General features: G+C 39.6%; 10 protein-coding genes across 14 annotated transcripts; 4 read left to right on the top strand and 6 right to left on the bottom strand.

Moving 5' to 3' along the window:
• The first annotated feature begins 795 nt into the window (after positions 1-795).
• On the top strand, positions 796-4,434 carry mmp19 (matrix metallopeptidase 19). The gene is made up of 9 exons (XM_068720262.1): positions 796-934; positions 1,063-1,148; positions 1,512-1,642; positions 2,296-2,508; positions 2,604-2,849; positions 3,009-3,134; positions 3,282-3,446; positions 3,529-3,656; positions 3,758-4,434. Exons 1-9 carry the CDS (start codon positions 842-844, stop codon positions 3,986-3,988), a joined length of 1,419 nt encoding a protein of 472 aa, XP_068576363.1. The 5' UTR covers positions 796-841; the 3' UTR covers positions 3,989-4,434.
• A 393-nt stretch (positions 4,435-4,827) lies between these two features.
• Positions 4,828-17,294, bottom strand: LOC137879666 (transmembrane protein 198-like). 3 transcript variants are annotated; one of them, XM_068720565.1, is made up of 5 exons: positions 16,800-17,289; positions 8,509-8,749; positions 7,511-8,086; positions 5,947-6,095; positions 4,828-5,810 (listed from the first exon to the last, which is right to left on the bottom strand). In XM_068720565.1, exons 2-5 carry the CDS (start codon positions 8,660-8,662, stop codon positions 5,661-5,663), a joined length of 1,029 nt encoding a protein of 342 aa, XP_068576666.1. In that variant the 5' UTR covers positions 8,663-8,749; positions 16,800-17,289; the 3' UTR covers positions 4,828-5,660. The 3 variants fall into 3 exon arrangements, with proteins under 3 accessions (XP_068576666.1, XP_068576667.1, XP_068576668.1); XM_068720566.1 differs by having other exon boundaries at positions 5,674-5,810; positions 6,006-6,095; positions 16,800-17,294; XM_068720567.1 differs by having other exon boundaries at positions 5,674-5,810; positions 6,018-6,095; positions 16,800-17,294.
• Positions 17,295-19,901: 2,607 nt separating this feature from the next.
• timeless (timeless circadian clock) lies at positions 19,902-31,391 on the bottom strand. The gene is made up of 30 exons (XM_068720522.1): positions 31,296-31,391; positions 30,663-30,774; positions 30,412-30,565; positions 30,043-30,157; positions 29,881-29,943; positions 29,675-29,776; positions 29,423-29,578; positions 29,207-29,340; positions 28,904-28,991; positions 28,599-28,775; positions 28,145-28,362; positions 27,959-28,062; positions 26,980-27,149; positions 26,769-26,894; positions 26,487-26,638; positions 26,300-26,397; positions 26,088-26,208; positions 25,781-25,982; positions 25,553-25,692; positions 25,285-25,364; positions 25,061-25,184; positions 24,878-24,960; positions 24,557-24,711; positions 24,093-24,318; positions 23,788-23,856; positions 23,526-23,644; positions 23,076-23,313; positions 20,877-20,928; positions 20,686-20,765; positions 19,902-20,465 (listed from the first exon to the last, which is right to left on the bottom strand). Exons 2-30 carry the CDS (start codon positions 30,742-30,744, stop codon positions 20,335-20,337), a joined length of 3,759 nt encoding a protein of 1,252 aa, XP_068576623.1. The 5' UTR covers positions 30,745-30,774; positions 31,296-31,391; the 3' UTR covers positions 19,902-20,334.
• Positions 31,392-32,653: 1,262 nt separating this feature from the next.
• Positions 32,654-38,932, bottom strand: prph (peripherin). Its single transcript, XM_068720585.1, has 9 exons — positions 38,289-38,932; positions 36,399-36,459; positions 35,710-35,805; positions 34,664-34,828; positions 34,454-34,579; positions 34,130-34,350; positions 33,769-33,821; positions 32,883-32,956; positions 32,654-32,780 (listed from the first exon to the last, which is right to left on the bottom strand). Exons 1-9 carry the CDS (start codon positions 38,915-38,917, stop codon positions 32,706-32,708), a joined length of 1,500 nt encoding a protein of 499 aa, XP_068576686.1. The 5' UTR covers positions 38,918-38,932; the 3' UTR covers positions 32,654-32,705.
• Positions 38,933-43,387: 4,455 nt separating this feature from the next.
• Positions 43,388-49,812, bottom strand: pmela (premelanosome protein a). The gene is made up of 12 exons (XM_068720268.1): positions 49,711-49,812; positions 48,385-48,480; positions 48,148-48,294; positions 47,668-47,802; positions 47,106-47,267; positions 46,718-47,002; positions 45,753-46,616; positions 45,495-45,668; positions 45,270-45,372; positions 44,863-45,068; positions 44,685-44,775; positions 43,388-43,885 (listed from the first exon to the last, which is right to left on the bottom strand). Exons 1-12 carry the CDS (start codon positions 49,766-49,768, stop codon positions 43,732-43,734), a joined length of 2,475 nt encoding a protein of 824 aa, XP_068576369.1. The 5' UTR covers positions 49,769-49,812; the 3' UTR covers positions 43,388-43,731.
• Positions 49,813-53,616: 3,804 nt separating this feature from the next.
• cdk2 (cyclin dependent kinase 2) lies at positions 53,617-57,538 on the top strand. The gene is made up of 7 exons (XM_068720385.1): positions 53,617-54,117; positions 55,103-55,180; positions 55,287-55,407; positions 55,526-55,696; positions 55,983-56,084; positions 56,214-56,417; positions 56,598-57,538. The coding sequence occupies exons 1-7, from the start codon at positions 54,002-54,004 to the stop codon at positions 56,700-56,702; spliced, it is 897 nt and encodes a 298-aa protein (XP_068576486.1). The 5' UTR covers positions 53,617-54,001; the 3' UTR covers positions 56,703-57,538.
• A 1,232-nt stretch (positions 57,539-58,770) lies between these two features.
• Positions 58,771-63,484, bottom strand: olfml3b (olfactomedin-like 3b). The gene is made up of 3 exons (XM_068720292.1): positions 63,362-63,484; positions 62,339-62,624; positions 58,771-61,339 (listed from the first exon to the last, which is right to left on the bottom strand). The coding sequence occupies exons 1-3, from the start codon at positions 63,464-63,466 to the stop codon at positions 60,555-60,557; spliced, it is 1,176 nt and encodes a 391-aa protein (XP_068576393.1). The 5' UTR covers positions 63,467-63,484; the 3' UTR covers positions 58,771-60,554.
• Positions 63,485-67,967: 4,483 nt separating this feature from the next.
• On the top strand, positions 67,968-77,959 carry avil (advillin). The gene is made up of 20 exons (XM_068720291.1): positions 67,968-68,018; positions 68,316-68,427; positions 68,642-68,716; positions 68,906-69,102; positions 69,182-69,290; positions 69,381-69,491; positions 70,706-70,911; positions 71,000-71,078; positions 71,296-71,394; positions 71,573-71,726; positions 71,830-71,930; positions 72,538-72,675; positions 72,856-73,014; positions 73,104-73,283; positions 73,859-74,016; positions 74,126-74,267; positions 74,417-74,605; positions 74,685-74,753; positions 75,204-75,314; positions 77,171-77,959. Exons 2-20 carry the CDS (start codon positions 68,368-68,370, stop codon positions 77,282-77,284), a joined length of 2,451 nt encoding a protein of 816 aa, XP_068576392.1. The 5' UTR covers positions 67,968-68,018; positions 68,316-68,367; the 3' UTR covers positions 77,285-77,959.
• A 912-nt stretch (positions 77,960-78,871) lies between these two features.
• si:ch1073-456m8.1 (leucine-rich repeat flightless-interacting protein 2) lies at positions 78,872-85,655 on the bottom strand. 2 transcript variants are annotated; one of them, XM_068720376.1, is made up of 6 exons: positions 85,428-85,655; positions 85,077-85,151; positions 83,038-83,076; positions 82,648-82,809; positions 82,387-82,470; positions 78,872-81,531 (listed from the first exon to the last, which is right to left on the bottom strand). In XM_068720376.1, exons 1-6 carry the CDS (start codon positions 85,524-85,526, stop codon positions 80,995-80,997), a joined length of 996 nt encoding a protein of 331 aa, XP_068576477.1. In that variant the 5' UTR covers positions 85,527-85,655; the 3' UTR covers positions 78,872-80,994. The 2 variants fall into 2 exon arrangements, with proteins under 2 accessions (XP_068576477.1, XP_068576478.1); XM_068720377.1 differs by having other exon boundaries at positions 83,038-83,073.
• Positions 85,656-89,109: 3,454 nt separating this feature from the next.
• Positions 89,110-112,801, top strand: gdf11 (growth differentiation factor 11). Of its 2 annotated transcripts, none has more exons than XM_068720319.1 (3): positions 89,110-89,893; positions 103,726-104,099; positions 109,379-112,801. In XM_068720319.1, the coding sequence occupies exons 1-3, from the start codon at positions 89,479-89,481 to the stop codon at positions 109,754-109,756; spliced, it is 1,167 nt and encodes a 388-aa protein (XP_068576420.1). In that variant the 5' UTR covers positions 89,110-89,478; the 3' UTR covers positions 109,757-112,801. The 2 variants fall into 2 exon arrangements, with proteins under 2 accessions (XP_068576420.1, XP_068576419.1); XM_068720318.1 differs by having other exon boundaries at positions 109,376-112,801.
• The last annotated feature ends 9,095 nt before the right edge of the window (positions 112,802-121,896 follow it).

The following is a 121,896-nucleotide window of genomic DNA, read 5'->3' as shown; positions in this document are numbered from 1 at the left end:
TGTTAATTAACTAATGATGTTTAAAGTAATTGAAAATTGCTGATGTGTTTATACACAGCAGTGATGATAATAAACAAAACTGTCAGGAAAGATTGATAGCTTAGATAAAGTTGCTGTTGCTGTCATCAATCAATTTAGGAGTGATATGACAAACCAGTGTTTTGTATTTTGGTGGTGGGGTGAAAATTTGCATTTGAAACCTGGACTCTTGCATTAAAACATTTCAGACCATATTTGTTTCACACAAAAGGAAATATTGTTGTTGTCAACATGTAACAGCATACCAGATATTTTGTATATCTGATCTATTCTTTGTTACATGGGTCCAATGGTGAATTTGTGTTTTAGTAGTATAAGTAAATATTTCTCTCAGATAGGTGTGGGGACACCAGGAATGTGGAAATGGAAGCCCATAATTAAACTGTAATACATACCTGTAGGGCAGACACTGCTGTAACACCAGGGAATCAACAAGATAATTAATCCTGAGGGAAGAATATGTGATTGTTATAGTGATAGTTTTGTTCAGGGTGATTGACCTCTTCTCATAGAGTCAAACACTATCTTGACCCTCTAAACTGGTCGAGTGTGTAGACCACTGTTGCAGCTCTGCGTCCTCTCTGAACAGCTGAACAATTCAACAGCAGACATGTTGGCTGGAGGTCATCTGGCTCCTCTATAGTCCTCATTCTTCAGGGATGGCTCATCGCAGCCACAGGGCTGACTCATGCGCCGGGCTGAGTTAAAAACTGCTGGAGCACTCTAAGAACAAACAGTCTGTTGTGGGACTGTGCACTTCTCAGGCTCTGAACATCAGCTCAGGATTATTGAGAAATTGAATATGGACTACACATGGCTGCTGCTGCTGCTGCTGCTCAACCTCAGAGGAGCTATTTGTGCAGTGGTGCAATGGACAGAATTAGATGAAGCAAAGGTAAAGGTGCTTTGTACATTTTAAAACATATATTCACAATTGTATTCATGTCAACAGTAATATATGCATGCATAATACATTAACAGTACTCTTTTCAGTGAGCCTTATTGTCTGCCTCTGCTTCACAGGCCTATTTGAGGCAGTATGGTTACCTGAATGACCCTGCTGATCCACAGGACCCTCATTACCTGGAAGAGGTCATTGAAGCGCTCAGGTAAAACAGACTTATGCCGTTTCAGGGGAAACATGCATAGCTATTATAAGTTAATATCCCTGATACAGTGAAGGAGGATTACATTACATTACATTACGGTCATTTAGCAGACGCTTTTATCCAAAGCGACTTACAATTCAGTATCTATCTACATCTATCTACACACTGTAGACGCAGCTACGGGAGCAATTTTGGGGTTAAGTGTCTTGCTCAAGGACACATTGACATGAGACTAGTAGAGCAGGAGATCGAACCACCGACCCTCTGATTGAAAGGCAGCCCTGCTCTCCACTTAGCCACGGTCACCCTGTAGGATGCGAGCAGCCCTCAATTTGCAGATGTTTGATCACTTTTTGTCTCCAGGGTTTTCCAGGGGGTGAATGATTTGCCACCTACTGGAGAACTAGATGAAGCTACTCTGGAACTGATGAGACAGCCGCGATGTGGCATGGAAGACCCCTTCAACAAGAAATATCACAAATACAGAATAATGGGTGAGTCAAGAAAATAAACTATAGATCTGATAACTTTTTAAACAGCACAGGTTTCAATAAATAGGGCACCAGTGTAAACAATGTTACAAATATTTGTAGCTCTAACTTTGACATCTGTGGGCCATGTTGTCACAGTGTCATGGATCAATATAATGACACTAGAAATAAAAAAAAAGTCAGTATGATATTCAAATTTCCAAAAAAATCATAGCATAGTATCTCAATAAAATGTAAAAAATATCATTCATAGAATGTCATACAAATGTAATAAACAAGTCATTGTATAGTGCATCAAATGTCATAATGTGGTATGCTATGAAATTGTCATTGTACAGTATATTAAAACGTCATAAAAAAGTATGTCATAGAAAATCGTACTATAGTATGTCATGAAATATTCATGGTTCAGTATGTCATTCAAATATTTAAAAGTTATAGTATATTATGCCATAAAAACTAAAAAAGGTAATAATATAGTGTGTAATTAAAATGTCAAAAATATCATAGTAGGTCTACGTCATTAAGGCAATTAAGTTCCATTTCATTCTTATTTTTCATTTCTGCTCTCACTGACAAATATAGAAAACGTTAACTGAAGACAAATAGACGATTTTGTTGTAGTTACTCAGAAAAAAAGGATTCTTCTGTTACAGGTCGATGGAGAAAGAGGAGTCTGACCTACCGCATCTACAACTACACACCTGACATGAAGAAGGTAGAGGTGAAGATGGCCGTCCTCTCTGCCTTCAAGTACTGGAGTGATGTGGCTGCTTTGACCTTCCGAGAGGTTGACTATGGCAGAGCAGACATCAAAATCTCCTTTCATAAGAAAGACGGCTACTGCGCCACCCCATTTGATGGCCGTGGTCAGTTTTTTTATTTAGATATATAGATATAGCTCCTATTGGGCCTACTATCCCCTGAAACACAAACTTAAATTGTTTATTTGTACCACCTGCAGGTCATGTACTCGCCCATGCTGAGTCACCAGAATCTGGTATTGTCCATTTTGATGAGGATGAGTTCTGGACTGAGGGAACATATTATGGTACTAATCTTCGTATTGTGGCTGCCCATGAAATTGGCCACGCCCTCGGCCTGGGCCACTCTCAGTTCAGAAGTGCTCTGATGGCTCCAGTCTATGCTGGTTACCGTGCCAATTTTAGGCTGCATACAGATGATATCAGAGGCATCCAGGTGTTATATGGTGAGTGCATCAAGAAGGCCCACTGGACTAGATCAGAGCTATCAATGTTGTATCAGTACATGTGACTCAACCAGACACTTCATGTGATTGCATGACTTTGAGTCATCGTGTTTTATGTCAAAATAAGGAAGGCATCCTAAAACTTTCTCTGTTTTATAGGTAAACGCATCACCAGCACTTTAGCCAGTCCAACACCTCCAGACAGTCTGTTTCCCACAGAAAGCAGCCACGATACTGAGAACCTCCCTGACCCCTGCACTGCCACATTGGATGCCATCATGTTAGGTAAATTATAGATTAGCTGTTGCTAGAGTATTTACAGTAGAAGCCCCACCTGTGTGCATTGTAGCCCGACTTTACACCAACACGTTTTTTGTCAGACAACAGGATCACAAAATGTGTCACAGAGTACCTCTCTGTATGTTTAATCAGGTCCATGGAGGAAGACCTTTGCTTTCAGTGGTGATTACGTCTGGACGATCTCTGATCTAGGACACAACACCCCGATAAAGATTGACAGGCTGTGGAGAGCCCTCCCTGGAAACCTGAATGCTGTTGTGTACTCTCAAAGAACCAACAAGACATACTTTTTTAAAGGTACAGTTGTCCAATACTTCTGCCATTCGCTCTTTGGTCCATAATTTAAATGTGTGACTATTTATACTGTTTTTGGTCCCAGACAATAAAGTGTGGAGGTATACCATGTTCGTGCTGGACTACGGCTACCCCAAACAGGTCAAACGAATCCCTCCTAATATTGATGCAGCCCTTTACCTGGAGAAGAACAAGAAGTTGGTCTTTATTAAGGTATCAAAACATGTGGCGACATGTAAACATGTCAGTACGTCCTCAGATATTCTTCTTGCAGATATATTTATTTGTTATCTCTTTGCTGTCTTCCTGTGTAGGGTTCAGAGCACTGGCAGTGGGATGAGTTGAAGTACACAGACTTAAGTCTCTACCCCAAACCGCTCTCTATGCTCTTCACTGGAGTGCCGTCCAGTCCGGATGCAGCCTTCACCTGGACCAACGGCAATATCTTCTTCTTTAAGGGGGATGAGTACTGGCGTGTGAATAAGCTGCTGAGGGTTGACAGAGGATACCCACTGAGCAAGAGGGAGCGCTGGATGCGATGCTAGGGGCCAACCATCAGGGGGCAGCATGGATCAAGAGGTCCACGGCAGGGGTGCTGGTTCCACTCCAGAGGCATTGACAACCAGGCAACCTCAACAGCAGTGATTGTACATTTTATCTACCATGAAAAAAAAAAGAACAGAAATAGAGTGGGAATTGATTTTATTTCACTGGATCTGATTTTAACCAAACTACTCCTTCCCTCTGTGGCAGGCAGGTTTTTGTGAGACTTACTCCTTGAGCACATGTGTGTGTTTTTGTGACTTTGAGAATTATGTAAGCTTTTGTATGATCTCAGGGAGAAATCAAGGGAGGCCTTCTGTTTTTCTCTCAAACATATGTGTTGGATTATGTGTGTTAATACTTTCAGTAAGATGTAATATGATGGGAGTGTGCACTTCCTCTTCAGACATTCTGTTTTTAACCAATCACGCAACTCTTTCAAGTTTGTTCACTGTTCTTAAAAAATAAAATGTTACTTAACACTTTCATTATCTTATGACTCACGCTGCTCTGTGAGAAATCATGTGTCATAGATATGTGTCCAGAATTAGTTTTTTCTACAGTTTTCAAGTTAAAATGTAAGATTTTCTACAATTAAACAATTACATTTAATGTTCATTATGATGAAATGCCAGTCTGTCCTGCATTGTGTTGTCTGCAAAAAAACAACCTTTGGAGGCACCATGACAACCCCAACCAGTTACAGAGTAGGAAATCCTCCCCATGACCTATTTATTGCCCATGAAAAGCCTGGTGAGGATTGCTGCCAGTGTTGCTAAGAGCCACAAGAGACCAACGGTGCAATTAATCTGACTCAATCAATGAGTGAAAACTGTTTTTGTATGAAACACATTTATTTATCTTTTCAATTTCTATCAACAAGTATGTACAGAGTCAGGAAACAAGTGCATTGTCCCTGCAAAATTCAAACATCACAATGGATAATTCTTTAAAAATCTACAAATTAACAACAAACATGCTTTGTTTTTTTGTCCTTTTTTAACCCTATCATGTACTTGGTCAATATATAAATTAACTCATAAAAAGTTCACTCCACAAGCATACACAACAGTCTAAATTCTTCACCTACTCTATTCTGACGGGAAATACAAAGTATTATTTTGTACATACATGTATCCATCTGTCATATTTTACTCTCTCACCAAACCAAACTCCATTTAAACAAATACAGTCATTTTGATGAAAATCTTTCACAAATCCTACGAGCACACAGTTAAACAGGTACGACAGTTAATAACAACACTTCATGGCAATGACTAACTTTTTAAGTACAGTACATGTAATGTAAAACAAATTGCTTCGTCACTTCACTACCATAACAGATATACAACTGTTTTTGAGGCTCGTACTTGCTATTTATGTATTTAATACATCATGAAAAAAATGGAGGACCTTACTTTGTTAGCATCTGTTTTTAAGTGTTTCTCTGAGAAACACAGTAGTTGTAGTGGTTATATTATAGCTTTCACCAAACAGGTGACACCTCTCACTTCTCCCCAAAAAGCAGCATTCTCTTTTACCAAACAGTCATTTTTCTCCAAATCAATTTAAGGGCACAATAAACCTTTAGCTGAGGGTATCAGTTTGTTGGTTCTACTCTATGTTAGGAAGAGAAAGTTGAAGAACCAGAGAGCTCTAGGTAGTCCCTTTTGCTCAGACCCTGATGACTGGGGTAGTAGCTGTAAGGGGCGCGGTGGACCCGGTGTCATAGTCCAAGTCGATCATGGTGTGGTTGGCAGTGCCCAGGCTGCTAAGGGAAGTGCCTGTGCCCATCTGTCTGTCCCGCAGACTTTGCAGGTAGCTCTAAGAAGAACAACACATGGACAGATGAGTCAGGTAGCGTCAACTTGACATGGATTTGTTAGGCTCACTGGTATAACTGATGCCATAAAAACAATAATCAGCATCTACAGCACACGCCATGTTGGGTGACACTGACCGGTGCCAGTAGATCCCCAGCGTAACGTTTCACTGGGGTGGGTTTACGGCGGTACGTGCCTTCCTGCCCACCTGCCTGCTGTCGCTTCTTGGCGTCCTTCTCTCGAATTCGCATCAGCTGGACTCTCTTCTGTCTCCGACTGATAACGACTATAAGGAAAAGAGAAAATTAAAAGGCAGCTTCATTAAGCTAGAATTAAACATTTTTATGAAATTGTCATACTCAGCATATGAATTTTTGAGTTATGGCCAAAACGGTGTTTTGAGGTTACATTGACCATGACCTTTTACCAGTTCATCCTCGAGTCAAAGTGGATTTTGAATAGGATGGCTGTGTGGTCACGGCTCCCTTGACCTTATACAACCTAAAATCTAATCGGCTCATCCTTCAGTCCAATGGGATCTTTGATGATTCCATCAAGGTAAGATAGAGGGACAACTTGAAAACTAAATGCCATGGCTTTAGATGTCGTGAAGGTATAAAAAGTCATGGTACAGTATGTAAAAAAAAGTTGTAGGATAGAATCCCTTAAAAAGTAATTAAAACAATCATAGTGCAGTGTGTCATAAAAAGGTAAGAATAAAGTATGACATAAAAATGCCAATAAAAATCCATAGTTTAGAATTTCTTAAAACGTAGTGAAAAGGTAATTGTATAGAACGTCATTAAAGATGTAAAAAAAGTCATAGTATTATATGTCTTAAAAATATCAACAAAAAAGACATATCATAGTATGTTCTAAAAGAGTAAAAAAAATTATTAAAAAATTATAATAAAGTATGTCACAAACATGGCATAGTATGACATTCAAAAATTACATAATATAGTATGACATAAAAAAGTAATAAAAAAAGGTCAGAGTTTATCATAAGAAAAGTAATTTAAAAAGTCATAGTATAGTACGTCATGAAAAATATGATGAAAGGTCATAGTATGAGTGTATCAAAGTCATATTATAGTATGTCAAAAAAAGTCAGAGTATGGTATACTAAGAAAAAGGCATAATATAGTATGCCATAAAAAATCATGTGGCTCGCGGTTCAGGCTGTGTCAGCTTTACATCACCCCTAACCCAGACTTTGCTTCCCAAAGCTGTGAACTTAGTACATGCTGCGCCCTCTCTCCTTCTGTGGGGAGTGACGGAGCCCCCTTTTCCCAGTGCAACTGTTAATCAGGGCGGACTCAAGCAATGTCGGCAACCAACACGACCCGTCTATAAATTACATTTATAATGAAATGAAACATTCTGGCCATTTTGAATGGCTGGCAGCAACAAAGCAGCAGAAGCAACGCTGTCTCCACATAACTCCACACGCGGCGATATCTTGCTTTATAGTTAGATTATTATCATTTGATTAGAACATCGGATGTTACACCACATTTAGCATGTATCAGGCTTGAAAACAATTGATGTCACAAATTGGCCATTTAAGTGACACTCCCACATCGCTGCACAACCCAGGTGCTAATCGCCGCAACACCTGAATTCTTAGAAGTTGGATGAATATGGTCCCTAAATCCCCCCGACAACAGAAGTCAAAGGGTCATGATATTTCCTCCTTACCCTCAGTGTGTGAGAAGCTGTCATCCGTCAGTTTCCACTGGACCAGTACTCCTATGAGGCTGAGGGCAGGCCAGATGCCCAGAATGACCCAGCTGTACCAGCAGAGAGGTGGCCCGGGTGTGAGGCGCAAGCATTCATACACATGTGTGGCCAAAACCAGCATCTCCACAAAGTAATCAGCACACACTGTCATGATAGCTGCCCCGAACACAGCCGTGGAGAACATGGTGAAGAGCTTTTGCCACTGCAGTGTCAGCACAGCAAACAGCATGCCCGCTCCCAGAAGTGAACCCAGTGGGACCCAGACTGTGGTTGGAGTGTAGAACTGCTGAGTGACCAGTAGGGCGGCAAGAGCCAGGAGGAGGCCCAGCAGCAGGCCGGTCATGAAGAGGCCGACGCTTCGCACCAGCATAGTGACCAGACCGCACAGCAGGCCAATACCGAGGCCGATACCCGCACTGGCCTCCACGCTCAGCTGCGTGTCCAGTACATGCTCCTTGTGACACAACAAGAAAATGATGACGGAGCCAAACATCAGACCAGACAGGAACATGACAGCCTTGAAACAGCGGTAACCTAGAAGAGGAGAGACAGGAGAGATCTATGATGAGGAACACCTTCCTTTTTATATGAATATAATGTACACACGGTATAAGCTCCACAAAGTAACTTTGTCAACAGCTACAACTAGAATGTTTTCGTGTCAAATTAAGTAAAAGTGCAGGTTTAGCCAACTTGATTTGATATATTTAAAGGCTGCACTATGGAGTAAATTACAAGCAATTACAATGATTGTTGAGAGTTGCACATGTGCAGTATGCAAGTGATATAACAACCCAATATCGCATACTCGCCAATACCCAATCCAGTATTTTAGGCTGTATCTGATGCATTTATAATACTGGTATGAATATCTGAGCAACTCTCGTTAAAATTCCAAAAACATTCAGTTTTAGCTTCCTTGATTTCAAGGTCTGTGAGCCGGCAGGGATCCTCACCAAAGAAGCAGTAGATGATGCCAAACAGGCAACACATGGAGCAGATGACGGCAGGGATGACATCATACTTCCTCTCTATCTCCAAACTACAGGCGTCAACCTCGGCCGTGCCTGACCCGGCCCCTTCAGAGCTCAGCCCGATGGGATCTGCCATTCTGGCTGAATGCGGGAGGCTCGAGTTCGACACAAGGGTGGAACTTCTGGTGGCGTTATCTCAACCCCATCTGAGCAGGTCTGGTGACTGTAAGAGGAGAGGAAATGTTGGTGGATTACGACAGAATAAAGAGAGTGTGTGATCAACACAGAAAAACTCAAGTACTCCAGGCGTAAATGTGAAGTGTGAAATCTTCAGGTCAACTGTGACTTCTTCGTAGCTTTGCTGTATGTGCAGCTGTCATAGACTCAACACACAAAGCTATGCAACTCTAGATATCCTGTACGAGCATTCACACAAGCAACTCATTCACTCACTATAATCCATGTGCCAGACCCCCAGTCCTTATCTCTGTTCCCCCTCAAGCATTAGGGTCATGGACTCTGACAGTGTTAGGAGGTGGGTCATCTGAGAAGAGTAATTGGATTTACTTTATCAGATTTTAACACAATTTAAAAAAAATCTAACTTTAACTGTCCTTTTAGAATTAAACGGAAAGAGCCATCGAGCAATGTGTTTTGTAAGGAGTTTGGCAACTTTGGTTTCATGCTGAATTAGCTTTTTTATTATTTTATCTTACGTGGCACCCTTGCTTATTAAACATAGACACACATACAGTTATTTGATACATTTATTATGATAACAACTAGTGGACACAGTATATATGTAAAAATGACTGCAGAGCAGAAGATGTTACCCTCCTGTGAAAATCATGTACTTCCAAATTGTTGACTTTTTATTTGTTAGGAACAACCGTGTTTTCAGCTCTGTGAAACGGTTTATTTAGTATAAGAAAGCATTTTCCCAATTCATAATGAAACACGTAATCCTTCGGTTCCGAAAGATTAACTAAACATCATCAGATTTGGTGATACGGGGTTTTCGCTTGACAGCTACAAGCTTATATATTAATGGCATGAACCCCACATTTTTCTATCAAATTGTGTGCAGAACAGTGCTTTAAAACATGTTTTAGCAGTTCTTTCTCATTTTACCGCTGTAATTTCAAGGACCAACTAGTATTCTTGAAAATTGATATATGATATTTAAGCTGGCAGGCCTGTAGAGAGCCACAGAGGGCTGCAGTGGGGCTAAAGGCTTATGGGTGGACTGCTCTTTCTGAGGCTGCTGGCAGGCCTGCTGTATGATCTCACCACAGCTGAGATCCGATTACAGCTCACTCACGTTTTCTACTGGAGACAAACAGTCAGGAACAGGACTCCTGCCTTTATTCCTTACTATTTGCCAGATCTTTCGCTTTCAGCCCTTTCTATCCACTTGCGCTGCTTTAACTGGAACTTCCCCCACCTTAAATTTAATTCATCTTTTACACTGAAATATGCCTAGTTTGTTTTGCCTTTTTCTCAGACACAGGGTAATTTGTATGTCTTTCCTGTGAATAACTTAACATTGAAAAAAAAGAGTACATTGCAAAGTTTTCTTTTCTTCTTTAGTAACTCTCATTTTTTCGGTAACTATCCTCTTCTCTAACTTTTCAAAACAAAACAAGCACTGCTGGAAAGATCTCTATATACAATAAAGACTATAATCTTCACATCAGCCAAAGCCAAATTAAAAGAAAGAACCAAACTCTTTTGTAGGATCATAAAAAACTACACACAGAGGTCTGGGCAGCACTGAAGGAAGAAGGGTTTGAATATGACAGCTGTCTGTGGGGATTTCTATGTGAAGTTCTCATGTTCCTACCATATCTTTTTAGGACACTCAGGTTCAAATCCAAATGTGTAGTATATGTTTTGTGATAGATTGGCTACACCACTTAAGTGAAAAAAGGTAGATTTCAAGCTAATATAATGTAGTTTTATCTTCAAGAATGATTATTTATCACAAAAAGAGTAATTTAATGTCTCTTGTAATCAACATGCAGCATGTCAAATTTGTACAGCTTTGTACCAACATTGGTGGTGGATAAAATAGTAACACATCACATTACACAGTAGCTTATTTTTTTTTACAGTAATTGCTGTAATGGAACACTATAGGAGCAGAGCGGTTATAGCACAGTCTGAAGTCAAAGTTTGAAGAGGTCAAAACTACAGCAACAATTGTAGTTTATATAGAACAACTTTATTGTAAGAACAACACGTTTTGGCTTGTGGCCTTCATCAGGATGCAAGTGGACACTCACAAGATTTTCCCACAACTTCCTCTGAGCGAGCCAGGACTGAATTTTTGGTGGTCGGCATTGAGTTAAATCATGATAATAAGTCAATATATTAGAAAATACTAGTCCAGTCTCCTTCCTTTTACCACATATCATATTTGGTTATTGTTAAATCTTATATTGCAAATGGTAAAACCCTTTTTTGAGGGGTTTACCATGATGGGTGCACTATGTGTGAACTATTTAATATTTCAACACCATTTTAACAGTAATTTACTTAACTCAACAAGCACATCCATGTCTCTGCACATCTTTGCTCATATTACCGCTCCATGATGCACAATGGTGTCCTATGTCTAGCAGGCTTGGAAGTTCTTGCTGCTGTGGGAGAATAGAGCCATTATGGGGCAAAACAAAGACTCTGAGGCCCATGCTGTGACCTCTAGTGGCACTCAGAGGAAACCATGCAGACGGCATAAAGATGGCTGAGAGTACCAAGGAGACTGGTAGATCCCGTGTGTTTGCTGTAAGATGGGTGCCAAGTATTTGCCTTCAGAGGGCTGGTGAGTGATGAAGGGAGGGGTACCTAACTAGAAACAGAGCTATCTATCTTGATGACTGAGCTCACTGGAGCCCCCTAACCTCCCAATGCTTCTTCCTAGCTGAATTTTCAACAAGCTAAAGTTGCCTGGCAACAAATACAATACAAGTCAACAAGACTAAGAGTCTGCAGCCATGCTAGCAGCTCTGTGAGGCTGTACTAACTTAGCTGTCGTTAGATGCTAGCATCAGCATGCTAACATACTCACAGTGATAATGCTAACATGCGGATGTTTTACAAGCAATATTTACCATGTTCACCATCTAAGTTTAGCCTCATGTGGAAATATCCTAATTAGAGCTAAACACAAAGTACAACTCAGGCGGGTGGGAATATCATTTGTCTTTCAGGTTTTTGGTCATAAAGCAAAGGATTGGACAATATTCAGATCAAGTGATAGTGCTAGATGAAAAGTCAGAGGATCAACAAAGTTATTGAAATATATCCTTGAGGGACCTTAAATACCAGTAGTACATTTCATGACAATCCATAAAAACTTCATGACGGCGCTAAAAATATGAGAATTACCAAAGTCGGACGGATTTATCCTCTTGGGACCATAAATGTCGGTACAAAGGAAAATATGGAAATTCATTGAATGGGTGATGGATCAGGCTCACCGGTCGATCGGGGTTAAAAAGTTTGCAGAATATTTCATTTCCAGCATGGATTAGCTTGACCAGTAGAGGTTTGAAAAGCATTTACTTGGACTCCAATGGCAAGACAAGAAAAAAAGCAAACGGCCTCCAGAAATATCACTTACAGTATAGCAGTGGGAACAGTGCATTGACACACAACAAGCATCAGTTTCAGATGAGCTATTGGAATAGTATGTTGCTCTTGGGGAAAAAAAAAAAACCTGCCCAAGAGTATACACCCCCTGAACAAACACTGCAGGGGGCTGAGCAGCACAGATTTGAGTGCTCAGCTGCTGAGAAACAGGCAGGACCGACTACAAGTTCCCCACATAGCTAATTTGGGTGTGTTTGATCAAGGGGTGTGTGTGTGTGTGTGTGTGTGTGTGTGTGTGTGTGATCACACCCTAGGATTCTGCAAGTGCTCCTCCAATTTGACGACCACAGCTGAGAAGCTGAAAACCTGTAGTTTTATGACCTGGCTGTCTGACAACTTCACTTGGAAGACTCCACCAAGGGTGTGAGATGCACCCGAGTCTGCACTCTGCAGTTGCAGCCATAAATTATGGCACCTTCAGCAGAACACCCCAACCAGCTGAAAGACTGATCGGGTCTAGACAACAGGAACCAAGCTAACTGTCACGGTGGGGCTCATTAAAGCAGATGCCATATTGTGCTAAGCATAAAACTGGATAACGTGGATAAATGTATGCTCGTCATCCCAATAACATCTGCTTTCACTCAGAATCAGATGGAGCAAGACATCATGTCGGCCGCTATTGAGCTTCCTGTCTCTCCACAGCAGGAAGCTCAGGACCAGATGAGGAAGTGGAACATCAGCTTTCAGCAGGAACTGACCCTTATGTCTGTGACACAGTGCAGACAGGAACAAGAAGTTGGATCACTAACACTGAAACATGAATCTGGGAAACACAACGCAGCTACCTAGGGATCTGCACTGCTACGAAAGTTAGCGTAGTCAATACAAACAACTGGACCTGAGCAATTTGGTCGTCTTAGGAAACAGCAACCTTGCAATATGATGAAAACAAGCGTGTAATCTGTCTGGCTCGCAGGCTAATCTACGCATAACACTTGCCATTGTATCCCTGCTTACGTGATTGAAACTATTTCAGCACAGAGTTTGTGCTTGGTGTGCTGTAACGACTTGTATAATGAACAAAGCACCACATGATAGTTAGTTTCAATTTTTCCAGACATCTCATGCTCAGAGGTTTCGTAATTTCATGTTGATATACGCTCAGTCTGAGCTCCATGCAGCCATATTCAAACCAAAATGATGGACTGATCACGAATGTGCAAAAATGAAGACATCTATGCAGACATATCAATCAATACCTGCCAGTACTGTCACATTCCTGTTCAGATTTATCCTTCCCCACTCACACTTCATTACAACTATAAACTTCATTACTCAAACACACACACAAATAAATAAATACAAGCTATAACTCTAGAGTAGTGCGATGGGTATTTGTGACTACAATTTCCCAAATTGTGAATTTGATGCAAAATGACTTGCCTCCCAAAGCTGACTCAGTTCAACCAACCAACTCTATTTTAGAATTCCAACACCTTCTTGATCACCGCCCAGATAGTATGGCTTCTGACCACAATAATGGTCACTTGTGACAGTATTTCATTAGTATCTAACTTATTTTTCCCTCATAATCTCTCAATCTCATGCCTGACTTTAGTCTTAACAATAGAGGCCTTTCAACATAAAAATGCAGAGAGCTACTTATAGAGATCAGAAACATAATAAGTAGCCTTTTGAAGAGTCACATGTCGATGGTTGCATGAATGTATACTGTACATCAGAAATACACATGGTCATTAACATAGCTAGGACTAATATCCATACACCAAGTAAACACTCTGTGCTGCAGTAAGTTGTGATCCAGCAGCAGAGGAAGGAGCGTACAGTGTGTGCAGCAAGGAGGGGCGGTTCCACAACACTCTATTAGGGTTTGTGGTAGAGAGCAGCATTTAGTAGGCGGTGTGGCGGAGTCTGATGTCCATATGTTAGTGAAAGCATGACAGAGTGGCACTGTGTATGAGATAATATATGCTTCTGATGAACACTAGGTTAGTGTAGAGCACCAGTGTCCCTGAGCAAGACACCAACGCTCTACCAGTTCAAGTTGTGTTCTGTATGAAGTCGAGCTGGGGAATAATGATATTATTATGGCGTCTATTGAAACTTTGTTTGGCTCTTATCAAACATGTGTTTTTATTTCTTTTCAAAGGGAGTTTGTTTGCAAGAAACAAATTTACTGAAGCAGACTGCCAAAGTAAATCAAATAGGCCACTTATTGAGTGATGAGACTTTGTAGATAGGTTTGCTATAGGGGCAGAAAGGGGAGTCAGGACACAGTAGCGGTCCAGACCTCCATGCAGTGCCTATATATGTCTGCAGCTCTATCATTTAGAGCAGCCATTTAAACCTCTTTGTCAAATTCCACTCAACAATAATTGTACCTCCTACAGCGATCTCACGAGCCTAAAATATCATGTGTGCCCGTCATTTTCCAGGCCAATTCAATGCCCCTCTCATGTCTTAACTATAACCAATGTTTAAGTGCTATAAGTAGCACATGGGTGGATGTTTCAAAATAACTGGTATCAGTTTGTATGTGGTTTCCATGTGACAATGGGTCTTTTCTTGCACCCAGGAATCCCTCGTCTCTAAGTCTAACAACAAACTCCTGCTCAGCCATGTTCAGTTAGGCCTCTTTAGTTTATTAACACAGAAAGACAGCATTGATTGCATTTGCTGATAATAGCAATTACACCTTTGATTGGGTCATTTCAAAATATATTTAATTAGCTACCTTTTACCACATTAAAAACAACAAGGACATAAAAAAAAGAATTGATGCACTTTCCAAGAAGAGAAAGCACAACAGTCTCCATATAAGATTAACCACAGCAATGAGTCTGTGTATTATACAGCACAGCTCTTTCTTAATGAGTTCTTATTTACCATGACATGCTTGGAGTCATTCCTCATATATATGCCCATGTGCAGTGCATAAAGACGGATGCAGGAGGCTTAAACATGTGGCCTGACAGAGCTTGAGAGCTAACCCAACAATTCTGAAGACTTGTGAGGTAAACTCACCTAAATAATAATTATTTACTTGTTGTTGAGTAATAATTGTGTTTTAAAGTACTGGGAAAAAGTTAATCTTTTTCAGCTGGCACAACTGCTGAAAGTAAAACTAGAAGTTCCCCAAATTTGTAATATGGGCTCTCAAACAGCTTTAGCCAAAGACATTTATTTCATAATGTACACTAAAAAGTATGAATTGTTTTACTTTATACTACAAAACACAGAGTTTACCAATGCAGCAATCTACGGTTTGGAACGGAAGATACAGCAAGGGCCAGCAAGCCAATACCTTAATAAGAAGAATAAGCCTTATCCTATGGCCCTGTTGTCTTAAGGGGGGAAAGACTGCTTGTGTTTTAAGAAGGAAGCATATCCAAACACATTAGCCTAACTTGAAATTAAAGTTTGTTCACATAAAAAAGGGAATTCCTGCTTTGCTGTGCGGGTCAGCTGTTCTCACTGTGCACACTCTATCCCCAACAACACTCTGCAACGTTTCAATAACGTTGAGGTGTTTTTAATCGCTGAAGATAAGAGACATGAGCATGCTGTTAACACATTTGAATACCAAATACAAGACAAAAAATGACATCATTGTGTCCGTGCTAATAAAAAAGAAAAGGCACCATGCAAACATGTGCAGTCTAACCTTGCTCTTCATGCCTCCTTTCCTGCCTTCTCTCTTTCCTCAAAGCAGGGAAGGGTTTCCTCTCTGCCTTTTTTCAAAGGGACAAAACCATCTGGTGCAGGCTGACAGAGTAGGTCGAGTAGATGGGGGGGCGGGGGTGCACTAAGGGGGGTGTAACTACAGACTGCACTCCCCAGTAAAGACAGGACCTGTAGGCTATCATCACACAGCCCAAAAACCCCACGGGCACTCCCACCCTGGATCACACAGCAGAACCACAGGGCTTCTTGCACGCTATGGGCCAGAAGGCACATGACATGTTCGCCTCCCAAGAGGAGGGATGTCCCTATATAGTTATATACATATGTATAGGCACTATGGGCGTTATAAAGAAATACAAGTTCTATTCCTCCCAGTGTTCAGACTTCTGTTGTTATACATAACATATAACTAGATGTAAATAAATGAAATCTGTATTGATTATTCATTTTTGTTTAAAGCTGCAAGCCACTTACCATCTTCCACCAGCACAACTAGAACTAATTTAAAACCCAGAGTTGTCAGTCAGTACTGATTAAAGCACAGTACATGAGGATTTTGGTCTAAATGTAAGGTTCAGTGCACACCGATAATGCCGTTATTATGCTGGATCATTATGTCTGGATGAAGGGTAAATAGCATTATGCGCCTCAAGTGTAGAAATGGTTTAAAAGGGGGAGCAGCCGTGGAAGCCGCCAGGTTTATTACAAACATTTGCAGCTGATCAGTCAGGATCTGGGGGGCCATCACTCAACTATTATCATTCATCATCGGTAATGAAGTAAAGTGAGCGGCTATTGTTTCCAAGATTACACCGGAGTTAACTGAATTCAAACGTCCCACTGGCAGAGAGCTAAAGAAACAGACAGCCAATGACCGGGGTTTAAAAAAGAAGAGTCGCCTCATTAAGTAATTAGACATCTGCAACACAAAATATTCATATTTTTTAATGAAAGTGATTTAAAAAACTTACCGATTAGTCTTGTGTGTTCCACAGTTGGCCCTGTCAAACAGGAAAAACACCCCACCATGCACGAACACAAAAGCGGCGGCAGGGTACCAGGGAAAACCGGTTTTCTCTCAACTTCTCCTCAGGCTCTTTTTAAACTCACGGGCTGCACTAAACCGACAACAACGACATCGTTTTGTTCCTATCCCTGCCTCATGGAAACGTTTCAAAAAACGCCAACCTAGCTGTGACCGCAGTAGATCTGAGGACGGTTAGTTAGTTTTCATTCTCCGCGGTGCCTCAGTCAGTCACACAACTTTGTATCCAAATTAACCGTTGGAGTTCCGTCTGTGACTCACAACCAAACTACTACAAGTCCGACCCTTCTTGTCTGGAAAATCTTACCGATCCTCCCTCACACACCTCCCCTCTCTCCGCGTCTCTCCGCTGAACTAAACGGCACTTTAAAAAAACAAAAGGAGAAAAAGTTTTTCGCTCCAAGGCAATCCCCCTTTCTATCTCCATCCAGCGTCGTCGGTTGGGCCGTTGGAAGAGTCTGGAGGGCGGGGAGGGGTGATGGGTGAGGGGGGGCCACAGACGAGGCCCGAGCTTAATGAGCCAGCTTTACCTGACCTCCTGTGATTAACTCACTCAATTAACAGAATACATACTAATGAACTGATAGGAGTCACAGACGTACATATACACCAAACTGTTAACCTTGCCCCCCCTCCAACTCCCTATATGACAACAAAGAAATCTTTGCCCACACTGGCTAAACTTTGTCTTTAATTAAGGATTGGTTGAAAGTGCTAGCTATAACAGCACCACTTTTTAATAAAGCACTATTTGTAAAGGGTTCATACTTGTAATTAATGGCTTTAATAATAACAACTATTAATGTTTTATAGGGCAAAAACCAACATGAACACATTTTGGGTTGCCAGGTTGTGTTTGTTTGGTGTCTATCTTCCTCAAGCAGCACTCTGGTTTTACATTGATAGTTGATAGCTATTACAAATTAGAACTACAGAGTGATTCCACTAAATGTATTTAATTTCGCCAAGATAATCCACTCAGTATCAATACAGTATTACTCATTATTAAGTTTTGTTAATAATGTTTGCAGTCAGCTATCAGAAAGTGAGAAACCTTTGTCCTATATCAGTAATCATCCCATATTAACATTTATAACTGCCAACTTGATGACACTCATTATGTTTTAATGACAGGACTATTAAGATAATTTTTTACTGTCTGACAACTCCAAAGTTATCCTCTTAGATGGCTTATAACTGATCCATAATTTAACCATGAGGAAAATACAAGTTTTAAATCTTTTTTTAAAGGGTGTCTTTTTTAGAACGTGGTAAAAACATGAAATACACAGACAAGTTGTATATATTACAGGCTAACTAATTATTTTCTTCTTTTGAATTCACATAGTTACACACTGAAGATGGTTGGGTATTTGCTGTGTTTAGATTAACAACTGTTGACATAAGACCCTGTGGAATGGATTGTGTTGGTACATTCAGAAGGAATGAGCTACAGCTGTGAGGCTGAGACTGTAGGAGCACTTCACTTGCACCACAGGGTCAACCGGAGGAGGTGGTTGCACGTGTGTGAGCCAGGGAGTTGTATTTTTATAGCGACGACCATAGACTGCATGGCCACCTCACTAACAGTTGAACAGCTATACCCACAGGTGTTCATTGTTTACCATGGGCAGGGTGTTCACAGTCTACATTTACAAATGGAGATAATTCTATGATCTGTTCAGTCAGGTTTGACTTGATGAGCAGATCATTAAGATTAGAGATTATTACTTTGACATGGCGCGTATGTTCCACAAAGATATGTCCCTCTATGAACTACCTGACACATGAAAACAGATAGGTAAAGGCTACGTGTGCGGTGTTGTGTAGAGACATGAATCTCAGATCAACCCGAGCGAGTTGTGGGAAAAACGCGACAAACAAATGAGGTTGTTTTTTCTCCACCCCTCACATGTACATTTCCCTGAACATTTCCCTAAATTAGACTGTGCCCCAAGCAGGAGAATCCCTACATAGAGCTTCTACAACCTTTACACGATTTAACAATTAATGATCCATTTGTTAATAAGCAGCAACATTAATACTGTCTGTGGCTGAGTTTCTGAGGGTCATTTATACTTGAAATACCTTTTAATATGCCTATTTCCTACCTAGTTAATATATTGTTAAATCCTAAACCTGTCATTTCTGAGGAAAATGTATCAACTCCAACACTTTAGGGTGAGTTCCATGACTTTTTGCAGCTTCTAAATGAAGAGCTAGGTCTTCACTTTTACTAAAAGTATGGTTTCTATTTACTGAAAGTTTGCATGATTAAATGACTGTATAATGCATCTGTTGCCAACATTTATGCAAAACAGCCTCCAGACTTTTATGTTCTGGTTACAAAACAATGAGTCATCCTCGTAAACTCAATATACAGACTGTCCAAGCCTGGTTTAGGTTAACACATGGGGACATATTGGGACAGTTCTCTGTGCAGAGGAAGAGATACACCTTTAACCTCTGAAATTTCATGAACTACAACCACCATTGAGCTCACATGCTTCCCTCACGGCAGTATCTGTGGATTGCCAGGTCTGCATTGTGGCTCTGTGGGATGGGGGCAGAGCAGATGCTGTGACAGGAAGTTACTAACATGGTCCAGATGTGGGGACAGAAGACCACCTCCGACACAGCTGCGAAACGTGGACTACAGGCAGCAACTGCACACATATACAGATACAGGATCCTCTTTGAAGAAAGCTCACTCCAAATACATCTGTTCATGTGATCTCTGCAGAAGCATAAAACACATATGGACTGATTGAGATTATAATCCATCATCATTTACACTGGGGCTGTTCTCACTCACTACAGAGATAAAATACTAAAAAGTTTTGCTCAAAAACTAAATTTAAAGGGATATACAATATATTCTACATGACAGATATTCAAATAATACTTTAAGTAATTCACAAACACAATAGTTTAACATTTAAGTGCCCTCTACTGTTGAAAATGATGCAGTGCAACAAAATGACAACAAAAGCTGCCAGTGAGCCAATACTTTGACATCAGTGTTTTTTTATTAATAAGTAGGTATGAATTTTACTCTGAAATCCAAAAGGTAATGTTACTAAAATAATGAGACAGTTAACCTGCAGCTTAAAGTAATATATGAAATCCTGTGACGCAAATCTTTCACAGACAGCAAATCCTGTATGATGTACATGCTGAGGATGCAAAGAGAAAATGAACAATGAACAAAAAAGTCAGAACTTATATACCATAAGTACAAAAAGGCACCAATCAAGCTTACCAAAGGGATGACAACATGAAATTGCTTAATAGGATTCAAGGGGCCGGTCTAAGGACCTGTTTTTTGGGGTTGGTACTCCATTAATAGTTTCTCCTCTCTGGACTACAGACCTCCAGAGGGCTGCATCCACCTCTGAGCAAAGTACGGGCCTTTTATGACTCCCCTGTCTGCAGTTTTTACAGTCCATTACAGAAAGTCACTAATCCTCATCATCCTCCTCATCAATTAAGACCAGCCTCCGTCTACGCTTCACAGGCGCAGAGATATCCTCCCTGTCTGAATCTGCGTCACCGTTCGTTTCCACATCCATCGCCATGGTGGAGTCCTCCCCTGTAAAGACAGTAATGCGTGAGCCAAAATGCTGCAGCTCAGTCATGATTAAACACCAATATGGGAGGATCATTACTGGCCCCGGACTGCCGTAGCACAGATGTTAAGCTTAGCATGAAACAAGGAGTGACGACATACTATTAAAGTATTGTGAGTGCCCACTTAGTGACCTCTAAACGAACACATTAAAACACTAATTTGATATCCAACAGTAAAATACCATTCTCCTCCTCCTCATCATCATCATCATCATCGTCGTCCAACACCCTGCTTCTCTTAGTTGAAGTCTTTTCCCGGGAACTGATGTGAATAGGAATAGATTAAGTATTAAGAAGTGTTTATAATTAGAAAGAGACATTTCTCAGCTGTGGGGCTTAACTGATTAACAGAAAACACAGAGTGATGCCTCACCTCTCAAGTGTATTGTCTGTATCCTCAGTAGGACTGAAATCTGACACAGGAGCTAAAAACAACAGAAAAGTTGAATAAATTAACAAAGTCATCTCAATCCTTGACTCATCTCATGCAATGGCTTCACATCTCGCTTATAAAGGCAGTGGGAAGTATCTTTGAAACTTCTATACCAAAGGGATTTCATATTAAGTGTAATTCTCACTGTACTTTTTTTAACCTTGATGTTTTATGTTTCGTATGTCTCACATTTTGAGATGCAAAACAAGGGTGAAAAGTTGTATACGGTCACAATTACATGGCTGCTTCTCCAGTTCCAGGCTACAACAACACTTGACTGTAAAAACTTTGCAGTAGTTTCCCATTATATTCTTGGGAAATTGAAGCACAGACAGTGATTTTTTTACATTTAAAATTATGTAACACCACATTTTTGGTTGCTAGTTTAGCCAGAGCAGGCTCTTCTACAGTCCCTGACAAAAGTCTTGTCACTTATCCATTTTGTAGAAACAACAGCTTATAACCTGACTTTTAATTAATCCATTGGTTTTAGAAATGGCTCATATGAAAGCTAAAACCCTCCCAAATTATGTTTAATGCACTAAAATAAATTTGCTTCACTGAAGAAAGATTGATCATTTAATGAACACAGAAAGGTCAGATTTTGGCAAGACAAAAGTTTTGTCGCCTACAGAGAGTAATGTGAAAATTGAACAAATAATTTACTTCAAATACAAAAATATGTTGCATAACATCAGTGAATTAAGTAGTGGTGCTGTGAGATCCATATTTAATATCTTGTATGACTTCCATGAGCTTGAACTGCATCCATGCGGTTCGACAATGATTCATACAATTTATTGATGAAGTCATCAGGAATAGCAAAGAAAGCAGTCTTACATGCCTCCCAGAGTTCATCAAGATTCTTTGGTTTCGTCTTCCATGCTTCCTATTTCATTCTACCCCAGACATGCTCAATGATATTCATGTCTGGTGACTGGGCTGGCCAGTCCTGGAGCACCTTGATCTTCTTCGCCTTGAGGAACTTTGATGTAGAGATGGAAGTATGCGATGGAGCACCATCCTGCTGCAAAATTTGACCCCTTTTATGGTTGGGAATGTAAGAGGTAGCTAATACTTCTTGATATTTTAGGCTATTGATATTGCCTTCCACCCTGCAAATCTCTCGCACACCCCCATACTGTTTTCTGGGTGAATCTCGGATCCATGCGGGCTCCAGTAGGTCTCCTGCAATATTTGCGGTGGCTGTGATGTAATTCAACCGAAGATTCATCTGAGAAATCCACCTTCTGCCACTTTCCCAGCGTCCATCCTTTTAGCAGGCTGTGGGCCTTGGCAAATGCCACACGTTTTTTTAATTGCCTTTTGTTTAGTGCTGGTTTCTGGGCACTGATTCGACCATGGAGGCCATTTCGAGACAGAATTCTACAAACTGTCCTGGTTGACACGGGGACTTGAGGTGACCAGGCCTGGTGGAGCTCTGCTGCAGTGGAAAAGGGGCTGGCCTTGGATTTTCGAGCCAATAAACGGTCCTCCCGAGCAGTTGTCTTGCGGGGTCTGCCGGACCTGGGCTTGTCAAAAACATCTCCAGTCTCTTCAAATCTTTTTCTTATTCTTTGTACTTGACGCTGAGACACATTGAAGGTGTCAGCCACCTCAGCAGTGGATCTGGTCTTCAGCCTCTTGATAATCAACGCTTTGGTCTCAGGGTGAATCTTAGGCATGTTGTCAGAGGTCAAGTTGCAGTTGATGTGAAGGTCTGGTGTGCTGGGGTTCTTTTTATACACACCCACTAATTGATTGATCAACTATTGATCACAGGTGAGGCTGTAATCTAGGATTGGGTGCATCATATGACAAGGCGCCAAGACTTTTGTCTTTGCAAAAACTGACTCAGTGGGCCTTACCAAGCTGTGAACGTTAGAATGCTTTTCAGCAGTTTCGTTTGGCACCAAAACATTATTTCAAAAGCTGTTGGGATTGAAATTAGCCATTTCTTGTAAAAAAAAAATTGATTACAAATATATTTGAGGGGCACTTATGGTCAACTTGTACCCAAGCGACAAGACTATTGTCAGGGACTGTAGTAGGCATGTAATTTAACACTCACCTACATGACAGAGCTGTAATTTACTGTCATTTGAGACAAATTGCAGAATCTGAAGCTCCCATGCATACCTGTATGCTCTGAGGTGTGGTGTTTCCTCTTGCGTGTGAGCAGCAGAGCTCTCAGAGCCTGAGCACGCTGTTCACCCGAGACCTCCTCCTCTTCCTCCTCCTGGGATTCTCCGGCTGGACTACTGGAGCCGTCTTGCTCCCCGCCTCCTTTAGGTTCCTCCTCTCTTGGACTAAGAGCTGCAGCTGCACTCTGGAGCTGGGCTACACTGAGGTTTTCTGGAATCCTCCAAAAAGTCTCCTGGTTACAGAAAAGTAAAAAATAACAAAAATTAATGTAAATTGATGTATCAGCTGTATAGTATTTTGCCATCAGGTGTATTTTTTTAATACATTTTTTTCCAGATGTTTTTGCAATCAAACAGAGATACTCCAACACAGTCTTAAATGAAAGAACAAGGAGTATCATTAGAAGGAGCTGAAATGGTGAAATATCACACAGGACAACCACACCTGTTCATTTGCAGGTGGCCGAATTCCCAGTTTGCGCAACAGCCTCTGAAAGCTCTTGTTGTCCATGGCGTCTTCATTCGCCTCCGACAGAGGAACAAGTGGCACAGCCAGGGACAAACCTTCAGAACAATTACATCAACAGACCAAACAGCACTAATTAGATGTACGTTTTTCACACATACTGTAACTTCACTGGAAGTCAAACCCACTTGAAATAGAATAAAGAAATAACATGAAAAATGTTTGGATACTTTTTTCTTACCATCTGCTTTTCGGTCCTCAGCTGTTTTGTACAGACTATTTTGTAACCATAACAAAGGTCCAGACATGCCTGTTATAAAAAAAAGATAACAACAACATGAAACTGATCCTAAGAGTGCATAATGGAGAAAAAGAAAGATATACTTTTGAAACCAGGACTTAACACACATACCACACACACCCGCTTAGCTCTATGATTTTATCTATCAAGAAGAGAGTCCGATATTACTTGGAAAAAAAAATACATTTAATCCACATATAATATGAACTATCATTGTGATAAATATTTCTGGGCCTTTCTCTCACCGTCCTGCTGTAAAGCATACACCATGGGGCCGACATCAGGTCTCCTCTCCACTGTAGTGGGCAGGCTCTTGATCCTCCTTTTTCCATTTTGTGTTTCCCTTTCTTGCTCTTCATCTTCCTCTTCGTCACTCTCTTCAGATTCATCCTCTTCCATATCTTCATCATCTTTGTCACCAGGATCATCTGGTAAGCCTTGTGTTAGTCCTACAAGGAATTCTTCTTCAGTCTAAAAGAGAAAGAGTGACCTTTATTGAAACACCATTTCTTAAACTATTTCTATTTTTTTTCTCTCTCTCTCTCTCTCTCTCTCTCTCTCTCTCTCTCTCTCTCTATATATATATGTTTATTCATTTGTATTAAATGCATAATTGCCTTAATTTCCCATTTCTTAATGTGGTCCAGAGTGTTATTGTAAAAGATAACGATAACTGCTTTATGGATCAGTAATAAGAAGTAAACTTTACCATTCTTTTTCCAGAGCTCTTCTCATGAGCGATGCGACTCCTCTTCTTATAAAGTTCTCGTCTCTCAGAAACCAAGCCCATACTGAGCAGCTTGTCCACCACACGTGCACGGGACCGCTTAGCGGTGAGCTTCTTCAGGAGATTACCCAGCACGTCTGCGAAAATACAGTTCTATCACTAAAGAGGTTCACCACACAAAGCATGTATTAGCATTCCTGAGACTGTTGTTGTACAAGGACTGGAGCTGAGGAAAGAGGTTCACTGAAAGGCTACTTAATTTTTCTCTCACGTACTACAAAATGATAATATGGTGTCCAGTACCATCAGAGTCTTTGTACTCCTCGTAGAGCATCTGCAGCTCCTCCTCCTGCTCCTCAGTCCAAAGAACAATCTGGGTACCTTTCCTTTTGGAAGAAAAAACTAAATTGCAATGTAACCAATTCTGCAATATATGCTTCACTACATTACCATCAGAATATTACTGATTCTGTCTGGAGAACGTACTTCTGTTTCTTCAGTGCTTTAGCATTTTCCACCAAACCCATATGCACCAGCTGCATCACTACGTGGCGCCGAGTGCGGGTGCTGTTGCTGAGTAATGGCAGCAGAGTCTCCACTATATCTGGCACTGAACACAAGAATAGACAGTCAATGGTAAAAATCTACACCTAAGTATGTGTGCAAATGTGTCTTGTAACTTATAATTCAACAAACTAAAGAAAGCAGACCTTCAGAATGACGGTGCTCCTCATAAAGGTTGCGCAACTCCTCTTCCTCCTCTTCAGTCCACGTTGGTTTCGTTCCCTCTCTGACATGTTTAGAACAAGAAGCAATATTTCAAATAGCAGAACCCAAATCTTTGCTATTTCATAGTGAATGTAAATTACACGTTTTAATAAATGTCTTGTACACATGTGCATCTTTTACCTGTAACTGGGCAACAATAGTCAGCTTAACAAGACACACAATGGCAGACACGCAAAAACAAGCACCAACCCGTCTTTGCTGTAGCCTTCAGTCATCTCACGAACAGCTCCCACATTTTTCCAGAACAGCAGTTCAACATATGACTTGTTGTTTTGTGCTGCCAGAGAAAAGAAGCGGTTCAGCACAAACTTGGCAAAGGTCACCAGTTCCTGTGAAGGAGAGAACAAAAGTAAGCTCCTGTGTGTCGTATACACACTTGCCCTTATATCGCAAACAGCCAACATGTCCTTACTGTACCTTATAAGCAGCAGCAGCGGGGTCACTCAGGATCTTGTTGAAAAGATTGAAGACTGACAGCTGGAAAATCTGGGCGTCCATTTTGAGGTCGACAGCCAGGCGGTGCAGCATTCGAGCGACGCAGTGGTTCGTGTGAGGTGTGTTTTTTGAGTATGATTTTAGTAAGAGGAGGTATGGACGCACAATACTGGGGTTGGAAAACCTGTGAGGTGTAAGAGAAGGGCAACATGCCCCATTAGGAGGGCCACAAGAGCATTATTTTGCATGCATTAACATCAGGTTACTGTAATATAACCGGTTTCCCCACCTCTTGATAAAGTCTAGGAAGTCAAACTCTTTTTCGGAAACCTGGACAGACTCAAACTCTTCCTCTTCTAACTCTGCTGCATCGTCCTCCTCCTCTGCTGCAGGCTCAGGAGGAGATGACCCTGAAATCAGAAAGAACGGTATGAATGCTGCATAGATGCTGTGATACAAAGGATCTCGTAAATACAAAAAAAGAATATAAAAAAGATATACTTGGCAGGTTGGCATGCAGGATCTGCTTAAGGAGTTCCAGTTCCTCCTCAGGTTCCACATCAGCAGAACCAAACACATCTCCCTCTGGCCACACCTCTCTGAGAATGACAAGAAGACGGTGAATACTTAAATTACTTAACATGTGTGATGAGTCTGAGGGGTCGAAGGCATGTTGAGTCTCCCTGACCTGGCAGCACGCAGCAGCCCCAGCGCGTCTGGTGCCAGTCGAACCAGCAGAGCGTCCTGGACCCGCACCATGGCCTCAGTCCTCTGCTCCTCAAGCAGAGTTTCAGATGTGGCATCAAATGGCACAATGTTTTCCGTTAACGATTCGGACAACTGCACACAGAAGACAGAAAGGTTGCATTCAATGTTGGAAAAGACTTTGAGCCTTTCAATTCACTGATGTCACACTAATGTGTTTTTGGGGAGCTCTCTGCTGCCCCTAGAGGTTGATTCTCACACTGACCTGAAACCCTGAAGCCTTCAGCTCTTCCTCCACAACCTTCCAGATCTCTGCCAGGGCCTCTGGACTAGTATCTGCAGCCGAGGGCTTTTTTTTACCGTGAGACCTTTTCCGCCTCACCTTCTTTTTCTGTAAAGTTAGCGGACCTAGATATGAATAGCAGATACTAAGAGCAAGAATTTACACACGTTACAAATTAAGCACAAGAACTTACCTGAACCATCAAGCTTCTGCGACCTTTGCAGAAGCGCTCTAACATGCGCAAAAAGAGATGAGTTGACTCCACCAAGTCTTTGAGGTAGGAGTGAGGCTGTCTGGTTTCATCATACTTCCTCAGCAGGGTCAGGAAAATCTCCCTGTATTCCATCAGGTAAAATATGTTGCCTAGAAAGTGAAGGTAAACAGATGAGGCAGCAAGGACTACAATTACATGAAAACCCTTTGTTTCACATTTGAGCCGTAGAACAAGATTTAAAACAAAGTACCATGTCCATATACGTGAAGCATTATGCAGTGATAAGACCATGTGCAAACTCCATTGATTCATACACTGCCTGGCCAAAAAAAAAGTCGCCACCTGGATCATCATGCCTAGTGCCTACTGTACAAGCCTGTGGGGGCAGTGCTAGGTTCTGGGGTTGCTGCAGTTGGTCAGGTTTAGGTTCAGCAACAGTATGTGCTCAAAGAATGAGGTCAGCTGACTACCTGAATATACTGAATGACCAGGTTATTCCATCAATGGATTTTTTTCTTCCCTGATGGCACGGACATATTCCAAGATGACAATGCCAGGATTCATCGGGCTCAAATTGTGAAAGAGTGGTTCAGGGAGCGTGAGACATCATTTTCACACATGGATTGGCCACCACAGAGTCCAGACCTTAACCCCATTGAGAATCTTTGGGATGTGCTGGAGAAGGCTTTGCGCAGCGGTCAGACTCTACCATCATCAATACAAGATTTTGGTGAGAAATGAATGCAACACTGGATGGAAATAAATCTTGTGACATTGCAGAAGCTTATCGAAACAATGCCACAGCGAATGCGTGCCGTAATCAAAGCTAAAGGCGGTCCAACAAAATATTAGAGTGTGTGACCTTTTTTTTTTTGGTGGCGACTTTTTTTTTGGCCAGGCAGTGTATCTCATAACTGAAAAGAGTACTCATTGTTAATAAGTTCTGTTAGCATCTTACTTTTAATAACACTAGAACTCTGACGGATGCTTTCATCCTGTGAGCGGTCCATCTCGTTCACAGTCAGCAGCAGCTCCTGATATGCCTTCAGAGCCAGGTGCATCCTGCGAAGAACAAGTGACGTCAATCTGGGAACAACGCACAGGTTGGACATTTTCCTATTAGCATGCTTCCTAATGATCTTACCTGCGCGACCAGGACGTGGCCTCTTTGCGGTCTGTTAGCAACATCTCATAGTAGTTGGTGATGTTACGCTCGATGTAATGGAAAGCTCGGATGGACATGGTCTCAGAAACTAAGTCTGCACGGAAACCGTTGCCCCGGTTGAAAGCCATGAAAAAGCTGAGTGCCCAAAGGTAGTACGTCTCATCGTGTTGCTGAGTTTGCTCTCGAATGAGACTCTCCTATAGAGGAGACAAGGAAATATAAAGTGTTGAGAGTATTGTGCTTAAAACGTACTTGTGAAACTTGTACACAGCAACTTAAGAAACCACTAAGAATTTACTTATGAGTCACTTATTGAACGTATCAGAGACAATATAGTTTTATAAAAAGGTATTTAACACTTCCAGGCCCTTTTACCATTTGTATAATTGTTATATGGTGCTACAAATCAGTCATTAATGTTCAAGCAGCTGACCTTGACGAGGTACATGAGGCGATTGTAGCAGTTCTCCAAGAAGTCCACACAAAACTCTCGCAGGAAGAGTCGAACATTTAATGCAGAGCGGCGTTTGTCCTTACATTCCCGGGCCTGACGATTCCTCTTGGGAACACGTCTCACTGCTTTGCCCGTGTCGTGAGTATAGCTTTTGAACTAAAAAAAAAAGAAGAAGAAGAAGAAAATAAAAACAAAACTGAGATTCATATTGAAATTATTTTTGCATGGCTAACTGCACCAAGATTGCCTGTAACAGAGATAAGCTACAGGAGCTCAATACTCACATTATGAACATTTCTGTGATAAATCACATCTCTGTCCCCAATCGACTTGAGGCCTTCAACAACATAGGACCCTCCAAAGCGAGAGTGTCTGAAAGAATAACATTGACACACACACACACACACACACACACACACACACACACACACACACACACACACACACACACACACACACACACACACACACACACTTTTTAAGCTTCAGTACTTCAAACAAGCATTATAAACAGGGGTTCTATATGAGATTTTCAGACCAAGATAGAAAATAAAGAACGCGGTGACTTTATGCGGGCTCGACTGTACCTGGATCCTCTCTGTAATGTGCGGGAGCGTTTTGCTGCATGCTCCTTCTGCCTCAGCGCCTCCAGCTCCTGAGAGTCTCTGTGCTTCTCTTCAGCTGAACGAGCCTGGCCGGCGCTCACCAAAGCTTCCGGCGTCTGTGAGGAAAGAAGAAGAGCTCAAACACAGAACAGTGGGAAACCTATACGTGCGCCTCTAAAGGGCTTTCGTCTCTCTAACCTGGTCTCTGAACATGAGGGAGATTACTTCCAACACATGCATACTCCATTGCTGCTCGCTCTGGGCCGACGCAAGGAACTTGATCAGGTCATCGAAACCGCTCATGTGAATGGCCCACAGCAGCCTATCATGGATGCTGGCATCATCATCCACTTTCTAAAGAAAAGACAGACATTAGGGAAGAAGGTGAGATGAAGGGTGGAGTCTAATATACTGTATTTATCAGTATATATCAGTATGTGTATGTCAGACCTTCTCTTCACAGGGGTCTGCAGGTACATGCAGCACATTTCTGACCAGCAGCAGGATCCTCTCTATGAGCAGATTATCCTCCTCCTGTCTCTGCTCCCAGTCCTGAAAGAGAAGAAAGTGAGTTAGGATGAACAGGAAGAAACATTTTACTGACATTTTTGTTGATTGTTTTTTTTTAAAAAATTTTTTACAATTGAAACACTCACCAGTTGTAGAAGCGTGTATAATGTCTCACTTAAAATGCCAAACACCGCTTCACTGGCAAATGCCTGAAAATAAAATGGACACAAAAAGTACTTATTATCAAATTCAGTAAATTATAAACTGTAATGGCATAACTTCTGATTATTATACTATGTTTAATGTACCTCTTTACACGCTTGTAAATGAGATGTCACTTGTAAAAAGTGATGTCTAAACACTGGGTCGTCAGGGACTTTACCAAAGCAAAGCATGGCAGGCTGAGTAAGGTTGACCATGAGCCTGAGGAAAAACAGAGTAGAGTCATATGAGAAACAGTCAGCCAATATAATGACAATATTATATTTAATAAAACAATACTTGGTACCAGTATAGCAATAATGTATCACAATATTGGCATTAGTGCATCAATATTTCATTTTATACCACCATATTATGATATATTAACAAATTGGTTATATGTCCCCCTCATTCACAAATATTCATCGGCATACAATTTCAAGTTGATGAGAAAAGTTCCATGTTAGTGTTTATACCTGATGCAGGCATCAAATAAGGCCTTGTCCTGTCTATGCTGGATGATAATCGGTAGAAGGTCATTCTGTACAATCTGGCCTGCACCCAGCTGCTGGCGGACATCCCGGGTGTCATCTTCATGGCGTAAATACCTGATCAAGTCTTTTACACTTTCTGCAACACAGAAAAAGAATAGTTAGGAGGAGGACACAAACATATTATCAACATGCCCTCTAATGATGCAGAACGTGCATGTAAAAACAATACTCACCTAAGCAATCAGCTTCCTTGTGGTAAGTGTCTCCCTCCAGATAGCCGAGAGCACTGCACGTTGCCAAAAGCTCGCAGTTCATGCTGAATGAGTCCACTCACCATCAGACAGCCTAAAGGTGAAGGTTCAGTGGATTCAGCCACACAGTACAGTAGGATATAGAGAGACTAACACATAATATACATAACAATACACTTCATTTACACCTTACGTTTTATACAGCACAAGACATTAAAAACTAAGAAGCAGTTAAAACAGCTTGACCTGGCTGATCTGTCACTTAGAGAGGGGGTATCCATCTTTTCCATGGTTCGCTTACTAACTGATTGACTTGAACCTGATTGATCTGAGTACTTTTAAGTGGGTAACGTTACTAAATTTAGGTAACTTGTAGTTAATTCTTCAGGGTATTAAAATGTTCACTGTGACACTATACGTTACACTAGTCCAAGGGTTTATATTAGCCACGGGATCTCGGTAGCTTCATCTACAAAAGGATGGCTCGTCTCCACATAATGCTAATATTATGTAGCCAGAGACAGTTAACGTTAGCTTCAGTTTACAGCAGTATGACCGCACAATGACTTCTGGAATCTTGGTTCAGATAAAGACAAACAACAGTGATTGGTTTACCAGATGATTGTAAACTCGAAGGGTTCCGTGTTCAGCTGCCGTTGGTGTATAAAGTTAAGAGCTTTTCCGTTAGTTGTGACAGTGGTTTCTGTCTGAAGGAATCGGACAAGTCTCGCGCCAAGAGTGATAACACAGGAAGCGGATGTACTATGTGAATAGAGGTATAGTTTTGCCCTGAGTTTAGTATTTCAGGCAGTACCGCTCAAGGTTTAGCAATCTGACTTTGTACAGTCTGTGTATTTCCAACATAATCTACCTCCAGACTAAACAAAATCAATGAATTGGCAGTGTCAGATTGTGGCAAAGAAACTAGGACCCGAGCCATGGTTGACCTTTGCGTGTTGTATACTTGCAGGGCAAGCAGAAGTGTCGCCTAGAAGGTTGTACTTAGGGTTAATCAATTACATTGAGAAGGACTTCCTTTTACTAAAACTCGTCATTTTCCGTGTTTACAAACCTCCTTTGTAACTAACCTTTTTATTTACTTTATTATTATACCTGAAAATGTTCTTTGTTCAATGTAAAGTGTATCTATGTTTTGTCATTATACTGGAGTCACCAAGCTCCGTCATTTGCACTGAAATAAAAAGAAATAAAGATGGCAAGTGGTGAAAGTTTTCATTCTTGGGTATGAAAAGGAAAAAAAGGAAATTACTCTCAGACCCCCCCCAAAAAAACCGTTGATGCATATTCATAATGGGTTATGTGGACAGACAAAACAGATTTGCTGCAGTTAAGTTTATTTTCAATTACATATTCATTCATCAATAGTGTCAGATACACACAGCATTGCAAAGCACATTCAGCAAAATTCTTTTCAGTTGGTTACTTGTCATATTTTCAGTATCAACATTTTCCAGTGTGTTGCAAGTTTAATAATAATCCATGTATCTGTTGATTTGTTGGTTTGCACTATAAGAGGATAGCAAAGCTTCTAAAACAAATGCAAATAAGTCAATTTATTATCAGTCTGTCTTTTAAGGTGTATTGACCAATGGGCGGCAGTGTCTGAAGTTTTGTTAGTAAGTCGTATCTATGACACAAACTACTAAAATCCTTAATTTAAACTTTCTATTCCAACCTGTAGTTTAATACTCTGCTACAAACATGTTGTCGTCTGAGGATTCCACGGGATAGCACTGTAAACTAAGGCCTCAAGTGGTATGTTAATAAAGTGGCTTTGCTTAGCCATACAGATGAGTGTTTAGCAAAAGTTGGGTTGCTTGAATAGCACCAAAGTGACACTGTCTAAAGGGATTCATTCATTCAATTGGAGACTTTCTGCTAGAGGATTTAACACATAACTAGTGGGAATGAGGACTAGATCAGAGTTTGAGTTTTTTCAAATTTTTTTCTCCTTTTTGTTTGTTTTTCATGGCACAGGCCTTCACATTTTCTAATCATTTTTTTCTACTCGTCATCATCATCATCCTTGTCAGTGCGAACTGACTCTCTGTCCTTCTCCCTCCTAGATTCCTTCACCACCTGATGGAAAAAAGAACACAGATTAGTTCCGATTCACTTTCATATGATATGAGTAAATATATCAATATATCAAATTAGCTATCTCTGTATAAATCATTGTACCTCTCCGTCTTTAGTCTCAACAGTCTTGATCACCACAGTCCTCTTGCTCATGCTGCTTGGAGTGTGGTCATAGTCTGTCAAAAGTCAGATTAATGCTCTCGTGAGATTTTTCCCATTCAGACACATTTGCATTCTCAAAATAGAAGTTTTTAAAGATTCACTTCAAAGGTGGAAATATCAGAAGTTGTTATTGATCAAGGATAAACTGTAAGGAATAGCAAAGTCGCAGATGCTGTTTCGGTTTCCCTGGTTCTGGAAGTTTTTTACATTTTTCTTGTAGATAGGCAGAATGAAACTCTGTTTGATCAAATGATCAACGGTACAAGCTTGTCTACCTTTATCTATATGACTCCCGAAGTGCATTTAGTAAAATAACATACAATCAAAGATCTTAAAAGTCAGTTGCATAAGCTGCTAAAGGTTGGAGGTTAAATATGTTGTTTAGAAAAATGACAATTCAATTTGGAATTTTAAATCAATTTACATTTGGAATTCTGGGTCAATTTGTGTTTGGTTGCCAGCAGCAACATTAAAATGTTTTGAATTTGCTACAAATGTGATTTGAGCCTCTGACTTGCTTCTTCTCCATACCAACGGTGGCTGTGGCTCATGGGCATTTTATTTATTTAGAGCCATCCCCCTTACCAAACTGACAGACAAGTTTAAATAATAAAAAAAATAGGAATTGATATAAACCCAGAGGTTTGTTATGTTATCTAGGAGAGTACTGCAGAGTAATATTAAGGATATTGCTTCAAGAAAAATTTAAATGGGAAAACCTCCTCTAGACACTCACACTTTGCAATGCCATAATTGAAAGGTAAAAGGGATTCCAGAGACTTATAATCGTTATATCTTATTTTGAAAAAAGAGAACCATAGCTTACCTTGCTCACCATGGTGATTGCTCATGCTGAAATGGCCGATGGGAACAGTAATCCTAACCAGAGAATATAAAGGTTGTGTGTTATAAACTAATTTGTAATGAAACGTAATTTGCTTTGCTTGAGGTCAGACTTGAATAGAGTTGCTATTAGCAATGTATATACACCTGTCTTGCATGTTTGTTTGTTTTTATTTTCAAGAAAACTAGATTATCTGGAGGACCCAAACATCCACACCCTGTGGAAAGGGTTTAGGATTGAGTTTAGGTCCTTTTAGCTGTGAGTTGATATTTACAGCGATTGAAATAAAAAAAATCATGTTAAAGAAGCAAAAAATGTAACCTGAGCCTAAATATGTTTTCACCTGCTCTCCTCCCCCTCCAGTAGTTTACGGTAAGTAGCGATCTCAATGTCCAGAGCCATTTTGACGTTGAGGAGGTCCTGGTACTCCCGAAGGTGGCGAGCCATCTCGTCCTTCAGGTGGCGGATCTCATCCTCCAGTCTGCCTACGTTGTCCTGGTAGTTGCCGATCTCATTGCCAAACTGGTCCTCCATTTCACGCATCTGCCTCAGCAGAGCTTCATTCTGATAAACACGGTAGCACATACATTGTGATAAGAAGCTGTAATGTGTATAATGATATATTATAGATTAACATAGACAAATGAGGGGTGGTATGTTGCCTCACCGTGTTCTTCAGTGCATCCACTTCACAGTTCAGAGACTGAATCTGCCTCCTGGACTCATTGGACTCCTGCTTGGCCTGCCTCAGAGCATCAGTGTTGCGCTTTGCAGACTCAGTCAAATCATTAAACTGCAGAAACAAAAGATGAAACACACAATAATTAATATTTGCTTGTATGTTCACATGTGACTGTCAGTGTGTCTGTCTGCCTACCTTGGACTTGTACCAGTCCTCTGATTCCTGCATGTTCTTTGAAGCAATGGTTTCATACTGGGCCCTGATTTCCCTCAGAGCTCCAGTTAGGTCAGGCCTGGCTGTGCTCTCCACCTCCATCTTCAGCTGCTGGGTCTGGACGCTCACTTGCACGTCCTGGATTTCCTGAAAATACCAAGATAAAGACAATATATTGTCAGAAACACAAAACAAGCTTGCCAACAATTAAATAAATCATTTAGGTTAGGGCTTGGATATATATCAACATTATATCGATATGAGACTAAATTGTGGATATTGAAATATTGCATAAGTGTCTTTTCTTGGTTTTAAAAGCTGCATTAAATTCAAGTGATGATATTTTCTGAACTTACCAGACTGTTCAAGCTGTTCAATTATTTGCTTTTACCTACTTAGTCATTCTATCCACATTACTGATAATCATTTATCAAAAATCTAGTCAACCCTACAATATGGCTGCAATATCCATATCGACGTGTTTTATCAAAAATATTGTGATATTTGATTTTCTCCATATCACCCAGCCCTAATTTAGGTGTAAGGAGCCAGTTTAGCTCCATGCATGCTCACCATTGGAATCCTCCAGGGTTCAGTTTTGGGAGCCCTACTCTTTTCTGCTGCTGTTATCACTAGACACTCAACTAATTGAGTTTTTTTGAGTCATTTATTTTTCTCCTGCTGAATCCAAGCAACTGCTTGCCTTGCCAATATTGCTGCCTTTTCTCACAGACAAGCTCTCGGAATAGATCTTCACTTCAGATTTAACAAGACTTCAACTGCAGATTAAAATCCAACATTTTCAAAACATATCCGAATTGAAAACCTTTTTGGTGTTAATGCTTTAAGTTAAATTATTTTGCACTAAATTGCAAAAAAATACTCCCTGCAGCATCTCTGGTGCTTGGGATATACCGCATGTGCAAACAAATATGAGTGTTACCATTATATGTCTCTAGATAACATATATATGTGAGTCCTATAAGAAAGAACCTCTCCATTTATACAAGCATAGTGGAACAACTTACTTCATCATGGAGCTTCTTAAGGAATTCAATCTCATCCATCAGAGATTCAATCTTCCTCTCCAGCTCCAAACGAGACAATGTGGCATCATCCACATCCTAATTTGTATATGAGACATATGAGACAAACATAGTTGATGTTTTCATAACTGCAATATGTCATCCATTGAACTGAAACATCTCATCATCATAAACATACATTAAAAAAATTATATTACAGTACCTCCAAGATTAAATTTAAATGCGCAGAAATTATTATGAGAGTTTGTTGTATAATGAGTGACACAAGTTTGCTTTAGTGCATAGAAATATTTTGAATTATGATTTGGTCCAAATATTTTGATGTGGAAATGCCTAAAAATGGAAACTCCAGGTTATAATTCATCTGGATTTTTTTTAGGATAAAAAACAAGTAAACCTGAAACAAAAAGAGTAACTCCAATCAACAACAGTATGATTTGTGTTTCATCCCTCTGCAGTTTTAGGGGGGAAATAATTTTAATAAAGAACTGTGTAGCAAAAAAAGTCTCTTTCTTGTGCAGCAATCTAGATCAATGATTTTTTTAGAAATCTGCCCTGTCACTGTAATACTATTGCGTTGGAGACAGAGCACAGCTGTCCATTTTGAGCAGCTATCTGAGCCTGACGACACTGTAATAAGGTAATCATGGCCCAGTGAGCTGAACGTTTACCTTGCGGAAAGCAACCAGGTTATTCTCAGCATCTGCCCTCTTCTGGGCTTCTTCATCCAACCTTGAGGACAAAAGAGCAAGACAAAATATTTCAAACAATGTACGGATTTCCTTCAGGCACCAATTTAGTTTCTTTTACAAAAAGGGGAGAGGGGGAATGTGTCAAATTTGACCAAGACCCCCCTTTCTGTCTAAGGTTGCACCAGGGCCTCAGCTGGCAAAAAGCTTTCTGGATCAATTTGTTAATTCACTGTCCTGTAAAAAGGGTTTGGGAGTGCTCCCAGTGGGATTAGCAGCTGCTCCTTTCAGCTAATGTGGTTTCTCTACAGTTCAATAAGGTCATCTGCACACACTCAAAAAGGTTATGTACACACACTTACCCTCTTTTTTAAAGATGTTAAATGGTCGTTTTGATATTGGCTACAATGATGTCACAAAAAACTGCAAGGTACAGATAATTTGAGTGACATTTACAGGGCAGTTATATAAAATCTGTAAAATGTGGGATGTGCTTTAGCAAAGTCATTTGTAGAATGTCTCAATCCAAAAAGTAATTTGATACTCCTGCAAAAATAAACTAAATTAAATATATATTTTATAATGCAAACTTAGTTACAATCCATGAGGCACTGTGGTAATGAGTCATCACAAATTATATCCCAATGTCCAATTCATATATTTGCTTATTCTGTGACTGATGGGCTCCATCTGTCCACCAGTCTTGTCTGGACAGGACATGAAATAGATTACTGGGGAAAGCATCACATAGTGGGCCCTGCTTCCTCATCTTTAATTCATGTTGTGTTACAGGGGTCCTTTTGTCCTAATGGGGTCTCTGGCACTGTCTCATCAGCATAAAGGGACACTGGAAACACACCTAATGGAGTCATTGAGTCACATTGATTTTCCCTGACGCTATTCTCACCACGCCTGATATCCAACCTCTCTTCCTCTAGTCCCATTTCCTCTCTCTCTCTCTCTCTCTCTCTCTCTCTCTCTCTCTCTCTCTCTCTCTCTCTCTCTCTCTCTCGCCGCTCCTCAGTCGGCCCCACCCTGTGTCTGGTCCATCCATCCTCGCCTCAGTCTCCTCTCATCTCAGTGTGTGTAATTCATAGTTGTGTGTTTTTCTAAAAGTCCATACATTTTCATTATCTAAGTGGAGTTACCAAACACTTTCTTATCTAATTTGGCATCATGTACTGTGTCAGCATTTGTGGATCACTTTGCTGTCATGTACTGAGGCTCTTTTCCTTGATTTTTGTTGAATCCTGCCAGTGCACAAGACATTCAGTAAACATATACACTCAAACATTGAAACAAACTTATGAGCAAGATGTAGTGCAGTGTCCTCTATCATGCTCCTGCTCTGTGGTGTCCGGTCTGGACATGTGCCACGCCCTACACCAATCTCATCACTGGAGTACTGAAGTTGCAAACGCCAGGGGACTCTCCTCCTTTACTGTACTTAAAGTGGACCATGTGCAGTGAATTATAACAGCGCCAATTAATTATGTGATGGTGACAGAGTAGCCCACACACAAGGCTCAACGTATATAACTGACAACCCCAAAACAGGGAAATATTGGAAGGAGGAGTTTGATCTTTGACTTTTTTGGAACAATATGGTTTGTTAGAACAGGATGCAACTTTATCTGTAGCCATACATTCTTTAAAGGTTCTGTCTTTTGCACAAACCATCTTTCTTATCTATCTATCTATCTATCTATCTATCTATCTATCTATCTATCTATCTATCTATCTATCTATCTATCTATCTATCTGTCTGTCTGTCTGTCTGTCTGTCTGTCTGTCTGTCTGTCTGTCTATCTATCTATCTATCTATCTATCTATCTATCATGCATCACACTTTTTTTTGTCATCATGTTGTACCTCTGCTTGAGCAGGACCACGTCCTCAGCCAGGTTGTCCCTCTCCATTTGGTACTGGTCTCTCTCCTTTCCGGTGGCGTCCAGTTGGCGGCGCAGGTCCCTCACCTCCTCCTGGAAGAGCTCAGAGGCGCGGTTGGGCTGACCGTGCTGCTGCTGGCCCTTGAACTGGTTGAGTTCTTGCTGCAGTGCACCATTCTGCTGCTCCAGGTAACGCACCTTATCGATGAAGCTGGCGAAGCGGTCGTTGAGCTCCTGTAGCTCGGCCTTCTCGTTGCTGCGGGTGGTTAAGAACTCCTGGTTGATGGCTTCAGACAGGGTGAAGTCCACCTTGTCGTAGGAGAGGCGAGGGGGCTGGGCGCCAGAGCGAGAACGCTGTTGGTGGTAGGTGGTGGAGCGGGATGCAACCACAGGTGGCATTGAACGCATATAGCGCCCTCCAGAAGCTGGCATACGGGAGGACACAGGGGAGTAAGAGGACATGGAGATGGGGTGTGGGCTTCCAAAGGTGCGCCTGTAGGAAGTTGAGGTATGCATTGAAGAGTGGCTCATGGTTGGTCTTGTTCTGTTCTCTGTTGCAGAGGAAAGAAGGAGAGTTGGAGGCTGTGAGATGCTCGTGAAGCTACAGGACATCAGACTGAGGAGTGCTGGGGGTTTTTATGCACACAGGCTGGCTATCCCATCATCCTTCCGCCTCCCCCTCCCTTATTTCTCCTCACCCCACCCACATGTACCCTTCCTTTCTCAATCGCTCATCAGCATACAAGCTTTGGCCACTCCCTACCCTTCAGAGATGGACCCAGCCTCTCTCTATCTTTCTCTCTGTCTCAACAGCTCCACCCTTTTTACCAGAGCACTTGGCAGGAGGCCAGACTGGCTTCCACATTGCTGCTTTAATATCTAAAGATGTCTCCTCAAGCCCACCCCTCCTCGCCTCTCTGATTCATGCCCTCGTTGACACTTGTTCACTCAGTCAGTTTGGATTTTGGTTTCTCCACACCATTCCTACATATATAATTTCACCCATTTTCACATGTATGTGTCAAGGATTCTGTTACCTGCTTCTCACTAAGAAACTGTGAAATTGTAGCCTAAATTGAATCATGTGGATACATTGATTTAATTCTTTCTCCCCGTCTATCTGTCTCCCTTCCTCTCTCCTCTCTGTCTCTCTCTCCTTTTACAGTAATGGAACACTTTATTGATATTCTGGGTGTCTGATGCAGAGCTATGACTCTGCAGTTATTCTATCCTTTAAAATGCACTGGATCCAGTAGTCCCTGTTAGTACAGTAAGAGTTGTCAGATAATTTTGTCAGTATTTGTGGAGAACAATCAGGGTTTTTTGCAGGAAGAGTCTGAATCAGGACAATTGAAAGCAATCATTTAAGCTCAGTCAACATTTGGTAATGATGTTATTTTTGCTCAATATCAAACATATAACTTTATACCACCTTTATCTAAACGTATTTTGCTCTTGACTTTATAACGTATCTTTATCAGGGACAAAAAGTGCTATAAAACTATTGCAGTAATAGTGTCTGAGATGTGAGTACTATTTGTCAAGCATGCAGCAAGATCCACGAACACTAGTTTATACTAATCACTGTTGTTTGTACATTTTCAGGTATGTACGATAGCTTGAAATGTTGGCTAAAAAGGTTACGTTAATGTCTGTGAGGCAGCACCTTCAAATCTTTGTGCAGATTGTGTGTGTACTTGTGTGTGTGTGTGTGTGTGTGTGTGTGTGTGTGTGTGTGTGTGTGTGAGAGAGAGATCTATAGTCATTTTAATTGAGGACTGCAGACGGGCTACCACTCTCATATAAAGTTGACGTAATTCTGAGCATGCTCTGTGGCGACTGGGTGTGGCACTTTCTTCTCTTTGTGTCCCCTCCCTGTGATGCTTGGCACCTTAATCCTGTCCATTTATGATCTCTTGTATCTGCACCAAATATAATGTATTGTGTCATATTTGTTTCTTTTTCAAACACATTGTTACACATCAACCAGCAGCCTTCCTTTTGACCTGCACTCACCACTTTTTCTGATTAAATTTAATTTTGGGTTTCCTCTTCCTTTTGGAGTATCTGGAGCACACTGTAGTAAATGTATAGTTATCTCTTCTTCAGTTTGTCATTCACAAACACACACTTACACACTAGATTTTCCTCTCTCTAGGTCTGCATGGCAGTTACTGCAGAGGCCTGGCTCTCTGTGTAATAAACGGCCCATGCTAGTCTTAGCTCTGTAATCTAATCAACCAGCTCTATGGTCAGTAACTCTCTCCTCTCTCTCCCTCCCCCTCTGTCTCACTCTGTCTGCTCAGGGCATATCTCACTTTCTATTCTTTCCCCTGATCCTGCTCCAGGATGTGTATGTCAGCCACAGAAGCTCACATGCAAACACACATATATTGGAATGATTTTGAACTGGGCTGTATCAGTAATTCTAACCATCAGCCAGATGTTACCATTGGCGATTGATCCTTCTGGTTCTCTGAGAAATCCCGAAGGGACCATAAATCCAATCATGCAGCTTCGACAGTGACAGGATAGAATATATCTGATCCGCTTATTGAACTCACAGTATATGTGCATTGTCTCAAACCTAACAAGGCATTTAGCTTTTAGGATAAAAGTGAATGAAATATTGTGCTATGATGCTATGTTCACAATGTCTAGGGTGTGGCCTCTGATAAGAAAATGAATCAAACTATGACGAATTGTAGCGCGATAATATCCAAACACAATTGCTAGGCAAGAACATCCACATTGACCACATTTGCGAACACTCTGGATTACTTTAAATGACAATATATATTTTATTTTTTTTACAGTTTTTTTTAACATCCAATGTTAAATTTGCTTTCTACCGTTCTTGCGCATTTCAACTATAACATGATTAAGGTTACAGATAGATGGTGCAAATAAACTATGGTTACGGTATGGTTATGAATGCTTTTGTATTCATTATAAATATTAACAGCTATGGACTGTGGCAACTTGGACGTTCTCCATATTTTACCATCCTAAAATCTAGTAAGGTGTCCAATTTGACTTAAAACATTTAACAACTAATTTCTTTCTTCTTAATGAGGTAGTCAAAAAAGAAATCTAGCTTGTGAAACATTATTACATTAATCACTTGACTGTTTGGGGGATGTTTCTTTCTATATAAAACTCAGGAGTTTTCAGTTGATGGAAATTCTTTACAAATACAGAACTAAATTTGTTTTGTATTAGCAGTTTATAAGAAAGCTGCAATATGCAACTGGCACTGTATGCTGATTGTGGGCTCCAGTGAAACTCATCAAAACATCCTTGACTGTGATGGTTTCTGCAATGGAGAGGGCAGATGGAGGAAATTGCATCCCTTTTAACATCAGTTGCTAGGGAGTGGTGAGCAATAAAGAATTGTTCAAATTAATCTGAGCTGTGAAGCTGCTTGTGTGGTGTCAACCCACTGACTCCTCTCCAGGTTCACTGTACAGAGAGGACTCAAAACTTCTGGTCTGGTTATCTGGAAAAGAGAAGCCAATTTCTGGAGCTTTGTGACAGTTCAGCCAGTTGAACTGTGACAAGTGGTGAGGATGCTTTGACCTATTAAAAGCTGCAGGCCTGGTAAGATCCGGGGGGACTGCCAGGTCCAAGATATCATCATGTGAAAAATGATGGCCTTCCAGCAGAGCTGTGGGTTTTTCGTCTTGGCTGCAGTGCAGTGCAGTGCACGTCCAGAAAGAACGGAGATGGTTGTACAACACTTTGTACATGTGACCCAGAGACACGTTAACGGTGGAGGATGATTAACGGCTGTGTTTGTGTAATTACTGTAATGGAGCACTGCAGTGTTACACAAGTCTACATATTCATGTATGTAAGTAAAGAGAGAGAGAGACAGAGAAAGGACATTATGGTGCATTCATGAGTGAAACCACACAATACAAGATTCTTCCTGATATCCCAAATAGTTTTGTTGAGAAAGATGCACAGTATGTATCTATTGCTTCTTATTTAGTGCCTTATAGATTCCCACTCTAGTGCAATAATACTGCACTTTAAATTCAGTAAAATCAGTCATTAAGACATAATGCAACAGCCTTCAGTTACTTCACACCTTTATTTCACAAAAGCAAACCAGGTTATCAAGAGCCATCTTTTGCTTTCCTTCCCTATCACCCCACATCTTATTTATACCGCACAGGCCAGGCCATGTGCCTCCTTCCATTAAAGATTTTGCTGCATTGACGTCAGCCTTTTTTCCTGCACTGCAGTGTGTCATACGATGTGCATGTTACAATCAGCAGCTCTTCGTCAACTCAGTGCATGAAGGCAGCCTACAGCATCTTGGTAAATCATTTTAATTGAACAGAGAGAGACAGGATGGTAGTAGTTTTCAAACGCACCCAGCTGTAGTATTCCTGTAACCACACCACCTCTGATCACATGTGAAATGTTTATAACATGCCTATACATATTTTATTAAACAAGGCATCTTTTGTTGTTTAAAGAATATTCTACTTTACCTTATTTCTAAGACAGAATCTATATGCTGTTCTGTTTTGTCAAAATGCTCTTGTATCTAATCTGTCGCTCAATGTAAACATGGGATGTGTTCTAGAGCCCATTTGACAATTGTATTCATCTGTGCTTTTCTTTAAACATAAAGTCGTTGCAATAGATTAGCACTGATGGGTGTTTAGTGGTAGTGATTTTAGGATTTTTACTGTAGTTAAACTTGCATTTGTTGTATTCATTTTTGGCTACTTGGGGCAGTGCAACAATACCTTAATGTGAAATAATTGATCAGAGCTGTAATAACAAAAAGAAGATTCATAAAATACTATATTTAAATATATAAATTAAACATTTTGCATTCTGGTGATTCGATTAATCAATTTCTCATTGATCCTGCCATAGTCTTGTATTGACCTTATTATTGAGTAAATTTACCAAATGTTTGCATTTGTGATTACTACTCTCATTATATTATCATTCATTCAGGACATAAACTCCTGTGAATTTCACATGCAGTAGAGAATGGGGAAATGCATAAGCATGATGGTGATAAACAGTTTATTCATTTCAGGGTAGCAAACAGGATAACATTCTGTAATGTAAGTAATTTAAATTACTTTGTAAAAAGAATTAATTGGAATGTGTTAACAATGATTTTCCAATTGGTTTACTCTAAGTAGGCCACAAATAAGAGAATAAGTTATGGCTTCTATAAACTACCAGTACTAATTAATACAAAATATGTAGGTCAAAATAAATATCACTTTCCTCTACAAATGTTTCAACATTCTTGTGACACTTCTTTGTTCCACACTTGATTCCTTTCTATTTCTGCACATATTGTACACAGGGCTGGTTCATTTAATTAGTTCTGTCATAAAGTCAATATTTTAACAGATGCTGTAAATGAGTGCATGAGCTGATGATGATATTCAAACAACCCTCCCCTGAAGCAGTGGTCGACTCTCTCCTGGTGACTGTCGGCTCAGCAAGTTCCACAACAACAAAGGCACTGACGTCACCGCCGAGCTGCCTCCATTACCATCCCCATGGTCTTCTCTTAGTGGCTGGTACTGCTTGAACCGCCTGTTTGCAGAAACAAAACAGCGTTAATTCATATAGCGTGAAATAAAAGCCGAAATCTCTATCAACAACAAAATCATACAAAGTAAACAAGGAATGAAAACTGTAAAACAGACATTCATGTTCCTATCAGTATGAGCTGTAAATACTTTGTTGATTCCATCATTAGGATAAAATGTTGATTTGTCCAATAATTAGGTTAAATACCTGCAAAAGTATCACTCGGTTTAACTTTTTGTCCAGTCCAAATTAGTGAATCTTAGCATGTTAACACGCTAAACTAAGATGGTGACCAGGGTAAATATTACCTGCTAAACAACTGCATGTAAACATTGTTGTCAGCACGTTAGCATGCTGATGTTATCTCAAAGCACTGTTGTACAGACTCTGATCAGGATACTGTCCGTTTGGGCGTTCCACAGGGATCAATCTCTGGACCTCTTACTCTCCTTAATACTGTATATGTAAATTATATGTGGCTGATGATTCAGTTTAGCTGGTTACTTCAAAAATGTTGATATGGTGCATGCTGGCTTATTGACATGGCTTGTAACACACCTAAATTGAACTGAGCCATCATTACTGTTATTACCTGGGTTTTTCTTGCTATGACAAGTAAAAATGGTGTCAAAATATGAAATTTTTGATGCTGAGGATAAGAGTAGCAGAAACATGATTTTGACAATGAAACCGGGATAAACAATTTACCATAATTGCAGTATCTTTGATTGCAATATATTTAAAAAAATAAATGGCCCCAAATTAAATTCAAAAATATAAAGTTGATAAATAAGGTATTCACCTGTACATCAAACCAATACAACAGACAACACAGGCGAGAACCATAACCCCCAGGACTGTGGCTGCTGTTCCACCTGGGGAACCACCGGAGGCTGAAATTGAAACATATCACACAGATGAAAGAATAATCTATAGATTGAGTACTTTAGTGGTCCTTATGTAATTTTTCTTTCACCCACCTACTGTTACACTGACTCTTGCACTTGCCACAGCAAGACTGACATCATTGGTCAAGGAGACATTGATGCAAAATACTCCAGAGTCATTGAAGAACTGACGAAGGATAATTTGACAGTCTGGAGAGGGTGTAGCTGCACTACAGACAGTTTCCATTGGCGTGATACAGTCAGCATCTGAAATAACTGTGCAGACCTCATTTGGCAGACTGAAGGAAGGATAATAAGAATCCAGAGATATAGTTATAGGAGAACAACCACAACTGTATATGTTATTTTCATAAACATAATACATAATAAGACATCATAAATCACAGTTTCTGTGTCTAACTAGAGGATTGTTTTTGTCTTAGCTGAACAGTAATAAAACCTCTTGACGCTGAGTTGATGATGCTGATGTTGATGCTCACCTTCCCTGACAGGTAATGGTGAGGTCCACAGCATTCTGGACCAACTCAGTTGCCATCGCTATAACGTTGGACACCTGTACAATCTCTACACTTTCAATACCCTCTGCAGGGTTGAAAGGTAGAAAGAGAGATTATACCACTATTAAATCATACAGTTTTTATTAAAGCAGATTATCATCGGTTTAGGTTTAAACTGCCATAGTTACAAAAACTGTATTGACTTACGGACAACATCTACAGAGGTGGCGACTGAGCCATAACGGTAGACCATGCAGTCAGCTGGTAGCTCTGGTGCTTGTCTTTTAGCCACAACAAGGGCGACCTGTGCTGGATCTGTTTCCACCTCTGCTTGAACTTCGCCCTCAGCTGCAACGGCTTCTTCAACGCCTGCTGGTTGCTCTGGAAAAATAAGTGAAATTTTGTCAAACTACTTTTGTTACAAAACAAATTGTATACTGATTTTAGTTTACTGTAAATACTCACCTGCAGGAGCCACAGTAGCTGCAACTTCAGCCTCGGTATCTTCAGCTGGTGCTGCCTCTTCTACAGCTGTGGTCTGAGTGGCAGCAGGGGCCACAACGTTATCAGCAGGGGCTTCTGTTTCAGCTTGGACAACCTCTGTAGCAGCATCATCGGCCGTAGCCTCAGCAGCCTCAGCAGCCTCAGCCACCACAACGTCAGCTTCTTGCTCTACAGCTACTTCTGCTGCAGGAGCAGCAGTGACAGCGGCCTCAACTGCCGTTTCTTCTCCCTCTGCAACAGGTGCAACTGAAGTAGCAGCATCAACAACAGCCGCATTTTCTTCAGTTGCATCTGTGACCACTGCCGTTTCATCTGCAACAACTGTATCAGCATCTATTACAGCTGCAGCAGCATCTTCAGCAGCTGGATCAGCATCTGCAGCAACAGTATCATCATCTGCAGCAGCATCTGCAGCAGCTGGATCAGCATCTGCAGCAGCTGGATCACCATCTGCGGCAACTGTATCAGCATCTGCTGGCTCTTCAACTGCAACTGGGGCAGCAGTGGCCACCTCAACTGCTGCTGCATCAGCAACATCTGCTTCAGCAGCAGTGTTGGCGGTATTTTGTTCCTCTGTAACAACAGCGGTGTCAACTCCTGCAGGCGCTACTGAGGCAACCTCTACTGCATCTGTGTCAGTATCAACGACTGCTTCTCCATCCTCTGCATCAGCTGGCTGCACAGAAACAGCGAGTGGAGTGGTGTCAGAAGCAGGAACGTCCAGGGCAATTACATCTCCTCCCTCGGCTGGTGCTGCTGGGACAGCGGCAGGGGTGGAGGCCATTACAACTACTGCTGGAGCAGCAGAGGCATCCATAGGAACAACTGAAATAAAAGTTGAAGTTAAACAACTGAGCAAAACGTTGTTCAGACTTCTTATAGGAGAGTATGTAAATATAAAAGATAAAATGTGCTTAAATTCTAACCAGCAGTGGGGTTTCCGCAGCCATTGGAGATGCTTGCCATCAGAACCACCTGAGGTTTGAAGGTCCCGACTGCGAGGTATGTGTGTGTAACGGTGAGGTCTCTGGAGATCAGAGTGCCAGTGCTGTCCCCAAAGTCCCAGCTGAAGCTGACGTCGGCACTGTTGAGATACTGGCTGGGATCATGGAGCTTGACGCTGAAAGCAATGGCTCGGTTCTGGATGAAGTTCTGGTCGTTCTGGTTTACATCATTGACTTGGGCAAGTGATATGGTGAAGGGAACCTGGTCTGTGGACGGAGTAAAAGATGTAGACCTTTATGATGAGGATTGTAAAGAAATAACTACATCATTTTTTTCTCAAGTTAGGTGAGAAATTGTTTGATAGGTCACCTGTGATGGCGAAAACTGTGGAGGCATAGCCGAGAGGAACAAACTTGTCTTTGCCACGACAGTGATAGATAACAACCTCCATGTTGTAGGAGCCCAGGGGGATGTTGTCTGTACCGATTGAGAGGGAAGAGGATGGTCCGTCTGCCACCTGCCAGTAACGCCCTGGAATAGAGCAACATTGTAATTATTTCGAGTGGTCTGGTAATCACAGATAAATTTAATTGAATTTTGGAGACACAAAAGGTGTCACTTTCATCATATTGTACATGAGATGCTACAGTTATGGTTATACAATTTAACAAAAACCAAAACAAGTTGTTTACTAAAAAGGCTTTGTTTGTGATACGGCCTGGGGCTTCACTGCCTGGAGGAGAAACTTCCCCTGTATTCCTTTACAGCCCCTTTATGGTCTGTTCTTTATCTCTATGGAGGTTTTACAATCAATGTAATGTAGTCATAGCTGCATTTAGAAGGTTTGGACGTCCTATTGCAGTATTAAATACAGCTAAGGAGCAGCCTAGGTTTTTAACAGACAAAATATTACAGAATTAAATATCTTTACCCCATGCCTTCCACACAAACACGTAGTGGGGTTTCTTGTTTTGGCTCCTGGTGAACGGAGTACCATCAGGGAAAACTCCAGTTGACTGGGTGTCCTGGTCAGGATACACAGCCTGACCCTCCTGGTACTGTTGTCCTGAAAAAGTCAGCGGCCATAGGTCAAACATACATCAATAGCAATAACAGACATCTGATCATATACATTATATCAATATCAATATGAGGAAAGACAGGTGAAATGAAATAAGAGTTCATTCAGTCCTGTCATAATTATATAAATTATCTAATTAAAAACATTTTTTTTCTTGTTTCTTGATAAGGAAAGTCTAAAAACAATATTTTTTCTTTAGAAAACAGCATCAAAAACTTGAAATGAAGATCAATTTGTAGTCAAATCTGTGATAAAATTAACAGCTATGTGGTTTGTAGATTGAGCAAAGTTAACCTGCAGTACCTGCCCTCACTGGAAAGGTTTTCTTACCATTGATGGTGCAGTTCTGCGCCCAGACCACCTGCCCATCAGAGAGCGTCGTCTGGTTTGGTGGAAAGTTAAGATTAACATTGAAGGTTGCTCTTGCTCCTGTCAATGTGGGCGCGTCGTTTTTCAGATCAAAAGTTACATTACCACCTGGAAAAAAAGATTTATAATCTTAATATTGACTGGCAGGCAGAATATTGTAACATTTCTGTTTTGAGAAATTAAGAAATTTGGCCTCACCAAACCAGCAGTTCCTGAATCTTGGGTCTCCATCTTTCCACACCGGATACATCCGCGAGTTCCATGAGCGGTAACGTGTGAACTGACTTCTAGGCTCTAGAAGAAATATCACAAACACATTTCAGGAAAAGAAGCTATTGATCTTGCAATTTACGCTATTCTCCTACACGATCAACAAGAAAATAGAATAAATGGCTATTTTATTGTATTTATTACCTGAGCTGCACCTGCAAAAATGTATTTCAGCTTTGTTATTGTAGTAAAAATTATATTTATTTATTTTTTGGTGTCAGATCAATGGTTGTACCATTAACTATTCATTTCAGTCGAGTTAAAGTTAAGTAGGCATTTTAAAAGAGGCACAACTTCTCTATTATAATCAAGAAGGCTTTGAACATAATGATAGAGATGCTTATGTAAACGAGAGCAGGTTCATATTTTTAGTGAGGAGGGGTGAGGAGTGTCTGGGTCCTTGGCGGTGGGAGTCACACGACCTGCAATCCCCCTCAATCCTTTTCATGTGACTATCAGCTGAGCAGCAGCATCAGTAATCCCAGTGAGAGGAATGAGGGATCCCACACAACTGGCTCACTGGTGTGTGTGTGTGTGTGTGTGTGTGTGTGTGTGTGTGTGTGTGTGTGTGTGTGTGTGTGTGTGTGTGTGTGTGTGTGTGTGTGTGTGTGTGTGTGTGTGAAAATGTTTTGCAATACCCTCACAAAAACATGACAAATGGTTTTAAATTGTACAAGTTTGAAAAGAAAACACCATTATTAATTACAGTATTCTGAATCACACATCTTGAAACATATTTGAGCCTGTATATAGTCATGAATGCACATCAGCATAAGAAACAGCGTAAAATAGGCATGTAAAAGTTTGTATATCTTCACTCCTTTTAAGAGAGTGTGGAGTGTGTTACCATGAAATAACCGTGAAGTGACAGATCAATCAATTTGCAGTCCAATTTGTAGTCCAAACAAAGACATACTAACATTTTAGTGTGTAATTGATAGGAAATGTGTTGATTTAGAGAAGATAATGACATGTAATCACTTTCCCTGTTGCTAAACTGTGTTGGTATGAGGTGTTATGTCACACACCGCAAAAAGTCAATTAAAACGAATCATTTAAAGTCAGATTTCAAACATTGTTTTCCTTAAACACAACAGAAGAATGGTGCTAATAACATAATTCCACTTTATCTGTTTCTTTAGATCTTTTGTAAGTGTCATAGAAGACAAAACAGTTCAATGTTGGTGCACTCGGAAAAATACTCAAATAAATCTTTGAAACAAGTGGTTTCTGATGGAAAAAAAGTGTACTCACTTATTGCAGTTGCAAATGTAAAGGCCAAAACCAACAGCACCAGCTCCAGAGTCCTCATCCTGTATTTCGTCGTCTGTCTCCGCTCTCTGAGCCCCGATCTTCACCCTGCAGTCCTGAACCCCAACACAACTCCCAAAGAGACTTAAGAAATGTCCTCCCACTCTCTTTAAGAAGGTTTCTTCTCACCTCTGACATCATTGTGAGTCTCAAGCCGGCACCACCCCTCTTCGTAAGAACAGATATGAGTACTGTTGTGATAGCTATTGGTGTTTTTTATAATAAATTGATGAGTTTAACCATAGTTTTTGACATTGTTATTATCTTTTGTATTAAATGTTTTAGCCCATCTGTGGTAGAAATGCTGTTACTTAATGTGTACTGTTTTTTTCACATTTACGTCAAACAATTTCTAGTCATAAATGCAAGGTTTAAATGCAAACCTCATGAACTTGTACAGTAACTTAATAAAAGAAAACTCCAAAGGGTAGATATAGTGCACATAAATTATTCAAATAAACGCAAAGTGGCAAATATACCTCAAGGAAGACAGTATTTTCTGAGCGCATTTTTGGAAAATCAATGGATGCTTTCTGCACAATATAAATGAAAATGGTGTGCGTGATGCCTGCTTCAAGATGGAGAGAGTGGTGAGAACTGGGAGCTAAGCTCGAGTCATGCTTGTTTTTGACATATGACCTTCGAGCTATGTGTGCATGGGCGTCACAAGAGGAGTGTGTGGGCAGCAAATCAATAGCACCCTTTTATTTCCTCAGTCATTCCTCCGTAACCTGCTGTCCACCTCAGGCTGCTGCAGCTCTAAGAATCTGTGCTTGCAGTCACGCAGACACACCCATGCTCAGTTTATGAGACATAACTTAAAGTTTCATTCAGATGAGGACAAGAATACATTTAGAGGAATGAGCTGATTGATTCTGGAAGTAATTAAAAAACTAAAACTCTCAAAAGGCACATTCTTGAGTACTAATGCTTTGTATCACATCTATTTGTACTTCAAATATGAGTAACATTTAGCCAAATTAAGACTTTTCAAGTCACACAAGGAAAACAACATTGATGAATCCAGAAACAAGATATCATTGACACATCACAATTAATTATTAATCTGATTTCCTAGGTTCATGTTCTACAAAGCTGGAAAATGGACATTTGGAGCCTGCAATCCACCCTTGAAATACTCTATAATAAAGCAGAGAGATGTTGTAAATCTAATAATATGAAAACAGTTGCTAAAAAAGAGGCTGGCTTGACCATTGTTGGTTAGGACCTCCACTATAATACTATACATAAGTTAATATCCAGATGTTATACATGGATTTAAAAAATTAATCTGAATAAAAATAAAGCATACAAGAGAACATAAAGTTATAAAAAGGTGACGGAAATAATGTTAAAAAAGTCAATGGGTGCATAATAGCTTGTATCATGTAATTACATTTGTGTTACTTTTTTTAGGTTTATTTTGTATTTTCCTTTGGACTGGTTTCATTACTGTACCTACATTTGTGTGTACATTTTAGGAATGTAATACAATTAAATAGAGAATAGATTATTATGTAATTATATTTTACTGAGAAAGGGGGAATATATTTCTATAACAAATAAACATTTTTACTCTAAAGACAGAGGCATTGTGGGCTCTGTTATCGCACTTGGTGCTTTTCACATTGATGTTATCTCATGCCTGCTCAGGCTGCACTACATGTGACCCCTCATGTGCTAACAGCAGAGTTCAGGAGGAAATAAATCCTTCCCACAGAGCAACTGACTTAACATACCACAACTAGTCGCCTGTTAGCTTCTTTCCTAATTAGTCTCCATTGTATAGTGTTTTGATAACATTGTTCCTGAGGTTCGGGGGAATTTCTAGAATTAACAGAGTTGTATTTCAGACTGAGGAAGTCATAGGAAATAATAGAAAATCTGGCAATTTTATTACTGCTCGATTTCTAGGAGTATTAATTTAAGTATTAAACAATGAGTTTCACAGACTGGTTGAATAAAATTGCAATTTTTCCGTAGTTTTCTTCACAACAAGCCACAATTAAATGATTTTTCACTATAAGATAAGGGAATAATCAAAATAATTGACTTGTGGAACAATCTTAACGTAGTGTGATAAGTAATGGAAGGGCATAACATTTAACATCAGGACCACAGTTAACCTTGGATGTCTAAAAATTATACAAACACAGAGCCTGTCCTCCACCTGCAGTCACACACATTGACGAACCTTCTGTTTTTTTAAACAATAACTCACAGACAATAGGGATTGTGTTTTATTATAGGCCAAAAGCCATATCAACAAGGCCATCTGGATTGTGAAGAGCTAGAACAAGATCAGACCAGACAGGAAAATTAAGTTAACGAATACAGCGAGCATAGCAGTCATTTGGTGCTTTCACAAGGCTTAAACAAATTTCCCTCATTTTTGTCAGTGATCCTAATTTATTCTCTTTGTTGGTCGTTTGAGTTCCTCATTGCCACAAACACCAGCATTCTTCTGCAAACACAAAGCAAAACTTTCAGTCATAGAATACATGACTTGAACATGACAGAAATAGTCGTCACTTCACATAACTGCTGGTTGGATGCACATCAGGCCCCTGGGCTTTGATCATGTGCAGTGCTGGTAAGAGCGCCTCTAACAGAGGCTGTTTCTTCATGCAGTAACAGATGACATCCAATGCCTCATGACCAATCCTTTGTCTTTTTCACAACACACATTTTGACTTGCCATAATGCACAGGTGCTACTAATAGCAATTAAGGCTATCATTCCAGAAAGCCATGACAGTGTGACAATGAGCCAGCCAGCATTCACAATACCAGGACCCTGAAACTGGAGGCTCTAATTTCATTATTTATACCTGTAATTCTCCTAGTGACATGCCAGCTTGATTCTGACCGGGGACCTTTAATGCATGTTGCCCAAAGAGGTTTCATAGGGGGCCCAGCAGCTCTGTGGTCCCGTAACTGATTAATCAGTCCCTTAAAGGCAGACAAAGCCACTGTGCATGATGGGAGTGAAACATGTGAAGTGAAACCAAAGTGGAAAAGATCTTCTTCACAAGGATCATATAAAAAATTGCTGCAACATGTTGTAATGATTGATGGAGCAGAGATATCTTGAATGTTATGGATTTCTCCAGTGCTTTTCCTGCTATAACAAGTCAAAATGTCTGCTGATGTCTATGACTCTATTTTGTCTGACTTCTATAGAGGCGCATGATCGAATTTCAGTGAGGGGATGCACAGCTACACTACTGCCAGTAGAGGGAGAAACTGTATTTGTCCTTCATTCTGTCCTTTTCAGCACACTATGAAACATGGGGCCATTTAGTATCTGACATTCAGAAACATACCAGACCGCATGGTTACGGTGCAAAAATAAACAAAACTGCGTGTCTAACCTATATATTGTGTGACTGATTGATATATGAAACTGAATAATACCTTTTTATATATATATATATATATATATATATATAGTATTTGTCCGTTCTTGAAATATATTTCATGTACATGTTGTATTTGCAGTATAGCACAAGAAGTTTGTACTTGCTCTTTTATATCAACAAAAAACCAACAGACCGCTTTTTTATTTGTTGCCACTTCCGTCTGTGACGTTGATGACGTAAAACGTCATCGTCGTGTCACAGTTTGACCGGCAAGGTTTGCTTGTTGGCTGTTTGTGTCTCTCCCGGTATAACACGACTCCGTATCTGGACTACTAACGAACCAAGAATTGAAACTCAACTGACAGTATTTTTTTTTAAAACAATGACAACATTGTCCTTACTTGTCGGTACCAGTGTCTCTCACAACGACTCCTAAAGGAAAGGGGCTTTGAGCTTAAAAAACACCACCCGGAACATCCGTCGGTGTGTCGTGAACACAAAAACGAACGCTACTGTAAAGTAACGCGGGAAACGCTCTTGTGTTGGTTCAGTGTTTTCCAGGGAGGAGCAGCCGCTAATACGCATCCTTACGGATATTATCAATATCAGAGAAAATAAATGAACTGACCCCACAATCCAGCGTTTACGCTCTGATCTAAAAAAACAAAACAAAGTGTCCTTGGCAGCTCACAGGCTGTATCCGGTCCGTTAGAACCGAGAGGTTAGACAGTTAATTATATGCTGCTCGTCAACGTTTGTCTCTGTAGCCACCGAGCAGTCGTTAGCTCACACACAAAGAGGGGAGTCCTGCTAACGAGCTAAACAACCACCAGACCTCCTGTTACTGTTCATTTGAAGGAAGAAATACAAACAATGGATACGTTTCAGAAGGTGGAAAAGATTGGAGAAGGGACGTATGGAGTGGTTTACAAAGCGAAGAACAAAGTCACTGGAGAAACTGTTGCTCTCAAGAAGATCCGTCTTGACACGTAAGTTCACTCATAGTGTCGGTTCATCACCTGGGCTCCACGGGGGGCCGAGCTAACGCTATCTGTTGCTTTTACTATGCTTTAAATGGGATTAAAGTCCACTACTCTCCCATCAGACGGAGTTTGCACTCTTGTTTTACATGTAAAACAAATTTTTTTCTCAACCACCAGCTATTAAATTGTAAATACTGCTCATTTAATTCCCTGCACATATTTTACATTCTACACATTTACTGCAGCTACTTAACTTTGATTGAGGAGATAAGACTTTCTACAAAAAATTGTTGTGAAGTTTCATTTTTTTAGGGGCCTGTGAAAAGGAACAAATACATTTGGGTTGAACAGTTCATAATTTAAGTCCACGCTAAGGCATTAATATGTATTGAAGGGTCACAAGTAGTCATCGCTTCATTATAAGGGGTGACAGGGTCACGAGCCAAAATCATTGAAAGAAATATATAGGTATTGCATATTTAAATGTAGATCTGATTGTTGTGTAGGTGCACTGTGCCAATACAACATGCTTCCTTAATGTGGGCCTTAAAGATTGATAATTTTTTGTAATATTCATTTTCCCTCATGCTGTGCCAAGGAGCAGGATGTCCCAGGCTTCAGCAGGTGGCATTAGTGACTCACTTTATCCAGTGTTTTATGACCTGTGTTTCCTCTGCTTATCTTTTGTTGGCTGATATGTTTGCTGGCAGCAATGGTGCAGTGATGTATTTGTGCAGTGCCAGTATAAGAGCGAGATTGTACAGCTCTTGTCGTCTCTCCCCAAAGTTATTTTGTCTCAAGTTGCCCGTAACAGTTTGCCCTGTGAATATACACAAAATATAGAATATAAAGATTTGAAAATCTTATTGAAACAAGCAAATATATTGTGTAATCATCAAGCTGCAGTAAATAACATTGAAGTAAAATAGTATAATTTGAGATAAGTGAATAAGCTTCAGTAACATAATAATTTACCGTGTTTTTCATTCAGGGAAACAGAGGGTGTTCCCAGCACTGCCATCCGAGAGATTTCCCTTCTTAAAGAACTCAGTCACCCAAATATTGTCAAGTAAGTGCCTGATGTTACAGATTTTTAGCTAAATCCTGCTCGCAAGTTTCTCGTATTACTTAGTTCTGTCAGTTTTTAAGCAAACCTGCCCGTTACCGTGTTTCAGACTGCGTGATGTCATCCACACTGAGAACAAGCTCTACCTTGTTTTTGAGTTCCTTCATCAGGATCTGAAGAAGTTCATGGACTCCTTCACAGTTGCTGGTATCCCGCTGCCTCTGGTTAAGGTAAATGTCAGCTACTTTTTTTGCAGAACAGATCTTTCTCACTCTCTCCAAGAAATCAAGAGTAAACAGTCTTTGGAGTTGACTTACCTGTGTGTGTTTTGTGTGTGTGTTTTTGTAGAGTTATCTTTTCCAACTGCTGCAAGGCCTGGCCTTCTGCCACTCTCACAGGGTTCTTCATCGAGACCTGAAGCCCCAGAACCTCCTCATCAATGCCCAGGGCGAGATCAAGCTTGCTGACTTTGGCCTAGCTAGAGCCTTCGGGGTGCCTGTCCGCACATACACACATGAGGTAACGTATACACACACACACACACACACACACACACACACACACACACACCCAACAGGCTTCTTAGGGAAAATGGTTCGTCAGTTATATGGTCTAAAGTGCATATTCATTACCATACCGCAGCAGCAAAATGCACTCCATCATGATTGCTCTAAGTGAATTCAGTATTCCCATGTGTCTCTAAGCAAAGTAGCTTTCAGGTTTTTTTGTTTCAGTGAATTGTTGCATTTCTTCCTGAGAAATTATGTTTTCCTAAAATACAAACTGCTTCTGTGATATTTTTCAGGTGGTAACACTTTGGTACAGAGCACCAGAAATCCTCCTGGGCTGTAAATACTACTCCACAGCTGTCGACATCTGGAGTCTAGGGTGCATCTTTGCTGAAATGGTAAATTTGCACTAGGTTTCATATTTTACAATAAGCTTATCTGTGAATGAATGAAGCCTGCACATGATGCACACGGATCAAACGTCACATCTAACCAACAGACTCCCCTCACTGTCCACTGTTGTACAGCTCACCAAGAGGGCCTTATTCCCCGGAGACTCAGAGATTGATCAGTTATTCCGAATCTTCCGAACGTTGGGGACACCCGACGAGACCGCCTGGCCAGGAGTCACATCAATGCCCGACTACAAACCATCTTTCCCCAAGTGGGCCCGGCAGGATTTATCCAAGGTGGTGCCGATTCTTGATGAGGATGGAAGAGAACTGCTTGGAGTGAGAACTGTTGTCAATAATTCATGAATTAATTTAGCATTAATGGCCTCTGCGAAGGAAGTTGGTCTTGTGTGTTAGTCAGCAAGATCCAAAGATGACAATGAGTTATATGTTAAAAAATATGATGAACAATTTTTTTTTGACTATATTTCTCAATTTCTGATTTTTTTGTCCTTGCAGGAAATGCTGAATTATGACCCAAACAAAAGGTTGTCTGCCAAGAACGCCCTGGTACATCGATACTTCCGCGACGTCACCATGCCAATCCCTCATCTGAGACTCTGAGTCGAGCAACACGTCAGTCCATTTTAATGCAAGCAATAAGGATCTTCTCGCCACGCCTCATATCCACGACTGGAATGGACAGAAAAAGTGGACACTACAGGATACGTTGGATCCTTAATTGGATATTTGTTAATACCTAAAACCAGCTTTGTAGCCGATAGACGTCCTGAGAGTTCGGCTGTTTTTTCAGCAGCGGTGTTATAATAGTTATCAACGTTTAACTGTAATTTTCAACGTAATTATTTTGCATATATTTCTGTGCAACTGCCATTTTTGATGTAAATGTCAATTTGTGATTGGGAGTTAGAGTGCAGCTCAGGTGGACCCAATCTAGTCTGCTGTTATATGTCCCAGTTTAAATGATACGTTGGCTTTAAGGTGTCCAAATTCAAATATAGAAGTAGTTAGAATTAAATATGATTGAATAAGTTTGTGGGATAGTGCAAATAACAAATGTCATGCTTTGTAAGACTGAGCAGCGGCTGAATGAAAGATGTGAGTGACGGTCGTCACACAACAGTTTGTGCTAAAAGAACACAAGACCACAATCGTGTTCTTTGAGGTTGATTTTCTTGTAGTTAAATTCTTTACAGTTGTGTCTAAATTATCTTGAAGTGACTTCATAACAGCACCTTTGGTTGTTTGACACAGAAATGTTTGTCGGTCGTTGAGGTTTGCTGGCAGGATTTTTTTTACCAAACAGAAGTTCTCAGCTTTGTACATACAGTTGTGATATACAAATGTTCCCTGTTGAAATTCAGATTTTACAGAATTCAATATGCTGTTGCATCTTTCTGACTCTAGATTTTATTCAAATGTAATGAACCTTTTTTATGGATATTGTTTATTTACAGTTTGCAAAAATAAACTTGTCTAAACAACTGTTGCTGTTTATTTGTGTGGGGATGATTTTGGTCTTACGGCTGCACTTCAGGTGGTTCATTTGAAGGGTTTGCAGAGTCTGTAACCGTTTTAGTGAGTGATGGTTTCTTCTGTTCTGGAGCCAAGGGAAACAATTATTCCAAGTAGTTTTTGAGACTCAAATACCAGAGTCAAAGGCTGTCTCACATTGTTAAATCAAATTCCTGTTACGCTTCACTTATCTTAGGCTGCTGCACAACCTCACACACCCACCTCTACAGTTGGCTTCTTGTCACATTAATGAGGAATGGTTTTGTTAATCCGGTCAGTTGTAATTTCCTGCAGCGGCCCAATAATGCCAATGATGATGAAACAACTTAATGTTTTAATTATCAGTCAAATTATGCAAAGTAATACATAACAGTTTAAGGATTAGTTGAGGAATTCTAGGAAAAGTATGGCAAAAGTGGTATTTTAATTGTTTTCAAGATAAAAATGTTGAAGTACGTTAAATTAGTAAATTAGATGATGAACTGGTGGTATGAAGTCGCATCCAAAAAAAGATTTCAACATAAAATTCTATGAAAGAAAGTGCTTCATTCTCAGGGGATCTAAAATTGCGCGTAATTTGCAATGACTATCTGCCTCGTCTTACGGCCCGGTTGTTGTGGTTATGATATTCCTGCAGTAGGAGAGAGTAGAAATCATTCATTTGTACGTTTGTATAGTAACCTTATTTTTCATTCTTTCTTTTTTTTTGTATGTATTTTCAAATATTTTCTGTCTATTATCAGGCAAACAAATGTATGTATATTATCTAATTTAAATATGTGCAAACAGCACATGAGCACCGAGAAGCTACGTATATGCTTGGCAGCGCAGTCAGGGCTGCTTTCACCCTTTGAAGATGCTTTGACATTTACACAGTTTATTTTTGTCTTTTTTGTGTATTAGCAGCCGCTAAAGCCCACAGTCTTTTTGTGAATTTGCCCCTCAGTGTAATGTTTATCGTTCTTGGCAAACTGTTAGATACACTCATTTCAGTTTGAAATCTACTCTTTCTGCTCTAGTAGCAAGGATTTCTTAAACTATCTAAGCAAGTGAATTACCCTGGAAAAAGCTGCACAAAAGACTCCAAAAAACGGATTAGGTGCTCCAATGAAATATAAACAGACTTACAACTAAATAAGTTTTTATTAGTCACGCCGTATTTAGACGTCATGTCAGTCCATGCAGGTTAGCTTCAAGAAACAAAGTTGAAATCAAGAAAAGATGTACAGTAACAGAAAGTCAGCACAGAAAATCTAAATCACAGAGACAGTAATGTATTGCTTTCTGCCAAAGTGTCTTTTTTTATACTACCACTGAGGGCGCCAAAGTCTAAAATGATTAAATCTTACACACAGCGGCTTTAATATGTTTGTATCTTCTTTTCTGTATATGACAGATGGATTAATTAACAGGTGTAGTCTGCCTTTTATTTTCAAAATGAACAATAATTAGAGGCAGAAAGAATAGATGAAAAAGGGAAAATTTGCATATTATAAGCAAACAGTAGGAAATCAATATGTTATATTTAGATATAAATTAATAAACAATTGTATTATATTAGATGTATAGTTGAAATAGTGGTGCTTTTTTTGATGATTTCATTTGGTAAAAAATTGAATCCACAAAATACGTAGTATGTGCTCAATTTCTGAGAAAAGTTCATCCCATGCATAAACTGAGAAATATGACAGCACTAGCCAGCTAGCTGTTTCTTGCACGTATCCTAATATCCAAGTTATGTTTATTGCAGCTCTGAGGTTAGTGGCAACATTGTTGTGGTAGCATTATACCTGACAACACCATGGTACTTACTTTGATTATGACAGTTGTTGATTTTTTTTAACAATCTCTACCCAAAATGTTTAAAGACTTATTAATAAATAAAGCTCCAAGATGAAATTTGAAGCATAACTAAACAAAATGTTTATTTGTAATGCTATCTTCTGAACTAGGGGTTGCCTTTTGTATCATATATACTGTGTAGACACAGTATATATTTTTATGCATCCAGCAATGCTACCAAGATGTATTAAAAAGTTATTCATACTTCAAAATTACATGTAAAATAGATAAAGATGGACGGATGGTGACAGTTAGATTAAAGTGAGCAGTCAGGTAAATTCTACCAATTTAAAGGTATAATATTTGCTGCATGAACAAAAAGAAACAAGCTTGAGTGATTCAAAACAAAAGATCACAGGCAAGTTGACATGCCAGTAGACACAGATATGACTGAGAAAAGTGCATTCTGATTAGAAATAAGTGTTTGGCAGCAATGACAAACTGAAATCACATGATACCTTTAAAAATTAGGAAATATGTCAAACATTCACATCTGAAAGTGTGAAAGTATACAGATACACTTTTACAATCAAGCACTTTTTAACCATTTTAGGCTTTTAGAGATTCAGACTTAAAGCCCATACTAGTGATATTGCATGTTTAGTTGATTCACTACAAATCATGAATACTTCACGTCAATTCTGACCATGTTGCATACCAAGTGTTTGGAGGGTATTAACTTTATTTTTCTAGCCTTTATTGTTGTCCATTCATTTTCGCATGGTATGAAAACCAAGTTGCAGACTCTTGAAACTATCTTGAGATGTCACAGTGCACATATTAAAAAAAAAAGATCTGTAATTGTTGAGACCTTTCAAATCAGTCTGGACTTTAACTGTCAGGTCACAATAACTAAAATGAAAAAAGAAAAGAATTATTGACGGTCACTGTACTCCACAGTTAAAGAAAGTTTCAAAATTGATTTTTATATCGTACAGAAACCAGGGCCACATTCAAAAATCTTAAATCCTACAGCATGCATTTAAAATGTTCAGCAGTAAATTTAGTACACATGTTTTGTAATTAAGGAGCCAAAACTTGTAAAAAAAACACTGGTATGGTACTTTAAGGGGGTTTGGGTGTGGTTTGTGTTTTAGCTTAAATCTCTAGTTTCTTCTTCATGATAAGCTTGTACAGGATCTGGTAGCCATCATCCCAGGCATAGAGAAGCTGCTCCTGCGGGTTGTACTTCAGACTGGAGTGCGATCCATAACGCTTTGGAAAGTAAATCAGTGGTGCATCTTCGTTGGTCACCATACCATTGACGTCAAACACACACTGGACACGTGAGCGACCGGGCTGCTTGGTGTTGTACACTGCATACAAAGTGCCACAGATGACAAAAGCCGCCTCCGCGTTCTCTCTCGGACAGTTTGTGTCCCACATTTGCTCGATGTCCAGCGAGGTGGCGTCCATTTTCGCCAAAGAGATGTACCTCTCGTTCTGCCGTGTGGCATAAATGGCCCACAGACCTTCCTCGTCCACAGCCAGGTCCATCACTGTCTCTGGGGTCAGGCCATACACTGGGACATGGTCCTGCACTGGGAACACTGTGCTGTCAGTCACAGAGCTGTTCTTCATGTCAAATTTAACCATCATTATCTCTTCAGCCTGAGTTATATAATACGCGTAATTGTTGAAGACAACGTGTCCTGTTCCCCTCCAGGCGGACGGCAGCTTTAGGTTCTTGGACAGAGTAACGCTCAGCGAGCGGGAGAAGTCTTGAACAGAGGCAAACTCATGGATGGTGTCTTCATCTGTCCCGTTAAAAATGTAGACCTTCCCAGAGCCTCTGCTGGTGTCTTTGGTCCACATACCCTTTGGCCCTCCGACTCGCTTCAAGATCTTCATGGCTTTTATGCTGGAGATCATGTCGCTGCAGTCTGAACAGGAGAGAGCGACAGGTTTTACATGACAGGTGACACCTCGCAGACATGTTAACAATGTTTAGATTTTACTATCATTTAATTATATCAGGACTGTCGTTAATTGCATAGCTCAACATTTTAGGGAATATGTTATTTCTTGTCAAGACTTGAAGATCATTGCCACTTCCTGTTCAATTGCTAAATAGCCTCACAACGGTGGCCCTAAAGTGCAAAACACAACAGCCAAAAATAATTCACAACAATATTTGGTTAGATTCAAACCGTAATACACAATTTCTAAACTATTGTCCTTGTAGTCAAAACTCTATACACAAAACAAGCAAAAACATACAAAATATAAAACATCTTAAATCTCTTGCAAAAGCAAACACTTAATTCAAAACTTCTAAGTCTTCAAAAAAATATATTTTTGCATGAGTTAGTGGTTTCAATAAATGTGGCTCAGATACCAGGCTTTGTGTCTTGGCTGTATAAAAACTGTAGATAGGTAGGTATGGGACGTAGTTGGGAAAAGCGTTTTCTGTCTTGCTGTTGTGTTTTTCACTGCAGGGCCACTGTACCTCACACAGGTGACAGAAAACACTTGTTGGGACTTTTGATAACGTATGTGTGATAAACACTGTAATTCTAAGAAACAAGTTAGTCATTCTACATATCAACAAAGCCAAGGTGGAGACTGCGCTTTTGTTAAGTCATTGACTCACCAGTGAAGTGTTTCTGTGGAATATTATCACCAATTAATACATTTCAAGCAGTTGATAAGTGATCTATCAATACTAACTGTTCTGTAGTTTAAATTATCGATTTGAGGGTTATATTACTACAAACCTGAGGATTTGCTTGCTTTTCTCCTTTTAAATTTATTCTAGATTGAGTATGCTGAGTCTTAGTTGTTGGTCAGACAAAGTATTTTCAGGTTCATAGTCAATAAAACACAGTGTTTATTCTGATAAACAGTTTATACTAGTGTAGTTTAAGCACATCATATCTCACCTGATAGCTTTGAATACTTGGCCTTCTGCTTCTCCTTCACCAGTGTCACCTGCTGCTCTATCAGCTTGTCGTCCACGTCCACACACGGCTGAGCTCCATTCTGAGTCTCCAGGTAGTCCAGCTCACGCTCTACACGATCCACCCTCGTCCCCACACCGTCCAGATTCATTCTCAATGTCTCTTTCTCCTTATCCAGGGTCTCCAGCTGGGAAACCATCTGTTGCTTCAGAGCCCGCAGCTCGGAGGCGTAGCGGGCGGTCTGTTCATGCCACAGAGAGATCCGGTCCTGTTTTATAAGAAGGAGACACAAATTAGTTGTGTCTGAATTTGTACACAAGTTAAAGTGGTCACTATTGTTCCCCTTTGATCTGTTTATGCTTTAGTAATGTAATGTGTAATGTGAGCAATACATGATGTCTCTTTTACAGGAACTGTGACTGCACTTCTAGAAAGCTTAGAGGAGGCCATAATTTTATGCTCAGTAAATAGACTGGGACAGAAGGACATAATAAGTAGGACACTCATCCTTCAAACAGCCAGGTTCAGCCCACACGTGGCAAGTTTCCACCCTGCTTAACTGTCTTTTTAGCAAAACACTAAGTCCTAGCGGCACGCTCTGTAGCAGACCCTGACCTGTGAAAAGAGGTGTCTCTCTACAGGTGATCAGTAAAGTCTGACAGCACACTACAGAGAAAAACAGAAACTATGGGATGTAGATAAAAAATATTTTGAGAGATTTCTGTTTAATAATACATAATAGAGGAATTAATAGAATACTTCTAGTGAAGTATGTTAAAATGACTTTAACCTAGAACATTAATATTTTCATATAAACAAAACCACAATATAAGAACAGAACAAGAAGCTCATACTCCCTATACATTTCAGTGAGCTGTATTTTCCAGCATTTTCCCCAGGATTTGCCCACATCTGCATTCCATTGCTTTTGCCCTGTTCCTGGAAGTTTCCTCTCAGAGGGACTCAGGAACGCAGGGCTCGGCAGGGAGGTAAAAGGAGTCTTACCTCAATAGCGAGCAGCCTTCGCTCCAAGTAATCAATCAGTGCTTGGTGCTGGGCGGTGGCATAGCAGGCCAAAGTAACCAAGACCAAGACAACAAGTCCTCTCATTTTGTGTCAACTCAGTCTCTTTAGCTCCTTGAGTTGAGTGAGAATGTACTGAGGAGGCAGCAGATTCCCAGAGGTGGGCTGGAATGTTTTAGTAAGCTATCTGGGAGGAGCCAAATACATCTGGTGAAGATGGAGGCACACAGTCGCCAAGAGAGACAAGACACTGTTTTTTATTTTTACATCAGCTTTTAACCAGTTTAAAAAACTAAAACTATATATAATATATAATCTGATGTTTAGATGTATGTATGGCTTTAAGGAGGTGGTCAATATTTTTACTCAGAACACATGACAGTAATGTGGCACAGGACCAAACGTTATGGAAGCGTAATGTGAGTGGGAGTCAGGAGTCAGTGAGGCACTGTACTCCTGTGTTAAAGGGAAGACCATCGACTGTAGATTTGAATTAACTACATTAAACTCTCTAACAATGCAGTAATGACATATTCTGTGTATCACAATATGAACTATTCCAACACAGGAATTCCTTAAATGTTGTCTTGAGCTCTAATCCAAACAGGTAGCTTTATTCTGAATGGTGAAAGCAGACTTATAATGTGCTTAATTTTGACATGACATAAGACATTGATGCAAACAGATCCAGAAGTTTGGATTAGATTTAATAAAATAACATTATTAATCCTAAAAGGGGAGGTCGGTTGCCAACTAGTCAGACACAAGTCACAAGAGACACAAGTCAGAGAGGTCACATCTGGCAACAAAAAACAACGCATTTGATACAATCGATCATTTCAGAACTAGACGTCCGACCATGAGTTATACACTACTATCTCAAAAAACAGAAGCATCATGTCATTCAAATGTTTCACAGCTGAGGTACAAAAGAGAGGGGAGGACCTTAAAACATGAGTATTGTTTGAGCTGTCATGTGAACCTAGAGGTGAACTTGAAAAAAAAAATCCATAATTAATCAAAATAATATGTGAAACATTTGTAGTATTTTTTTTTGTCATGTTACATCAGTGTCTGCAGTGTTTTCCAGCTGTGTCTGCCTACAGGAACAGTTGTACTGAATGTCTGCAGCTTAACAATAACAGTAGTTAGTTTGGCAAGTAGTGAATTACTGGGGAAGTAGAACATAGTGTCTCTGGTCTCACCCGTAATTATGAGACCACCTTGCTATAAAAAAGTCAGTAATGACATCACTGAACACCTCTTTTTCAACACAGCTGGCTTTATTTGGTTTGCTAGTTAATACAATAATAGGCCTACTCTTCCTGTCCTTTAAAGTCTGCCAGGTTTGTTCTTCATTTAATTTTTGCTGTATTGAACAACATTACATAATATTCGGTAGAAACACATTTGTGGAGGACAGACTTGAAGTAAGAAGTTTTTTATATATGTTTGCGTTAACTATTGCAGTCTGTCTTTAATTCATGCTCTCTCGTATGATTTTATGTAAATTGCACCATGTGAACCTGAAGTGGTAAATCGATTTTGCAAATCAAAATAGTATTATTTTCATTCCATACAAACTACAATACCATAGTTTTGCATTTTCTTTATTTCAGCACCACGGCAGAAAGTCTCCCTACACACGGTCCTTTGGTTTCATCAAACCAACAAAATTTATCAAACTACAGTTAACAGAAAACCAACAATGGAGTGTGTAAATCATCAAAGTCAGTGATGAAAGCCATGCATAGATGCATGTGAAGTGTGCTGGGTATGTGCTGATAGTGCAAAAACAAAAGCCACCAATTCAGGGTGGATGTCAGCAAGGGAGAGAGTGTCCAAAGCTTTTAGCTGGAAAGGCCCAGGTGAGCTTAATCAAGCTAAAGACCCTGCTGATGTTGGCCAGGTCACAACTGACAGTTTGGCAGCTTTCATCCTCGTTATGTCACTAACTGATGCAAACAAACCATGAAGTGTTAAAGATGACATCTGCTCTGCACTGCTCGGTAATGCTCTGAACTCGCATCTCTCCAAGACAGTCTTCTAAATAAAGGAATATAAAAGACAGCTTTAAAAAGTTAAAAGAAAATAGTTCATTTTAAATAAGAAAAGATGTGTAGCCCATTGTACTGGGTGTATGCTGCCTCATGCTTGTTCATTGGCTCCTGACCACCACAAACATGAGCAGAAAAAGCAGTTTAGAAAATCAATCAAGGAATGGAAAATGTGGCAGGGTCAAAGTTTACTATATTATATAATATTCAAAAATCATATTTTAAAATATTCTATACTATTGAATAAATCCATCTTTCTGCTTTAAAGGGTTACTCGAGCTATCCACAGATATATATCCACAGCAGGCTTTGTAGTACTGGTGGCAGATAAAATAAAACTGAGACACATATAAAATTGGACGAGTGCACCTTAAAACCTTGAAACATGACTTGAATGACAACAAAGCCCTGCTGTGGTGTCACACAATATGATAAAACTAAAAAGCATTGCTACGTAGAGGATTTACAGTTCGCTAACTATGTACATTTACATTTTTAAAATAAAAGTTACTGAATTAAATAGCCATGAGATCACACTAAGCCCAGAAAGATGTGTGTGAGTGTATGTCCCAACTTGATGACGGTTCGCCGTAAAAAGTGGATGGTTTAACTTTAAATTAAACAACAAATATGGATGCCCTCACCTTTGATGAGCTCCAATAACAACTTCTTAAAATCCAAGCTTTTTCCCTCCTACCAACAAGTGTGCAGTGTTGTTACTCATTTGTAAATGTGACCGTGGCTCTCAGGCCATCTGAGCTTCATACACACAAATGACATCACTCATGATGGTGCTGTTTAATGCTGCTACAACTGAAGGTCTATTGTTTTCGTCATTACTTACAAAACAGCCATCATAATTCTTGGTTGTGCGAGGCAGGTTTATGACGGGTTTATCGCACTTTGTTACATCATTGCTTGAGGTTTGTTTGTATAAGCATGGTCTTATTTGAATATGCGTCTTTTTATTATTTATTCAGTGATTCTGTTTTTAAAAGTGAACATACAGGTCTACAAGTTGCTATAACAACCTGTATATAGTAGTAGTGATTATGTTTGATGATAACGTAACAAACATTTGTAATTTATCATTAAAAACTCTTGTTTTTATATGAAAGTAACTGACAGAGTATTAGGTATTATGTTGTTTAAAAGGACTAGTTGAAAGAGGCTCATAATGTTTGTCAAATCTCTGAGTGGTGAGGAATATGTATTCAGAAGTAGTTGGTGCATTCACTTCATAAATCCTGACAAGTTTTCCCCTACATGATGATACATTAGCCATTCTGTCCCTGGTATCACTCTGTATCAGATCAGAAGCAAATGCTGTGGTATCATTCACCCCTGATAATGCATTTGATGTACTTGTGTTGGAGAAGCTTGGAGCTGGTGTCCAGTCTCTATTTAATTTCTTTTAAAAGAATATTCCATAGATTTAGCTTTGCTATTCTATAACATTGTTGGACTCACAATGGTCAGTTTATAAAGAGAAAAGGTCCAAATGAAGGCAGCAGCGGAATCATCGTCTTTTTTATTCCACATATTCCTCTGCTTATTACCCACAATGCAAAATGTCCACCGACAGGTCAACCTGAGATTAGTGTGTTGTTTTGCTAGCAGCAGCTAATGTAGCCTCGAGCCGCTTACCTCAAGCACACGATCTACAGAGGTCAGGTCAGCTCACTTCGTTTTAACTCCACACCTCCAGATTGTTGTTTTTTTCAAACTTGTCTTCAGACTCAGCTGACGCTGACTCTAGTGACACCACTTGAGTGACAAAAGCTTTTATACAACTTTTCTCACATCTGCAGTACAAAAACCTGTAAACAGACTTTGTGATGTGTAGTTTTCCTTCAAAACAAAATGTATGTAATTTTGTATTTATTCTTTATTTCATCAAAATGTCTTAATCGCTCTCTGCAGATAATCTGGGAGCAGTGTTCAGACCCTCTCAGGTGGAGAGTCGCCCTGCACAGGGCCACACCTTTGTGGTAACTGTTGCCTTGTCTCCTTCATGTCAGGTGTGTCAGTGCCAGAGTAAAGAACAACAAGACCTCATCTGCTTCAGTGTGTACGTGTAGACGTTCACATTATCGTCATCATATTCATAGCATGCACAGCAGATATACAAGGTATATAATACTTCTAAAAGAAATGCTAATACTAATATTAATATAAACATATAATCACTGTTATCTTTATGCTTATCAGTAGCTATAATAATTAATGTGCCATACCATTCTTGTGAAAGCCCATTAACACAAAGTTATTATTTATAGACAATCTTTCAACCCATAGCTGTGCATACATCCATTTATGGCGTGAATGTGGTTGTACAGGGTATGGTGACAAGATGGAGGTGATTACTGTGTGTGTTTGTGCATTTGAATATGAGTCAATCCTTCTTTTCAGCACATTTGCCTATAGGATTTTGTGTTTTCCTCAGTGATTGGGCAGAGCACTGTGAGAGGTCCTGAAACATGCAAACACAGGCAAATGTTTTAGGGGAAGTGAGTAGAAGAGGATCGAGGGCCTTCTGTTATCAGATTGCAGGGAAGTCTTCAAGAGGACAAGAATACCAGGTATGTTCTGTTGGATAATATATAAATATATCCAATATATATATATATATATATATCCAATATATATATATATATATATCCAGTATATATATATATATATTTAATTATGAGATTTGATCGTGTTGGCTCACTCGTTGCTATGAATCTTATGTTGTGCAGTTTATCAAGAGAAAAGAGAATAAAGAGGCAAACCTTTTAAATAATGTCAAAATTTGTGTTGCTGTAGGTCTGTACTGAAGGAAATTGTATTTAATGTACCAAAAAAAAATGTGATTTGATAATGATCTCCTCTTCTAGAAAAAGAAAACAAAGCAACAAGAGCCACTGAAACCGAGTGCATCCGATCAACATGGAGTACACATTTAGAGCAGTAACTCACAGCCCTGGGATCATAATCTGGAGAATTGAGGTACTTTGATTTTATAGTTTGACGCAACGGTTTCTGTAGACTGAAGTTTTCCCAAATCAGGTGTTTGGTTTCATGGGAAAAGAAAAAAAAATTCTGCTACTCCTGGAGTAAATTACTAAAACAGCAGTGATAATGTGGGGAAAAAAGAGATTGAGGAATACTGGTTACTAGACCTGAAATGTAGATTTTTTTTGTCTCCCTCTCTGTGGAACAGAAAATGGAGCTGGTACAAGTCCCTGAGAAATCTTATGGAAACTTTTATGAGGGTGACTGCTACGTACTTCTGTCTGTAAGTCTGAGAAGGTCACTAATTGTGGTTTTGGGTGCCGTGGCTGCTTGTTTGAAAAGAAAAGCCCACTGTTGTATTTGTAGACTTTGTATAATGCAGCTGAAACAAAATGCTTTTGTCTTTTAATGTATCAGATAACATCCTGGTCTGCACATCACCCCACACGCTCTGTTTCTCCTCTCTCCACAGACCCAGAAGGTGAGCAGCTCTCTCTGTTATGATATCCACTACTGGATCGGCTCACAGTCCACTCAGGATGAACAGGGTGCAGCTGCTATTTACGCCATACAGCTCGATGAATTTTTGGGTTCCACTCCGGTCCAGCACCGCGAGGTTCAGAACCACGAGTCTGATGCCTTTAGGGGCTACTTCAAACAAGGAGTAATGTGAGTGAAAATGTTGATACAGAAGTCAATCGTTTTATAGACAATGAAACCCTAATAATCATCATCCTGTCTTGGTTAGCTGTAAGAAAGGTGGAGTTGCATCAGGCATGAGGCACACTGAAACCAACTGCTATGATGTTAAGAGACTGCTTCATGTCAAAGGGAAGAAACGAGTGATTGCAAACGAGGTGCGCCACACATCACAGTAGTTATTTAACATTATGGGACATGTTGGGACATCAGGAAGAGAGAATGCTTTATGTTTTAAATTGTTTCAGGTGGAGATGAGCTGGAAGAGCTTCAACCTTGGAGATGTGTTTTTGTTGGACATCGGCAAGACCATCATTCAGTGGAACGGACCCAAGTGTAACAAACAGGAAAAGATTAAAGTAAGATTGTTGTGACTTGTGGGCCTGTGTAGGTAAAACAAAGAAAAAAAAACATGAGCATTTACTCCACATGTTTTTACTCTTATATTCTTCATTTTCAATAATACAGGATATGCAGTAGGATGACAGAAAATCAGCTTACCATTGAATATATGTACTGTATCAAATGGACTGTAGTGTACAATAATAGTATAACAATAACTTTACCTATTTTACTATCGAAATTTTCTTATATAAAAATGTTTTATGATTATTTTGAAATGAAAAGTGACATGGAAGTCACATTTACCTGCTCTTTCAGCTCTAGAGTGCTATTTGCAGCATTTTATCTGAATGTGAGACATACGTTTGAGGCGTGGACTCTGAAACAAGGCTTTCCATGCTGCCCTCACCAGATCTAAATATCGTATTTAAACCTCTATGGAAAGCTGTGGGAGTGTGCAGTCGTAGCTCATTTCCTTCTTCCTGGAAGAAGGTCTGAGGCTATGAATGATTCATTATCCCACTGCACACAGTTCAAAACTACGTAACAGCAATGCAGTGAGGACTGAAGCTTTCAGGGCATTGATATTCATATTCTAGGTGCTTACATAATTTTGTCTTCACCACATTTAAGTTAGTTCATATATATTATTTATCCATTAGTTAGGTTACATATTTATGACCAGAGAATGATGTCGCACTCCCTCTGTGTGTGTTGTTTTCTCCTTGCTTTGTTGACATAGTTTATGCATGTTCGTGCATGTGAGCGTGTCCCATTGGTCAGCTCATAGCTGCCGCTCTGCACTGCGCTCATACAGCTGATAACGGCATTGTCACAGAAGTGTAGCCCCCCCCCCCCAGTTCCCCCTCAAGTAAACACTGTTAGCTCTCTCAGAATTTTTGCAGTTAGCGTTGCTGGCACCATTAGCTGCGAGTCACCGGCTCAGCTGTCGCCATGTTGAGAATCGTTGAGAGACAATGGAAATGCTCCAAATCCAATAGAGTGCACTTTTGTATCTGCTTTTAGATAACTAATGGCAGATGTGTGCTAATGAAAACAATTTTGCTGAACGTGTAAACTGCACATATTTCTTTGTTTATGTTTATTAGGGTACACTGATTATCAATGAGATTGTCACTACACTGATGAAATCTCACTTCATTTTTAAAATAGACTACGATTTCTTTGATAACTGGTGGTGGTTTGTCTGTGTTGTACTTCTGCTTCTTAGGGTATGATGTTGGCCAAAGACATCCGAGACAGAGAGCGAGGAGGTCGGGCAGAGATCCGAGTGATCGAAGGTGACGCAGAGAGACAGTCTCCTCAGAACATGGAGATCCTGAATGGTGTTCTTGGAGCAAGAAGCTCAGTGCTAAAAGACGGACCTCCAGATGAAACTGCTGACCAGGAACAGAAATCAAAACTCACTCTCTACCAGTGAGCTGCTCCCAGGCCGTGGCTTCCAGCATTTCATGTAGTTCATGTGCTGTTTGCTACTACTCATTTGTTTGTGCTTTTATTTCAGTGTGACAGATGCTGATGGTCAGATGAAGTTCACAGAAGTTGCTTCCAGACCACTGGTTCAGGATCTCCTGAACCATGAAGTGAGTTGGTGCAATATTGACCTAATAAAGAACGCCTATGCTTTATTTTATGGCCACACCAAGATGGGTGCCAATGCCACCATGAAACTTGGTATGGTTGTCCGTCTAGTGTGACATTTCACTATTCCTGTTCACTATTGTTTGGACTCAAATGACTCAAACAAATAGTTTACTTTCTGATGGTAAGAAATGATTTATTATCTAATTATCTGTTTAGGACTGCTACTTCTTGGATCAGGGAGGGGCAAAGATGTTTGTATGGAAGGGGAAGAAAGCAAACAAAGCTGAGAGACAGGCTGCTATGGCCAGAGCTTTGGTGAGTGACTTTACAGCAGACCTTCACATGTATCCTTAGCTTGTCTTTCATTGCTATTGCACGCACTGAGTTGCAAGTGTATAAGATACGACACCTAGCTAAAACTAATACAGCAGTCCTGCAATAAATTCTACCAGTGTATTTGCTATGTGTTTTCTGATTGGCTGTTATATTGTAGGAGTTCATCAAAGCTAAAAACTACCCGATCACTACAAATGTGGAGACAGTAAATGACGGGGCAGAGTCAGCTCTCTTCAAGCAGCTGTTCCAGAGGTGGACTGTAAAGGACCAGACTCAAGGTCTGGGCAGAGTGCATACAAGAGGAAAAGTGGGTATGTGTATTCCTACATTTGCATAAACACAACAAGCACAGACTAAAATTAATGCTCCTGATGAAAATAAAAATAAACTCAAATCGGTTTTGTTTTGCTTCAGCTCATATCAAACAGGAAAAGTTTGATGCCTCTCTGATGCACGTGATGCCAGAGGTCGCTGCACAGGAGCGAATGGTGGACGATGGCTCCGGTCAAGTGGAGGTAACTGTGACAATTTAACTTTGAGGAGGATCAGTCTATCATCTACTGTATCAACAGGTCAAAAAACTGATGACTGAATACTGTCAGCTTCAGCCGTGCTATGCTACCATTAACATTTATTTCAAAGTGCAGCTAAGCGTAGGAACAGTTAAAAAAGAAAAACAGAACTGCATTACCAACAGGGCCAGTCTCAGTACTGAGATCCTTTGGGGCCCTAGAGACCCCTGGTTATCTGTGTGGCAATTGCTTTGTAGTAATTTGATTAATTACAACTCAAGATTCCCTCTTCACTGCAGACATTTTGACTTGTCATTGCAGGAAAAGCAGCAGGTGTTACTAATAACATTGACGATGGCTCTGATCTGTTCAATTAAGCCATGACAGTTTGACAGTGAGCTTTATTTTATTATTTACACCTGTGCTTTTCTTACTGTGGCATGTCAAAATGTGTCCAGTGAAAAAGGTATACTTTGCTTTGTATTTCTTACCAACAATCTTTTTTCTAATGTGTAATGAGTGTTACAGCTTCATAGGGGCACTAACTTCCCTACACACATTAAATGCAACTCTGTGATTTTGTGTTAATGAAGCTCTTTGATGTTCCCAGGTGTGGAGAGTTGAGAATCTGGAGCTTGTCCCCGTGGACCCTCAATGGTACGGATACTTCTATGGAGGAGACTGCTACCTGATCCTCTACACTTACTTGGTTAACAACAAGAAGTACTACCTACTCTACATATGGCAGGTGAGGATTTGCTTTAACACCCAGTGTATTACATAATGATAATAATTCACGTTCATACACTGGAATATTAAGATTCTTTCAATAATGCTTAAACACAGTATATCCTTCACTGTCCCTGCTTCAGCATTTTTTGATTATTACTGTAATATATGATGAAATATTTCACCCCTTATTATTCAGGGTCGTCATGCGACACAGGATGAAGTTGCAGCCTCAGCATTTCAGGCTGTAGACTTGGATCAGAAGTATGGTGATGAGCCAGTTCAAGTGAGAATAACAATGGGCAGAGAACCAAGACACTTTCTGGCGATGTTCAAGGGTAAAATGGTCATCTTTGAGGTACGACTGCATTAATAATCATTTATCTGGAAGTGTATGGTGTATAACGTTTCTTTACCAGTACAGACTATTTCTCGTTTTCCTGTAAGGGGGGCACGTCTAGAAAAGGATCCTCTGACCCAGAGCCACCGATAAGGTTGTTCCAGGTCCATGGTTTTGACCCGTCCAACACAAAAGCCATTGAGGTTCCTGCGCTGGCCACCTCTCTGAACTCCAATGATGTGTTTTTACTAAAGAGCCAATCAGGAAACCATCTGTGGTGTGGAAAGGTAAGAAAGTTGTTAAAATCAGATAGTTACACTGATAATTCACTGAACTGTATTAGCAGGGTGAATATACAATACAACACTTTTTATAGCATTTTTGTGGTTTGTTGTATTTTATGTATTTTTGTATGTTCACATTTGTTTATATTGTTACATAAAGGTAAAAATATACGTGAAGATACTCCATGGCAAACATATGTAGAAACCCACATCCAGAAACATTTTTCTACTTTTTGTCCGGGGGTGTTTTCATGTTTTGAGTACGATGATGCTTTAGACAACAGTGTGCTTCCAACGTTGTGGCAACAGTTTGGAGAAGGCCCTTGTGCACAAAGCAGGTATTGCACTGGAACGAAGAGGTCAGCACCCTTGTGGCTGAATGGGAGCAGTTCCCTGTGGACAGGTTGAAAAACCAGTTAGAAAGTCTTCCCAAAATAATGTTATAGCAGCATGTTGATACCAGTGGTTATGGATGAGATGTTGTACAATCACATATAGGGTGTGATGTTTGGTTGTCCGTTTACTTTTGGCCATACAGTGTACATGGTAACTAACTATAACTGAGTTTTTGTTGCCAGGGATCAAGTGGAGATGAGAGAGCCATGGCAAAGGAGGTGAGCTCTGTGATTGGCCAGAACTCACGGCAACTCTCTGAGGAGATTGTGGCAGAGGGTCAGGAGCCCATTGAATTCTGGGAGTTGCTCGGAGGGAAAGCTCCTTATGCTAGTGACAAGAGGTGATGATGACACAATACAAATATTTGCAAAATGGCTTTGTGAAGACTGTTGCAGCAATGGTAATATGCTTGTTTTCCACTATTTTGCATGTCACGTTGTTGATTGCAGATTACAGCAGACGGTTTCTGACCAGCCGCGCTTGTTCGAATGCTCTAATAAGACGGGCCGTTTCATTGTGACCGAGGTGACTCACTTCACGCAGGACGACCTCAATGAGGATGATGTCATGCTGCTGGACACATGGGACCAGGTATGATAGACACTTAATTTAGTGTCTATGGTACATTAGCATGGTACAACACTGAATCATAACATCCCCAATATACCTGTATTTCTGTGTAGCCTTTTTGTGCCATGTTACTTAATCTTAAAAGTGCCTTTTCTTATTGTTGGTCCCAGGTGATTCTCTGGATTGGTAAAGAGACCAATGAGGTAGAGCGTAAAGAGTCAGTGGTGACAAGCCAAGAGTACCTGCGCACCCACCCAGGCGCCAGAGACCCAGACACCCCCATCGTCTTGATCAAGCAGGGATTTGAGCCGCCCACATTCACTGGGTGGTTCACAGCCTGGGACCCCTCCAAATGGAGTGTGAGTGTTTTTGAACTGAAATGGAGCATCAACATGTACATTGACGAGGAAAAAAATAACATATATTTCTTTCTTTTAGGGAGGAAAGAGCTATGAGGAGTTGAAGAAGGAGTTGGGAGAAGAAGCAGCACCGGTTAATGTTACAACTGTATGTAAGGTCTTATTATTTTTTAAATGTGTCTGAAGCCATGGTTTCCAAATTGTTACCATTCTTCTTAATGCATGTCACCTGTAGGAAATAGTTTCTATGTTAGTGGTTAAGGTAAGGATGTTGTATTGCATACAGAGGGACATTCAGGAATGGTTACTGTAGGTCTGCAAACGTCCAGTCTAACCTCAAGCATTGACTGGTTAGCAATTCTTTCTTGAGAGGAGTACTAGAGACATTACAATAACATGAAAGATTGTTTTTTTAATATATTTAGTTTTGGCTAGCTAACCTTAAATATGTGTAAGAGTTATAATTTAAAGTAAGGGATAGGAGTCAAAAACTTGCATCAACAAAGTACTTGATCACCATCTGATTCAATGCCACAACAGGAAGTGATTAGATACAAATATTAATAATCCTAAACTGAACCTTAATCTGACTTTCTAGGAGCAGGATGGTGTTAAAAGTGAGAAAAGCTTTCAGTCTTTTCCACTTGACGACTTGGTCAACAAGCTTTCCAACGAGTTGCCTGAAGGTGTTGACCCAACCCAGAAAGAGGTACAGTAGATCTGTGTGTGTGAGGGGAGTGGGGGCCTAGCATGATGTGATAGTTAAAGTTCAGCCACCACATTTGTGCACTTTGCCCCTGAAACAGTTCCAATGTATCTTCTGCATCATCCAACCAGTCATGGCAGAAATAAAACCTTGATGGTGAGCTAGATGATATTTTATAAAGCAAAAGAACTGCAACTTTCCTAGTTTGTTTTGACAACAAGGTTTATTTTTTTGTTATCTCATAAAGCGAAACATACCCATATATTAACAGATGGTATATGCATTATGGAAAATAGCACAATGTTTCAGTGTGGTACAGGTGGACCCAAACACAAGACTCTGAAAAGCAGTTGGTGTAGGTTAATGAAGTTTGTTGTGAGACCAGGCTGGACGAAGATTAGAGATGTGGGCAGGCTTTGAAGCAGACCAGTTGACAGGAATCCTGGCTCACAGGAAACAGACAAGAATTAATTCAGGAACAAGAATACAAGGAAAACTCACAAAGCTTGGCCTGAGCATAGATTACATTAGTTGAGCCAATGAACTGGTAAAGACTAATTGAAAAGCTGGGGTAGATGTACTGCAGGGATGATTAGCTGATTGTAGACAGGTGTGTATGATGAGCAGAGCTGGGAGCAAGAAGAGCCAGGAGGACAACACACATACACACACACACACACACACACACACACACACACACATTACATTACATTACAGTCATTTAGCAGACGCTTTTATCCAAAGCGACTTACAATTCAGTATCTATCTACCGTAGACGCAGCTACGGGAGCAATTTTGGGGTTAAGTGTCTTGCTCAAGGACACATTGACATGAGACTAGCTGGAGCCGGGGGTCCTGCTCTCCACTTAACCACAGTCACCACACACACACACACACACACACACACACACACACACACACACACACACACAGACAGACAGACAGACAGACAGACAGACAGACAGACAGACAGACAGACAGACAAGGAGAAACAGACGGGGATGTGCTGGAAACACAGGAGAGGGAGAAACACTAGGAAGTAAACAGCAGCGCAGTCGTGACTCTTTTCCGACATCAAGAATACAAAACTGAAACTTTATTCTGAAATTTTACAATTTTTACTTTGAAAAATATATTGACAAACAAAAATAAAAGTTAGCGATTTCCTCCAAATGCCCACAGTGGAAATTCTTAATTTCATAATGCGTTATTTTATTGCTTTATATTTTAGGTTAAAGAGGAATTTCCTTAAATAAAAGGTAAATTCAAACCTAAAAATATGTATTAATCATTCCTTTTTTATTGGAAACTTCATTCTCAATATAGGTTTTGTAGGAGCCAGGTACGACCTGTGCCATTTTTGTACACCCTTTTACAAGCAGCGCGTCCACAGGTTGGTCTCCCCTGCTTAGCCTCTCGGTGACTAAGTGGAAGTTGCTGATAGTCACCTACAGGTTTAATTGTAAGGTAGACACATTTCACATGTTTTGCATGTTTGGCTGACCTGCTCTCATTTTCCTTTTTATTTGTACAAGATTACATATTTCTTTTTGAGAAACTTCCTTGGCAATTGATTTGAAACTATAGACCCATAACACAAAGCGTTGCTATTTATTTTCTCTCAAGTCTTCACATTATTGTCATTATGCTCCATGTTTGATTCAGTTGTTATTATTCAGGACCTACTCATTAATTAGCACAGTTCCTGATTTGTTCCCTGTTGTGTCTTTGATGAACCAATCAACATTTTGTGCATCCTGTTGTGAGGTATAACCATGATGCTTTGCTGCTAAATGGTATCAGAAATGTATTGTTAATCATTTGCTTTCACTGACTAAAATTTGAGAACTGCTTTTCAGAAATACCTGTCTGACTCAGACTTCAACCACATATTTGGGATCACCAAAGACGACTTTGCCAGCATGCCACAGTGGAAACAACTGAACATGAAGAAAGAAAAGGGGATGTTTTAATCAGATTTTGTCTGTATTTGAAATAAGTTACTACTATTAAAAAACTTTGTCAGCCCCCCTCCCCTACAATTAATGACTTTACACATAAATTCAATCTGATTGCCTTGTAATTCATACATTTGTTCTAAATTTCTGTAATACAACTCTTTCATACTTGATTATTTTTAAACCTGTGCTGATGTTGTACAACCGACAGTGATTCATTGTTTGTGATAATACTATTTGAATTATTTGTTTTTGTGGCATGGTTTACCGCTTCTGAAATAACACACCATAACCTGAACAAGAGATCATGTGATAAAAGGCCAATTAGACATAACTACTTGTTGTTGTATATTAAAAAATCTATTTAGAATGAATACATAGAGATACCCTGAGCCTTCCACTTAGCACCTATTGTATTCATATTAGTTTGTTGCACTGATTGTATTCGTATTAGTTTGTTTCTGCACTGTACTTTTGCTCTGCTTCATGCTCTTAGATGGTTGTTTGAAAAAGGAGATGTACTTATGACTTCTGGTGACTAGTAGTTCTCTTGATTACCAATGTTGAATGCACTTATTGTAAGTCGCTTTGGATAAAAGCGTCTGCTAAATGACTGTAATGTAATGTAATGTAACCCGAACATTAAAAACAGAACTTAAATAAATAAAATAAAACATGTAATTTATCAAACTCATCAGTACCAAACATTTATGTTACTTTTATTATTTTTGCTTCTGCCAAGAGGGTCATGTGAAAGGTTGCGTGTGTAGGCGCGTCTGTGAGTGAGCGTGCGCCTCTGTCCACTGCTAATCTTGCATTCTGCTGCAGCAAACTGCATAATATTTTGGGTGGTCAGTTATGTCTGCATGCTCAAGGACCTCTCATGGTTGCGGCCACTCATACTTTCTCAAAACACCTTTTATTTCCTGTTTTATACTGCCATTGACTGCCCACTGACTCCTCGCTCACGACTCTTTAAGAGGCCGCTGCAAGGGATAACATAGGTGAGTGCATAACTGCCACTCAACCGCTGCTAAGCGGGCAGACAGCTTGGTGAGTTTAATTTTGTTTTTGTCAAGATTGTAGGTAATGTCTTGTGCATACATTACAACGAATCGTTGGCTTGAATTCAGCAGTAGTCGTTCCAGAAACACCTGATGGAGATCTGAATTCTACTGAGTGCACCGTAGGTAACTCTGCCATCTGTTGGACAAATGTTATTGCAACATGTCAGGCCAAAATATTTCAGGGAACAACAAATGTTTAAAGGTTCCTCCATGTATCTCCAGGAGTACAGTAGTTCAGTTATATTGCTGATGAATTCTCTGTTATACTTTTACAGCATTTAAAATTTCACAGGAACAGATTACCTTGCAAAGGGGGAAAGAGACATTTGACTTCAGAATTTACATAATTATCATCAATGCTATTTTCTGTTTTTTACATGAGTTTCACTAAAGGACTCTAAAAGAACTGTCCTTGTCTTTTCAGCTTTCAACTATCTCAGTATCTTTAGATAGTTTAAAGCTTCTTATGATGCTGATTCCTTTATCAGATGAATATTTTACATATAAGTTGAAAAAAATGACTAATTGGCATTAGCATTATTCACTGTTTTTATTTTGATATGTCTGGAATGTATTTTCATTACAAGTATAAATGTATGTAATTTACCGTTACATCTCAGCATTTCATACAAAGCAAATATGTAGACCCATAAAACACATCAACTTACAGTAAGAACATACTTTTTGCATTAAGGAAAATGAAACACAAAACCAATTTGATTACTTGATAAATGGTCAATAAACCCACTGCTGTGTTCAAAATCCAAAACAGCTCCAGTGATGGAAGTTTAAAAAATACATTTTATCAGATAAAAGTCAGAGTGATGTAACTTTACTGGTTCGTTACAACAAACCAAATCCTTTGACCTGACAGGAAATCAAAAGGAACATAGAATGAATCATGGATAACATAAACAATCAATGATTGTGGATGATCATGTAAAAAAGTCTGACCAAAGTTGGTAGCAAATGACCTGATTGCTAAAGATCTGACTACAGTGCCACCACACAGGACTACAGTAACAGTAACCTTCCATCGGAATATTTTGTGGAACAAACAGCAGTAATCTGAGCTGTTTGTCTCTAAGGCTTTGTGCATCATGGCAGCCAGCACAACAAATAATCAGGTACTAGCAAGTGAACCAGCATTATGTTGAAATGCGACTGATTGAAGTAATGCAAAAGGCAAATGAGTCACGCTGCCTTAAACCAACAAAATAAGCAGCTCAATGCAGCAACATTCTACTTCTTCAAATGTCCACAAACTTATTGATATTGCTGCTTTAGTTTTTTTGTGTAACAGAATCAGATACCAAAATTAGTGTCACATGATTTGTTCCATCAAAACTGACATTGTGTTTTGCTAAAGAGACACCATAAAAGAACAGGAAATGACAGAACGATACATCATCTGCAAAACAAAATTAAAATCCCTTCAAAATAGCAATTGTCGCAGTAAATACCTCGTCAAAGTATTATTTTATATACGTGTACTGCATGCATAAGTACTGATTAATGACATTGATTCATGTGCAATTTGGAAATCAATATACATTCTTAGGTGCTCATGCAAACTATCACAAATGAGGTGAAAGGGTCTATTCCTGCCTCGAGCATTAAAGAAACCTCACATTGTACAAAAACAAACACAAAAAATTGTGATTAAATACAAAGTGTTTACAGCAATCAGAGAAGTCGAAACAGACTACTTTCAGCAAATTCCACTGCAAAAGTGCAAATATACAGTATTACCATGCAGCAGAGAAGAAGCCTGGAGCAGGTCACTTCGCTACATCTCACTGACGTGTTTGGTTGTTACGGGAATGTTGTTTCTAATCAAATCGTACAAATGTATGCCACAATACAAGACCTTTAAAGAGTGCAAATGCAGCCAAATCAATATTCCTAAATTCGACACACATAAACAGGAAAAAGGGACGTAGATGGAAAGTTAAAAAAAGAAATCTTCTTGTAAAGATCAGCAAGGCAGCAAATAGATGGCATTTTCCCTTACTTCAAAAATTATGTATCTTATAATCTTTCAAACTACAGTTGATTTCCCGTTGCTGATCTACAACTGCCTCTCTAAATTCCTAAAGTTGGTAATGTAATGTTTCTCTGTAATACAGAGCTCACTGTGTTTTGTCCACAGGTAAATCCTGATTTGTGTCCTGGCAGCTGTTTGTATACAAACAAACCTTATTAAAAGAGGTAAACGGTCAAAGCAGCACGGACTATTGTCCATGTCTATCCACGAATTACAAAAAAGATATGACGGATATAAAAAGAAATTATTGGCAAATAATATTAAGTAGTCAGAAGTGGAATTCCAGCTTGTAAACCACCTGGATCCTGAGTTGCTTTGTTGTGAAATTAAAACTGAAACGTACAGTTCTACTACAGTGTATTACAACCAATTATAAAGTAAGCTGCTGAATAATTGATTTACTATTTTGTTTCAAAAACTAGTGTAGAATTATCATAAAAATTCCCTAGAGCCTATAGTGACGTCTTCAAATTGTTATTGTTGGCCTCAAAGTTTTTTAAGAACATTAAAATCAGATGTGGGTAAACTGCAGATCAAAGAGCTCTTGAATTACACTAAATTATCAATAATCAATCACCTTTGACCTTTTGTCCAGTAGTAGATAAAACAGATTAAGACACAACACAAGCGTCTGGGTTTTTGGAGTCTTCGGTTGTCTCGTCATTGATCAGGCTGTTGTTAGCAGAACTTTTCTCTGAATCTTCAGGCAGCTCCAAAGTGTCCGCTTCCCCCGGAAACATCCTGTCCTGCTCTGGAGTCTCAGCGGACGCGTCCTCGTAGGCACTTATGCTGTCTGAGTCGTTCCTGTCCGGAGAAGGGTCTCGTCCGTCCCTGACGTCGTGTTCGTAAGGCCTCTGCAGGATGCCGTCTCCAGAGGACGGGTCGTCCACTGCAAGAGACGGCAACTGGCCGAGGGGCTTAGTGACCATCTTCCTCAGCTTCGTCAGGACGCCTCCCTCATCCTCTGCCTCTTCACTCTGTCCTCCTTTCTCTGACACTCTGCCTCGGCTTTCACTTCTTTGAGGTTCACACGGCAAGGAGTCTCTCATCAATTCCTTTGCATCCTTTTTCATTTGGTGTCCTTGTGTCGTTACCACATCCACACTTCCATGTGTGTTAACTGTAGCAGATGCCTCGTTATTCCTCTCCTGCAAAGAGAAATTGAGTTGTCCATAAGTATATTAAGTGTCCTGTCAGATAAAACACAATATAGTTACTACTTGAGTATTTTATCTAAATTGTGTGTGTCAATTTAATACCATCTCTGATCTATATGGAAGGAAAGAAAAGCCATGAACAATGTAACTTTATAAACAACTGAAGACATGATTGTGAAATTTAATCACAACTGAATATATAATAAATAAATGTCTGACATCTTAAAAATGAGTGTGGTTTCCTCCATTGAAACTTCCAGAAGCTCAGATGTTTTTGACTTGACATGATTTTTTAAATTTAACTTCAAATTAGGTTTGGGTGATCATCTCGATAACAACAGAGCATGTTTACTGCTAGTTCAATTCATAAATAAGCAATATGAAATAACCACATGGTTTTGTATAATCTTGTGGGAATTAAATCCGTGACAAATTTTATTTAATCAAGAACTTTAGTGCATAATAATCCACTTTTTTTGAGAGAGAGATTTGAGTTAGTGTGTGCTTGTTATTATCAATTTAGACAACTTAATTGTTTATCATAATATTTGTATATATGATTTGATCTTACGTTTCTATGGACCAGCTGAATTTGACCTGATTTCAAGTATTAATTGTTTTTTATATATTGGATACAAAAAACTGGATACAAAAATTGGATACAAAAAACACAATTTCAAATCACCTTTCTGTAAATTTCAAGGGGAGAAATTCAAACCATATAAATTGAGGTAGATGGTACTTTTTCAAAGCTAAAAATTATGTGGTTTGAATATCAAGTATTTATTCTTTAAAGTATTCACTAGCCATCAGAAATCTAAAGAATCCTAAACCCCCTCATTTTACCTCTTTTAATCTCTTCACCTCTTGTATCAGAGAGCAGACCATGCTCTCTGATTTCTTCTTGGCTTCCCTCTCTCGTTCCAACTCCTACAAGTGCAAAGAAAAACAGTTTGTTAGTGTCATACTTTGTTGGATCGAGGAACAAAAAACAAACTTCTCATTAGAGAGGTTGAAGACTAAGAGTCGTCTATATATTGCTGAAGTTAAGTGTTTAAAAGTTTTGAATTTAAGTGGTGTTTCGGTGCTGGTGAGGCCTTGACGTACCAGACTAGCCTGTCCAGCTTCCCTCTGGGCCTCCGCCAGCAGCTCCTCTACACCCTCCAGCGTGTCCTGCAGGACGTCCACCTGGAACAACAGAGTCTCCCGCTCGACCTCCAGCCCACGCAGCTCCTGCACCACCTCTTCATAGCTTGCCTGCAGCTCCAGCTGCACCACAAACACAGTTACAAATCAGTGTGGGCAAATTTAGAGGACCGCATGCCCATCAGTGGGCAGACAAGTGTTTAGTAAGCTCTCAGAGGCAACAGTGGGAGCACGACAATCCCTTCATATGTAAAAGAAAATGCATCACTGTAACAATCTATGAGACCTCAAGAACAGTGAACAAGACCTTAAATTGTAAAAAATGTCATAATTACAGTAAGAAATACTCACCATTTCTGGGAGTCCCATGTAGAGGTCCTGCTCTGACTGCTGAAAGGGGAGAATAAAAACATTGAAAACATTTTTTGTAAAGAATGCTCAAGTGTTTTTAATGAAGTGAAATTAAGCATGTTCTAAAGGGCCATATTGGATCTTTTTCCTTTACTCCTCTTGTTTACACATGATAACTATAATATGACTTGTATAATAAATTACAAAAGATAGAATTTAAAATCGCCATGAAGTTAATTCACAAATTAATTGTTTTGAGCTTCATAAGGAACCATGTGTTGCAGGACTTTGGTATTGGCTTGTGTAAGATCCGTGAGCCATAAGAAAAGCAATGTGTTGTGATATACAATTTTCTGTACATTTTGAAAATCTTTACTTTTGTGAATATGTGAAGTTAAATGTCTTAAAAAAAAAAAACAAGGATGATTGAATATGTTTTTCTGCTTCAATTAATGTTAGTAGTTTTTTTTCTGTTAGTAGGATGCTCTTCACTTCTATTGATGACTGCATGGACAATAGCTCTTACTTTGATTTATTAGGCCTTTTTAAAACAAACACATTTTGACATGTCAGGGTAGGAAACGCACAGGTGTAAATAATACAATTAATTATGACTGAATATGATTTAGCTTCTTCAGTTTCAGGGTGCTGGCTTACTGACACACTGTTATGACTTAATGGAACTATTAACGGAGTCATCCTTAATGTTATTACTAACACCTGTGCTAGTTCAATGTCTGCTGTTAAAAAAAAAAAAAAAAAAAGGCTTATTAGTCCTCAGAAAACCGAAAAAGAATGGACCCTTTTAATATGAAACCTTTTATTTTACACTGTAAACATTTAAAATAGGGTATTGCACCAAATTCTGTGACCCAGTTAGAAATGCAAACGTTAATGTTTAATCATACCTTATCACATACTCACACAGTGTGATAGCAGCTGTTACCAAAAACGGTGCCTCCCCGGTATCTAGCGTCACAATTCCGACAAGTAACCAACTTTTGTCCACCACAATCGCTGCTATCAAACACTATTTAGCACCGTGCTTGATAACAGCTCTCAAAGTACAGCATGTGACTAAGGATTTAAAAAAAACACATATGCATTGGCAATATGGCTGACATTCCTAATTAGGTCATAGAATATGATGGGTCACACAATTTGATGCAACATCAGCTTATGAAGACACATTTGCATCAGACTCACTGCCTTTACACAGTTGTTTTTAACGTCAGTAGTGGTAAAACAGAAAAGAATGCCAAACAAATAGTATTATATTTTCAAAGATAAACAAGGTAAGAAAAATGTTAAGCTTTTAATCCAGGTACACACCATGTCCCAACAAGGTGACTGAACACGAGTTTGGGTTTTCTGTAAATAAACGTTTAAAAACAGCCTTTGTGACATGAGACACTGAACAGACATAAAGGTGTTTATCCAAACCTAGCTAAAGTTTATGTCTCTTAAGTGCAGGAAGATGTATTCAGATTTTTTACTTTAGTTAAAGTACTAATACAACAAAAACACTCCATAACAAGTTAAGGCTCTTCATTAACATTGTACTTATGTAAAAGTACAGAAGTATTCACCAAAATGTACTGCAATTATCAAACGTTTAATTACTTATTTTGCAGAAATGCAGATTGCCCTGTGTAACTGATATATTATAATATATGAAATTTGATTTTTAACACCAATGCAACAATATGTAAGCAGCATTTAACTACTGTAGCTGGCTGAGGTGGAGTTTTATGTAAATCTTAATCTGACTATAACTGTCAGTTGGTGAAGTACAAAGTACAAATATTTCCCACTGAAATGTAATGGAGTAGAAGTATAAAGCATCAATAGAAAAACTCAAACACAAGTATCTCAAAAATGTGCAAAGCACAATACTTGAGTAAATGTCCACTGCTGCTTATTGTGTTACTGTATTTTCATTACACTGCAATGATAATGACATATGAGAGACATAAACTGGAGACATTCAGGACTATGTAGATGTTTGAATAGCTAGAGATCAAAACAATGGCTCCTACCTGACTGTCAGTCCGCCTCTTCATGGTGCCCGCTCGGCTGTCGCTTCGTGTCAGACGCCTGGACGAACTCTCGGCCTGATAAGGAGACAAAACAAAAACCACACCTCAGGTAGGTGAAAGAGCCTAACATCACACAACAAGCTAACGTTAGCTAGATAACGTCATTAATCAGGAAGTGAACTGAAGCTACAGGCCCAACTGCTCCTTTGGGCCGTTGATCATTCTTAAACGGTTAAGAAAATAGCCGAAATTCACACATTGACGTTAAACGTTTAAAACGTCCAATACTCTGCGGTACCACAACGTTATCGTTAGCTATAAACGAACAGTAATGACGCCGTGATTTCTCACCTCTTTTATAATGCTTCGGAGCGACTCATCCTCGCTCAGCCCTCGAGATAACGTCCGTTTCTTTGGCGAACCACTGCTGTCCAGCGTGACTGAATGCATGTTTTATATTAAGTTTCCCGTTTATGTAAGAGACACCTCTTCTTGAGTGAAGAGGTGTTTCGTGTTTTGTTTTTTTCTTCGCAGCAGCTGTGAGTGAAGTGTTTTGCCGACGCCCAGGTCGTGGTCTACGGAGAGCTACGAGGACCAAACTGTGTTTAACACCGCCCTCACTCCGCCCACACAGACACAGAGAGAAGTCAAAGATCACTATTTTCAAACTGTTGGCAGTTTAAAAAAAAAGTTTTAAGGTTCAGATAAGAACCATGACGCATTTCAAGTCCTGGAACTCTTCAACGAAAACAAGGCCTATCAGGGATGTTCAGGTGAGCTTTATGGTTTATGTGAATTTTGTGAAAACATGAAGATGAGGGAACTTCAGTGGAAGAGAGTACAATAAAAAAGCAACTCATCACACTTAATTACAATACAAATAGGCTACATAAAATAAATCTTCATCTCTGCCAATCACCATGCAAAATTAGAGTCATCATCATCATCATCATCATCATCATCAAGAGCTGTTCAAACACTCCCACAAATCCCAAGGATACCAAAAGCTGAAGATAAAATAAGAAAATAAAGTTTATTTTTCACTTTATTCATCCAGAGGGACTTGTTTTGAAGCAGTTCAAGAATGCAAAAATAAAACATAACATCGCAAATATAACTTAGGGGCAATTAGGGAAATGTCTATGAAATGATGCACAATATTTATAGAGTTTTCCTAATCCGTGTAATGATGAAAACATACAGACCTCTGGGTTTTTTATTTCACTCAGTTTCAGCATCTTCTACTTCTACTTTTGAAGAAGACATTTTGTCTTACTTTTAATTATTAATTCATTAAGCAACAATATTTGAAAGCAACTATAATTCCACTGTCAACAATACAAAATACTTTGAACTTCTATTTACATTATATAATATTTGTTCCACAGTGTACATGATTTGGGTAGTCAGATCAGACAACTCAATTCCACTCATTCGCTCCTCGGCCTTACTTTACATTTATGGATCTCTTTTATCAATTAAACTATCAAATTGCGCTTGTCTTACTTCATTCATTGATAGATTATTACTATAACATGATTTATGCGTGCCTATTTATGCGCAGATGTTTTGACTTGTCTAAGGAGGAAAAGCAAAGCTGTGACTAATAACATTAACAATGGCTCAGATGTAATTGAGGTAAGCCATTACAGTGTGACAGGAAGCCAGAGTGCACAATACCAGCACCATGAAACCAAAGCAGCTGAATGTAATCAAGCAATCAATAATTCTAATGTACACCTTCTTTTTGTCAAAATGCCTTCACTGAAAAAAAATATTGAGTGAGGTTGTTCACGGTGGATAAAGTGACTTGAGAGTTGGCTGCTTTGATTGACTTTATTCATATAAAGGAGCATAGATGAACTACTTTAGCTCTCTTCCTGTTCCATAGCATCAGCATTGCACTCTGAATTTCTTGATAATCATCGACAGACAGATGCTCAGCATCAGAAGGTTGGATTGACGGTCAAAAAGTCCAGCAGCTTCCTGAGGCCGTGATCTCAGACTCAGAAAAGAGGCTTCCTCTCTGGGAAGAAGGTCTTGGTGCCGCAGACTCAAGAGTTGTTTATGTGCTGATGAGGCTGTGGTGAGTACTTGGTCCCATATTCATATCTATAAGCACATTTAAACAACATAACCGTTTTAGCATCTTCAGCAGCCATATTTGATGCTAGTCATGTACAATGCAAATTAAGACTCAATTGGTAACATCTCTATTCATCTAAATTCAAACATGAGCTATTTCCTTGGTGTGGACCAGCCCACTGCTTGCAACTGTTCCCAGTCTTTATGCTAAACTAAGCTAATCTGTCGATGGCTCCAGCTTGATATTTATTGTACATTAAAGTACAATTACCTAAAAATTGTACTTGAGTACAGTACTAGAGTAAATGTACTTACTTTCCACCACTGCTGAAAGGGTGAGCCTAGTACTCATGTTTAGCTTTGGTGCATTGCATGGAGGTTGTTACTCTAAACTGTATTGTTGCATTGTGAAATGTATTATTGATTATTCACGTTCCCTCTGCATTTATAAACATAAAAACCTTCAAATGGATCGAACAGGGACATGCATTTTTGCTAAAACTAAAAATGGTGAACATGTGTGTTATCTTATCCCTTGATGACTTATGTATAGTTTTCATCTATTTCATTTAGAGAAGGCTAACTTTGTCACTCTAAATATATTGATCTTTGAAGAAGTTCCAGGTCACCAGTGAAATTATCTATTCCATCAAAGTGGAAAGAAGGGAATGTGATGTCTGGGAAGCTTCACCTTAACAACACAAAGAGACAACAGTCAGCAGGATTACTTTCAGTTGCTCTAATGCTCGATCCTCACTAACTTCTCCTATCAGTTTTTGATCTATAAAGATTGCTATTCTCAAGCAAAATGATGACTGGGCCCTGTTTCACAATAAAATGCCACAATCTGACTGCAACAAGCAATGCAAAATGCAGCAGACATCGTAACTAATAGCTGAAACATGAACGGTTCTGCAGCTGCAACTGTGTTTCCCTCCAGCAGATGACACTAGTGGGTCAGTGATGGTTTACTGAGAGCAGGCGGATTATTGCTCCGTGAAGTACAATCATTACATAAACAAATCAGTTCCAGAAATATCACAGCTTTCATTAAGCAGATTATTAGTAATGAATACAGCATCTCTCAGCGGTTTGAAGTTGGGCAACGTTTTGATCGGGTCCTATGTCTTGACATACTGTGGGGGTTTACAGATCAAATGGACACAGAAGACTTTAGATTCTACAATCCATAATTCATTAGGAAACAATTAAAAATGTGACATTTCCATAAGGCTTATACAAACTACACTGATCAGTGCAAATTAGCGTATAGGCTTATACATTAAGCAGTCTTTATACTAGTAGACCTGCTGCTACTGCATGACTTAAATTAATCTATTAAAGGTACATCTTTTATTATTAGCATTGGATGCAGCCTTCTTGAAACCACGTTTGTGCAATTTAGAGCCCTTGATTTGAAATGAAAAGGTCAGTTATTACTTTCCTGGTTTACACAGATACTTTGACGCTGAGTTTAGACAGCCTCCATCGGACAAGCTCGTGCAACTTCTAAATAATAAGCATTTAACCATAGGTCTACATGAAGATTTCTCATTAGTGGGTTTCTTGTTAAAATGCATCGTAAATATATAGATGCATGTGATTTAGCAGTTGATGAATTCGGTTTGAGTCCATGAAGCTTATTTTCAATGTACACCATAATAAACCATTTGTAACAACAGGCGCAATGAGCCGTATTATGTCATCATCATAATAACCTAATTGGGCAATATCTCTAATGTGAGACATTGTTTGTGCACTGTAAAACATTTATACTCTCATAACAGTGTTTGCACCCTCCCTTCGCTCTGTCCCTCTTGACTTGGTGACAGACCTAAAAGCCTTTTGTTGCAATCTTAGCCAATGGAGACGGATTACGACACCGGGCAGCTGAGATATATAAAGAGCCCCTTTTTGACCGCACTTGCACATTTTTCAGTGACACTTCTGAACATTCACACACCTCCATGGACTAAATTGTACAGAAGATCCCAAAACAGCCATTACACTACACGTGAGCGTGCTATGCATTCATCAGACACGAAATTTGTTCACTTTTAATCCAAACAGTCTGTACCGAGAAACACTGGGACGTACTTTTTTGGGGGGGAAATTGATTGCAGAATCTCCTACTGCCAAAAACAGCAACTTCGGGTTGATCGTATTGGATTAGATGCATGTCACTGATTGCCTGCCTCTTGTAGGGTAAGGAAAGGAGAGGCGCACATCCAAGAGAGGGGATATAACGGGATATAGCGAGTGAACAGACAAGAAACAGAAAGAAAAAAGTTGCATTGCCTGGTGTCCACGCATCGTCATGCCGAGGTACAACTTCTTACTGTGCTTAATGGTGCTCATCTCCTTAGGACAGTCGGGAAGCGATGAGCCCAATCTGCTGCTGCCTTCTGCCAGCGAGACGCCCACGGATGCCGGGCTGTCCCTGCTGGACGAGGACGCTGGTTCCCACGAGTGCTCCGCCTGTGTTTGGAGGGAGCAGAGCAAAGTGCTGAGACTGGAGACCATCAAGTCCCAGATCCTGAGCAAGCTGCGTCTGAAGCAGGCGCCCAACATCAGCCGGGAGGTGGTCAATCAGCTGCTGCCCAAGGCGCCTCCGCTCCAGCAGCTGCTGGACCATCACGACTTCCAGGGAGACGCGTCGTCCCAAGATGAGTTTATGGAGGAGGATGAGTACCACGCCACCACGGAGTCCGTGATCACCATGGCCTCTGAGCGTAAGTAATAGTTTACAACCCAACACTATTCTCTCCAAATGCGTCATGTGCGTAATTGCGAAGCAGAGGTTCAAGTGACTCAGGCCTGCTCTGTGGACAGTGGAAGCTGGTGCTCATTCAAATCAGTGACCTAACCTACTTTTTGAGATTGAGGGGTCCACTCTGTGTGTCTAACTGATAATAAAAAAAAATGTCAGCTGATAGCCACTGCTGTCAAAATAGGGACTACGCGTGAAGCTGATAAATCAATAATCAGCAGCATAAAGAGCCTCATCACTGAAACAGACAGCTCCAATATGGCCTGATGAACTTTTGTATACATGGTGGTGATGATAACGATGACGATGATGATGATGAGGATGATGATGGAGGGCTGAGCCCTGTTGGAGCAGCAGTCTAGTGTTTAGCTTCTCAGCCACCTGCTGTCATGTTCCAACTTTTCCCCTTTTAGATGCCTTTTGTGTGTTTGACGGGGAGTAAACGCATGACGGACCCGTGTGAATGTCAAGTGCATTACTAATGATAATGCAGCATTTGGCTGGCAGTTGCATCACTTCATCCTTTTAGGTCTTCTTTTGCATAAAGGCCCTAAATTCTGGAGTTATGATCACATCATGAGGGTCCCTGATTATTGCCCCTCTAACAATTTGCTCGCCCGCTTATACTTTCCCATAAAACCACAGATAAACCGCAGGCAGGCCCCCTTGGAGACATTTTATAAAATTACTGTTGAACCCTGGCAGCTGTGCTCTATCGGTCTTTTATAGGAGGCTCTACCGGTTTCCCTGCTGTTCATCGCAGTGAGAAAAAGTGTGTCCAAAAAGCTGCTATTGTTCCCCTCATGCAGCGGCCCCCCTCGGCCGCACTTGCCTTTTAAATGCGAAGTTTATGGGCGCAGCTCGTTTTTTTTTTCACTACGAGTACACAAAGACAGAGAATCACTTAAGGTCGAGGGGAGTGTGTGACCTTTTCCTGGCGAATCGCGGGGTTCAACAACATTTACACACGTAATATATTCTGCATAAGGCGGATAAAACACACTCCAAATAATCAGTTTTTTTCACCCCACGAGTGAACAAAGATATGCGAATGTGGCCTCATCTGATGTCTGAAACTATTAATTCCTCATTATAATATCTATATATCCATATATCAATCTATCTATCTCTATAGTTGGCAAAGTATATTTTAATACATTATATGTGATTACTGCAAATCAAGCTAACTTCAGGCTCAAAGTCATCTGAATTTGATCTCTATCCTTCCTATTTCACCAACAAGCTTTTAACTGTTACTTTTTGCAAACATCTCGGTGAACTTAATAATTGTTTACTCTGAGAGATGTTTTTAATCCGGACTGATGTGATCAATATAGTTCAGTTAATCCTAAAGAGAAACGGTGCACAGCTGATGTCTTACATCTTACAGGTGAATTCAAGAGGCAGCTTAAAACATTTGATTTGTCATTTGTCAACCGTTTTACTTTATGGGCCAGATATTTTTAGGACATTTCCACAAAAGAATCTGTCCAACTATCTATCCCCCTCTGTTTCCATTAATATCACTTGCTCACTCACACAGCATGTACTTATGCAATTCATGCTGACAATGAAGATCTTCTATAATATCTTGCTGTTATCGCTCTGATGTGCAGATCAATTCTGCATTAGTTATTATTCCCTTTCCACCTCTAAATACAGACGAGATGAAACTCTGCATCCTTAACACACTCATCTGCACATTACAAGTGAAATCAACAATAAAGTGCATTTTTGACTCCTTGCTTCCCAACCTCGGCACAGCCCCACGCACACACAACACACCATGCAAAGCGATTTGACACCTTCTCAATCCAAAAAAAAGGGCATTATGCATGACGCTGGCTAATTGCATATTTCTAACGGCCTTGTGCCAGCCAGAGGAGCTAATGACTGACATTACTGCTGTATCTGTCATGTTACAGCACTTCCTGTTCTGCTCTGTTTGCCTCATCTCTTTACGTCAGCTGCAGTTTTTATCATCTGCTCCTTTTCTCCATCTCTTTCTCTCTGTCACACCCCTCACCCCCTCCCTCTATCCCACCCACACCTTCCTCCCTGTTAGCCCCCTCTCTCCTTCCTCTTCTTTTTCTCCGGTACCCATGGAAGAGTTGAGAGAATGAGTGCATCTCTTTTTGCCTGTGGCGCCTTAGTGATCTCACAGGATTAAAAGTGCCTTTTCTGTCTCTCTGATAGAAGGAGGACTTCAAACACTATTCCCTGCGCACCTCGAACCCAATCACCCTTTCACGGTCGTGCACACTGCCTTTGATGGGCCATGTGGGTTCACACAGTACATACTGAACTGGACCTGTGCCAGAGTTGCTTCTTAGTATTCACTCAAGGTACGTGGGTGCCGCAGTGGGGGTTGAGAGGGTCCATGCTTCCTGGTCTCTAATTACTATGAAATTTCATGGAAAAGTACAGCTATTTATATCATAGTGCAGCACTAAAACATCTCTCTCTATGTAGTGTGTTGTGTAGGTAACCGCTCCACTTGCTGTTCATGCATTCAAAATGAGTCTGTTTGGAGCAGTTTATCAGGGTCATTTTCTAGTGCAACATTGTGAACGAGTGTCGATTTCCAGCTATTTGCATTAAGAGCTGTTTATATGTGTTGATTTATGTGGGTAATCATGCGTGCATAGTGTGCATTTTGGATCTCAGTTTTGCCTGAGGTGGGGTGAGGATTTGACCCTACAAGTCTCCCATTTGTCACCTGTCCAAGACATTTAGAGCAGACCTTCCTCTCCCATCAGGGGCCTATTGCTCCTTTCTTTTTCTCTGTCTCTGTGTGCATGTTCTGATGCTGATTAACAGCACACGGTTCCATTAAATACTCCAGCAACATTGAATGTTAAAAAACAGTCCTGCCCATCAGGAAAACAATTTAAAGAGAAGAGGCACCTTTGTGGCCTACAAATACTCTTGACTTGAGTTTAGATTGTTTGTGAAAAGCTTAATGCATCATCTTCTTGAGAAAACTTAATTTCTGTTCTGTGACATTTTGAGTAATTTTGACATTGTCCGGTAAGAGAAAATCCAGCAGAGAGCAGCACTTACTTACCCTCCCTCTGAGCCTTTATTCCATGTTTACATTTTTCATAGCAGTGTGTCCAAAACATAGGAAATCAGTGACTATCTGCAAGGAAAAACTTTACATTTTAAAGGCATGAAAACTGAGGTTTAGACATAAAGAACTTTGCATTTGAAACATTTCTTATGACCATTTAGCTATTCTTGAAACTTCTCACTTTGTTAAACTATTTCATACCCACAATTTTATCTTGTCCATCATGATTGTGTGTAGGCTAACATTAGGAAGTGCTACACTGCTATTATTATGTAATCCTCTTTAAATGAGGCACACTCAGTTCAAGCACAGGCTTACACAACTCTTGAGTTGAAAAATGAACATCTACAAACATGTAAAGGTATGAATGTACACATTTCCACATGTGCACACTTGTGTAGACACATGAGGATGCTCTTTCAGGCACACACACTCACACAGTCACACACACACTCCAGAGAAAAGTTCTCCTATTGACAAAAAGGGTCACAGAGTTCACAGCTATGTGATATATTGGAAGAGGAGACTATTAACCTCATCGGGTCTCTTTCTTTGGCAGCAAAGACGAACCGGTAGTAACTTGAACACTTATCCCCCACCACATACACACACATGCTCACACACACACACACTCATCCACTAACCACTCCCACAAAAAAACAAGTCTTTTATAGTGTTGACCCTATAAAAGGGTCATTTCCTGAAGGTGCAGGAACCATAAAAATTAAGAGGGAGAGCGCTAAAAGGACAGAGCAGCAGAAGTCGGACTGTCTCCAACTCACTGGCCAGTGTTTGATGGAAGTTGATGACTATGTGAGGTTTTTATAGATTTATTTATTCCATGGAGGTCTCAGTTTGACGATGACACCTGTTCTGTAGTTGCTGGCATCAGTTGAGGGAAAGATAAACTTTGGTGTTGAATTGTTTGGACACTGGGGGGGCATGACCGGTTTGTTTAAAAAGAAGTAAAAACTTAAGAAAGAAAGGTCTGTAGAAATTGCACAACATACTGTCAACTTTATGGCTAATAAAATTTCAAAGGGACCAAAGTCTATTAATACAGGGACAAAATTTCCCCAGGACCTCAGGAATCTCACTCCTTTCACTCTCCTTTCCCTATTCCCACGCTCCCGTGTACCAGTCCCTGCAGCCGGCCTTTTCTCTTGGTATTTGGGAATATGTTGCTTAGGAATTAATGCGTGCTTTACCAAAAATACTACACTGAGAAGTTGAGAGAACGGATGTAAGACTGCATTAATCAGTCAGTTTAGAGACATGGCTGTGCAAGAATATTTTTGCCCTCCTTGTTATAAAAAAGACAATCTTTCCTTTTACTCCTGATGAGCACTGGTGAGCTCCGCGTTGGTTCTTTAAAGGATTTCAAAGACAGTGATCGAGTTAGTTGCATCGCAGCTCATGCTGCGGGTATGGGGGTGGGGTGGGTGGGGGAGTCCACAGGGAGCAACAAGCAGCCCAGTCCTATCCTAAAGGGACAGAAATCATGCAAGGGTTTTATAGGTACAATTAAAAAGACCTGAAACAGATGTTACGTTTCACTAATAAAGGAAATAATTACTTCACACCAGTAATTAAGCCCTGTGTAGGGACACGAGTGAGAAGGAGGAGGAGGAGGAGGAGGAGGAGGGGAGTAAAAAGATAAAATGGAGATCATTGAGGGGATTATTGTTGATGGATGCGTTCAGGCTCTGTGTGGTCGTGTGCAAGGAGCTGCTGAGGATCAGTTTATGGAAGAGTCCATTAAATCTATGAGGCGTTTAAGCAAAGGAAATGCTGCATGGGCATAATGCTTGATCCCATGAGGGAGCCACTGTGTCGGATGGAAGCACAATTAACAGTGGATTACCTCATCATTATCAACATGAAAATTTAATTAGCCATTTTTCTGGATAGCAGCTTCTCGCTGTATTTATCACCTGTGGTTGTATTTCCGCCTTCCATACCCACATCACCCCAGGAAGTTCATTAGGGAAAATTCACAGTCGAAGTGATTTCTTTAGGGACAAGAGCCAAGTTTGATTTATATAACGTACAACACAGCTCATAAAGGGAATGATATGCTTAGAAAATAACAGTGTGGGAGTAAATGCTTCCTAGAGAGAGGTTTGGTCACAATAAACTAAACGTTGTCTTTCGAGAAAACTTGGCCGAAACGCTGGCAGATTTGGGTGGCTTCAGAGATTTCTTTCAGTAACTGAGTGCACTCAAACAGAAATACTTCCAAGCAGAAATATGGCACATTTTTTTGTGTTTAAAGTGATTAACCTAATACTCACATGTTGACCACTGATTAGTTTCAAGGACATATACAGTATTTTGGAAAAGCAATTTTGACCTGTTGGTGTCGGGTCTGGAAAGTTTAACCAATGCAGAAGTACCTTAAACCTTCATTCTTTCTAATAGTCAGCAGGGAGCGACTCCTCTGGTTGCAAAGAGAAGTCTGATTGCATAGAGGTCTATGAGAAAATGACCCTACTTCTCACTTGATTTATTACCTCAGTAAACATTGTGACTTTATGGTTTGAATCACTAGTTTCTAATCTTCTTCAATGCAGCATGATGTTCATTTAGTAAATTGGGGTCCCATTTAGTGTAAAATAGATGATAAAGCAGGGTATGCTTTTGGGAGTGGCTACCTAGTGATTGACAGGTCGCTACCACAGTGTTGTCCAGTGTAGGAGTTGTCCTTGTATTCTTTGTCATCTTATTTAGCCTCGGTGTACTTAGCTCCACCCTTTTGTGTCACTTCTGGTTCCAAAAAAACAAGATGGTGAAGGCCAAAAGCCAAGATGGCGACAATGCCGAATTCCGAACTCTAGGTTTTAAAACTGCAGTTCATAAACCAATAGGGGACGTCATGATGACTACGTCCACCTATATACAGTCTATGGCTGGTCGCTCAGTTTGAGAGAACTCTTAGGTTGAGTGACAATAAATTCATCAATACTGATCAGTCCCCCTCATGCCATGGTGCATGCATGTTGTGTCTTAAGATGATGAGCAAACTAGTTTTTATCTGCTTTTACAGGTTTGTTTCAGCTACATGGAGCATAAAAACTTAATAATGCTTCTCCATGTTTAGTTTGGTGTCGGAGAGCGTTTATCAGACTGCTACCAGAGAGAGACATATGATGTTTCGAAAGAGAAAATACTACATGCGTTTTGTCTATGTCTGTATTATCTAATCATTGATTTGTTAAATACACTGGTTTCTGAGTCTGAGGAAGCATTGTCAGTGAGTGAGAGTGATAAATGTGGGTGTCATCTGCATAATTAGGATAGGTATTTTTATTATTTTGCTTGTAAAGTATCAAAAGTCATGTATGATGTCTAGAACATGGGTGGCATGGGGGAAAATTGTCCGCTCAGTAGCAATGCCTCAAGTCTGGTCTTTCCTCATTTCAGCAAACACAATTTACTGTGTTCGCGATTGGGAAGCCAGTGAAGGATCATGTTGTCAATGAATGCACTAGGATCAACCTACTGGTCCTCTGCAATGAAGAAATCACATTTTATCACAGACAAATAATCTCAGACATAGGATACACAATATTAAACATTTTCCATGTTTTTGGGGGAAGAATAGTTTTCAGTAGTCAATAATAAGGGATAGTAAAACAATAAAAAAGTGCAGAAAATGTGTGTAGTGCAATTTATTGTTGCAGCAGCTCAATGCCATTGTTGACTGATTTCTAACACAGATGTACTGTAATATAAATTAATAGAGCTCTCAGATGGCCTGTGGAGAGTTGCACCTGGTTTCTGCTCTGGTTTCATTAATCAGCATTAATGTCAATCTCAGTTTTTCTTTATGAAATGTCATATTAACAATTACGTTATTCTAAATCACATGAAAAAATACCAGTGGCCATGACTCACTAGAGAAAAAGGTGTTCTCAGGAGTCAAACCTGAGTCATGTTTTGTTTTTACAGTATGTGTTGCTGCAGGTCACTTGTAGCATGTGATGATGTAGAACAGGCTTTTATTAAAAGTTGCTCCATCAAACAAGTCAACAAACAATTAAACTAACAACAGAAGATCAGCAGTCAGGAAGTTTGAATTATAATCCTTCTGCTACAGGTCTTCACATAACTGCTGAGATGAACAAACTAAGTCACCAACCAATAGTTTATCTTTGTTGTAGTGATGTTAGCTGTCATATAATATGAACTGCTTTAGTTTCTGTTACAGAGTAGACTCATACTCTTTTGTTTTTTTGCTGCAGAGTTTGTACATTGGGTTAGCTGTGCTTGTTACATTAAGCAAGAGTAAATAAGTAAGTTGTAAAAGACTCAAAATGATGACAAAATCATAGCTGTTGAAGGCCGACCAGGTTTCTGTCATGCACAGTTTTGCAGACTTCTTTTGTGACATTGGTTTACAGTAAAGTAACTAGATGACTTCCTTTGCCGTGCAAGTTGATGATAGGTGTTCATTTTGTCTTTGGGTTATTTAAATTTAATCAACAGATGTATCATGTTGTACAGTGAAATAACTCAGCAGATGATTGAAGAAATATAAATCACCATGTTCAATGACATATGGTCAGCCTGCAAATCAAGAGATGATCTGTTAAATCTATATGACTTTGAAGTTTCTCTGAACAGTAATGGCTGAAATTCGAACTGCTTCTCAAGTGTTTATTCTCGTCTTTCTGTTTTCCATCAGTCACCTCTGAGCTATGTCCCTTTTGAAGCCCTCGCCTCTGGGCTTCAGCCATTTCTAAAACGATAATCTCTCAAGAGGGTCACTGCCAAATTGAATGCCTTACACACGTGGGTATACTAACACACTGTTAAGTTGCAACACATTTCAGAGAGAGAAATACATTTCCAACAACAACATTTTAGTTTGCTGTATGTTTTGGCTATGCCTGTCAATTCGGTGAAGATTAATCTGAGCAGAAGAAATGTGAAATATAAATTACAAATTACAATATAAACAACATTGAAGATAATGTCCTCTTCAATGCTTCATAATATCAAAATCACAACTGTGTGCTTCTGCTTGGTATGAGTTAACAAAATTATGCTCAGCTTCCAAATAGCAAAAGCTAAATAGTTTTAGTTTTAGTTTAAAGACTTTCTCTGTACTTGTACAGGCTTGATGTTGATTGGACCACAATGATCAGTGGCTAAAATGCAATTCAAGTGTGCATGATAGTCTTGAAATATATTAACTGTTAAGTGCTGTCTTAGATTGTCATATGGTAGTGGTGTTTCCTTTAAATACAGCACAAAAATACCCATTGAATATTGCATATGTTAGTATTCATTCATTATCTGACTGTCACCAATCCAAAGCAGCAGCATTAAAAAACAGAGTCTGCTATTCAATAAAAAGCACCTTCCTGTCTTGTCTTGTTTAAATATCTGCTTTTATATAAAATTTGTAAAAAAAATAAATCAAAATAAAGTTTGGATTTAACTTTTTAAAACAGAGCAGAGCGTTGTCCTCTGACGTTAACGTCTTGCATGTATGTGTGGATGCACATAAACACAAGCGGTGAGACCCCAGCATGCTTCCTGCTGTCCAGCTGTCCACCTAATTGCAGTTCACTGCACGCTCGCTCTTTTCATCATCCGTCCCCGTCCTGCTGGAGATGTCCCACAGACGTTTCCCTCCTAATAGAAACACATATAACCCCAACACTAAAGACAATGAGTCTGTTTGCTGAAGACAGTCAGTTTGGAGCTTGTGTATGTCGTGTGTTTATGTGTAGTTGCATGTTTCCATGTGTGTGTTCACTGAGCTAGAACAGGGAGCTTTAGGAGGTGTCTTTTGTTGCTCCTGGGGGGCTACTGTGCTCAGTCCTAATAGGAGTCTTGTGCCTGCCGTTGTCCCAAGGGAGGGCTTTTGAATGAGGGGGTCTAACTTCACACACACACCCCCCTCATCTCCATCCCCAGCTCAAGCCAGGCCTCCCCCACCACCCTCTCCCATCCCTTGGGACTGACCGAGAGACAAAGAGGGAGTGGGGCTGGGGTGGGGTGGGATGTTTGAGGGGGTGCACTGTGGCCCCTGTCTTATTAGAAGGGTCGTGAACGTGTCACGATGATTAATATGCTGAGGTGCGTGGGGATACCCTAGAGTCACATTTATTCAACATGAGGGCTCCCAAACACACACTCACCCCAAAATGGCACATTTGCATTTCCCATTAAGAAAAGAAAATATAGATATATATATGCAAATGAAACTCCTCTCTTGGTTTATACCATTTTGCATTATCCATTTGGATATTAACAATAGATGACCGTTTCTCTTACTGCCTCATTTTAGCTCCAGATTTTCACCTGATTTGATGTTACAGCACGTGTACACAGTGTGACCGCCTTTCAAGAGTTTGGATAAAGAAGTGAACTCTAATGAATTTGTTTTAAAATATGAGCTAGATGTGTGTAGATCATTTTGAAATTTTGAAATATTTTGTGATAAATTATTTAAAAAATGTATATAAAAATTCTGTTACCATTCACTGTCAAACAAATTCATCATTTAGTTTTTTACCTTGCTGCCTGACATTTGACAAAGAGCCTTGAACAATTTGATATAGATATATGAAACTGCTCCCAGTTTTCAACTCTTAGATTCATTTATTATGCTTTCTAATGCATTCTATCATGTTATAAACATTGGGTGGGGGTCTTGTAATTGCAGTAAGTATTGTGTGGTTGCTCTTTGTTGCTAAAGTTGAAAGTGTGGGGAAGTGCGAGAAGCAGCAGTACAGAAATCTTTGTGAACTCTGCCAACTCTTTTTTCTATATCTTCTATATGGAAATCAAAGATTGATAAATGTCCATTTACCATTTTTGCAATACTGCCAACATTGATGCAGCCTCACCGGTAACATGTGTTGACTATTCATTGTATAACTGCACCTTAACTTTCCCTCTCCATCTGTTTTTTAACTGTTTAACTGGCTCAACATTACTGCATTTAATTATTAAGAACATTTAACTTTGAAACAGGCTACGGTCATATTAAAATGGACAGATGGCATGGTGAATAAACTCTTATATACATATGTCTCCCCCTAATATACACGTATAGGCTCTGGGCTAACTATGGGACACAGGTACCCAGGGAGTCCACCAGATGTTTGATAGGCTCACCTGCAGGCCTGCTGCGTGCTGGCAGTAAAATTCATGCGCTGCATATGCTGCAATTATACCACAGGGAAATAAGCTGCTATAATAATGAAGTAGGCTGGGAACATGAGGAGGAAAAGCAAACAAGCCTGTTTCCTTTGGAAAAACACAGCCTCTGTCCATACTTAACTTTACTTGTTCTTTACTTTTTGATAAACATAAGCGTTATTTCTGTATAAGGACTAGCTTCTGTCTGCATCTAGAGTTTGCCCAAGGAGAGAGGTGTTGTCGTTGCTCCAGTAGGTGGTGCTGAATGCAAAATCAGAGTTCATATCCTTACTGCAGGGTTGAAAAACTGAAGTATAACTAAGCAAATTGTTCAGGAAATTAAGCCATAAAAACAGTCCTGCACTTGCAGTAAAATTGTGAGCTCTTTTAGCAATAATGTGTTATGGCAGCAGGAGCTAAGTTAGTTCAGGTAGAGGCATTAAATGTCTTTACAAGCTAGCTTTGCTCATTTTGCACAAGTGGAACACTCTGCCAAGACGTGGGGTGCAATTAAGCTGCAGGCATTTATCCTCTGTGGTTTGCCTCTTACTTGCGCACTTACAGGATCTATAAAGGCACAAATTGATTTCACCTATCAATGCAGTCATTGTTTAACATGACGTAGCTCATATGTGCATGTGTGTTTAATAACGGAGGTCCTTACTGGATCACAGTATATGGGCCCCGCTTCTCAGATTACTCCTCAAGAAAAGGTCTCCGCTCGAGAAGCTCAACCATTTCAGCTCTGCTGTGTTTCTTTGTTTTCTTCCTATAATTCAACAAAAGCGATACAAACTGTTTGCAAAGGAAGAGCTGGTGTGTGTCGGTCCCCATCTGCAGCGATTAAAAACAACAAAAAGTAGTAATCACAAGTAAACCCCAAGCAAACTGCAGAATCATTCATTCCCAGTTTTGTGCTGATGAGCAAACACAACACCACCCACGTTAATTGCTGTGACCCCAGCAACCCACCAAAAGGAACATTGACATATTGTTTGTTCAGCGTGAGACACTGTATAATTTACACTCACTAATGACTGTCCCTGGAAATACAGGCTGAAGGACCACGTCTGTCCCTGGCTTGGCCCTTATTCAATATTCGCCCTGGACTGTTCTAATGGATAGTCCATCTGTACCTCTGTGAATTCATATCCCTCAATGCATGCCCATAATTCAATTACAACACTTGTTTAGTGTAAAAAGAAGAAAACAGCCTGGTGCAGTGTTCTCTCCTGGCCAATTGAGGTTTGATAAACAAATTCACTATTGGCTGGAGAATCTCCACCCTAATCAAAACAAAAACAAACTGTGGTTGATTCAGTGCTGTTGTGTCTTTTAGATTTTAGATGATTCTCTGTTTAAGAAAAACAAACGTGTGTTGTGAAGAAAGACATATTACCATTGCCATGGGGTCGACCTTGACCTTCAAACTCAATCTGGCTATTAGGGCCGCCCCCCCCCAGCACCCCTGAGATGTAAAGAGGCTGACGGTTTTGACCCCTGATCCCATTTCTTAACTAGGCTGAGGTGCCAAATAACCTTTTGACCCAGGAAGCATTTGCAGGTTGCCTGAGCAACCTCAGATTTAGCTATGATTGACAGTTCCAAACTGTTTTTTTTTTTTATCCACTTCTTTTTCTTTTTTTTTTAAAGAGGAAGAACAACACTCCCCTCCAAGCTAAATGACAGAAAACAACAGTTTATTTGCAAATCTAGAGTTGTAATATGTCAAAAACGCTCAGAGAAAATGGGCAGATTAGATATTCTATTGTATTCAGTTGGCACATTATTATGCCAGATTGATGCAGAATAAATTTCCCTTAATAAATGAACGTTTTACATGGAAATTAATGTATGAATGCAATGGATGGATGTCATTATATCAGATGGAGGTCTATGTAAATGAACCATGAGCAGATTTGACATGTGGTGCAAATCACAGAAACACCAGAGCCGAGGATCATGACAGGAATAAATCTGCCTATTTTAGGAGTTGGCTTGTGTTCTTTGACATAACCCTTAATCCACACCCCAAATATATTTTCAGCAAGGATGAGCCACTAAAAAACTTGAGATGTTTTAATTTTGCTATTTGTAATATAGGGGTAGACCATTTCATTACGATTGACCCAGGGGAATCTAAGGTTACCATCTGGCCACGGGCCACCATTACTGATCCTTGGTTTAATATGCAAATAGATCAACCTTGATGTAATCACAAATGTAACTTGACTGAATGGACCAAACAACAGGACCATGTGCACATGTGATAACAGACAGCCTTCATGCAGATGTAACTAAAATAAGCAGTTGGGCAGAGAATGGTAGTCTGTTCACATTCAGTTAAGAAACCCCGGTCTTACAAATGGTGACAGATACGGATTATCTTCTCTGGGCTATGGCTTGTGCTTGTTTTTCCTGTAAATAACTTGAACTCAATCTGAAGTTTTTAAAATCCCAATTAAGATTCATCACAGAGCAAAAAACAACCAAGATCCCATATGTTGACAACACTAGTGTATTACTGATCTGGAGTTAGGCAAAAGTCTGCCAACTTGTTATCACTTGTCAGTGAAGTGCAGATCTGTGGTAGTGTCTGGTTTTAAGGTCAGAGTGCAAAACACATGCACAACTTTCTTTTTAAGGAATACCTGCCAAGGAATCACAACACTCTTAACTACACCTTTTATAATGTCTGCTTTATTACAAAATAACGTTTGTCTCTTTGTGAGTTGCAAATTAATTACACAGACTCAGGTTGTGTTATTGAAGAAATAGTTTTAAAAATGAAATATGTTATTTTTTGTAATGTAATAAAGTAAAACAAAACTGTGGTGAGGGACATGTATCTTAAAATGTAGGTGATGGATTATAGCACAACATAAACACAAAGGAGTATAGTGTTAACTTGCAATAATTGCTAATTCATGCAGAATATAGTATTTGTTAGCTTCATAGACTTCAATAATACAACTTTCCAATTTGTTGTGTGGATTTTTGGAAGCTGTGACAAAAGTATGAGCTACTGGTAGTTCCTCATAAAACTGCTGAGAGATGTTGTGGATTCTTTGTGCCTCTTTGGGAGTAAATTCTCATGTATCTTCTTCTAGTCCTTGCTTGGCTCTATCAGAGAGGATCCATCTCAGCTATGCAGCTGAGTATGAGTGTAGTTATTAACAATACATGAATGAAGACAGTCATTGTTTGTTCCTTTGGTGAATGACTGAGCACGGATATAGTTTTGGAGTCAATGTTGCACAAACATACAGAAAAGAGCACCACCTGAACCTCACCAAAGATCGAGCCAAAATAAAAACATGAATATTATGCATAATATTAGGCATTTACTGTATATGCTTTTATTTAGTCGTCGAAAAAAAGAAGATGACAGGAAATGAGGGGAGAGAAAGATGGAAACTACATGCAGCAAAAGTCCCTTGCTGGACGCACACTGGGATCAGTGTTCAGCGCTTTGTGAAGGATGATGATGATTGAACATGTTATGTGTACAATTAACTGCATATCCAATACCTTTATAAATGTAACTGTCCTCTTTTCCACAGCGGAGCCCCTGGTGCAGGTGAATGGGAAGCCAAGCTGCTGCTTCTTCAAGTTCAGCCCCAAACTGATGTTCACCAAGGTGCTGAAGGCCCAGCTGTGGGTGTACCTGCGGCCGTTGCAGCAGACCTCCACTGTCTACCTGCAGATCCTCCGGCTGAAGCCCGTCACGGAGCAGGGCAGCCGCCACATCCGCATCCGCTCCCTGAAGATAGAGCTCAACTCCAGGGTCGGCCACTGGCAAAGTATTGACTTTAAGCATGTGCTGCAGAACTGGTTCAAACAGCCCCACACCAACTGGGGAATCGACATCAACGCCTTTGATGAGAGCGGCAATGACCTGGCAGTTACTTCGCTGCGACCCGGGGAGGAGGGGCTGGTAAGGACCCTCAGACCTGTCCCTGGGGCAGGAGGGAAATCCCTTTTCTTAAAGCTCACATTTCTGCAAATATTAATTAGTATTTCAATCAATGGATGGCGGCCAAATTCATGCTAGAGAAAAAAAACTTGATCCAAAGAAGTGGATGTGTATTGATAACTAGATGAGACTAAAATTGTAGTATTCATAGAGAAAAAGAAGGATGGCATTTATGTCATCCTGCATGTCATAGCTGTTTCTCTCCCTCCACATCTTTGTTAATCTATCTAGTGAGGATGCAATACAGGTTACTATACTGATGTATAAGTCAGTTATCAGATTTGATGTTGCCCTACAATATTTGTCTTGCATCCTTTATGATTTGTGTTAGTTTCAGAGCAGATTTTAAAAAGTAAAAGTACACTGCTGTGTTTTAGATTTATGAATATTGTTTCCTACCTTCTTGGCAGCCACTGTTTATTAAATTGAAATGATCAAAATCAACTTCAGAGACTACAGGCTTGTGTCAAGTGACCAGATTATAAAATCTGTTTTACTTCATCACACAGCCTGTAGATTGTAGCAGAAATAATTTTCACAGTAAAGGTTTGTTCATCATAAGCAACTTTTGCGCATCTGCAAGCTGTTTCTCACATTACAGTGAAATGAATGATAACTAGTTGCTGCGCAGAAGGAAGTAAACTAATTCTTGGTGGATGAGATATGAGCCCCATGAAAAGGACAGCATTGCATCATGTAGCATCAATCTGCATTACAAATACTAAAACATAGCAAATACTATGATGAACTGTGGACATAAATAGTGATAGGTAATTCAGTGTGCACTATATTGACATCAAAATCCAAGTTTTGGGCCACAGCCAAAGCAGCTAGCAGCTACACTTCTGTAAAAGCACAAATGGTTTTAAACAAACCTGCAGTCGACACGTTTTTGTAAAGCTGCATTCATTCCAACAGCCTAAATCGTAAAGTCACACTGTTAAGAGAACAGCTTCCCCCTGACTTATGTCACAGAGTCACCTCAAACACAAACATGCATTTGTTGTGTTAGTTAAAGACACTGATTGTAAATCTCCACACAGAAAGGAGTTATTTGAAGCCTAGGCATGAAGCAGCAGGGATCTGTTGAAAAACCTCCATTTTCGTTACTAGGTATATATATATATATATATATATATATATATATATATATATATATATATATATATATATATATATATATATATATGCAAAAAGTTTTGAAGGCTGTTTACATTTAGGAACACAGGTTGAGCTCCATTACGTGTCAAAATTGGAGATGATCCATTTCAATCCTAGCCATATTGTCAAAAGGTGGATTTGAAAAAAGTGACTCTAACTTAAAATGGTGAGTCTATTGAACCGTCATGTATTTGTAACCCTAAATACCATCGCCATTGCACTCTATTTGAACATGTCATTCATGACCTCTCTATATTTAGTTCAGTCATGAGAAAAAACAGCTGCGTGGTTTTGATCAGCTTCCACCACTCAGTTTGCCTTTTGAAAATGCACCATTTTCCATTGTTCTTTCCATGTGGAGTTAAAAACTGATATTGTGCTTGCACAGACAATTATATTAAAAGATTAAGTAGAAAAGATTTTACTCCTTGCAAAATGTAAATGGATCGTAATCTGATGTTCCTCTGAATATTTTGGAAGTCCCTTTAAAGATTTTCACTCATCATTTAGCCTCCTGTTGAAAGGATGTTTTATGTTTGTTTGTTTAGGTTTGTATTTAAATGTACTCGGTTGATTCTAATGTATTGAATAAGTTTGCATGGATGAAATCAAAAAGTAAAACCATCTATGAATCATTAATCTAGTCAAAAATAAGAGTTATTGCATACATACATACAACATCTACGTTGAATTATGTAGGCCACTCATCCAAGTTAAGCAACACCAAATATTTACCAAGTGACCATTTGCATCAGATCTTCACAACACATATCAGAGGTCAGCTCTGGTGTCTTGGCCAATAAATCTCTGCCCTCTGAGCACACAGCAGTGTGCAATATTATTCTTGAACCAAAAAAAAGGAAAAGATGAAAAACACAGGCAAGCGTACCAAAATAAAACAATTCACAACAAGCAAAGAAAGAGTCAAACTTTACTTCTCCCTGATCCTCTGGGTCTTTTTCTCTACAACAAAAGCCCTAAAGGCCAAGCTGACATGGTCTCACCCCGACGGCCTTTCAGCTTATTTCCTCTTTTGAATGCGTCACAAAAACTGTGCTCGAGCCCAGCTGGAATCACTGTGGGGAGAGGAAGGCTTTGTAAAACAAACATGATGGAGTAAAATATTTGATTTGTTTGCTTTGCCCAAAGGTCAAGGTTATGGTAGCCTGCAGATGACCTGCTGGGTCATGAATCAAACCAAGTACATAGAGTCAGCCATCGATGTTAGAAAAAGACAGTTTCTACTCATAGCACATTGTGTTCCTACGTTAAAAATGACAAATTAATTCATATGTTTTTATGAAATATCAGATGAGTAGGTATTTTAACCCTTTTTTCTTTGTCACTTTTGGCTCCTTTCAGATTGTCCAAATGTCAAAGTTTTAGTTTGGAGAAAAACTGGTCATTAGCAACTGTTAGCAATGCTAAGCTAATCTAAATGAGAGAGTACCTCTCTTTTTTTTTTCTTCACTGGAAATTACAATTTTTACAATGTTTACATAATGCATTTGCATTTACATTAGTGAGGAAATGTTTGCCAAACTTTGCATTATGAATAGTTTTGCGACTCTTTTAGAAGCCTATATGCTCAAAAATGATAGACAGGAGACATTTTGACTTGCCGGTGAAACAAATGTTGTTAATGACGGCTTAGTTTCATCACGTGTCCCAGTAAATCTCATCAGTGAACACGACACCAGGGTCCCGGAACCACCTCACCTCAATGTATTACAATTGTTTGTTATCATTTACACCTGCTGATTTTCCTGCTATGACGAGCCTCAATGTCTTCAAAGAGGTCTGTTCTGCTGTCGTGGTTAACAATCAGATCAGATTCTCACTTTACAAACCGTTCAGTGTTGCAGATAACTAGAGGGCTTTTAATGTAATCGTTTTATAGAATTTTACTAAAACTGACAATCAACAGTTTAAGCTTATTGGTTTGGTTTCTTTTACTCTCAGGAGTAGAAGAATGTTTTGAAAACTGCTGCACTTGTGTAACTAGTTGATTTTTAAGTAGCCTTTTTCACAGCAGACATTTTGTCTGAAAAGCACAGGAGTTACTAACAACATTACTGATGAGTCTTTTCTGTTCAAGTGTCCCAACAGTGTGACAGTGAGCCAACATGCACAATGAAACTGAAGCAGATAAATGGCATTAATTAATTTATTAATTGTATTATTTATACCTGTGTTTTTACTGTAACAAGTCAAACTCACTTTTTGTGGAAAAAAGGCTCATGGGCTGCTGTTGTAACTCTTTATAGAGGATCATCAGTTTGTGTTTTAGTTTTGCTGAAATAATTAATTTTGTACCTGGACTACATTTAAGTTACAAGTGTGATTAGCCAGGAATTATTTCTATTCATATTAAGAGGAAGATCACTCCACATCTATTTGACATGTTGAAAGAGGGAGATTTAGTTTTCATCTTAAGGATATCATGGTATCTACTTCATTTAATGATACAACAGAAATATGAACAGTCAGAGAATGTTGAAATCACAGCATTAGAATACTGTATGCTGAACACTTCAATTCACTTTGTATAAGCAGTTTAAATCTGTACTTTGGCATCTTTAGTCTACTGAGGTATCAAAAGACGACTTTAGCTTGTAGTCCAGTTTCTGTGAGTGTAGGAAAGCTGACACATGGATTGAACACAAAATAAGTGCAGTTGTCAATTGACTTTGTGTATGTTTGTGTCTTTACTTGGAAAAAAACTAATTCGATATGCAGTCCTCCTCAGTTGTACAAAAAAGGATATGAATCAATATCAATATCAATATATATACATACATATACAGTATATATATATATATATATATATATATACTGTATATGTATGTATATATATATATACTGTATATATATATATAGTCTTGCATCAACAGTTAGTTTTGTTTTCTGTTCAAAACTCTGCACACCACCACATTTTAAGCTATTTTGTTTTATTCACAAACAGGACTGTAAAAATAACACTCTGAGTCTTTATGGAGACTTGCATGCTGTAACTATTTCTTGGCAAATAACTGCTCGGAGCTGTAACTTCCCAGAGTCTTGTCGTTGCCCTGAAGTTGCCGGGTAACCAGTAGAGACACAGAAGGGCTGGGTGGACGAATGAAATGTTATTCGTCAAGAAACAGTTACAGTACCTCACTCCCCTTTAAATCACAACTTGTCATTTACTCTTCAATTTGTACACAGATTAAAACAACAGACATGACATGATTATTAGTGAGTTTTAGAGGTGTTGGGGCGACTGTGGCTCAGTGGTAGAGTGGTTAGATCGCCTAGTCCATGTCGATGTGTTCTTGGGCATGACACTTAACCCCAAATTGCTCCCACAGGCTGTGCCTGTGGTGTATGAATGGGGGTGAATGGTTAGTTAGAGTCCTGATGGGCAGGTGGCACCTTGCATGGTAGCCCCTGTCATCAGTGTATGAATGGGTGTGAATGGGTGAATGATGACATGTAGTGTTAAAGTGCTTTGTGTGGTCGTAAGACTAGAAAGGCGCAATACAAGTACAAGTCCATTTACCATTACGGGATAGTTCAAAATGAAATAATGATATCATGTATTTCATACACATGTGATCATATCATGTTGATAATCCAGTGCCACTTAAATTATTTTAATATTACAGTTAGGATTACAGATTCTCTCTTCTCTCTTCACCTCCCTGCACTCGTATTTTGGTTGTAATTCATTTGCCAAAAAAGAGACAAAACACACAACTGATAAAACAAAAGATGAATTTGACTGTTAGCATCGGCATCTTTCTTTTCAAATGTTCTAAAGATATCACAATAATATCCTTATGGTAAATTATTTGGGTGACGATTATCACAGCCTTAGTGGGCAAGAGCAAAACTAGCTGTTTCCTTACAAAAGCAAATAAGCGTACAATGTCCTTTTAAGACATAAAGTGCCATTAAGCAGTGATGTCATGTACTGTAGAGGTTTTCTTCTTCTCAAAGAATTGTATTTTTCTTCACTGATATGTCAGCCAAGTTGTTGTTCTCTTATAACCACCTCTTCCTCTCTGCCCTGCCTCTCCTCCCCCTGATTCCAGCAGCCGTTCCTGGAAGTGAAAGTTCTTGAGACGACCAAACGCTCTCGGAGAAACCTCGGCCTGGACTGCGATGAGCACTCCACTGAGTCTCGCTGCTGTCGCTACCCTCTGACTGTGGATTTCGAGGCGTTTGGCTGGGACTGGATCATTGCCCCCAAACGCTACAAAGCCAACTATTGCTCTGGCCAGTGCGAGTACATGTTCATGCAGAAATACCCGCACACTCACCTGGTGCAGCACGCTAACCCCCGAGGCTCTGCAGGGCCTTGCTGTACCCCGACCAAGATGTCCCCCATTAACATGCTCTACTTCAATGACAAGCAGCAGATCATTCATGGCAAAATCCCAGGGATGGTGGTGGATAGATGTGGCTGCTCTTAGGCTGCAGGGGGAACGCACACTTGTGTACAGCCACCATCCCATCAAACCACCCAAAACCCTTACGGAGCTCTCCCTTGGCACCAGAACCCACTCCTCGGCACCAGATTTCACTTTCGCTCAGCCACAAAATCATTTCACTGGGTTTCCATTTGTCCAGTAACTAAATTGATTCTAACTGAAAAAAAAAAGTTATGAATGAAACATGAATCAAAAAAAGAACTGAGTGATGGAAATACAGTACATTATGAATAATTAAAGAGGTTGTCCTTGTGGAGCAGCTTCAGAAAACGGTAAATGAGACAAAACTATGTTCTAGAGTACATGTTAGTTTTGTGGGTTTTTGAAGTTGTTGTTTTTTTTAAATGGCATCTTTGTAAAATGTCCAGGTTAGTGGATTGAGATGACAGGAGACATAAGCATTTACAATAATTTTAAAGCAATTTCAGTTCTAAGGTGAGTTTGGAAATATACAGATACGCTTACTTACGGGTGAGATTTGATCCACAAAAATGTTTGCACGGGGGCATTATCAGAATTATTTTGTAATCCATCACTTTAACAAGAATAACTAAATCCATGCTAATATGAGGAGGGTTTACCATTAGAAATACTCTTTGTATAAATCCAAAATCTTGTTTACAGATGCTTAGAGATGTGCTCTAGAGATGTAAAGTGTTGAGGAGATCCAAAACCAAACCTATACCCTCTATTAATGTATAACACTTCAGTGTGACATTCTTGAGTATCTATGAAACCTTTCACAGGTACTTTGATCTTTTTTAATGTGTAGTCTTGTAAAACTCAAAAAGGAGCAGGGAGAGAAGAGGTTATACTATTTTCACTCTGTCTTTCAAAGCAGATAAATAAAGCCAGTATAGCTATCTCTGCCATTCTGCAAATGTAGATAAGACATATTTAGGTTTCACTGCGACACTAAGTCTAAAACTAAGTACTGTAATGTAGATGCATTCTGAAGTTATTTTGCACCACCTGGGAGAGGAGGAGGAGCAGGATCCTGCAGGATGACAAGAACACCAACACATATCTTTCACTTTAACACCCTCAACTTTTGCATTAAATGTTTAAAACAGAGAAGTAAATGCACAGTTTCATAACTTGAAGGGGCCTATGACTGAGCACGTAATAACAGACAGGAAGCTAAATCCATACCCTGAAATAAAATATACGAGGGTGACAGTAATGCTCAAATGTTCACCCTGCTGTGAATTATTGAACTGAAAATAGCACAAAACAAGATCACAGTATTACTTGTACTTACAGCAGTGTTTGCATCCATGTTAAAAATAACTCTTGAATTTAGAAAGAGTAGTAGCTTCATTACTCACAAAGTTCATTCACTCTTTCTCAACGCTAGTTTCAGAACAGAAGAACATAAAAATCCTTTATGTGCTGTACTCAAAATAATGGCTTTTATAAATCACAACAGACCACATAACACATTCAGATCAAGACAATGTAACTCAACAACTGACTTTAGTTTGGAGAACATATTTGATTGCTTTTTGAAATGCCCCCGTCCACCTCCACCTCGACTTCATCGCCATCATCATAAAATATTGTTAGTGCTTGAATACAGAGTAGATTAGTAATGCTTGAAGTCTGTCTTTGTCTCCTGGATGTCAAAGCAAAGATATCCTTTTGTTGTAAACGAAAGCACTATGCTGTTGGATAAAGGAAGAGCCTTCTGACACTATATATAAATGATATATGTATATATTAAAAAAAAGGGATACAAAAACCTTTTTTGGGGCACTCTACCTTACCAACAATAAATTTTGCACTATGGGACGTTCATGGCGTGAGGAGGTAAAGTGTTGTTTGTGTTTTATCAAGCACAAGAGAGCTTGTACAGTATAGGATTAAAAAATAAAAAATAAAAAAAAAAACTATTCAAGCTTCTGGTGATAAACCATGAACTAGAGAGGTTATCACTTCTTTTTGATACCATCACGCTTTTCTGACTTTTGTCTGAAGCGGGGGCCTGTCCATACACTCACACACTTTTATCCAATCTGGAACCTGGACGTACTGTACCAGCGGCCTGAAAGGCCTCCTTGCCCACTGTGGGTGATAAGTCATATGTATAATAAGTGTCTGGATCAATGAAAATAGAATGCTTTAACTGGAAATGGCCCGCCCACCAACTTTAATCTGTTACCATGTTAGAGAGACTACGTCCTTTTGACTGAAACAATGTGTCGACTGTCTTGCATAGACATGTTTTTGCCTTTGTGTGTATTTTAAGTGAAAGCACCCATGTAAGAATGGGAGGAGTATCCAGGGATTGTTAGCCAAAGTAGAGGATGACATGTTGTGTGCTGTAACTTTTGTGATCGCAGGAATATGCTAGAACATTTCAAAGGGAGGAAAAAGCTGGTTTAGGGGCAGTGGTTGGAAATAATTCAACTGGTCAATTATCTATTTATTAATACTAATTACAATGCATTTCAAAGTCTGTCTACCTCACTGTAGCCCCCTCAAAACCTTGCTTTTTTAATTTGTCATTGACTAATCTGTGCAAACATTTAACCAATAAGACCCCCCCAACCCCACCCCCCAAAAAATGTAGATGAAAACCACAGGGTCTCCTTGCTCTCAGGTTCAGATTGAGTTATTGACAGAGTGACTGATGGTAGCGGCTCTGGTAATGTGTGGTCAAAAGAAATAATTAGCTGTGCCCACATCTATGGCTTGGTGAGAAGTCGCATTTTGAATTTTAGTGTTTGTATACTGGTATGTGTGAGAGTGTTTTCATATAAATATATGAGAGTAAGAAATCTCTATGTAAATACCTACCCAAATGTTGACATTTATGATGTTTTGGACAGGTTCGCCGCTTCCAATGTTTTTCTCACTTTCCCCCTTCATTCCTCCATTCTTTGTGTAGTTTTAAAAAAAGAAAATCACCCCAACTTTGTAGTTTAATGGTTGTGCATATGAATAACTGTTCAATTGTTATTTTTGCCTTTTGTTGTTTATTTACTGTCATTTTTCTTTTGTACAATAAATCATTTATTTAGCTTATGGGATCTGTTGTTTATTTCTGAAAGTTCTGATAAACCCACTGTTCACTAACTGCTCAGCACCAAACAGCAGACAGACACATTTAAGAGCTAGCTGGTAAATATAGTGGAGCACTTAGCCGCTAAAGAGATATATATTTACCTCAGTAGTTGGTAGAGATCAAACACAAAGCTAAAAGAGAGTGAATATTGGACTTACATCCATCACCATCAGGGTCCCGGAAACACACTTTCAAATTCATGCTTATGTTTCTCTATGTCTGCTGCATGTGTGAATAGTCAGCTGTTTGCAAACTTTATTGACAATCTTTTGTTTTAAAATGGGGAAAAGCAGAAACCTTTATTTATTTATTTTGTTTTGTTGTTTGATGCCAATGACAGATTGAACCGTTGGAATCCGTTTATCAAATATGCACCAATTGTTTGTTTTGGAGAATATACACTCTCCCCAGGTTGCTCTCACACCTTGAGAAGCACACACACACACATACACACACTTGGTTAAGCCACCGGTAGCATCCTGATTCATAGAATAAACAGTAACGGGCAGCAGAGGTGGCAGGAAGCAGATTCACCGCTAGGCTAATTGGTGAAAGAGAGCGTTCAGAGGACAAAGGTTTAGTCTTGGGGTTCAGGTTGCCATTATTTCGATGTCATATAAAATCCAGCCTGACCCAATTAATATGCCACCTGATAGAAGGGCCTCTCATCAACCTAATTTAGAGAATCAATAGGGGACAAATGAGAGTGAGAACGAAGCTCTTTACGGATGCAAATAGACAAAGACCACCCAGTGCAAGCTCGAGGAGACTGATGCCAGCAATGACATAAACCTTTTGACAAATCCTCACTTGACATAAACAAACATTCACACAGTCCCCTGCCCCTCAAGTGCATCAATGTGCGGTACACATCATCCGTCATACCCGCCCTACATAGACAAGGGAGGACATTGATGGATGTTTTTATTGTTTTGGCACATAAGGAGTAGTTGTACAAGTTGGACGTGAAGTATTAGAGGCTTTAGAAGCTTTAAGACTAATAACATGATAAACTCTGACCCAGCTTCATTAATTAATGACTAAGCTGTGCCATGGAGGAATTTGTGGAAGTAAAAAACGTACAGTAGAATTGGAATATTATATAAAGCCCTCAAGAAAGGCCAGTCAGGCCTGGGAGGATTTGGGAGGAGCTTTATGGCAATTATAGCCATAAAGTTAAGAAAGAAGGTGAATTGGGGGCAGCTCTCAATAGCTTAAATTGCTGAACACAGTTATCAGTAACACCTTTTTATCTGCTTCTTTGACCCTCTCTAAACCGCTGTTTAGAGAGGGGAACTGTTCAGGGAAGATCATACACACTGAAAGAATCTCACATGACAATAAAATAAACAGTGCAGACACAAGATTTGATTTCCGATGAGTTGAAATCATCAACAAGGGATAATTGTGGATTTATGAGTGTGGTTGATTAATATAGCTCATTAAATTTGTTGAACTCTGCTGCATATAAATAATTATGTTAATTTCACCTTCCTAAAGTGGATGTAAAATCACATTTTTTAGCAATAAATAAAACATAAACATTACTTATTAAAAGTTATTTTTGTCACCAGTATCTCACTTGTTTCAACATGGACATACTATTTCTTTTAAGCATTTTGAACAGTCACTGAGCCATCACTAAGTCATATATCTTCTCTCCTCAACTGAGTTTTCATTCTAAACTTCCAACAAATGGGTGGTTTCAAATGCAACATAAGCTCTACTTCATTTAATTGACACTTTTTCTCTTATGTGAAAAGATTTCATTCATGAGAATCCATTCTCATTTTATTTCACCTGTAGTGGAAGTTGCAGTCATTAAATCAGTTTGGGTCCAGTTCACTGTTGTTGTTTAGTGTCTCTGTGAATGACAGCTGTCACTCTTTTGTTCTCCTAGCGCACCATCTGGTTTGAAGCTGACAATTAATGCCATAGATGGTGGTGAGGTGCAGTCCGGTGGGTCTGACTGACGCTCCTGCCTGCCTTGCAGGGGCACCGTCCCACAGATCTGAGAGTACCTGGGGACAGGATGACCACCCCTACCCTTTCCAACAGTCAGGCCAAAAAGGGAAGCAACAGAGATCTTAATTATAATCACATCCTTTTGGTGTTTCACTATTTCTATGCAGTGGGGCCTTTTCATTCAGATGAATGCAGCAAAATAAAAGATTCAGCAGTATTTGAACCTGTGTCTTAGTCAAGAAAGATGGACAATAGTGCTGGGTAAACAGATTCATTTCAAAATAATGGAGAGACAAGTTTATTCAAAGTTTGATTAAAATTAAATCTGTCTATATTAAATCTGGCATTAAGGAACAGAAATAAATCGTCTTTTGTGTTTTAATGTGAGGATATAAGCATAACTTACACCAAAAGTATAGAAAAATAACAGCACTTCAAAATGACTCTATCAACATCAGAAATACTTTCATAATGCAAACATGTAAATGATTAAACTGTTGAAGTAGTTTTTAAAAAGCAACAAGAAAGTCAAGTATTTCTCATAATCTTCTGTAGTTTTCTGAGGAATATATTTAAAAGTGGCTAGAATTGTCTTTTTTATATTCATGTAAAATAGATATTCTCAAGACAAAACATGATATTAAGATATTAGAATGTATTTAATCTAAAACCTCCAGAGGTCAAAGGACATAATGTTGAAATAAGAATAAAGTCAGACTGGGGAAGATACATCAATGAGCAAAACATAAATCTGCAGGAGTGTTGAATGTGAGAAATTAATTCTCTCGCTGGTTCACACAGGTACAACATTCTGATGACTGAAAACATCAAACACCAGCTTCTCCTCTGCCAATACACAGCAATCTGCACATTCCATCTACTTATTTTGGATGCTCCTCACAGCAGTGTGTGATTACTTGAACGTCAGCCGGACATCTCTCTTTTGGCAACAACAGGAATCAGCTCGAGAGCCAAAAACAAAAACTTTTGTCCCACGCTGTTGTCCTGCCGTCCTGGTAATAATCTTAAACCTGTTTTGTATTGTGGAACAAAGTCTTCAATATGTTGCTCGACAATAACTGCATATTAAAACACAGAAATATCAAAGTGCAGTGTTTTTATTATTAGAGTTGTTATTAGAGGGCAAAAAAGTAAAGATACAAAACAAAAACATCACAATGATAATTTTTCTATAATGTGAAGTATTGACAAAACTGCTAGTTCTATTCTTGAGTTATTGGGATAATATAATAAAATAAACAGGACGGTTATACAAGGACACAGCTGCACTCCGTCTTTAATGTGGTAGAGCTGGACACACTAAAAAAATCCAGGTCACTGATCAAACCTCCAAAAACACAACCCTCAATCAAGTCAGCATTACCCCCCCCCCCCCCCCCCCCCTTCAAGAAAACGACAAAACGCATAAATAGGAAAAAATTTCTGTGTGTTTGGTTGTACTTCATGTCCCACAGAAATGGGTTTCACAGAGCTTATTATATTTTTTGCCTTTTTTTGGCCTGCTTTTCAAATTTCAAGAGGCTTTTATATTTTGCATAATTGAGACCAATATTTACAATCACTAAATTGGTTTATGTATAAGAGGATTTACGAAAGTAATTTTTTTTCATGTATCATTGATTTATCTATGTTCATGTAAATATTTTCTTTTAGATCAATTCTTTTAAAGTCTATATTTTTTCTCTATGTAAAGCACTTTGAAATTGCTGTAAGTATAAGAACTGTGCTATATGAATACATTTTCCTTTCAGCAGACAGCTGACATTAAAAGTTCACACTCACTATGATGATGAAGTGAGGATGAGTGAAAATGGTGAAAAGAAAAGAATAAATGAATCAGGGAGATGCAATGCTCTATTGCACACAAATAAAGTTAATATTTTGTTCTGTTTCTTGCAGATTGTTATCTCAGCATTGCAGATTCTGGGATTTAATACAACATGACAGCAAAAACAGCAATAACGAGTTGCCAAAATATAGAACTCGGGGCAAAGATGCCATCGGTTACAGTGCTGGCCAATAAAAAGGGGTTGTGGATTTCTTTGAGGCCTGAGCAGTCAGTGAAAGGCACTGTGGGGTCTCCATAGTTCACATGGCAAACTCTCAAACACCCATGGGGGGGGGGGGTTGCCCTCCCTCCCTCCCCTGTCATGCCTTAACTGAGGCTAGTGTTGACACAGTGCTGGCCAATCTAATTTTGATTGTCAGGAGCAAGGAATGGTGATCCTCCCCCCGCCCCCCTGAGATCATCAAGTTCATTTCTCTGGCCGCATAGGGATTTTTTTCCTTTCACCCCCACCCCTCCATCTCCCCACCACTAGAACAATATTCAGCCGTTCCTGGGCCTCTCAGAGTGAGCTCACTGGAGTTAATCTCTCAGGCCTCTCTCCTCTCTATTGCTGCCTCTCTCTCACTCGCACTCTCTCCCTCTCTTTCTATTCAAAAAGCCATTCGAGAACAGCTTGAATTAGTGACAGTTATTATTCAGACTAATGAGTAAAATCTCAAAGGCAACAACAGTGGACTGTGACATCGGCTATAACAGCATTCATAAATCATTCATTCTTGGCAAGAGAGATTTATTTATAAGTGGTTGACAAATGTAATTTCTGAAACTTATAAGATTTTAATTAATTGAGAACAACAGTGGTGACGAAGATGGCAGATATCTGAATGTGTGAAGTGTGAGGTATTTGAAAAAAAATCTGTGAAATGTCAGGAAGCCTTCATTGTTTTCCCAGATCTGTACCATCAGAAAAGACAGATGGCCCTCTGCACCTTTGTTTGTGGGTGCGTGTGTACGTGTGTGTGTGTGTGTGTGTGTGTGTGTGTGTGTGTGTGCAGATGCGCCTGCACATCTCAGAGGCCGAGGGAGTGAAAAAGATCACATTTATTAACAATATTGTTTTACATTTGAATGCTTATGCTTATATTTGCCGAATTCAAATTAAACAACACAACCCCAAATATTAATTAAAAAACAACAACCATTGTCTACTTATTGAATGAAAACTGACCATATCTGTGAGTTAAGATTCATTAATTATTCATGCATTTCCAAATACACTCATTTAGTTCAATGCTTTCCATCATTTTAGATTTAAGTATGCATGATGAGTTAATGCAATAAAAGGCTACTAAATGTCTTTTGTGTGGTACAAAAAGATGGGGGAGCTGCACAGTGACAAACTATGACATTTGGTGGAAGCCTTTGAGTCAGTATAATGAAATTCAAGCTGTTGTAGACATTAAGACAGTCATTCATTTTCTCAATGAATTCCCAGCCAATGAGATGCAGTGACAGTCCAGCAGTGTGTGGCTTTGTGGTGTAATTGAAACTGAGATGTAATAACAGAGAAGAAATTAGGGGACAGAAGATCAGTTGGCATGAATGGATCAGTCAAGCTACCTAAATGAAAAGCCTGCATCAGAGAATAATGGAGATGATCAATTGTAATCCTTTGTAAACGTTTGCATGGAATTATTTAAATTATATAATTTAAATAATTTTCAAATTAGCTATCCATAAAACACCTATGGCACTTTAAGTAAACGTTGTTAATTGATATTTGTTGTTCTCAATGTCCTGAAATGTTGCTCAAAGTAGCAGAGATAAAACCTTTTAACAACTTTACATGCAGTACAACAAGTTGGCCGTTTGAGGGCTCTACAACTAAAAGTCAAAGTTTAAATTTGTCCCTAACACTTTTTGCTAATCTTGCCATCCCTCTGCCATCACTTTCTAAAGGTTAAATGTTTTTTATCAACAAAAAACTAACCGATGGGACATGTGGATGGATGCTTCCAAGGAAACAGCTACAAAACCTCAACAAAAATCAATCTTAGCCCAATCAAATTCCCAAAACAATCGTAGTTACAAATCTACAGAACATTGAAATGTCAACTTTGATTGCTATTGGAGTTGGTGTGCAGGAATACAAAATCCAGTTTCTCTTTCAGCTTTCCATCACTCACATTATTTACATAATTCTTTCATAACTTTAAACACAAATGTATAAACTCCTACTTTGAAACATGTTGTTTGCAAAAACCCAATATTCAAACACTGAAAGCCTTAAATGATTACACAGACACAAAACCAGGAAATCTGAAATTCTTTGAGGGGGTTGTTTTCTAAGTTGAAAACCTAATAAAGAAAGAGTGTTAGAATGTGATTATAGTACTCTCTGTGTTATAAACCAACGACCAGAAACAGCTTAACAGTGCTTGTATAGAGGGAATACTGTGAGTACAAAAGAGAATAAATTGTATCTAACGATGATTTTAATAATACTTCTAGTTTGACATAAACAATTATCAATTTAGCACAGAAAAAAATGCTTTAAATAAAAAAGTTTCATCTCTATAAATATCACCCACCCGTCAATAATTTGAAAACAAAGCTGACACAATTTTCAAAAAAATTCACAATATGGGGGTCAGCAGAAAAAAATTGTGCTTTTAAACCTTAAAATTCTCATTCCTAAAATCAGCGAATACCAGTTTGCACTTGAGCTGCAGAGCACAACTGCAGCTTGTCAGAAGTAATCTTGACATTACAGAAAACTATTTTAAATCGAAAGATCAAAGGTGAAAGGTCGAAATTATTCCATCAGGGGTGTTGGGTTCACTGGGGAAAACTGACCAAACCAGAGCCCCTACCTTAAAAAACATAAAAATAAAAAACTACATTCAGATACACGTTGATATCGCTCCCAAACATATTACATGTGGCTCCTTTGTGGTTAAAGAAATGCATATTTAAAAACCAGAGAAAGGCTGAAATTTAAAAAGGGGGTAGGGTGGTGTGTTCGGCGTAGGTGCATGATTTGCAATCTGTCAGATGACGGCTTTGCGGATGAAGAGCAGTAGGCCCCCATTCTCTGTCCGGTGCTCGGTGATCCCAACCCCCTCAACGCCTCTCCATACCCCATGGGAGGAGGTCTGTTGCGCTGCGGCCACACTAAATCAACACCGTCCTAATGAGGTGTCACACTTGACCCCCAGCAGCCTCAGCCCCTCACATGGGTGTCAGAGCTACAATGAGCGGCCCTCCATCTCCAGCGCCTGGCTGACACATTTTGATTCATGAGAGAGCCTGGGCCCTGTCAGGTCAAAATTACCCCTATCAAAATGCCACCATCAACACATTCATCAACCCTACCTCTGAATCCGCCCTTTTTCTTTCACCTCAAATAAAAACAATTCCTCTCCAAAAATCAACAACACATGCGCCCCTCCCTCTGACTCACTGAAAGCACACACACATTTGCACACAATCGTACCTCTAAACACTTTATACACATGCATGTTCTCGCTGATGACCTCTTATTGCGGCAAGAAGTGATACGCCTGCCTGTCATTGGTTGGGGTCCAGCCTTCTGCTCCTAATGGTTCTCTGAGCGATGAACTCTGTGTCCCCCAGGTGTTGGTAAGCCTGTCCTCTGACCTACTGACCCAAAACACTCCTTATGTGAACAGGTCCTCACAGCTAATAACAAACCTGAGAATGAAATCTGTGTCCCCACTCAAAACACAGGGAGAGGGGCAGGGTGCTTACTCATAGCAGGAGGTGAGACACATTATCTTCACATTTGGTAGTGCAGGCAGTTCAATCAGCTCATTGTGCACAAGACACCATGTGACAGGTAGAACTGTTCCGATTGTGGTCACACTTGCCGTGAAAAATAATACATCCCACTCCTCAAAACGTACATACAACTATCACAATGAGGACTCTAGAGTGCCCGCTCTTCTTCCCCTGGAGATAAGCTCTTTCATTGTGAACACAGCTGAGACTTTCACCTTCCTGTTATCACCCCGGGACGAGATCATCGCCTGCCTAATCAACTCGGCCCGGTGGCAGCAGATGCTCTCCCCGATTCAAACAAGGAGGATCAACGTCAACAACCAATCCCAGTCGGCTTTGTAGATCAATAATCAAAAGTGTTGCAACCTTCGTTACAGTTTGGTACAACCTTGTTCTTCACTTTACAAGGACAAGCTATAAAACGGTGGCCCCTTGAAGATCATTTACTGTCAGCTGACACTCAACTCTGCCCACTGAGGCAGCCATCTGCTCCATAAACTTTCCCTTGAGGGACAATGGCAGTCCAGTAAGACCAGTACACCCATCAACTGACTGGTATGGTCTTGAGCCTTTACAAACGTCCATGATCTCATTGTCATTATCATGCAAAACGAGGATGTCACTATTTATTACTAAAACTGTGACCTTCATAGATTCTTGCCACAATGTTAAAATGAATTATGCACACTTCTATGGTGATCTACCAGGCATGGCAATATTGTGTTGGGTTAACAAACTCACACAGTTTTATCTCTGCAATGTATAACTGTAAGAAAATGTATGTTCACAACATAAGACAAGGTGGCACTAATATTTATCATTGCATACAATATGTCTCCAATGAGGCTCTGAAGTCATGGGTCATGAACTGGAGTTCATGCAAAGTGTTAATGAAAAGTAATAAAACTGTAAGATGTTACGACCCAACACCCATAATGTTAATGTAGCAAAGCAAACGTCTCCATTGCCTCATTTCCGTCCAGACACAAGTAGGTAATTGTAATCCAGACTTTCTGTGTTACAAACACTATAACATTCAAAAGTCGGGATTTGTGGCTACGTTGCATGCAATAAGAGTTCAGTTTTAAAACTTTGAACTTTAATGGTTGAACCTCCAAACAAAAAGAATGCATGAAAATACAGTGTACAACTTTTTAGCTGCAACCAGCAGCTCTATAGCTCGGTTGGACAGACCACAAAAACATACCAACTGTTTGGTTATAGTTTTCACCCTATGGAGGCTGACATTTGGTATAGAATCATATTCATTTGATTCGTGACTAGAGGCCGAAAAAATATTATATTGTTAAAATGCGTGACATCAGTGACTGTGGTGTGGCTAACAGTATAACCTTCCTTTAAGAGGCCTGTAACAAGTTCCTGTTTAATAGGTGCTGCAAAAAGCAGAATACATTTGAAAAAATCTCGAAACACATTATTACTGCTGCATAATCCTGCAAGCCATAAAACATTTGCAGC

Source organism: Cebidichthys violaceus, unplaced genomic scaffold (genome assembly GCF_023349555.1).
Source record: "Cebidichthys violaceus isolate CVI_PGR_0920_01 unplaced genomic scaffold, fCebVio1.0.p SCAF_25, whole genome shotgun sequence".
Lineage (NCBI taxonomy): Eukaryota > Metazoa > Chordata > Actinopteri > Perciformes > Stichaeidae > Cebidichthys > Cebidichthys violaceus.
This window is presented reverse-complemented; position numbering and strand designations above follow the sequence as displayed.

Coding starts and splice junctions, on each gene's coding strand:
- mmp19 (XM_068720262.1), top strand. CDS start 842: ATGGACTACACATGGCTGCTGCTGCTGCTGCTGCTCAACCTCAGAGGA. Junction 3,447..3,528: donor CAAGACATACTTTTTTAAAG/GTACAGTTGTCC, acceptor TTTTGGTCCCAG/ACAATAAAGTGTGGAGGTAT. Junction 3,657..3,757: donor AGAAGTTGGTCTTTATTAAG/GTATCAAAACAT, acceptor CTTCCTGTGTAG/GGTTCAGAGCACTGGCAGTG.
- LOC137879666 (XM_068720565.1), bottom strand. CDS start 8,662: ATGGCAGATCCCATCGGGCTGAGCTCTGAAGGGGCCGGGTCAGGCACG. Junction 8,087..8,508: donor CATCATCTACTGCTTCTTTG/GTGAGGATCCCT, acceptor CTCCTCTTCTAG/GTTACCGCTGTTTCAAGGCT. Junction 6,096..7,510: donor CAGCTTCTCACACACTGAGG/GTAAGGAGGAAA, acceptor TTTTCCTTATAG/TCGTTATCAGTCGGAGACAG.
- timeless (XM_068720522.1), bottom strand. CDS start 30,744: ATGAACTGCGAGCTTTTGGCAACGTGCAGTGCTCTCGGCTATCTGGAG. Junction 26,895..26,979: donor GCAGAAGCTTGATGGTTCAG/GTAAGTTCTTGT, acceptor CTAACTTTACAG/AAAAAGAAGGTGAGGCGGAA. Junction 26,639..26,768: donor TGAAGGCTTCAGGGTTTCAG/GTCAGTGTGAGA, acceptor TTCTGTGTGCAG/TTGTCCGAATCGTTAACGGA.
- prph (XM_068720585.1), bottom strand. CDS start 38,917: ATGTCCTGTAGCTTCACGAGCATCTCACAGCCTCCAACTCTCCTTCTT. Junction 36,460..38,288: donor GTGGTCCTGCTCAAGCAGAG/GTACAACATGAT, acceptor TTTGTCCTCAAG/GTTGGATGAAGAAGCCCAGA. Junction 32,781..32,882: donor TTGAGACTAAAGACGGAGAG/GTACAATGATTT, acceptor TTTTTCCATCAG/GTGGTGAAGGAATCTAGGAG.
- pmela (XM_068720268.1), bottom strand. CDS start 49,768: ATGAGGACTCTGGAGCTGGTGCTGTTGGTTTTGGCCTTTACATTTGCA. Junction 48,295..48,384: donor ATTCAGGAACTGCTGGTTTG/GTGAGGCCAAAT, acceptor CTTTTTTTCCAG/GTGGTAATGTAACTTTTGAT. Junction 44,776..44,862: donor AAGAGTCAGTGTAACAGTAG/GTGGGTGAAAGA, acceptor TTTCAATTTCAG/CCTCCGGTGGTTCCCCAGGT.
- cdk2 (XM_068720385.1), top strand. CDS start 54,002: ATGGATACGTTTCAGAAGGTGGAAAAGATTGGAGAAGGGACGTATGGA. Junction 55,181..55,286: donor AGTCACCCAAATATTGTCAA/GTAAGTGCCTGA, acceptor ACCGTGTTTCAG/ACTGCGTGATGTCATCCACA. Junction 56,418..56,597: donor ATGGAAGAGAACTGCTTGGA/GTGAGAACTGTT, acceptor TTGTCCTTGCAG/GAAATGCTGAATTATGACCC.
- olfml3b (XM_068720292.1), bottom strand. CDS start 63,466: ATGAGAGGACTTGTTGTCTTGGTCTTGGTTACTTTGGCCTGCTATGCC. Junction 62,625..63,361: donor GAAGGCTGCTCGCTATTGAG/GTAAGACTCCTT, acceptor CTTATAAAACAG/GACCGGATCTCTCTGTGGCA. Junction 61,340..62,338: donor CAAGTATTCAAAGCTATCAG/GTGAGATATGAT, acceptor TCTCCTGTTCAG/ACTGCAGCGACATGATCTCC.
- avil (XM_068720291.1), top strand. CDS start 68,368: ATGGAGTACACATTTAGAGCAGTAACTCACAGCCCTGGGATCATAATC. Junction 73,015..73,103: donor GTAAAATGGTCATCTTTGAG/GTACGACTGCAT, acceptor TTTTCCTGTAAG/GGGGGCACGTCTAGAAAAGG. Junction 75,315..77,170: donor TTGACCCAACCCAGAAAGAG/GTACAGTAGATC, acceptor ACTGCTTTTCAG/AAATACCTGTCTGACTCAGA.
- si:ch1073-456m8.1 (XM_068720376.1), bottom strand. CDS start 85,526: ATGCATTCAGTCACGCTGGACAGCAGTGGTTCGCCAAAGAAACGGACG. Junction 83,077..85,076: donor AGAGGCGGACTGACAGTCAG/GTAGGAGCCATT, acceptor CTCCCCTTTCAG/CAGTCAGAGCAGGACCTCTA. Junction 81,532..82,386: donor AGGTGAAGAGATTAAAAGAG/GTAAAATGAGGG, acceptor TTCTCTTTGCAG/GAGAGGAATAACGAGGCATC.
- gdf11 (XM_068720318.1), top strand. CDS start 89,479: ATGCCGAGGTACAACTTCTTACTGTGCTTAATGGTGCTCATCTCCTTA. Junction 89,894..103,725: donor GATCACCATGGCCTCTGAGC/GTAAGTAATAGT, acceptor TCTTTTCCACAG/CGGAGCCCCTGGTGCAGGTG. Junction 104,100..109,375: donor GACCCGGGGAGGAGGGGCTG/GTAAGGACCCTC, acceptor CCCTGATTCCAG/CAGCCGTTCCTGGAAGTGAA.